We start from the raw sequence: 144,179 nt of genomic DNA, 5'->3' as shown, positions 1-144,179 counted from the left end.
TTAATTCTCTCTGTTGATTCTTTACTTTTTCCTCTCTTTCTTTCCTTCTCTATCCGTGTGTTTATCGCTTTTATATCTCTCTTATTCAAACATTCCTATCTTATGATGACCTGTAAACACGATGCATAGGGAAATCGCTATATCTCACTTCAGAGAACTTCTTTTACCCACCTTGAAAATTTTCGGCGGGAACTCACATAGTTTCGAATCGTAAAAGTCGTCTTCTTTCTCTTTTCAGGGGATGTTACAATGCTCCACAGGACACATTGAGGTGAGTACATAACAATTTACTATTTACTCTATATGGCGAATGCGTTAAATCAATGGTGAATTGACAAAACATGAAAGTCGAAGACCGATCTGCATGGTAGTGGATGAGGATAGATTAAAAGCCACGAGGATAAACAAATATTAATTTTAACTCTGAACAATTGGGAAGAACTTCTTCAGTTGACTGTATCCCAGAGGCCTGAAGTTAACATGAAAACTCCTCTTATATCGTACAATTTTAGTTACAGTTTAAGCCAAGTTAGTTATATATTTTTAAATATTTTTACTTCATTTCAAGTATCGATTTTTGTAGCCCCTTGAAAAGCAACTTTTTTTTCTTCTGTCGCCCCTCATCCTCTAAATCCTTGCCCAGAGCAAAAATAAGGGAGTTTCCCATTCAGTACTTCTTGAGTCTGTGGTTACAAGACCTTTCATGGTTTCAGCGGAACAAGAGAGAGCTATTTTGTCCTTTGGCAGCCCATTATGAGGCCATAGAAACGTCCTCCCCGAGGTCTGGCCACGCAGAACCGTGTTTCATGACCAAGGGACAAGAGAGTTGTCTCAGCCTTAGTGCGCCAACATTAAAGAGACTTGCATTTGAAATTCTAATCGGAACTGAACCCTGAACTAATAAAACTTTAAACCAATGAGACATTTTCTTTGATAGGCGATTACTGTTGCAGTACCAGATCCGGTCAGATGAGAACAATCGAGTTTAGGTGCATGGGTCATATGACACTCACATGGTACGTCGTGGATTCAAATTGAACGAGGGCCATCCAGATTAAGTTTTTCTCCTCATTGCTTCCAGGAGAATGCTGCCATGGTTTATTTTGTGAAGACACAGAACTATTCCTTTCCCTTTTCCCTGCAATTTCCTTACACCCCTAGTAGCGATTCACAAAAGGATACGCATAAGAGAAAGTTATCTAAACCAAAAATCTACGACTTGTTCAGTGAAATATCTGACTAAGGTCTTCGTCCTGCAACCCTCCCCCCTTTTTACTTCTATAGTTTCATGAATGCTCTTTTCGTTTACAATACATATCTAAAAGACGACAAATTAAATGTTTACGTTTTAAACAAGTTTCCATACACTTTTCCATAAAATGTCAAGCGATGCTACACATTATCCTCAGATGTACAGTCACTGCTTAACTTGCCTTGCATCAAATCAACATAAATTCGGAGTTACGGCTTACGGACTTAACATTTTTGTTGGCTCAGACGCAGAAGATGCATGGGAGATCACGAGATGCGAGAGTCGAGAGGAATGGAGCCCCAGGGAACAAAGGGGGCGACCCCTGGAAGATCATTTCGATTCCACGAAACGACGTCCCTGGAAAAAAAGAAACCAGCAGTTACCATCCATTTTTTATTGTGAGGAATCAAAGAGGGTTGGTGACACGAGATCGTCTGTAGAACATCACGATTTTTTGTTGATACTTGGAGGATAGTTTATAGGGAAACTCTCTGTACTAGGAACGACAGAGTTTTGATAAAGAGTAAGTGCGGCCAAAGCCGGAATATATTTATCGATATTATACAATTTATTTATCAGCCATCGTCGCAATATATTCCGAATAACACTTGCGTTCAAAACTACTACCAGACAAATATTACTGAGCCACTCTCGTCCAGCTAGTCGACCTTCTAGGCAACGCGACACGACGCCAAGTGGTCTGGAGTTCGAATCCTAGGTACGCATGAATGTTTGTGTTTGACTGTCCTGAATGAAGAGTAGAGAGTTTAGAAAAATTGATATTAGAAGACAAAAAGGAGAATGAAATGGAAGAGGAAACCGTCGCATAGGGGTTTTCCTTTTTAAAAAACGCGGGGATAATCTGCATGGATAGCTCTGACGTCACCAAGCTTCTAAGAACTAGATACCTGTGGGCAACTGAAACCGGCCGGGGCATGTTGCTGATCACATCACCTCAGCAAATAACATACTGTGAATGTGTTGAGCCCTACCTTCACAAGCAAAGAATTGCTCGAAATATAAGTTTTCTTAATAATAATAATAATAACAATAATAATAATAATAATAATAATAATAATAAAACACCTTCGTTCCTCACTCATTTCTTAAGTTACTATCGCTGGCCTTATGCACTATTCTGTTCCAGACAACCTTTTCTATGAGTGACCTCACTGAGATAAGCTATCAGCGAATACGTAAATTAGATAAAGAAAGTTTACAAATCTTTTTTTTTTGCTTTATACTACTTTTCTTCTATACATTTAAAATTTTAATTCTTAACTGAGAGTGATTATCGGGGGAAGGGGGCAAAAAATACTCTGTTCCCCTTGTGGTACATTGGGTACCTTATCCCCACCCGAAAAGTCCGTGCCTATGGTTTGAAGTCAACATAATGACCACAAAGCTAGAATGTATGGGACGTTCAGGAAAGGGCTTTTAATTAATTTTTTTAAAGGAAAAACAGAATGAAGAGAAGTGGGGAGGGCCTTCATGTAATACATTCTGAGCTCGTTATTATTATTATTATTTTTTTCAGAAAATGGTGCAAGAGGACCAGGGATACTTGGGATGAGGGATTTATCCAAAATTTGTCACCAGAGGGGGAGTGGACGCAAGTTTGTAATGAGGGTGGTGTAAAGGTAATTTAGAGCCAGAATTGCTAAAATTTAGGCCTTTGTGAAAATTTTAGAGATGGCTTTTGAGGAAATTTTCTTTGGGTTGTGGATGAATCACTGCTTGGGATTTCAATGTAGAAAGGTTTAAACGAATGCGATACGAGAGTAATTTATAAGATCGATATTAACAACAACTAGACTAAACAGGCTGGAAGTGACTTTTGATAAACAGATGTACAGATACAAGTTTTTCCTCTGTCAAAGTGGGTAAGTTGACTGGAGTGATAAAGTTGTAATACGAATAGTCCGTGAGATAGCAGATGGCTCTTTGTTGAAGTTTGTATGAACGGTGTTGTTTTACAATATGTAAAGTATAGTGACGTATTTATTTATTACTTCTTGTTCTTTCATTTGAGCAGTCGGTATTCCTTCGATTCTTTCAATGGCTTTATGTATAGAGATATATCGAGAGGGGTACAACTTTCAGTACAACGATAGCAACATTTTAAGGGTTATGATAATAATAATGTCTGAGGTGTAAAGGATTGCCCTTTCCGTAGACACCCAAATGTCAACCTCTCTCCACGTAGTACATCGTGGTCTGCATTTTGCAGACTAACGAGGCACTGGCGTCTGGACTCAACCAGTATAATATTTGATGCTTGTGTTGTGTCATGTCCATGTGTGTTTGTGATTGTCCTCTCATCAATTCAATCTATCACCATTCATCCTCATCTTCGCGATTAGCTAAAAGTGGCAGCAATGCGAAGTAAAATTAAGCATCAATATAAGCATCAATATTAATATTATCAGTGTTATTGATTATTGTAAATATATTATTATTATTAACATTAAGCGTTTATAATTAATCAATAAAATACTTCATTTTAAACAATCAGTGTACTAAATATATTATTAAAAATGATGTTTGGACTTTTATTTTCATTTTGAAAACTATCTATCAAACTATGTCTGAACTTTCATTTGATGGAACTATATACTGTTCATTATTGCCAATATCAGTTTATTGTTTATGTAAGAAATTGTGAAACATGCTGAGGTTATGAAGGAAAAAGCATGGAATTGAAGAATATAGGGTAATATGGTTATTCTTTTTCATAATTAATGCAGAATGTTCATTAAACTAATAAGATGGGCTTCTGGTACTCTTAAACCCTCCATTTAATGAACCTTTTCCTATTTTTGACATACGTCACCCCGTTTTCCATTACACTGCAAGTTACGTTTAACTCACGTAGTTATTGCTGTGTGCGTTTCACTGCATCCGTGGAAAGGGTTGGCAACCATGTCTGGAAGACTAATGGGGCATTTGCTGCGTGACAGACCATCGTGGAAGGTTTTTAAACACCGACAGCTTTGATCGGTGGGAGGATTCGCGTGTTGAGACTCTCCCGTTCTCAGAGGCCGACAACGACTCCCTTGGTTGTAGTTCGGCGGACCGAGGAGAGAGAAACAAATACATCAGAGGAGCTGCTGGTTCTTAATGCCCTAAATGTCCATCAGAGATGATGGAGGACTTTGGAGACTTACGGCTGCTATTTCCTTCCTGTGAAATAACCATTAACGTGTCTTGTAATCAAGGGATCCGAAGAGATGTCTTTGGCCCCATTCCCGCACAAAGGAACTACGTATTTGCCATGTCCGAATTGCACACTGGGAATTAGTCCTCTTTATTATCAAGCTTCCCTTGTCATTTCGGATCTGAGTCCGAATCCCTGGTGAGAAGATTATATGTTCTTGTCTTTTCGACCACCTCTGCTCACCGTCATCGGTTACCGGGTTGTAAAAGTGATTCTTGGAAGGTTTGGCCACATAAATCGGAACATGATTATCAATAAATATTGAGAGATCAGTGAGAGTTATGGACTGTGTACGCGAAATCTCCTCTCTCCTTTCTGGATTTTTGTTTTCCGGGCCATGGATTTGAAAATTGCTTCACAACCTTCTTGTCTCTGTTGGGGTTTAAGTCATAGGCGGCGCCGGGGGAAGGAGAAGTGCGTGGTGGTACTTACCCACCCTTTGCTTTCAGGCCCACTCCACAATTATTATTTCAAGAACAACATACGTGACACAAAGTTATTTCTAGTACACATTGTTGTAGTACGCATTTTCCTCCATTTTCAGTGGCGCAATGCATGTCCAAACTGTAGATCCAGTCAACCTAGATCAACCTCTATCTAATAAAATAAACTACAATTCAAAAACAATTAATTATTAAAGTGACCAAGAGCACATTCATTCGTTATTTCTTTCCTTCATATATTTTCGTTTTTTCCTCTGATCTATTACTTTCTTGTTTCGTATCTATATTTTAGTTGTACGCAAAAGGTACATAATGTACTAGCATTAAACTTTGATTATGTGTAGACAAAAAGTAATTACACCATTTACACTGACGCAAAATCAACCTTGTAAGCATAAGAGTAATTCTACTGTAAGGTTATTGATTTAAATCAGGTGATTTTTCTGGTCACTGATTTAAATCACTTTCAAGAAATAAATTATAGAATAATGTACATAAGTACTTTGCAGATATCAGAATCACTTTTAGTGAAAGTACATTAATCTCGTATACATTTAATAGTGGTTATTTGTCTCTACGAAAGAAAAGGATTACAAGGCGACGACGCTACCACTGCGCCATCGGGGAGACCCACAAGTTAATTAAGAAATTGATAATGGCAGTAGGTGCAACTTAAATCTTTGTAAAAAGAATGGGATGTGTTGGAATGTTGGACGTGTGTGTGATCTAATCTAAGAACCATGTAATGTTGGAGGTCTTTCTCAGTCTACAGACTAATGTGTAGAGATAATCGGAGAATATCGGCTGTTGTAAATGTTGAAAAATGTTAGTTGAATATTTCAACATGCTACTGTAAGTACAGTAGTTTTGACACAGCATTTTCAAAGGATACTTTTGCATATTTGCTTGTGTGGCAGTTTCTTTCCTTCGTTTTCTATAAGAAAGCAGTAGAGCTGTTTTCCTAATTGATGCTCATATTTATTTTTATTTTTTGCATAATTTTTAGTGCATAGTTTAATGGTTTCTACCGGCATGTTCGCATGCATATGTCGATTCTTTTAGTGCATATACGTAAATCCTCAGTCCACTTACAACACTTTAAAAAATATTAAAGTAGGCAAACAGAAATGTTTGAACTTCGCCTCCCTTTCTGCATTTTGTTCAACTAGAAGATGGGTTATTGGAGCGTCAGATGTATGTGAAGAGAGCACTGAGAAACCAAGACGGCTGTACCTACAAATTGAAGTTAAGAATTTGTCTAGTGAGGGTATTATGCTTTAATATGGGTCCACTTGGATGATCATTATGAAAAATGAAGTTAAAAATATATAAGATCGGATATAATCGACTCTTTCGTGATTGCGTAGACACGAAGAGCTGAAAGAAATAGCAGTGATGAAGGAAAAGTGAGAGTTCTTTTCGGGTCATTTCTCGCTTCTACTGGCTTGACCTTCGAGATATGAGATCTCGGAAGCTTCCTCGTTAAATCTCTTCCCTTGAAAAGCATCAATTTGCGTTTCTTGGAATGTCGTCTTCTACCTCTTCGACGTTCGAGTCCCTGGAGGATAAGGATGAAGAATGTCTATAGGGTGGAAGACTTGAAACTCGAGAAAATTTTGCTCTTTCCGTCCGCATCATCGGTCAATTTGTTAATGCCAGTCAAATAAAAAAAGGAAATGAAATATATGAGAACTAATCATTCTCACTGCCACACAATTTATTTCTATCAGCAATGTCTCACGAGATACGAAATCCATCATTACCTACGGAAACCTCTTCGAGACTTCCAGAACAGAAAGTGAATGAATGAATGATTTGATATATTTTACTTCGCGTTTCTGCTAATTGCGAAGATGAGGATGAATGGTGAATAAGATGAAATAGATGAAGGGACAATCACAAACACATACGGACAGTACAAAACACAATTCTCATAGAGGATTATACTGGCCATGGGTTCAGTCGCCAGAGCCTCGTTAGTCTGCAAAATACAGTCCAGGGTGCGCTAGGTGGTAGTGAGGTTGGCATTTGAGTGTCTGGAGAAATGATCAACCCTTACACCAGGCGCGTACCCAGGGGGTGGGGCGCCAAGGGAGCCATGCCCCCCCCCCTCGAGACATGAAATAAATTGATGCAAACCTACAAAAATAACATGGATAATTTTTAAGATTTTACAAGAATTTAGATTTTCTTCTTGTATATATGAATGGGTTGTCTCTGAAGAGAGGCAGACTCCAGAAGTCTGCAGTCTACTATATTTAGTAATTTTAGTTTTATAACCATTCATGCGAAGCTACTAAATGTTCCAATTTGGTCGGGATGGTTCACCATATTTGCTCCCTATTTTGACTTTTTTCGAACTGCAGTCTTGATGAGAAAATGTCCTCTTTTTGTGGTAAATTCACATTCAGACATGTTCTGTATTATAACGATAATTCCATTGCGTTGGTGGTCACATTCAAGGTACAAATTCCCATGGCTGAAGGGGGATCTCCCACCTTCCCACCAACGATCATGTTCTATTATAATTTTTCCCCCATTAAAATTTTCCGAGGGTAAGAGTTTGTGTTATAACAACAAAGATAAGCAATTAGTTTGGACTTCAAACATACTTTAGTAAGAATAACATCTAAACAGATACAAGGAAGGAAAAACAAAGAATGATGTCTGCCTGTGTGTGAATATTGCATACATCTCTTGTTCTCTCTCTCTCTCTCTCTCTCTCTCTCTCTCTCTCTCTCTCTCTCTCTTTCTTTAGGGTTGGTAACAGCATGGGGTAAAAACGTACATTTACAGTCATAGATAAGATTTTAAAATTATATCAAATTGGATAATAGGAAATGGAGCCGTAGCTGTGAAGGTGGTTGTCATTGTCACCCTACGCCCCTGGAACACAGAAATTTGATCTACCTGTCATTTAACCTCCATATCTCACCTCCGTTCGTCAGGAATAAAACATAGCACTTACATGTTAATTTAATAGGAAACTAATGTCTTCTTAAAGTTTCTCATTTTTTGTCCCTCCACGTAGTTATCTTTAATTTGCAATCGATTTTGCAGATGAGAACAATAACACACACTGCTTCAATTAAGATGATGTGGGATGCACAACTTGGGACTGTTCTTTTATTAGCCACATTTCTTGAATGCTAAGTTTTCATTTCATCGGATTCAGCTGAAAAGAGTAAGTACATAAAATTTCTACAATGTCTAAGTATGCCAGCAAAATCCAGGTGGGGGGGGGGGGTGCAAATTCGGTGCAGGGGGTGCGAAAATAATTCTCGTCCTGGCCGCTGAAATCTCTAGCTATAACTCTTTGCCTTTCGAGAGACCATTAATAAATTTACTCCATTATAAAACATAACACAATAAAAGTATGAAAATTTAATTATCATTTTTAATTAAAAGCAATAATTAAATAATATCTAACACTTATTAAAAAACATTTCACCTATCTTCTAATTTCGTGACATTTTGAACCAGGCGTTAAAGGAATTAATTTGCTAGTTTATAAATGTAGCAAAATAATTTGTTTAGATATGTTTATACATATAAATATATATAAATTAATTAATTATTTAATAATTTACATATATTTCATGACAATTAATATATAAATATAAAACCAAGGTTTCGGGCTTGCCCCTAACCCCCCTCAAAAAAAACCCTTGGTACGGGCCTGCTTTACACCCTAGTTCCAGAAAGTCTTCTTGTATGTGAGCGCTGAAATCTTCTAAGGGATCATGTGGAAGTTTTGTATTACAAGCAAGCAACTTCCGGAAAGTGTAAGTGAATGAGAAAATTTGAAAGCGAAGATCCGAAAATGCAGACGTTGTGTTAAGAAGTTTTGAATTATACATTGAATAATATTAATACTTCTATATTCTGTCGCAGTATGTGGAGGAACGGCACAACGGTAGAGAAGTGGAGAAAGTGAGTGAGCGGAGCGAAGCAGTGCGCGCTGCTGCAAACGGCTGGTAGCTTTAGTCGCGTTTCCCCATCCATGCAGTACTTTACTTTCTCACGCACTCATTTGTCGAGCAACTACTTGTGCAGAGGACTTGTTTTCATTCACAGTATAGCAAGCAGAACATATTTAATTTTTAAATAGGTTTATTACATAATTGACAATCTCATCGAACCTTTACGACAAGTATAAAAGTTTGTAATATTTTCTGAAGGCTTGGTTTGAACACGTGGCGGGCCCTTGGGGTTCACGGACTACAGGTTTGGAATCTTTGACTTAAACCAGAATTGTTTTTTGACGTTGTCATAGCTGATCGTATCAATTATTTTTCACCTTAGTTCGCATATTTTATCTGAAAGGGGTGCAAAGACACTCACTGTGGCAACCTCATGTAATATTTATCTTCCATTGCACTACAAGGAACTTCTTGTCCTGCATATCCCTTTGCGACCTTTGTTACGGTTTAAGTGGGAGACGAGGTGAAGGGTTGGAAGAAATGGAGGTTGCGATCCAAAGCTTGTCATGCACAGTTACAGGGTTCCTTCTTTGAAAAGGTTTCCACAAAAGATATATATTTCTCTCCTCTCTCTCTCTCTCCCGGCTCATTCAAAGAAGTGAATTCCACCTCGTTACAAGGAACTTTCCTCTTTGTTCCCTTTATCTCGTCTTCTTTGTTAAGACGAGTTGCGTGTTTTCCTTCGCTTTCTAAGTCAACGACCAGATAGAGAATGTAAATTAATCAGCATGCACTTCTTTGACAAGTTTTGTGAGAGACCTGTGTTATTTTTAACCGAGTGATTCAATTGTTCGCGATCCTGCGCTGTGAAAGCATGCGCAAGTGAATATCTTATGTGTGTGTGTGTGTTCTGGGTGTGTCGAAGCACGGGTGAAATCCGTGGAAGAAGTAGGGAGAAGGAGGAGAGATTAGGTGCAAAAAAAAGAATGGAAGATCTCTCCCTGGAATGATAAAGAGCCGAAGGGACTATCCCTCTTTCTTTCTCTACCTATTTTTTTTTCTTCACTGGGGTTTCTGGCGGGAAAAGACTGGTCCAAACAGAGAAAGCCTCAAAATGAAACAGAAATTTCTCAGTCTCTCCCTCTCACACACCAAGCATAAAGTATACCGCGTGCAAAGAACAGCTTGTATTGAAAATCTCCAGTGACTCAGAAAAAAAGGAGGCGGAAACCAGTGGCTTTTCTTTCTCTCTACTTCTTGTGAAGCATCCTCTTTGTTTACTCACACACACACGTGCGCATATATATATATATATATATATATATATATATATATATATATATATATATATATATATTGTGTGTCATGTGTGTGCATATGTGGATGCATATGTATTCATTGCAGGTTCGTGTGAGTGCAGCAAACAGTGATTCCTTGAAAAAATATGATTCCTCGAGAACTGTTTGTCATATTTGAATGAACTTTACACCAAATTGATCACAAAGCCTGAATTTTAACGGTTAAGTTATCGACTTTCTTATTAGTTCTTTATTTTTTTAAAAAAATATATTTAATTAAAACATCTCAATATTTGAATAACCGTATGGCAGCTGATATTAATGTACAGGATAGGAAAATTAAAGGAGCCGCGATGATCCAGTCGGTAAGGTGTCTGACTGCTACGCGGGATACCCGTATTATATTCCAGGGATGCGTGCTTTCATGTGGGAACTTTTCAAGCAATGGCCCTGTAACTAGCGGCTCTGGGGTGTTACAAACGGTATTTTTTGTGTGTGTGTGTTTCGTGTATAATTCTGTATGCTTGGGTTTCTTCCATGATTCAGTGTAGTTTAAAAGAGCCAATAGGATTTGAACTTTCAGCCCTCCCTATGTGACGAGGGAGGAAGTATAAATATAGCCTCTCTAACAGAGTGAGGCACATCCTTCACCGAAATGCCGAGGGCGCAGCACCTCGGAACTTTCTCTTCGCCGTGGTAGAAAGGAGACTGCTCGATCCCGAACACCCCAGATATGGAAAAGGGGAGACGGAAGAAGCGAATCCGTGATGAAAGACATGAAACAGAAGAAGAGGGGGGTTGCAGATACCACCAGCGAGTCAGACGAAGACAGCAGTCCAGCGTCGCAGCAGAGGGCTGACCCAGTGAAGACACGCAGGCCACCCTGCATAACCATCTACAATACGACAAGTCAAGCGATATCACTCGACATACACGAACTTGTTGACAAAAGAGCTCGTTTTACCTACAGCAGAAGCTGCTGTAGAGTGCAGGCATGCGATGAAAAGGACTTCACGGCTATCTCTTCTTGCAAGCCATCTCCTGAAGCTTGGACCACAATTTGTAGTCCAAAGGGTTTAAGTCTGGACTGGCAGAGGGCCAATCTGACGTGGAAATGAAGTCAGGAACATTTGCCTCCAACCACTGTTGGGTGGTGCGTGCTTTGTGTGCTGTAGTTGAGTCCTGCTGGAAGCTCCATTTCTCTCCATGGAAGATGGTGTCGGTAAGATTCTTGCATCGTTTCTCAAGCACTGTCTGCTGGTACACTTTGGCTGATGTTTTTACCCCTTTTTCACAGAAATGGAGCGTGCCCTCATAGCAAATGTTCCAGACTTCATTTCCACTTCAGATTGGCCTTCTGCAAGTCCCGACCTATACCCTTTGGACTACAAATTGTGGTCCAAGCATCAGAAGATGGCTTGGAAGAAGAGACATTCCAATATTGAAAGTTTAAAGCGGTCGGTCCCTTCTGAAGGCAGTTGCTCATTTTCCAGTCGATGTGTTGCGTAATTCAATTGATGCGTGGCCACGAAGACTTCAGAAGTGTGTCAGTGCTACAGGTGGCCATTTCGAATAATTATTTGTGATTTTGGTTCATGATGCATCCATGCACCTCATGTTATTCTGATATTACAATATCTCTCACCATTTTTTGTCTATTTACTTACAACTTTGGGACAGCATTTATGGTAAGACTAGGTACAATTTCAAGTGCATCTGATTCTGAAAATTATGCTTTGATAGGAAAATGTGTCAAAGAATGCCGAAGGGGTAACATTTACCACATCACCATATTTGTGTTAAGTGTATTTTGTATTACCACTTCTAATATCGTCACATATCGTTGCAAATTAATATTTGCAAATACTTGTAAGAAGAGGCAAGTGCCCCCTCCCCGCAAATCTTCGCTATAAATATCAGCCTGGTAAAAATCACACAGTCATACCTAATATCAAATAGTAGAATAGTAGTTTTCTTCATCGATGCACATTTTCCTCATTTTGTTTCGAGATTGAGTTACACATCGTGTTTCCATCGCGAGAGATTCCCCACATTTATAAACTTCCTCTCAGTGGAGCTTTAAAGCTATGTGGTTCCTGCGACCTCCGTTGCAGAGTGGTTAGCACAGCATGCTACGAAGCTATGGGTCCCAGGTTCGAAACACAGCCAGGGCATGTTTTTTTCCTTGTGAGTGTCCGTTCATCAATTTCACCATATCATCACTCATGCTCATCTTCGCGGTGAGCCAAAAGTGGCATAAAAACGACGAAAAATAACCTAATGAAGTATTTGGTTCCTTCTTATGACGGTGCGTAGAAACCACACATACACGTACACTTCTAGAAAATGTTTGTTCTGAGCCCAGTTTTACACAGAGGTTAATCTGGACCAGATAAGACGATCAATACTGAGCCATTCAACCTTCAGGTCATTCCCTAGATGGTGAACGGCCCCCAGAGCTCACAGAGTGTTGTTCGTACAATAGAAAGCGCTTATTTGGCCTGCTCTGTAGTATGTAACTGCAATGAAATACCGATCAAGGAGAGTCTGCATATTGCACTGTCATCCGTGGACATCTGTTTTGTCGTTTCTGACACCTAGTTCCCCCATTAAGGAATGCAACTCAAGATGTGTATCTTGATGCGAGTCTCATGTCCTCCTGGCTTCCGACCCTTCTGCGCCTCATGCAAAATTCATACGGCTTCAGAACTGCTGGAGTCAGGTGGAACAAGCCTTCAAACTTTGGCCTCGTAGTTCCCAAGCATTTTGGCCCACAAGCAAATTACCTCATTCATATTCTAGCATAGGGGCTCTAAGGGTAGTAAATAATGTATAATTTGTGTCAAGCTCAGGTCATTTCTGTCCTTGTTGTGGTCACGAGAAACTAGCTCAGAAATCCTGTATTCGAATCTCTATTGAGGCACGTTTTGGTTTGTTAATTTGCATCATTCTCAGGGTGTCATTAGAGGGAGTCAACCAACAACCAACCCCCAACAGGCAAATAAGACTCCTATATATTAAACGTGGCAAATTGTTAACACAATTATGAATTTGCATGTAATATTTAGAAATTAAATTAAATTGCCGGCCTAGCGAATCGCGCTACGACGCCAGGGGTCCCGGGTTCGTATCGCTGCCTGGGCATGGGTGTTCTTTGTGAGTGTCCATTCATCAATTTCATCATATCATCATTCATTCCCATCTTCGCGATTAGCCAAAACTGGCAGAAAAGCTAAGTAAAATAAACCAAATCAATCAATCAATAAAGTAAAAGTTACCTCTCGTAAATAAAAAAAGGATCACTCCATCTCCACTTCACCTCCCCTATGCTGGAGTATGTCATGATTAGAAAGCGGATTTCTTTTCCGATCGCGTCTTGTAATCAATGGGTCCCGGGTTCGATACCACATAGTGCTTCGGACCCCACCTTAAACTGTAGGTCCAGTCCCGATTAGCCTTACTGTGCATTAAGTGGACTTAAAACACCAAATCAATCAATCAATCTTTTCCGATCGTGAAAATTATTATGCTTAAACACCTAAATTATTTAAGAAAATAAATCATTTATTTTCGACATGATCCAATTAATGCAGTAGTCGTTCCCTTCCCTACTTAACTATCCAATGGCATATTTGCTCTGGAACAAGTCGCAATTTATGTCTGATAGCTCCCAAAATCCAGCATATTATCACTGATTCTTGGAGATTGCTTACATTGATCCATGATTCATAGATTATATGATTATCTCTACTGCGTCCTACTTCATGGATATTACTGCTGCAGGTCCATAATTTCTACAGATTAGCTCAGCTGATTTCTGATTTGTGCACGTTATCTATGGTTTTTACCTTATTGCTACAAATTAGCTGTGCTGATCCGTGATTACTTCAAATTTTCTCTACTGGTACGTGCTTTCTTCAGATCATCTCTGCTGGTTTCTGAATGTTGGATATTATCTCCACTGATGTAGTACTTTCATTTTAGCTCTGTTGTTTACTTACGAGGGGGGCTGATAAGTTCTCGGCCCGACATAGAAGGACTTTAGCTACAGACACGAAAGTTTCAGGCTATTCAACGTATTCTCCTCGAAGGTCAACACACTTGGCACTTCGTTGCTCCAACTTCTCTAACCCGTCCAAAAAAAGATATTTCTCCTGGTCTGCAAAAATCTGTTCGGCAGCTGCTATAACCTCGTTATCACTTCTAAATTTCTGTCCTTTCAGAACGTTTTTCAGTATAGGGAAGATATAATAATCAGAGGGTCTGGTGAGTAAGGTGGTGGTCAATGCACTGAAACCCTAGGTCCTTCAGAAAATCCATTGTTCTTCCAGCCTTGTGAACGGGAGCATTGTCCTGCAGAAGCAACACACCTCTTCTCAACTTTCCCCGGCGCTTTTTTTTAATAGCGTCCTTTAACTTAGCCATAAGACTGCAGTAATACTCTGATGTTATGGTTTGTCCCTTTGGAAGGTAGTCTGATAACAAAACACCATCCTTATCCCAGAATATTGAGGCAAGCACCTTGCCTGCGGACTTCTGTGCTTTGAATTTCTTTGGCCTGGGAGATCCTGAGCGGCGCCACTAGCATGATTACTGTTTGGTCTCAGGATCAAAGTAGTGGAACCAACTTTCATCCTGGGTAACAAGCCGATTCAAAAAATCGTCCTTAGAGTTCGCAAAATACCGCAAAAGCACCTGAGATGTCACACGTTTGCGTTTCTCATCGGCGTTCAAACGTTTGGGCACGAATTCGGGGAAAGCTTGTGCATGTCCAACTAATCATGGATTATTGACCAGACACGTTCTTTGGATATGTGCAAGGTCTCAGCTATCGCTTGAAGTGAAATTCGTCTGTTACTTAAAATCAGGTCATGAACCTGATCCACTTTTTCCAGAATTGACACTGACACTGGCCTCCCACACCTTTCACCATCTTCTGTGCAAAAGTCACCGCGCTTAAAGTTTGAGCACCATTTCTTTACAGTGGAGTATGAAGGGAATGTACACCCAATGTGTCTAGCATGCAACTATGGATTTCCTTCGTCGACTTCTGTTGCAGGAAGAAGAACTTCATGACACCTCGAAACTCCTCCTTGGTAAATTCCACATTTGGTTGCGCCAAGGTTCAATCAATGGCCTGTAAAGAAAAAACCGTTAGTGATACGATCATCAAAGCTGGCACTTAAACTTCCAAAAGATCAATGTTTCAAATGCAACAAATGATTTCAGGATGACATGTGCGGAAGGGGGTTAGGCCGAGAACTTATCAGCCCTCCTCGTATTAATGCAATTTTTTCTCTACTGATCTATGATTCCTACAGATTTTTTCTGCTAGTTCCTGATTCTTAGAGACTACTTCTGCTTGTCCATGATTCCTACAGATTATCTCTGCTGATATCTGATTCTTCGAGATCATCTCTGCTGCTCCATGGTACTTTCAGATCAACTCTGTCAGTCCTGACTAACTTTGCTTTCTCCTTAAATCCTGCAAAATTAGCTCTGCTTGTCACTGATTTCTTCACATTATCTCTGCTTTCTACCTAAATTGTTTCAAAACATCTCTCTAGTCACTGATTATATCTACTGATCCTGGATTTCCTCATACTCTTGCTTCCTGAATTCTGCCCGTTGTCTCGACCCGACAGGTGCCCTTAATAGCACCGTCGAGTGAGCTCTAAGCTCTTCGAAACCGCTCCATCAGAAGCGAACGGCTTAAGAGCAAGTTGCGGTGAATTAAGTGTTGCTAGCAACATGTCAGGTGCAAAGTTAAAGCAGGTTAAGAGGAACGGTGAAGGATGGTCCTCGACAACAGACTGTATAATTTAACACCAGGAACGAAGTTTGTCTTGCGAAACGTTCCTCTAAATATTTAATGGCGATTTGCTCCAGATAAATATTTTAAGTGGGATCGACCGGGAACGTGGGTTGGTCTAGGAGGAGACTAGACCAATGTTACTTCACAAGGTGTCATTATCTGTAGGTGCCATCTGTAAGGTTGTCGTTGTTCTCGCCAGCACTTCGGCTATTGGCACCAGCATTTGTTCTCTTAGGCCTGCCACTGCTTTTATAGTTTTTCACATAGTTTGGTTACGGTGGCGTGAACACTATTTTAGTTATAGCCACGTGCCGACCGCTGTGGGGAAATGGTTAGCACAGCGAGCTACGAAGAATATAAAGTTAAGTTAGTTGAAATGGTTTGGATAGCGTCTCCGACGCCAGGGGTCCTGGGTATTTTTGTGAGTGTCCCTGCATCAATTTCATCTTCCCTCATTTTCATCTTCGGCGATTAATCAAAAGTGGCAGAAAAACAAAGAAAAATACACCAAATCAATCAGTTATGGCCACTCTGTACCCTCCCTTGGCCTGTAACAGCTAAGAGATTTTTTTTTAAAAAAAAATACTTATTGGTTTCATGGAGTTGAGAAAAGTGAAAAGTATGAATCATGAATTGATGTAGAAACGTATTAAGTTGAATTGAGAGAAGTTATAATTTAGCACCATCAGTCGGTATTATACATGTAAGTATTGTACTTGGCAAGAAATGAAACATACTTATATACACTCGGCAAAACTTAATTGGATTTTATTATATGATTAAAGAAGAAGGATTTCCCACAACCCAAGTGGCATCTTAGTGAATGCTGTCGAATCTCATATGAATTCCTATGTTTTTGTAAAGATGGTGTTCTTTTGTTCAAGAAAAGAACGTGTCAATATTATTTTTCTGATCTGTAAGATTTTGAACTTATTTTGCTTTTTAGAAAGAAAGAAGCTTTTAGACATACTGCGTTTGCGCTCTTATTGTTATTTCATCCTTCCCTTAGCCCTTACCCCTCTCGCCTACTTAAAGTGATAGAACTCCGTATCTCTTATGTCAATCGGCCCTCTCCTACTTCCACAAACGTTCTTTCTTTGTACAACTAGCGGACGCAGAGTTGATGTGCAACGCGTCGATATGGTCCATCTCACGTCAGTTTCCATCTTCCCCACTCCTTTTGGGACGATTCTGCTTTCCAATCTCAAGTGAAGAAGAGGAGGGGGTCATCCCTTTAAGTGGGTCCGCCCCAAGGTGGAATGAGTCCGCCCGCCTGGACTCGCCTTTCATTTCTAGTGCCTTTGTGGCCTCCACTTGGGTCGAATGGACGCTAGTGTGTTCTGCTCGGAGGAGTAGGCCCCGTTGTCGATTCAGCAGAAACAAGTTTGTTTGGTTCAAAGGGGATTTTGGGAAGAGATGCTTGCAGCTGGCAAATAACGCCCATGCTTATATTTCCATTCCTCTTCGTCGTGTGGATGAACCCTGACTGCTGCCGTCTGTGATGCATGCGGTATTGATTTCAATGTTGACAAAATAAGAACGGGTGTAAAAGGAAGGTGTAGCTGGCTTATTTACTCAACAAATCTGATAGTCTCTAAAGCTTGTCCTCCACTAGGGCACCTGAACCCGCCCGCTACAGTGATCTTCGTACCTAACTCTCTCTCTCTCCTTCTTCTCTCCTCTCTCTCTCTCTCTCTCTCTCTCTCTCTCTGTCTCTCTCTCTCTCTCTCTCTCTCTCTTATGCTTCTATATTTCTCTTCTTTTTCTATGTTTTGTTTGTTTGAGTTTATTTTACTTGACTTTTCTGCCAGTTTTGGCAAATAGAAAAGCTGAGGATGAGTGAAGGTTGGGTGAGATTGATACACTCACAAAGAACACCCATGTCCAGGCCAGGATTCGAACCCGAGGCTCCGGGTGTCGTAGCGCACTGTTCTAACCACTATGCCACGAAGGTCGACCTTTTTCTCTCTGTCTGTCGCTCTCCTACTTATATATTTCTCCCCTTTCTCTCTCTCTCTCTCTCTCTCTCTCTCTCTCTCTCCCTCTCTCTCCTTTTCCTTTCTCTGCTTCTCTCCCACCTGTTTCTTTATTTTCTCCTTTTCTCTCTCTCTCTCTCTCTCTCTCTCCCTCTCACTCGTTTTTATTTCTTCCTATATGACTTTCCATTTCTCTTTCTTTCTTCGACTCTCTCTCTTTCTTATTTATTTTCTCTTGTTTTTCTTTCTTCATCTTTCCCTTCTCTCTTCATCTGTACCTCCGTCCCCCTATCGCTCGCACCCTCTGGATGGCTCTTTTTATTTCTCTTATTCTCTCTCACTCTCTGTCGCATATTTCCAGTCTGTACTTTTCTCTCCGTAACACACCACGGAGAGCAGCATCCCATTCGTTCAGAATAGGAATGCTCTCTACCCTATCGTAAAATTTTGTCACATCTTCTCCTGCTGTCCCTTGAAATTGAAAACCCCACAACAGGAATGGGTTAACAAAACCTGTATAGGCGCAGTTGTCACTGTGTCCTCAAAACTATACCCAACAGCATTTTCTGCCAATTCAGCCAGCCTGTCTAACGTTGCATTTAATTCGTCAATCCTATTCCCGACATCTAACATGATTAACAATCATTTCGACGCTTCCAATTTCTATATATATATATAAAACCGCGCTCACCAATTCAGATTCAGAAGGTTACAATGCATTCAATTGTTAATATAATAACATTACTTAGTGCACCAACACACGAATTACTGTACTTTAAAATGACATGGGAATTTCCAACTGTGAAGAGTTACTGTTATTTGTTGTATTCTATTTTTGCTCATTTTCATCACATCACTGTTAAGGCGAATGAAAAGCCTGATCTTTGGGACAGGAAAAAAAATAACAACGCTAATTTTCATCACATTTCGTACAGATATTGATGAAACCTCACGACTCCACCACGTAACACACCACCTCTTGGTGCGGGGATCGAACCTGGATGGCGTTAGCTCATCGCTACTCGCTTGGCCTTAAGCTTCATCTGGAAAGGTACCTAGATAAATGTGATTCTATACAGATCTTAAATGAATGGCGACACATACAAATTGGGTTTTATGATCTTTAAGACTGAATCGGCCGGCATATAATTGGTGAAAGGGAATTACGTCCTAAAATAGTTGAACAGCCCCGTCCTCTCAATGTTCCTCTTCCTTTCCAAGCCAAACGCCGAATGTCCACCCCTCTCACCTCCGATCTCCTACCTTCGCTGTCTCTCCCTCTTTTTCTCCCCCTGCTTCCTTTTTACAACTCATGATACTTGAAATGTATATTGCTGTCGTAAACGCATTCTTTGTATATCCTGCCTTGGCCAGGGCAGCTAAGGAAATGTGAGGTACGTACACTACGTCTCTTTGCGCGTAGTAATAACACTGTCCTCTTCTAATCAAAGTGTCCCGGATTTGAGCCCCGGTGGAGTTACATAGTGGCTGGGTTCCAGGGCTGTATCGAGGTTTGTGGAGGCCCCTGGGCAAAATGTTTTGTGCCCTCCCCCCATTTTAGCCTAATATGCTAGTAAAAACATTAAACAAAGAAAGAACATACCCTCAAAACTACTTGAAGTAAGCCGTCTAGTTACGAACACGTCAGTACTCAACAATAACACGTAAGTCACACTCTGTTGAGAAAAGTACTCAATGGCCGAAACCGAAAGGAAACAATCAACTCATTCCGCCGTCCGTTAGCTTATGTTAGCGCGGTTCACAAAAGCTCTGCTTAAAGTTAGGTGTCCCTTAGTTCACGGATAGAGAGAGCGCTAGTAACTCCACATTTTTTTCCCTAGAACTCACAGTTCTAATACGATGTTATAATCGTAAGAAAGTTATGTACTTCGTAGGATTATTAATTATCTTAATCGTATCTGAGAATTGATTGTTTGAATAAGTGTGCCTTATTTCCACACCACAGCCAAATCAATCCATAATATAAAGTATACTGAGCTTCAGATGTCTACAAACAGATCGACTAAGAGCTGTGCTACAATTGGATCCAGAAGAGTGTAGACATATCACAATATTGAAGTTTTTTTTATTTTTAAAATACAACTTCTTATGTAATTTTTCACAAGCATAGCCAGCTGGTTAAAAGATTTTTTGGTGAAGGCCCTTCACAGCTTCCAATTGATGGGGGCCCGGGGCAATTGCCCCAGTTGCCCATAGGTTAATGCGGCCTGCTGGGTTCCCATTTTAAACTATAGGTCCAGTCCTAATTAGCCTTATCTGTACACAAGGAGAACATACAACGCACAGTTTTTTTCTTTCTGTCTCTTCTAAAACGTTACTTTCTTGCCATGCAAACACGATTTTCCCATGGGATAGAAGCACTCTATATATAGTCGCCCAGTCGCCCTTCTGCACAACACTTGTCCAATTAAGGAGCATTTCACTCCCACTGCTGTATTGATTTATACCCATCCAGGTGTCTTAAGTTTCAAACTCTCCATTGATCATATTGATTAAGCCTCTACCCGCTTCCCACCTCGTTGAAGACCTTTGACTTTTCCCTGTGGCTTATTTTCACCTCTCGGTTTGAACTAGGAGGCAATCACTAGGCGTGGATCCCCTCTTAACAATTGCCCATCTATTTTCAGCTGCAAAAATCAATGATCTCCAGATAAGGGTCTGCTGAGATTTTGTGTGGAAATCTCTGTTTATGAAGTTTAGGAAAACGAACTGTTTGTATAAAAAGAAAAACACAGTCGTTTTCTTGGATTCATTCATATCTCCATTCATTCCTCTCACCAAACATTAATATCATCATTTATTCATTCTTTGAGTCAATCATCTTCTCCTCATTCATTCCTTGCACCAGTCATTCCTTTCGCCACTCATGCTATTCACCAATCCGTCAATCTTTCCTCTCACCATTTTTTCCATTCGCCATTCTTTTCTCGATCAGAAGTTTTTCATTCTGAATTAAATGTACAGGGTGTCCGAAAAGTCCTTTATCAATTCGATAGCTTTTACACTGAATATCGCAGTAAAAGTTAATTTTAAAGGGAAAGTAATATTTCAGCATGATGCACCATATTTTTGACTATGTTTACTCTTTCCCGATACCACCATTGAACTACATATGTTATTCAATTGCCAGATTAGTAACTTCCGTGGAATAATTCACACGTATCAAATATGGAAGGAAATTTAACTATGAGTAAATTATTATTTGTAGCAACCACCGTTTTTCCCTTGAATTCTCCTTTTAACATGTGCTGTGATAAATACAATACTAATTAATACACATGAATGATTTCACGAAAGTTATTATTTCATCTGACAAAGGAGTAAGAGATGCTATCGAGACGAGTCGAAGGCTCTACGACGACAGAGATCCCAGATTCATATCCTGGGCAGGCTTGGGTGTATCAATGTGTTTTCCCCACTACCCATTCCATCAGTTCATCCTCATGAATTTGAGTTTTATTTATGGACTCCGTTTTGAAGTGGGATCCTAACCACTACTCATACAGTACAAATCTCCAAAGGATATCCAAAATGCCCAGATCAGATCCTTGGATATTATAGATCTCCATTTGACATCTAATAGATATCCAATTAGAGATATCTAATTCTGAATATCCATCGGACGTCCATAGGATAGCCAGTACTGGATATCTAAAACTCATCCAATTCTGAATTACCAAAACAGAGCTAGTTCTTGTTCAAAACTTTTCGACATTTGTGTGCTGTAAAGGTATGTGTCTCCACCCGGCAATTCTTTATTACAAGACGACGACGTTACCACTAGGCCACCATGGATGACTAGCTTCATCCTCATAGTCACCATCAACCGAAGAAGTAAAAAAAGCGCTGGTAATAACCAAAGTAGATGGAATTTCTTGTATTTTTACCATATTTCGGTTTCTTAAACTTTCAGGTGTTTTCCAAAATCCTTCCAGTCTTTCTCAGTGAAGGTTTCTCTGTAGATGGAGGTCCTGGCCTGTAGCTTCCCCTGCCTTAATTTCACACCACTATCCCTGATTAAAGGGTGCACCTGATCATGCCTAATGCACCTGATCATGCCTATATGTATAGTAGCTGATCTCGAACACTCTTTAACGCACACTTTGCATGCATTGCAGGTATTCTCACTTCTTCGCAATGCATCGAACCGAGACATATTGGAAGAGGTCTTACAATATTTCCCCATCCGGAAATCCCCCTCAGGCTGTGACGTCGAAGGAGTAAAATCTCTGCTCTCCAGGTGGCAGCACATCGCCCGAGAGGCTGAAATTCGAATCGACTCGTATAAATTATAAGCTGAGTGGGCGCTTCTCACATTCTCCCCCTTTCCCTCGCAAGTAACGAACCCTCCCAGGGGCATCGGCTGTCGTTGGGCTCCATCCATAGCGTGATGGAGTTCTTAGGAACTCATCTTTCCGCGTCCTCGGGAAGGAAACTCGCTCGCTCCACCGAGGTAATATTTCTCCTCCTTTTTATGTAATCTTTCAGACCAAATATCTACCCAATTTGGAGAATAAAGCCACTTTTGGGCGAGTGGTATTCCGCGAAGCGACCAGATTTCCAGGAGAGAGGGATTTCGGTTGGATGTGATGACAAGAGCGTTTCTCCAGGCTCAGTCTGCATCCTGCTCCCTCATCAAGCAGTTTTACCTCCTGCTCGGTTATTTTTGTCGCGCGTACTACTCTACCAAAGACTTTAGAGAGCAAGATGTGTGTGTTCAGAAATGTAGACTAGACAAAGACTAGGCAGGCTTTGCAATGTGAGTCGAAACAGGCCGTGTCCGAAAGGTGCAAGACCGTATTTGATGCGAACATACTTCGAGAATGGTTCAAGCTACGACCCCAGGGGTCCCGGGCTCGAATCCCGGCCTGGACATGGTTGTGTGCGAGTGTCCATTCATCAATTTCATCATATCGTCACTCATCTCCATCTTCGCAATTTAGTCAAAAGTGGCACAAAAAGCGAAGTAAAATAAAGCAAGTCAATCAATTCGAGGATGGTCTCGCAGTTCGGTCTCGTGGAAATGGAAATCTTTCGAATTGCACTTCGACTGTAGCGCAAAATACGATCGGTAGATACAACCAAGAACACATTGTTTCTCCCGCGTTTAAAACACTTGCTTTTCATGGAAATCACATAGCATTTTAAAGAGTGCTTAAACTTACATATCCACACATCACATTGGAAGAACTACAACCAACATCTGGCTGACTTTCGACTTCAAGCCTACATTTTGAACCGTTCGGACAGAGCCTGGGAACAAAATTGGTTTCCTCATTCGTCCCAATATCATTCCTATAAGAGCAGGGTGATCAAGTCAGTCCTAATTCTTTAGGGATCATTTCCTGCGTCCTCCGATGAAACTCCGAAAAGTCAAACGCGTTCTTTCTTTCAATACCTTTCTGCAAGACTGATCGAGTCAATTTCTCTACCGACTAAGACAAGGTGGTGAATTTTTCAATGTCTTCCAGAAAGAAACATCCCACTTTAGAAATTTGCAGAATTGTAGAGCTTGGTTTGTATGTCTTGCAGGCACAAATACACCAAATGAAATAATATTTTAAATAATCAATAAATTTTGGGCAACCAAATGTAAAGCAAATGTAAAAACCTTAAGGCACTCGACAAAAATGTAATTTTATTTGCACATGGTCTCATTATGTATAATTTGATGTTAAAAGCAGTGGATTTCTGTGAATTTATTTTTCAAATAATGTTGAATACTTTATTGTTTATTCTTTAAGCATATAAAATTAGTTAATTTTTTAATCATAAGAAACATTTCTTTCCTTCACATCTGCTCAGAAAAAGAAATATATTTTCGTAACTTATTTCCAAATTAACAAAGTTAATTTCGTACGAATGCATGTATGTATGTATGTGTGTACCTATGTGTGTGCCTATGTGTGTGTGTTTGTAATAACAGTGGGAAGGGAAGCAGCTTGATCTTAAATATCTCTCTGTTAGCTTATCCAATTCGTCGACCAAAGCGTCGTTCCACTTCTGACCTACTGCCTTGTTGACCACCTCTTCTCTCTCAACTCAATCCCCAAAAGTCAGTCCCCTCTCAGCTTGTCTCACCTCTATATCACTAGGCCATCGAGCTCTTCCTCTATGCCGAATCGTGTTTTTAATTGCCACCATGCAAACCGCTGACTCTATAACCAGAAGTATTACCTGTTTCCTGAATGCTCAGGCGGTTTGCATGGCACAACACAATGCATTGTAAACATGCCTCAGAGGTTGAGACAACTGAGAAAAACAAGTGAATGCCCTGGTCAACGTGAAGCGTTCAGAGAGACTTAAATAAAATAAACATATAATCTTAGGGATTGATACGATATGTAGAAAACTACAACTGTTTGAAGTTACCGAAAAATTTATGATAATATTCTCCCGTTAAAATTTAACATTCTTCCTGTGAATTTACGAAAACGAACACAGCCTTTATTTGTTTCAATTTGAATATTTTATCGTGCACAAAGATAGATCATGATTATAAACTGTTGTTGCATGCACCATAAATACATTTTTTAAACTGAGTCAATAAAATTACTTAAAATAACTGCAAGACGGTCATTTCTCCAGATAACTTTTACATTCTGCTGCCTTTGTGTAAAAGTCTTGCCTTTCGATTCTGGTCACCTCAATGATGACTATTTATTTTCATTCTAGCAATTCATAAGATATCTTACTACTTATGATGAAGTTAAGTTCCAACTGAAAGGGAGACAATTTCTACAAGTCGCTGTAAGAACGCTTGGAATTTTAAGTTAACTATAACTTAAAGTTATAGTTTACTAAGGTACCTTTGGTGTTTATTACGAAATGTACCAATTAGCTCACTTGGTTTTCGGCCCAGCATTACACTTGAACTTCATCTAGACGTTTCCTTTGAATGTTCCGCCACTTTCTTGTATTGGATATGTCAAAATTCGTGTGTGAAGTTTGGAAGACACCATAAAGAGCTTCCAGGAGTCTGTGCTTGCAGTGAGATGAATATTTCTTACAAGAGACTTGTTCTGGATCCTTTTCAATTTGAACTCCAAGGGAACACGAAAACAGTTAGAATTTTCCAAAATTCGAATTAACAAAAACATCACATCATTAAAGATGGTTTCAAGGGAAATAAACTTCTATTCGAATTACCTGGTACTTCGAATTATCCAAGTTCGAATTAAAGAGAGTCGACTGTACGTACATGATTCCTTCTAATTAACTGACTTCTCAAAGCATCTCATTTGAAATAACTATGTTCAAACTAGACAATTCACTTAACCAAGATGCAAGTTTCTTCCCATTGATCCGTCTAGACTTGCGTTGTTTCAAAGTTAATTCTGGGAGCCACGGTAGGTCTTCGTGCAATCTTTTGTTTGTTGTCTACTTATATGGCTGCAGACTAGTTTCCGTAACCGTTAGAGCGCGTCGGACTAGGCTGCAAGTGAGAGGACAGTGCTTGGCAAATAACAAACAGGTGTGTAGTTCACAAAGTTTCCCGCCGAGTTCGCTTGTTATAACTGGACCGCAAAAGTTTATCGATTTGAACAGTGTTTGCCTCCAAGGTGAGGTGTGCAAACGGGCTTGGTGACCCGTCGCTTCAATACTCTGCTATGGGATATCCAAGCGGGGAGACACGTGGCTGGGGGTCTCTCCGATGGCGTAGTGATAAACTCGTCACCTTGTAATCTAGACCTACAACAAGAACTCAAGAGACAGGTAGCTGCTCGTAGATGATGCACGAATCAGAGTCAATTTTACAAAGAAAGCTACATCATCCAGGGGCAGATTTTGTGAGCAGAGGAAACAATATTGGCATGTACCCACGGCGCTGCCTTTTAGGGGGCGTCAAATTGTAACAACAGTAATTAATAACCTCTCTCGCAATTCTAAATCCGAACCAGTATGTGCCTCCACCGGGCATCGAACTCGGGACCCCTTGATTACAAGGCGACTACGTTATCACTCAGGGACGTAGCTAGGATGATCAGTTTGGGGGGCTGAAACGTAAGATATTTTCTATCAAACTATTATAAATTAATAAACTATTTATTCACCATATAAGCCTATACTGTATACATCCATTATATTATAGGAAAGGAGAGGATAGGAAAGGAGCAAGGGCCTCCTCGTTGGCGCATGGTAACATCGTAGCCTTGTAATCAAGGGGTTCCGGGTTCGATACCCGTTGGAGGCTCATCAATCAATAAATTGGAAAGGAATATCATTTTCTTTTGTAGCCCCCAACAATCTACGGATATAGACTCGCGATATCCACAGCCATTATTCGGGAAACTAAATGCAGAATGAACTCATTAACTTAATGGCTGATACACCAAGAACAATTTTATTTAGTTTTTAGATTTGTAAATTTGCTCGAAGAAAATTGAGAAGTAGATAAAACCCTTTCCGTTGTTTTAGATATAATGTGCTGGAACCAGGTTTACAAGTATTGGCAACAGTGCAAATATGAAATGTGTGCGTAATGAGTTCAAGCTAGGCATCTCATGTATACAGTTCATACCGGAATCGAATCCGGTATCTCTCAGTTCAAGGCGACCGCGTTAAGCACTATTCTGTAGGGTGGGCCCGAGTCTTCTATGGCATCTGATTGTTCACTTGGGAAATGATGACGATAAGAAAGTATATGCACACGTCTAATTTCTTAAAATTAATCTTATTTGTATGTGTAAAACTGAATATATGATGGCACTGGATAAAACAAAGTTCCCACACGCTCAAATGATTACGCTCTTGTCTTTGGTTCGGCAGGTTCAACAAGGGGTCCTGGGTTCGATTCCCGATGGAGGCACATAGTGGTTCGGATCTCGCTTTAAACTGTAGGTCCAGTTCCGATTAGCCTTAATGTGCATAAAGTGGACTTAAAACACCAGTTCAATTAATCAATCAATTGAAAGGTTCAAGGTTCGATCCCTGGTGGTCAGGCCGGTAGCCAGAATTTGATTTCGGAAGGGGCTTATCCCTTATCGGCAGCCACCATCTAAAGGCGAAAAGGTTGGGGGGAAGGGTAAATGCGCTGAAGATGAATTTATTGGTATATTGCAACCAAACATATACAAGATGTTTAATCCTGTTAATGAAGTAAATTTAATTACTACTACACATTATTAAAATGAGATATTTGTAGGATTTCGGGAAAGGACTGCAGCCCCCGAGCCCCTTCCCTGGGTACGTGCCTGCTTGTATTAGTTCCAAAATTTCTGTGCTGCTCCAACATCGTGAGGACAATTTGAGAAATACTTGAAAGCGATATGGAAGCAAATTCTGCTCTTGAAACTATAGGACTCGATGTGATGACCACGCGCAACCGAATGAAAGAACTCTTCGCAGGCCTTGTCCCTCAATATTAATTTTACTGACTAATTGTAAGTTTCTCTCGGCCTCCTCGATGACGCAGTGGTAGCGTCTCTGCCTTGTAATCAAGGAGTCCCTGGTTCGATACCCGGTGGAGGCACATAGTGGTACGGATCCCCGATTAGCCTTACTGTGCATAAAGTGGACTTAAAACACGAACTCGATAATTGGAAGGTTTTAGAACTAAACATGGCTTTTTATGCATCTTACAATTTTGCTTCTTTCCACCCTACTTTTACAGTTTTTCTTCCTAAGAATTCCACTGAGTGTAACACGCTACGAAACCAGAGGTCCAAGGTTCAGACATTGGACAGGTGTAGTTGTATCGTGTCTGTCCCATCGCCATTCCTTCGGCTCATCATTCATCATCATCGTCGCATTTAACCCAAGAGGTAGAAAAGCGGCGTAATGTAGAAATATATAAATGATTGATTTGGTTTATTTTACTTCGCTTTTCTGACACTTATTGGCTAATCGTGAAGATGAAAATGAGTGATGTGAAATTGATGAGAGGACCATCATAAAGAACACACACGCCCAGTCCGGGATTCGAACCCAGGACCCCTGGCATCGTAGTGCACCTTGTTAACCACTGCACAACAAATAGAAACAGAAAATGCTTGATAAGTAATTTGCTTCTCCATAACTCATGATTATATTATATAACTATTATTCGATGTATGACTAGGGATTAATTATATTTGTATGTCTAGTCAACCTTGCCACCTAAGCAACAACAGCTTCCGCATTGCAGGTGGAGGCTAAATGAAGAAAAATCACAGAAAGTCCGAAAGATATACAAATTTTGAAACATAATACTTATAGGAGGATGCAGACGGCTGTAAATAAAATTGATACATACCTAGTTTTCTTCCTTAATTGAACCGTGGTTTATTCTTCATTATACATGAGATCAACCACCCTGGAAGTCGAACTCAGTATCTTGTGTGGTAGTGAGACTCTTTTAGAATGTCAATATGTTGGACAATTGGTCGATCAGTCGATCCTGATCCATTGTTTCCAGAGGAAGACAATCTGGGAGCTTATCATTCGACATTTCACTCGCAATGTAGAAAACCGAGATCACAAACACTTCGTGATGCTATATTCTCGCGTTTACAGAAGTTTACCACCGCTCGGACCACAAATCCTACTTCAAACTATCTTAACGATATCAATTGTCCACCAAATCAACAGATGAACCGACCGCTTCGATGTTTCTCCGAATTTTCAGAAAGTGGTATTTTCCTCCTTTGCAGGGCAGGTCATTAGCAGGAGGGTTGAGTGCATGTGAGAAGAACCGCTATGTCATTCATTCCCGTGCCGAAAAAGGGACAAGCAATAGAATTCTGTTCTTGGAATTTGAAACGCATGGGGATATCTTTTCTGAACCATAAAATAATAAACCCAGAAAGTTCTAGCCACCCGCAGCTAATTATTCCTGTTTGTGTCGTTCTTTCGGCGCCCATGGTGCCAATGCAGGGCCAAATGAAGAGAAAGTGCGGGTTTTGGGGGATCCTGGATATGGTGTGCAGCAGGGAGGAAAAAGTGCATTTTCAATAGGTGTCAGACTTCCCTGACCGGGGCGGACCACAAAACCATTAACTGCATCCTCAGCTATCTGCTAATACATCTGTTTGTGTTCAACAAGCAAGAAACAGGGAAATAAGAAAGAAATGCCTTGCTTGGGTTCGCGCTACTGAAAATTGAAGAAGTGATTCAAATTGCAAGCAAAATTTACTGAAGAATTATTTTGCAATATCTGTCATCAAAGTAAAATTTTCAGCAAATACAGAACAGTTTCCCGGGGCCACGTGGATCTTTGCCGGGGCCAGTGCCCCCGCGTGCCCCCCCCCCCCTAACGACGTCCCTGTTATCACTACAAAATAGAAAATTCATATAATAAAACACACTCATGTAAAATCAAAAGTTCTTGCCTCTTGTATTGTCTAGTTTAAGCATATTGTGAATTTTGAGCATTCCTAAGATTTATTTGTCTTGCCAGTCTTGTTCACCCAATTAAACATGTATTTAATCTCTGATATTTTTTTTATTTTAGATCTTTCACGGAATTCCCATTGGAGTAACTTCAGTCTGGACTGGCTTGGAGTTTCCACGTAGAGTGTTCTAGGAACATTTCACATATAAGGTAAGCGTCATTCACTCCATAATTGAATTTTAAGATTTATGGACCCTCGTTTAAGGCAAGCATGGGAGAATCAATGGAGAATAGATCACTCAGAATCAAGGATATGTTTAAACAACTGGCAAAATGATATGCATATGTAGTGACACTTTTTGCAATTTTTGTGCCCTGAGTTCGAATTCTAGATCAGACATGAGTTTCGTTGTTTGAGTTGGGTTTTAAGTCCACCTTATGAGCAGATATACTAATCGGGACTGAACGTTCAGTTTAAGATGGGATCCGAACCAATGTGCAATATGCCTTCACCGGGTATCGAACCCGAGACTCCTTGATTAGAAGGCGTTGACGTTACCACTACGCCATTTTTTTCTTTAAAACTGCTAAGCGGCAGATTCCTCCACCTCAACATCACATCAATTGACTCAATTCTTTCTTCTTTTCTCATTCAGGACTCCAGGACAGATAAACACAAACATTCATGTATTACCTTGGATTCGAACCCGGGACCCCTGGCGTTAGCGCGCTGAGATAACCACTCCGCCACGGAGGCCAACACTGAGCTATCCGGACTCTGCTAGCAGGGAGACCCATGAGTTTCGTTGCGTTTCTCTTTATCAAAAATACTTCACCACCCATCCTCATCGTGCATGTTAAACAGAAATAAATCCAAATCCAAGTATGCAGAGGCGAAGATATAGTACAAGCAATGCAAGCACTGCTTGCATAATTCGAATATCATTTAATGTACTTAATGTTCTAACCGTATTTAGTTTCCATCGCACTCGATTTCGCGAAAAAATGCGGCCGCAAACTCCCCCAGCAGCTCTGTAGCAAGCACAAGCCTCAATGCTTGCAGCCGTTCTGCGGGAAAATAAGGCCTCCGAAGGAGTCACATGGCGAAGCGTGAAATTCTGGTGGAACCCGTCCACAAAGCTTCTACAAAAAGCTGTGCTTTCCGAGCTTGCGTGATTCCCGAAAATAGCCGAGTTCAACCGAAAGCAGAAGGATTCATCTATTGGTACGTTGCCAGCAAAAACTAGTAACGAATATTTGTCTTCATGAACACGTAAACAAGATCGCAAATATATTAATAATTGTTAGTCATAAAATAACTAAAAGAAGTTATTATCAGTGTTCTAAATTCCATATATATCATATTATATTACAAATTATTTTAGATTTCGCGAAATGTAAAACGCGTAAAAAAAGTTGACATTGGGAGTTGGGGCAGTGGAATTTCTGCACCCCCGTGAAGAGTTTTCTCAGGGAGGGAGGGAAGATTGGACGGACCTTGGTCCTGCACCCTGCTTCCTGGTCGGTCCAGCTCAAATTACGCCAGAAGTGTTGACCGCTACCAGTGTTTGCAACTGCCAAATTATTTACGCAGTAATTCAAGTGAGCTCTTTCACAAATTTTACAATCAATAAATTGACTGCTTTTGAATAAAACTTGGGGTGAAAATAAAGCTATCTGAGAAAGAACTACCTACTGATATTTGTACATGGCATAGAAGTAAATCGTATACATTCTGCATATTATGAGCACAAGAATATGTTTTAATGATTGATTGATTGATTTGTTGTTTTAAGTCCACTTTATGCACAGTAAGGCTAATCGGGACTGGACCTACAGTTTAAAATGGGATCTGAAACACTTGTGCCTCCACCAGGTATCGAACCCGGAACCCCTTGATTACAAGGCGACGACACTACCACTGCGCCATCGGGGAGGCCCGAATATGTTTTAAGTTCTATTATTATGACGCAAGTGGTGTTCCCAGGGTCTTTTTACGGTCCCCATTTTGTCATATTTTCCTTCCTTTGACGTTTTTTCTTAGATATACTGGGCCAAAAGGGGGTTATGTCTACCATCCACCCCCCCCCTTCGCCCCGGGCACGCCATTGAATGACACTATATTACTTAAATATTAATGTACATACTCGTTCTGCTGAAATGATTCTGATTCCTCCGCGTAATTTTTATCTCCAAACTGATATATCTTTCCTTTGTGACGGATAAAATTAATAGGTTGGTATCACTTTCTGTTGTTTCAGAGATTTTCAAAGTGATCTTGTGTGGATGCTTGCATTTGCAGTTGTGGAAAGCGCGTGGGATAGTGTGAGTGTTTGTTGCTTCGTGTTTTGTGCTGTGAATTTATCGGAATGAACGCGTATTTAGGAACGGTTGATGTGAAGTGCGGGTGTATTATTGAGCAATTGAAAATTGCTTCGTTTAGCTCGAGAGAGATAAGTGTTAAAATGAAAATCGTGGAAAGGGGTCGACCAACACCAAGAGTTTGAAATTTATTGTGGTGAGTACATCGTCTATGCATGTGTTTCTTTGCTTTGAAATGAATTTTTTATTGTTTGTGTTTAACTTTTTATTTAGTGTTTAAGTTACTCCAATGCGGTTTTTAGGGTGCCCAAAAATACTAAATTACATCATGCAGCGTAAAATAAACAAATGATTCCCATTTTTTTTTATCTAAATCGGTTTGGTCACCGTTTGACCATATTAAATAATAATGAACAAATAAAGGTACTAATAAGTAAGTAAGAAATTCCGTCTCCCTTTAGTCGTATGCGGAAAGTTCGCATATGCACAACGTTTAATATCATATGAATAACGTTACCTGGATTTTTTTAAAAAGTAAATGTGACGTTTGCGGATCATATGGTTTATTTTTAGTACAGTCACTTTATTACGATATTTTGACAAATCCAGCGACTGGGTATATGAGGCTATATACCTTGAATCTTTCCCCTCGGCATGTCGTTGTACTACATGTTTTGTTGTACTGAAACATTGCTTGCCTCCTTCGTAAGACTACGCTTCGCTACTGCAAGTATGGTTTTAAGGCACCCTCTTCCAAAGCGTTTGATTTGATTGATTGATTGATTTGTTGTTTTAAGTCCACTTTATGCACAGGAAGGCTAATCGGGACTGGACCTACAGTTTAAAGTGGGATCCGAACCACTGTGCAATGTGCCTCCACCGGGTCCCACGGGGTTCGAGAATCGTCCAAGGCATGTTAGTTACATTATGTTTCTTCTTGTGCTTTTTCAGTTAATTTCATAGTCAGTGATTTATCTCGATTGCATTAAGACATACCTAAATTTTTCCTAACCATAAACGTCCGAAAGGGAAAAAGATGGCCCGCCTCCCCTCTTGGAAAATGAAAGTCAACGAAAAATTATATTTCACGCATATAAATTCAATTCAGTCATAGTAATAGATGTTTATTATTGAAAGTCTTTGCAAGAAAATGATAACTTCAAACTTAAGCAATGTTTTTTTGAGGGGACAACACTATTACGGAGGATATGTGGCTCTTGTATTCCCCTGAAAAAAAATGTCCTTGCCCTAATAAATATGCTGCGGACGTCCATGTTCGTAACACTCCTCTAAAGTTTTCACAAAAGCCAAATTAATGGTCATGTGGTACTAATTTCACCTTTTTCGCCTAATTTCACATAAAATGCCTGAAATCGACGCAGTTAACGGATGGAAAATCGGCGCTCGGTGACCGAAAACCGCGCTTAGTCACTTACCGCACGTCATATTTGTACTAAGAGAAGCATGTAAGGAAGGCATTTGGGCAATCAAATTGGGTTAAGTATTTGTTGCTCTTCTGTCAGTGTTCATCCAAATTGTATCATTTGGCTATCCATTGTATTTGCTAATTACCCTTCTTCGTTTTCGTCCTGTTATCCCGATTGTCTCCCCCATCCCCTTGCCCTGAAGCCTATTGTTAAGACGCTTCTCCGCTCAAAGGCAGGCAATTTCCTTCGTGAATTGTTCAGTTGGGGCCCCATTTTTCCCTCCGACGATCAACGTCTGCTCCCATTCCACGCGATCGGGGGAACATCCTTATCTCTATCCTGACAGCAGCGCTGAGCAGGCGAGACAATCTTCCCGCATTCTCCCCCCCCCCCCTCACACTTCCAAACAGGCACGAATCTTACCGCGTTCCTACAACTGCATCGTCTTCATCCCTCCACTGTGCATCGAATACGCTCGCTTCTTACGAGAAGATAACGGATTTTTATTTAATGTCATTACCAGCGATCGAAGTGGAAATTGTTTAGGTGCTGAGCCTTGGGACTATTTTTCTCGTAGCTTTTACATAACATAGAATAGAACAGGTGTGGGCCTACCTCTGTGGCTGAGTGGTTAGCACAGTACGCTACGGCACCAATGCTCCCGGGTTCGAATCCCGGTTTGGACATTGGTGTTCGTGCATCAATTTCATTGTATCATCTCTCGTCCTCATTTTCGCCATTAGCCAAAAGTGGCAGAAAAGCGAAGTAAAAGAAAACAAATCAATTAAGAACAGGTGGGGGGCTGAGCTTTTTGTTTCTAGTCCACTTTATGCGCCTATGGGCTAATCGGGACTTGGGCTACAATTCAAAAATGAAAACCGAACCAATATGAGCCTCCATCGGATATCGAATCAGGAATCCCTAGATTGCAAGGATGACGCCATCGGAGAGGCCCGACAGGTGAGGGGGGGGGGGGGTGTTTTGCGTAAATTTTCAAAGCTTGGGGGGTGGTAGAGTTAAACTCTACGCAACCCCCTTTCACTTCGTACACTGCGGGCTGTTCTCTGCTTATTATTTTTTATTATTCCTTCCTTCGTAGTAAAATATAGGGTTTAATGTATTACATTCGTTACACGTTGATTGAAGGTTAATGAAGCATTTTCATAGTGCCTTTAAATGCCAGTTTTGAGAGTTATCTAAATGCACAAACTCACTGACACTCACACACGTCCATATACCACTAAAATGCAAATGTGTGGTCTAAGAGAAACATATACGGTCCATGTAACATGCGTGTATTCGATTTTATCGTGTCGAGTCGAGATGTTGCAACACTGATTGTCATTTGCTTCATTAATATCTATGGTAGTTATGTAGGTATTTTAAAAATTGTCATTGAACTCGACATTGAATGTGTTACATTTAATATCAACCGTAGAAAGTGTAATGCAAAGTACATTGTAACAGCAAGAGTGGTCGTACGTTGTTTAAATACTCGGACTTATTATAGAATTAAAAATTATAGATTCTCAAGTTTGGACTCCTAAAAATTAACCAGTAGACCTACATAAAAACGAGTTACATCGAAATTTAGCTTATTCAATTCTATTACTTATCGTCGTGAGAACAAGAAAAAAAGGACAGTTTTCTTTTAAGTTTTGCAAACGATCGCTATCTATGAAATTCTGTAAATCAAAAACGGGTTGTCTGATCATTATGAAATTTTAGTAGGGTGCAAGCAGAAAGGTTTTAAACACAATTATTAATTTTCAGGTTTAAAAAAAAGCGTTATTTTCAATTTTTCCAAAACAATTTTTTGTTGGTATTGGGTAGTCCTACAAATACAATATTGATCTTGCTTTGGAGCTATTTGCATCTGTTTTTAAAATGCATTGTCATTGTCAATTCACATTGCGAAACCGATTTCATACAGATTTTTATTCAGCGGAGTAAAGCTGTTTGCGGAACGTTGCAATACCGCACGCACTGACTCGCAGCGCCCGCCGGCAGTTTCCGCGGTTCAACGGACATCGCTGTGTGCCGTGTTGCCGTGCCATACTCGAAGAAATTGGTTAGCATAGATTAACGTAGGATTGAATAAGCTAAATGTTCATGTAACTCGTTTTTATGTAGATCTGCTGGTTAATTTTTAATTGGAGTCCAAACTCGAGTATATATTATTTTTAATCCCATTGTAGTGCATAGCTCGTTTTGTTGTTTATGCAGATGCGTTATTCAGCACCATTGTTGGTGCCTTCTTCCACCATTGGCTATCAAACACCAAGTATAGAAGCCATATGTGTGTCGGGCGATCGAATCCTCCTCTCAATTTTTCCTATGGGAACGCATTACGTGATACGGGTTCGAGTCCCCGCATCGGCACGGATGCGTGTTGCTCAAAAGTGGCAGACAAGACAAGAGACGCAAAATGAAAAATTGAAAAACACGAGCAAATTTCTCAAACATTTGCAGCCACAAACAACGCTATATCTTGTTTGTAATGATTCCATCTTTAAAGTAGACCTACTGCGTCGGATGAATCCTTTCTTGCCTCAAGTCTTTGGAGAAACTGCATAAAAATTAGCGCCCGAGCAGGGACTCGAACCCTGGACCGTTAGGTTAAAGCCTAACGCTCTACCGACTTTTTTTTAATTTTTATTTATTTTTTTATTTTTTATTAAAGGAAAGCCCCTATGCGAATTCCGTCTACAAAACACTTGCAAAAGTCCATCCTCCTGCAAATGTTAAATATCCAAAAACCTCAAGAGAGACATAGACTGGCGGACCATATATTTCTACATAAAATAGTGAATGGCAACATCAGAAGTGACCGCCTTCTTCAGGAAATTCACTTTCGTGTGCCTACCCGCTCAACAAGAAGCACTCAACTTTTTGCTTCTCAGAAGCCGAGATTGTGCCTCATCCGGCGCTCTCTGTTCTCTAGACTGCCCAGTCAATATAATAATCTAGGAAGCCAAATAGACATTTTTGCAAATCTAGACCGCTTTAGAAGAAAGGTAACTAAAAGTATGTAAGTCTCTTAACCATATGTCATTTCTTGTATGTTATTATTTTTGTTGTATTATGTTATTATTTTTGTCCTCATGTTCTATAAAATCGTTCCAATGTAAAATGGCTAACGCTGTATTTGGAATCTTCTATTAAATAAATAAATGAAATACATAAATAAATGTTATTGGTTCGTACTTAGTATTATACGGACTACCTCATTTTGCTCAAGGTCAAGCGTTCAATTCAACGCCTTTATCGTTTGTTTGTTTGTTAGGTTAGGTTTGGTTAGGTTAGGTTAGGTTTTACATGTGGCGAGATGGTCTGAAATCAGGTAGTCCGTATAATACTAAAGTACCCACACTTCATAAAAGCAACTGCTGCGATTCCAAAGACAATTTCGGGCCTCCTTGATGGCATAGTGGTAATGTCGTTAACTTGTAATGAAAAAGTCCTGGGTTCGATACCTGGTGGAGGCACATAATGGTTCTGGTTCCACTTTAAACTGTAGGTCCAGTCCAGGATTATCCTATCTGTGGACTCAAATAAAAAAAATCAAACGGAAGACAGGTTCGCAGTGGTCTTCTCTCCTCGATGAACAGCACTATACTAGGGCAGTTGTAGTCTCGGCCGCGAACCCTTTCCTTTCACCTACACTGTTGTGTCAATGGGGTAAAAGGGTCTCAATGTTCAATGGTCTCAAACCTTTGTGGTGGAAATTAAGGGCTGTTCTTAATAAAAGTTATTTTTAAACTTTCGCGGAAGGTTTAAACGTTTTTGAGCAACATTCAGGGCTTTTAGGCATTTATAGGAATTTTAAGCCCTAAAGAATTTTAGTACAGGGGTGAGATGTACTGTACATGAAAAGCAAAGTCATACGCCTAGGACATAGCAAAAAAAGAAGAGGTCTGGAACTATAAATTATTTCCTAGTTAAAATCCTATGCGATCATATTCATATGTCTAGACCATGATTGGTTGTAGGAGTACCTCTAGAGTCCCAAATGAGCTATCTATAAGCATTGTGTATATGCTTATCTACCTAATTCCTGTCCTCTGTTGTAACGAAGTCGTCCTAAACTAATACAAGTGGCTTCTGATATATCCTATTTGTTTCTCAAATGGTGGTTGTGAAAGAATCTTGCGCGTAAGAATACAGTGCATGTGATTAAGCAATATCACTCAGCGTAGCTCCTCTGTTGAAGGTGTAGGACCTTATACATAGCCTATACCTTGTATTATGAGCTGTACAGCTATGACCAATATATTCATGAGCAAAATAACACCAGAACTAACACACAGGAAAGGAACTATTTTTTCTGAGAAACTCTGGTTGTTCGAATGGTGGATGTGCAAGAATATTGCGCGTAGGAATATAATAATAACCCGTGGCTCTACAGCCCGTAAGGGACTTGGCCTATCTCCCGACTGCCAGTTTCCCTACCACAATCCTACCTAGAGGTGTGGAGATCTTCAACCGGTAATGGGGTGACGTGAGGTCAGCACGTCGAACCTCGAGCCGTTATAGGAGATTTTTATGACCGGGTTACGCTACTCACTCGTAGCTCCCCAATTTCTTCACGCTGGTGAATTGTCACCGGTCCTATACACAGGCCAAAACCCAGAGACTGAACCCATGCCGTCACCCAGTCGGAGCGTAAGAATATAGCGCATGTGATAAAGTTATGAGACCTTAGACAGGTGATCCGATTGAGATGTCAGAATAAGTAAGCGGTATCTCTGTATCTCTGAGCTGTTTGTTATAATATAGCAGAAAAATATGAAAATTTCGAGTAAGTGGGTATTTGCAAACTTCAACCACATAGCACCACCGGTATGTGTGGTAGCATGCGTCTGCGGCATGACAACCATCTTTGTCTACCATGCACACTACCGCCGCCATAAACTTGTATATAATGGTTTACTTTTCTATTATGAGTTGTACGTACCTCTACGACCAAATACATTCTTTGACAAAATAACACGAAAATAGAACTGTTTCTCCGAAATCATGTGGTGTTTGTTCATATTAACGTCCTTCTTTCAGTGCATGGAGAATAAATACAATAATTTCCATGACTTCTTTGTGTGCTACATAGTGGAAGCACCTGACTGTTCCATTGAAGCTTATACTAGCTGTCGACAAGCGAATAACGGTCATGACCAAAGCTGAAATTTTGCCTGAGAAGTATCTAGTGACTACAATTTAAAATATACATGAAAAGCGCATTATATCGTGCATTGAAAGGACAGATTCGATATCCGCGAGGTGGGTGACAAAACCCCTGCTGATATATGTACTCGGCGCGTCAATCATGTCGCATGGAAAATAAACCCCAAAGGATCATAAATGCTATTTTGTCCAGCATGAAATTACAACAACTTTGTTTACACTGTTGGAAATTAACGCGCTTTTCTCGCCTGCCAATCTCTGACACCGGAAAGTTTTATGTGCATTAATGTTGTTGTTTGTTAAAGTTGATAATTCTATTGTGGTTGCTTTCCGTCGCTCTTCTATCGCTGATGGAATTGACAAGAATGAAAAACATAGAGAACGATAATGCCTTGTTGCTTGTGATAATATCAGCTTTCCAAAAAACGTTTGTTTTAAGCCCACTTTTAGAACAGGACAAACAGCTGAAAGTTGGATCCTAACAACTAAACTAGTGCACGACAATATTATCAAAACAGGACAAATATTGCACTAAATTTCAAAGTTACTGAACTAGAAGCTAATGCGTTGCCACCAAATGGGCTAAGGTGGGATCTAGCCCACCGAAAGATAGTTTTAGCCCACCTTTCTGCCCACCAGCATGATATATATGGCACACGTTCAGTATCATAAATGGTTGAGGAAAGGGAAGAATCACCTGCATGTGTGTAGATAAAGAGAACAAAAGAGAAAGGGAGATAGATTCAAAAAAGAAACGGGTATAAGAAATGAGTCAAGCAAAGATAGAAAAAGTGATAGGAAGAGACAGACAGAAGAGAAAGAGAAAAATAAACGTAAAAATAAATAAATATACAATACATAACATAAAAATATAACCCGTGGCTCTGCAGCCCTCGAAGGGACTTGGCTATCTCCCGACTGCCCGTCCCCCTCCCACAATCCTACCTAGAGGTGTGGAGATCTTCATCACTCGTAGCTCCCCAATTTCCACAGATGGTGGGTTGCCACCGGTCCTATGGGGGCTATTCACCGGATGTTTACATTTCTGTGCTTCCTTGGCGCGAGCGGTAAATTTACTTCCGGTTTTCAATAGAATAACATGGAGTTCAAAGGTGTAAAGACAGTATCTTAAGAAAAGGCGACAATCATTATGTGGCTTATGGTTACAACACGAGGTTGGGAACAAAATATGTTTTCTCGGGTATCTATATATAGTTTTCAAACAGATCCGATACGGAAAAATCAGTGGATTCAGGCAGTAAAGCGAAAAGACTGGACACGAACACGAGGGAATGGGCTCTATAATCGACACTACATCACCGGAGTAATTCAAATGAAAATATTTTACGTGCTTCGAAAATCATAATCGTCTAACGAACATGTGTCGACTATATTTTAGAATTGGAATCGTTTATAATCATCCAGAATTCCAAAAATTATAATTTTATAATTTAATGTAATCAATGTAAACTTTATTAGTAAAATAAAGTCTTTTCTTGAATGACACTTGGAAAAGTTAATAATAAAATACAAAAACTGTGCATTTCAGTATTGTAACTGTTGTGCTGGATATGCACTCGAATAGCATTAATAAATAAATAATAATAATACATTTCGAATAAAATTTGTTTATTTCATTAATTTAATAATTATTTATTGTATAATATTTATAACAGTTGTAATTATTATTATTATTTCTACTATTCTACTTTTATTACTGGCCTTTACCCATACAAAAATTTCTGACAACGCTCTCTCTAATCCATATGCAGAGATGCGGCGATGACAAAGCAAAATAATAAAGATATTGCTTTTTAAATATTTTAGAGAAGAAGAAAGAATAAATCAGAATATTCGCATATTTGAGCGAAATCAGTCAAGTAACACCATTAAAGAGCTAGAAATACGCAAGAGATTCGCTAAGTTTAGCGCATCGAAATGAGAGCCCAGTTCTACACCCCCCTCCCCCGTGCCCAACCGTCCCGCTGAGTTTCCGTTGAGTGCAATGGTGTCAGGCGGGCCCATTCCACCATGAGGCGGGCCAGTTCATCGCTGCAGGTCTGCGATATATTCCTTGGGTCTGCGAATCCAAGGTGTTTCGATCGCTTTTCCCCCGCTTTTGAAGATCTGGTCATAAGAGACCTTTTTTTTTTCAGCCTCCTTGTTTACAAACACGGCAGGGTTTCTGTGACATCAAGATGAAACTTCTCAGAATGTGCAGCACTGTAAAGCATGCAACGCTCTTGTTTTTTTAAGAAAAAAAACATATTGAAGAGCATCGCAACGCAACTTACATAAAATACATGAAAGTAATGGTGCATAGAGAAAAATATAAGTAAGTAAAAGTATAAATTTCCCCAGGGTTAGTGCTAGAAAGAACTGAAAAAAAAAAGCAGTTCTGGATCCATTCTATTTTCTTCATAGTATTTCATCTTTTAATTTTTTTTGGATCCTGCGGTTCAAATATCGATTTCTGGTGAAAAAAATATTCTTGGTTTACAAAACACGAAGTTCGGGCGGTCTATTTTATGCCATTTTCCCGACATTTCGAAATTCAGGTAAACCACAAGAAGTGGGAGGTCATTATCCGACATCACAGGCTCAGGGACCGATATTGTGGGGGGGGGGGGGAGTGTTATCTACTCCCTAAAAGAAACCAGAGGAGGGGACTTCCTTTCTGTCCCTTTTCCCTAACATTCATTATCACTTTAGAATTTCTATTTAAAATGGACAGAGAGAAATGCAATATCTATCAAAATCATTGGCTATTTGATTCTTTCTCTCGTCCCCTCTCTCTCTCCCTCTCTCTCTCTCTCTCTCTCTCTCTCTCTCTCTCTCTCTCTCTCTCTCTCTCTCTCTCTCTCTCTTCTCTTCTCTTCTCTTCACTTTCAATTTCTTCCTCATTTTCTCTTTATCAGTTTCTTCTTTGTTCCCTTTCTTTTCTTTTCTAGCTTTTATTTCTAACTCCTTTTTTCCCCTTACCTTTTTCTTTTGTATTATTCGTTTCGTGTAATCTTGCAGTGACAAAAGGTCGATGTGAATAATGGAGGAAACATGCGTTGTCAACTGACGAAATGACTAGACAAACTGTATTTTTCCTCAGAAAAACATGTTTTTAAAGCAGTTTTTGTTGTGCCTGCGATTATATGAATATTATTAGAATCGACAGTAGATTCTTGTCATTACTACATGCAGCTGGCACACATAAAAGAAGAATTGAAGGAAAACATTACTCTGGATTCAAACATATTCACTAACTTTTATAATAATAATAATAATAATAATAATAAAAAGAATCTAAATATTAAAAACATATTCAAGAAAAGTAGGCATTCCTGTAGTTCTGTATGAATGCAAAACGTGGGCTCATACATTTGCAAGAGATTTTCAGATATTCGGGCCTAACAGATGAAACAGCAGGGCATGTAGAAGGTTGCGCAATCTTCATTCATCCCTTGATATTATTACAATAATTTGATAAACATGTTTTATGTTTATTTACATTTCTGCACAATATTTCTTATCAAACTGTAAATTTACAAACTGAAAGCAAGAAATGTAGAACACTGTAATTGGACATTCGCCTGTTGTGTTTAATAATAAATAAATAAAAATACTTTCGTTGGGAAGTCATGTAGAGATCGTGGGAAAGGATTGAAAAGTTTAGAGGGTTCTAGTTTGGAAAAGCTGATGGCCAAGAGATCTATAGGATGTCCAAGGGTGGAATGATCTTATTGAGTTTTTTTGTTTGTTTTAAGTCCACTTTTATGCATGGGCAAGCTACTTGGGACTGGACCTACAGTTTAAAGTGGTATCCGAATCACTATGTGCCTCCACCGGGTATTGAACCCGGAACCCTTTGATTACAAGGCGATGTCGTTACCACTACGCCATTGGGGAGGCACTGGATTAATCTTTTCCAGGATAGGAACAGGTAGAAGGTACATGTTGCTGTGGCAATAACAAACATTATACACTCCTTACAAAAAGTTTGGAATATTGTTATACGTATTAGCCACAAAAAGTTTGGAATATTGTTATACGTATTAGCCACAAAAAGTTTGGAATATTGTTATACGTATTAGCCACAAAAAGTTTGGAATATTGTTATACGTATTAGCCACAAAAAAGTTTGGAATATTGTTATATTAGTCAATATGCACCGTGGCATATGTCGGCGAAAACACATGAACGTCCAACAGACGTTTTATGCACTCTAACTTGATTGGCTGGCTACCTTCGAACACGCCTTTTCTCCTCTTTAACCAAATAACATCAGCAATTAGGCCTAGATGTCTTTGAAGTTGCTTAAATTGAACAAATGACATTGGTATCAGTTTCACGCTTTCTTTTCCTCGTAGCTCACTCAGCTAATTAAGATGGAATAATATATTGCTAATTAGGTACCAATCTTATTTGCAGTTATAATTTAATGCTTCGTAACAAATACAGATGTCAGACGTTGATGTCAGAAAGCAGAAAGAGATTTTCTCACACTGTTAGAAGTTACTTAGGATTTAGAATATTCTACCGTTAAAATATAACACTCCATCTGTTAATTTACAAAAAAACGGACGCAACATTTTTTTAAAATTAAATATGTAATATTTTACTGTGCATAATGATTAGAAGTTACAATTCCGTGCACCATAACTATGTTTTTTTTTATATAATTATAATTAAAATCTTAATGCTTTTAAAGCGGTCATGGTAATTACAGAGTGAGACAAAAATGCATATTTTTTGTTATTGTTGGGAGCAAGACACCATTACAAATACAGACTGATTTATGATTTATTTTTGCCGCAAGAAAGGCAGAGATATGACCTTGGATAAGGAGGGGTTAGGGAAATATCTTCTTGATTGAAAAGTTGGTTATGTCATATGTTATCTGTTTAGGAGGTATGAGTTTTTAGAGTTGTTTTGAGTCCACTTTGTGCACAGATAGGATAATCGGAACTGAACCTACAATTTAATCCTAACCACTACGTACCTCCACTTGATTACAAGGTGACAACGATTTAGGAGAGAGCAGCAGTAGCAAATATTTGGTCGGTGGTCTCTACTAACACTCTTTCTTTCTCACTGAGTCTTAACGCACCTCAAGAACCATTGTTTTATACTGAATAAATATAAAATTATTAAAATTTATTTACGTTATGCTTCTTTTCTTCGTCAAAGAATGGAATTAGGCAAAACGACATTCGCCCGAACAGGGACTCGAACCCTGGACCGTTAGGTTAAAAGCCTAAGCTATCCGGGCCAGTGCCATCAAAACTTTACACTGATGAACAGTGCACATCAATCTCTTTTATCATTGTGAAGCATTGCTAAACGAAGAAATTTATCGGAATGACGTCACTTGAAAGATTTCACTACGAATGCCAAGACTGATATGGCTATTCTGTGGAGATAAACTTGTAGGGGAGGCAGTTAACACACGAGTTTAGCTGCTGTTGATCACAAACATGGGAGAGAAGGGGAGGAAGTCAATTCTGCAAAAATATGAATGTCTCGTTCACTCAAAAATGTTGAAATTAAGAAAAAGACATGATTTTTCCCGTCAAAATTGGTTTCCCTTACTCTGTGCCTTTCTCTGTCTCCACCTGTAATAATTAATGCAATATTTATTCTTTATTGGGGTTTACTTGTCTAAAAGAGGTCTCTAGCGTCTTCATCTTTGATGCTAGCGGCAGGGTTGTTAAAGGTCCGCAAGCCCATACATTCTAATGGGTTCCGTAACAGGACCGGAACTTTTTTCTTCGCACAATTTAAATTCGGTCCAATTTGCGTATTGTTACATTGCAATATCGTATTTAAATTGATCCGGAAAAATGTCCCGGAACCGAACTATAAAGATAAAAAGACTCTTTACGGTCCAGACCCCATTTGCGCATGCTCATTTTCTCTTCCGGACCGGAATTGAAATTATTTACATTTCCTGGACCTTTAATAACTCTGGCTAGAGGCCTCGTGTTTGGTTTCCGATGTGGGCTCCCAGAAATTTCGGAGTTGGGCCAGCATCGTGGGGAGTTACTACTTGAAATCCAGAAGACATCGGCGATGGGACTCGATGCGCTGACCACGGGTCTCGTCACCCAACAAAAACGAGGACTCTTGCACCATGGAGATTAGTTTAGTTTAGTACTTTTTTAAAAAGAAAATGCCTTCGTTCTTTTACAGAACAGTAATTATCCTTGAATTAAACATCTCTCTCTTCCTGCATACCGTGGAGGCACATAGTGGTTCGGATCGCACTTTAAACTGTAGGTCCAGTCCCGATTAGCCTTACTGTGCATAAATTGGACTTAAAACATCAAATCACATCAATCTTCCTGCATACCGCTATTTTTTTACAACATCCTTGACAGCAACCTGCTTCTTTAGCTGATACCATACATCCCCAAATTGAACCAAGCATCTCTTCCTTGGTGCACCCTCTGCGTTCCTCAACTTTGAGCAATGTCTATCCCTTAACCAAGGTTTGAACCTGCGACCTCTGACCTTGTACACGTGTCGCAGACAACTCCACCACGGAGTCGCGCTGTTAATTTTTTTCTAATGGGAAATGTGCAGAGGAAGTTAGTTGCAAAATCTATTTAATTTTTAAAACGGTAGTCGGACAAAGATTGCTAGAATAGAGATTGATAGAATAGAGAATAGCTGCTTTTCTAGATGTATTGGCCACGCATTGGCGATATATTCTGACGCTTTGTATTGTTCTTGTATTCCAGATGAAAGTATTTCTCTGGGCGTGATCACTGAAAGACATGTCAATGCTGGTGAGGAAAGGGACCATGCTTCATCGCACCTCGTCCAGGAGATCGACGGGTCGCAGGGCTTCCAGGAGCTCCACGTCGTCGCAGAGGGGCCCGGGGCCGCCTTCCAGCGCTGCGACCTCCAACCAAATTTCGAACCCAGGACCCAGCACTAGCGGGACCCATGGGCGCAGCCCCAGGGGGAGCATGGCGGAGACGGCCTCCGTTCACAGCAGGGGGAGCCTCGCTGATTCTCAATCAGGTTAGTGAGTATGTTGTTGTAAATGTGCTTCTTACTTATTTACTGTCCTGTTCACCCCTCTTGGAGGCATGGGGCCTTGATAAATGCACGCCAGCGGATTCTGTTTTTTGCCATCTCTTTGATCTCGATCATCTCTTTGTACTGTACTCCTCCAGGTGTTTCTGGGTCTTCCTCTTCTTCTTGCACCTTGTGGGTCCCAATCTAACGCCTTTTTTGCTATGTTTTCGTTGTATTGTCTCAAAGTGTGCCCTATCCATGTCCATTTCCTGTATCTGATTTCTTTCTGCACTTCTTTTGTGTTTGTTATTTTCCACAACTCCTGGTTGGTTATTACTTCTGACCATCTAATTCCTACGATAAATCTCAAACATCTATTTATGCATACTTGAAGCTTATTTCTTAAATTTGAGTTTCTTTCCACGTTTCACATCCATAGAGTAAAACAGATTTTACATTTGTATTAAATAATCTGATTTTTGTTTTGATGGTTATTTGGTTGGATCTTGCTTTCATTATTCTGGCATCTACATCTTTTCCCGACCCACCTGCCGTGAAAATAATAGTACCTACATAGACGATTTATTTTAATTCTTGGATGTCCTCATCTCCAACTTCCAACTTAGTTTCAACCCTATTGTGGACCCTAATTTATTTTGTTTTGTTTATATTTATCTATAGTCCTACTTCTCTTGCTGCCTTGTTTGGTCCTGTAATTTACTCTGAATATCTGTGATCTATGGGCTAATGATCTTCCAATCTTCCCGTAATATCCCATTGAATTCCTCTTTTCCTATTTCTTCTTGCTGCTTCCATAACCTCATCCAGAACTAAAACGAACAGGAGTGGAGACAGAAGAAAGCCTTATCTGACCCCACTCAGACAAGGAAAAGGTTGTGATGTTTTCCCTTTGTGCAGAACACAGCAGGAGCAGTTTTCATAAATTTTCTGGATGATGGATATTATGTTATTGGGTACACCCAACTTGGCCATTCTCTTCCATATTCTATTTCTATTTACTGAATCAAATGCTTTAGCGAAATCAATAAACGCTAGATACAAGGGGCTATTCCATACTGGAATGTGCTTCAGGATCTTGATTTTCTTTGTTGCTATCTATCGCCTCAGACGTTCATGACATACTGTGTAAGTTTATAATGTGATCACACCACATGTGAGGACATGGAGAAAGACATTCTGCAATACAACTTATCAGGCATCACTTAATCACAGTCAAAGGAAAAAGGTGTCCCGGGTTCGATACCCTGTGGAGGCATATAGTGGTTCGGATTCCACTTTAAACTGTAGGTCCAGTCCCGATTAGCATTACTGTGCATAAAGTGGACTTAAAACACCAAATCAACAGTCAAAGAAAAATTCATGACTTGTTTCCATAACTGGTCACACTTAATCAGGAACTGATACAACTGATCAAATCACAATCATGAAACTTTGTGATTTGTTAATGTATACCTGGCCACAAAATTAACCCATCTAAATGTGATCCGGGTGCTTCATTTCAACCATTGAACTTTTTCTCTAGTAATTCACATCCACACAATCCACAAAACATTCGCAGAAAATAGTTCGAGAGGGCAGGAGCGCCGACTTGTCAAAATTATTGGGGGGGCTCTGATCACTGAAATAAATGAATGAATGACTCACTCCCTCCCTTTTTAAAAAATAAAAAATACGTCTTCGTATAGCAGTTTTTAAGCAGCTATTATATTCCTCATGCAAATGAAATGTAACATGAAAAAGTTTAGAAAATGTTTCAAAGTCTCTTTATGTCTTTTGTGTCTGCTCATTTGTTTCTTAGATAACAATTAACATTTTTATTGAAAAGTATGTATTTACATTAAGAGGCCAACCTAACAGTTTTATGCCGGCCTCGGTAGCCGAGCGTGTTGGGTGGTTGACTCAACTTGCTTTGATCCAGAAGTCTCGGGTTCGAGTCCCGGCGAGTGCATAGGTGTGTTTTAATGTCCGCAACAGACATGTGATGGGTTGAAAATAACCATAAAATATCGAATATTTACAATATTTAACAGTTTTATTTAATTATTTACATAAATGCTAACACAAATCGCAGGAAAATAGTTTTACTTTTTTGTTCTTGCTACAACATTTTACTTTTTTAATTTAATTTTGCAATAATAAAAAAAATAGCATGTACACTAAGATATAAAGTGACATACACAACAAAAACATATGAACATGATTTAAAAATAAAGCAAAAGTTGCTCTACGCATTAGGTTATTTTTTTTATGAACTCATTAACGAGCGGTCTCAGGTCCAAATTATCAAGCACAGTTTGATGTATGTGGAGTACCGCAAAGCTGCTCAGTCTCTTCTGCCTCATTGTAGATCTCAAATATGTCTTCAGTCGGTGAAGAGCACTGAATGACCTTTCGGCTGTGGCTGTCGTCACTGGCACAGTGCGGAGGACCATCATGAATTTGGCTCATGGAGGGTGCTGTCTTCCAAAAGAAACTTCCTTATGTCACGCATGGTAGTTAGAACCACTTTCTTCTGTTTGGCGATATCACCAAGCATGGACATGTGTAAGGAGAGCCTATCGGCATCCAAATCTTGCCGAAAGAATTCTAGCGTTTGCTGAAAGTTTGTTGTGCAACTGTTCACAGATGAGATGCATTCTTTCTCTACGGCTGTTACTTATTGTAGTCCTGTAGATTCATGTCCTTGTTTAACACATGATTTTGCTGTGTCACACACGTCAGTGTATATTCATTTATAATACTATTTTGGAGTGTAGAACTTGTGATGTTTGGCAGCATCAGGATTTTCAAGTCTCTTAGGGACGTGACGTTGCCGGGGCAATTCTGGCTCATCAACGAGGCTCGGTTTGCCCTCTGTGCATTTCAGCCAGAACTGCTCAAAACACATTCGCTTTTCTTGAAAGATGTCAGTCAAGTATTTTAGTTTTGATTCCACTTCTGTAGCACCAATGCGTGGAGACTGAATCTTACAGTTTACCTCTTCTATTGGACCCATCACATGGCAGTAGAGGGAGAAAAAGAAAAATGTCTTGAAGTGAAGCACTGTCTCCAGGTATCCAGCACATTTTAATGCTGCGTCAGTAGAATCTTCTTCAGAAAATTTCTCAAGAAAATTGAGAAGGTTTTCATACTTCCTTAAGATCTGTTGCAAACTGGAGGCTCTCAACGTCCACTGACGAGGGCAAAGTGGTTGCAGTCCAGTATGGCCAGCCTTCTCATTCACATCAATAATATTCCTAAATATTTGCATTCTTTTAGGGGATTCCCAAACAGTCTTTAACAAGTCGTTGGCTAAATTCATTATGTCTCTGATTAATATATGTATAATAGTAAATAATAATTATATACTTAGTATATAGTAATAAGTCATGTGTTTTGCTGTCTCCGGTCATAGCCCCCCCAAAGTTGATGGTCTAGAACATTTGAAATGTGTATTTAAAGTTAAGTTCATGTGGCACAATTCAGAGTAAACTTTACAAGAGAAGAAAAATAATACAGTAGATCCTCTTAAGCAAAATTATTTGGGAGGCTCTGCTCCCACATCATTAACATTGGGGGGGGGGGCTCGAGCCCCCCTAAGCCTCATGGAGTCGGCGCCTATGGGAGAGACGCAACACTTTTGAATCCAGGCCTTGCTGTAGACTGGAATCGAGCTCCAGAAACTTCTACCACTGGATCGGGAAGTAGCTCGCGCTCTTCCACTCATCACGTAAACAAAAGAACAAAAGACGAATCGTAATTTGAGCCGGTAATCCAAGGAAACATTCAGATGAGCATACTTTGATAAATCTCACTCGGAATGAAATTTTTGCCTGAAACAATACATTGGCGAACAAAAGCTCATCAAGGTGCTTTTTTAAAAACATTGTTTCTTTCGCGACAACAAACAAAAATGCAGAAACCAGCGAATTATTTTTTTTGGTGCAAATCCTTTATACGTTCCCGCTTTGATTTGAAATTCTCATTCTCCCCGGCTGAAAGCTCAGGCACACTGTTAATTACCTTCTCCCTTTCACAATAGCTCGTCCCTCAAATCCTAACGAGACAATAAACAATAGAATTCCAATTATGGAGAGCGACATCGTAGCTGCAGCACTCTTTGTGCGCCATTCACCACCGGGAACGGCGTTCTCTATTTTTAACCCTCTCCGCGAGGATGGCGCAAAACGGCGACCGGACATGTTTTTACACGGGTTTGGAAGTCTGTTCTTTACAGGGGAGTGTCATAAGAATCCTCGGGTTCGATTAACAGGTGAACAGTGGCGTATTGTAGAGGTCGTGCGCAGGGGCTAATCGCTCGATAGCCGCTGAAAGGGAGAGTTCCTAAAGAGGAACAATCATTGGTGCTGTGGGCAGAGAACCTAAAGCCATTGGGGGAAAAAGCGGGGAGTTTGAGATTTACGATTTTTGGGAACTATTATTTTAGCTTTAACGCTATAAAAGTTTGTGTCATCCTACAACCTCGAAGCCATTATTGCCAACCTTTAATTATCGTACGTCACATTGTCCCCCTCCTCAGTGGTGAGAATACATCACTATTCATATCCCCAGTATCCAAAGTGGGTTCAACAACGTTAGATCAACATTATGGCCCTTATCGCTTAACCATTATCACCGCAGCAAGTGGGGGAGGAGTTTATGAAAATGTTAAGCTTTTATCTCAACGAGATATGCCCTTTTGTCTCTTAGCGCCCGGGAGTCTCTCTCGATTTCTCTTTTTCTCTTTCTCTGTCATTCTCTTTCTCTCTATTTTTCTTCCTTTCTCTCTTTTTATCTCTTTTTCTCTATTTTTCTTTCAACATTTCTTTCTACGTCTCTTTCCCTCTCTCTTTTACTGTTCTCTTCTCTTCCTTTTTATTGCTCTCTCTCTCTCTCTCCTTCCTCCCCTCTCTCTCTCTTACACACACACACACTCGCAAACACAAACTTTTCTCTCCATTATTCTTTCCTTCTCTCTCTCTCTCTCCCTGTCCTTTCTCCCTCTTTTTTACTCTCACATACACAATATTTTCCCCTATTTTCTTTTCTTCTCTTCTCTCTCTCTCTCTCTCTCTCTCTCTCTCTCTCTCTCTCTCTCACACACACACACACACATACACACCCGAAATTTACTTTCTATTTTCATTTTCTTCTCTCTCTCTCTCTCTCTCTTTCTCTCTCTCTCTCTCTCTCTGTGTCTGTGTCTGTGTATGGTGCATGTATGTACAAGTACAATAACGTTAAAGGTTACACATATTCAGCAGATTTTAATTTTGAAAAACTGAACTTCACGGTTTGCTGTTTCGTCTTAGCATCATAAAAGTATTCTAGTTGGTTTTCTTGCGTGCACACACACAAGAGCCACTCTTGATAAAAAATAATTATAATAAAAAAATAACTTCCCAATGAAACATTTCGGTAAATGAGCACTTCAATCATATAATCCTGCTTTCTAACTTCTCAGAAATTCAGAAGCAACCGGTGACTGCTGAAAGGAAGGAGCAGGGGAAGGGGTGGAGCGCGGAAGTGGTGGAACCCGGAGCTCTTTGCTCTCGGCATGCAAGTTGTTGGAGAAATGTAAATACGTTAATTTAAGCGAAAAAAAAGAAGGAAAAATTTAATTTGAACCTTCTTAGCCATTGCACGCAGGCTCGTTTTGATAAGAGCAGAGCATCCAATTAAAACAGCTCCCCCTCGCTTTCCGCACAAGATTTGTCAGCTGGGTTGCTCCTTTCCCCTTTGAAATTCTGGGCGAGTGAATTTTTGCTTACAAGTTGTGACGCTCCTCTGAGGAATCCCGTTACATTTTCAAGATGGCGGTCTCTACTGGAAAGCAATCATTTACCAGGACATCATTGCTGAAGCGTACTTATACATTCTTTGGAAGTAAGGAGTTACTTTCCTTGAGAAAACGATGACTGTAACTAGTTTCTCAGTAACTGTTACTCCAAACTATGTTGCTTTAACAGATAGAAAGTAACGGGATAAATAGTTGCTTTTTTTAGTTTGAAGTTGCTCTTTACGTTTTATGCCCACTTTATGCACAGATAGGCTGGACCTACAGTTTAAAGTGGAATCCGAACCACTGTGTGCCTCCACCGGATATCGAACCCGGGACCCCTTGATTACAAGGCGACGACGTTACCACTACGCCATGAGGAAGTTCCCAACGCGACTTTTACAGTAATGCAAAAAGCAATAAAAATTTTAAGGGCACACACACACACACACACACACACACACACACACACACACACACACACACACGATGTTGAAGTAATTTATAAGTAAAATTTTTATATTAACTAACTCCCTAGCCTTCTTAAACCCGAAGGTTTATGGCTGCAGCAACACAGACCTTCCATCCTTCCCTATCTTGAGCAAGTTATAACAGTTGGGCTGAAAAGTTCATAGGCTGACTCATAGATGGCGTTACTAGAATTAAATCCATGTGATTTTTACTTAGTACTGACCTTCAAAAGATACGTGTATAAATTTCACAGCTGCCGGATAATTAGTTCGTGAGATATAGCATTGTGAGTGAAGCAGCTTTTGTTATTGTGAAAAAATGGATAAAAAAGAATTTCGTGTGTTAATAAAGCATTGCTTTTTGGCGAAAAAAAATACTGTTGAAGCCAAGGCTTGGCTTGATAAACATTATTCGGACTCTGCACCAGGAAAATCAACCGTTGAGAAGTGGTTTGCTAAATTTAAACGAGGCGAAATGAGCATCGAAGACGATGCACGCAGTGGACGCCCCAAAGAGGCTGTTACCAACGAAAACATAAAAAAAGTCCACAAAATAATTTTAAATGATCGTAAAGTGAAGTTGATCGAGATAGCTGAGATTTTAAAAATATCAAAGGAACGTGTTGGACATATTGTACATGAATATTTGAACATGCGAGAGCTGTGTGCAAAATGGGTGCCGCGCGTGCTGTTTCATCAAGACAATGCACATTGTCACAAATCAATGAAAACGATGGCAAAATTATATGAATTAGACTACGAATTGCTTCCCCATCCACCATATCCTCCAGATCTGGCCCCCAGTGACTTTTTCCTGTTTGCAGACCTTAAAAGAATGCTCGCGGGAAAGAAATTTAGCACTGATGAAGAGGTAATCGCCGAAACTGAGGCCTATTTTGAGGCTAAAGAGAAATCGTACTATAAAAATGGCATCGAAAAATTGTATGACCGCTATAATCATTGTATCGCCCTCGAAGGCAACTATATTGAATAATAAAATCGAATTTTGTCAAAAAAAATATTTTTTACTATGTTAGCCTACGAACTTTTCAGCCCAACTGTTATATACTCTTTTCCATCCCTACCGATTTCCCTTAGGTCCATCTCAACGTTGTCCCTCCATCTTCGTCTTGGCCTTCCTACAGGTCTCTTACCATCAGGTTTCCCAACAAGAATCCTGTAAACTCCTCTTTCCTCTCCCATTCGTGCCACATGGCCTGCCCACCTAAGTCTTCTTGATTTAATTATTCTAATAATATCTGGACATGAATACAAATTATGTAGTTCCAAATTATGTAACCTTCTCCACTCACCTGTCTCCTCATCCCTTTTAGATCCAAATATTTTCCTAAGGATCTTATTTTCAAATACTCTCAATTTATGTTCCTCTTTCAATGTAGGGGACCAAGATTCACACCCCTATAATACTACAGGCAAAATTACTGTTTTGTATATTTTAACTTTTAGTTTCTTAGATATTAAACGAGAAGACAAAAGTTTATGAAGAGAGAAGTAACATGCATTTCCTGAATTAAGCCTACTTTTTATTTCCTCTTTAATATAATTTTCATTTGTTAATATTACTCCTAAGTATTTGAATTTGGAAACTGGTTCAAACGAGTTGTTATCAATAATTAGATTTTGATTATTACCTAACACTTGGTTTCGGCCTGTAAGCATATATTTAGTTTTCTCTTTGTTAACTTCCAAACCTATCTCTTTAGCAGTTTTGAAAAATATTTTAGCATTATTCTTAATTGTATTCACATCATCCCCCAGTAAGTCTATATCATGTGCATATGCTAATAACTGAGTCACACCATTTAATTTTAGTCCTTCTTTAGTTTCTTTTAACTTCCTAACAGCATATTCTAAGGCAAAATTAAAGAGCAATGGAGATAATGCATCTCCTTGTTTTAACCCATCATGAATTGTAAATTTGTCAGACATATTAATACCCACACGAATTTTACTTTCTGTTTCACTGGTGCATACTTTTATCATACTAACAAGCTTCTTAGGTGTTCCAAACTCTACTAATATATTATATAATTTATCTCTATGGACCGAATCATATGCTTTTTTGAAATCAATGAATAGCTGATGGACATTTTGATTATATTCCCACTTTTTTTCAAGTGTCTGTCTGATGTTAAAAATTTGATCTGTAGTTGATCTGTTACGTTTAAATCCACATTGATAATCACCTATAATTTCATTAGCATATGGGGTTAGTCTTGTTACAAGAATGTTAGATAATATTTTATATGTTGTTGAGAGTAGAGAAATTCCACGGTAATTATTGCAGTTCATTTTATCAGCTTTTTTAAACACAGGAACAATTATGGATTCTTTCCACTGTTGAGGGATTTCTTCTTTATTCCATATTAAACAAATTAATTTATGAATTTGACATATTAATGAATTTCCACCATATTTAATTAACTCAGCTGGTATTAAATCAATGCCAGGTGCTTTGTTATTCTTTAGCCTTTTAATATCATCTTTAACTTCAGTCAAGTTAGGTTCTATAACTAAAGGTTCTGCTGTGTGTACTTCATTCACTTCTGATTTATCTCCTACATGGACATTTAAAAGGTCATTAAAGTAGTTCTTCCATCTATTTAGAATATCGCTTGGGTCAGCTAGAAAATCACCGTCTTTATCTTTTATCAAGTTTACTTTAGGTTGCCACCCCTTTCTAAACTCATTTACACCTTTATATAAATCTCTGATATTTTTGTTTTTGCTGTTTGTTTCAATTTCGTTAATTTTGCTTTTCAAGTAATCTCTTTTTTTACTTCTAAACGTGCGGTTAACTTCTCGCTTTATTCTATTATAATTGTTTAGATTTGTATCATCAGAGTTATTTAACCACCTAAGTCTAGCCTGGATTCTTATTTCTATTAGATTATGACATTCATTATCAGTGGCGGAGCGTGACCTTTGCAAGAGTGTAAGCCTAGCATGACGAAGGCTATTTCCCGTTGTCCTTATTTTTGGGCTGACATGGTTAGTGATTTATCCACACACATCGACCCCCGCCCCCCCCCCCCCAATTTTTCAGAACACTTCCCTGGAATTTTTCACCAAATTAAAAATTCTGGATATCTGATAATTAAGTCAGTGTTATTCCTATCACAATGAGTAACGTAACGATAAAAAATATGCAAAGTTAGATAAAATTAATAATAATAATAATAATAAACAAACGAAAACAGAAGGAAATAGAAAAGTGCTGAATACTTTTTACAACCGCATAACCAAGTATCAGCTCCGTATCATTAATCGCAAAATCGGCGCACTTTATTTTTCGTTTCTGTTACTATGTCTGCTAGAGAAGGAAGGGGTGGGCCTACCTACATCCACAAGTTTCTTCTTGGCAGCAAAATCCTTGCTGGACAACGGCGTCTTCAACAAGTTCTCCACCCCACCGCACAATCACACTCATTTTATTCCATAATGCACTTCACTACTGTATTACACCACAGCACAGGGACGACAGTCCGCTTTTCAATAGATGGAATTCGCAAAAGCAATATCTCGAGACTTTAACAAACACACAGTAAGAAGGGGAAAACAAAAAGAAACCAGATCCAAAATCGGTCACTGCTCAAAGCAGTGATCTTTCGGACTGTGAGGGGAATATCCCTTTCGGATATAAATAAATTCCCTCTCTTGCCTTAAAAGTCCCTATATTTAGTAAAAAAAAAAAAATACAATATAAAATATAAAAGAAATGCTCACAAATTGTAGGGATATATCCAGAAATTTCTATCAAAGGACATGTAAGTGTTTTCTTAGGATAGTGTAAAAGCAAATCTAGCACCTAAAAGATCATAAACAGGCTTTTCGTACGTTGTTTGAAGAGTGTTTGAATCACGGACTATGTAATTAATAATATTTGGTTCACATTTGACATGAAATTTGTAAAATTGGTTCAATCTTCAGTTTTCATTAACATTTATTTATTTATTTACTTATTTATTTCACTTTTTAGCTCAATTATTACCAGCTGAGTTCATACATAAACGGAAAACAGAGATCTTAATATGTCTAATGTTTATGCTCTCCTACAAGCGAAAAACAGAAACAACAAGAATTTAGCACATCAATCTGTATCTAGTTTTTACGTATCCCGCTCATTTCTAGGTTTCTCCTTTTTCCCCTTCCTGTTAGTTTTTTGCTTCAGAATTCCCTGTTCCTGGGGAAAAAAAACCCTCCTTGAAGCACCACCGGCTCAAATTTCCTTTACAGTCAACCATTCATACCCGACAACGCTGGAGCCCCTCCTCTTGCAGGACCTGTGTCTCGCTGCCGCGTATTCAGTGAAGCCAACCCAAGCATAATGGTGCTAAATCTCGCACAAGTTTAAAAAGTCGTTTGTAAGTTGGATATATAAATAAAACAACAGGGCCGCTTTTCGTTGTGGTTGAATTTTATCAAACTTTTCACATAACGTGGAACCCATGTCGTTGGTTGAACCATTCGAATTTATATTTGTTTTTGTTATAAATTAATATTTATAATATGAAAATCCCAGAACAATTTAGTAGTATGTAGCATAATTTCGGAGTTTAAACGACACCATGGATGTCCAGAAGGGGAAAGGGGAGGAGGCACTTCCTGAAAAATGAATGTCAACCATTTTCACACATATAATTTCATTTCAGTCACATCAAATTGTTAATTATTGTAAGGGCGTTGCAGAAAAATGTTAACTTCAAATTGAATTTTGAGAAGGGAAATATACCTAGTTTACCCCAACCCCTGAAAAAATACTTTGCTTAATCCTCCCTGGTGGAAAGAAATACTGCGGACGTCCATGAACAACACTTTTTCTAAACATGAGGTTTGCAACGCTGCTGTAAGCCCCTGCCCGTAGGTTTACACACCTAGGGTTTCGACGCGCTCTTCTCCCTATATTCCTTGCTCTTCTCCTTCCAGATACGGTGGGCGACGGTAGGCACGGCTCCTTCGCGGTCAGAAATTTGTAAGGCAACATTCAGACGGCTTACAACTTTTCCCAAGCAAAAGGCGGGAGTTCTCATGTGCCATCTGGTGTGAAGTGTTGCAATCTAACAAACAGGATCTCGAAGACTGGTATCAGGCCGAGATGAACTTTGAAATTTTTACGAATTTTGCCATATAATTACATACATTTTACTAGAATTAATAAAGTGTAAGCCCGGCTTACACGGCTTACATGGACGCTCCGCGCCTGTTCATTATCAAACCATGGCTTACTTTTTCTCGGTTTATGGTATCCTATACTTTCTCTAGCTGCTGATTCTATTGCATTACGTATGTGCTCCCAATTCTTATTTACATCTGTTTCATTTATATTTTCATCATCATTTAAATCCTGCAAAATATCAAATCTATTTGACAGTTTAATTTGGTAATCTTTCTTAATTCTTTCATCAGTAAACTTTCCTGTATCAAATTTTAGAACTTTTAGATTCTGTTGCTTATGATTTATCACTGAGAGTCTTTCTCTTAATTTAGCAATTACTAAATAATGGTCACTGGCACAGTCAGCACCTCTATGTGTACGAACGTCAATTATACTAGTATGCCTTCTCTTATCAATGAGAATATGATCTATCTGATTATGAGTTTTACCATCTGGAGAAGACCAGGTATATTTATGGATATCTTTATGTTTAAAAGTGGTACTTTTCACAATTAAATTCTTTGAGGTTGCAAAAGTAATCAATCTTATACCATTATCATTACTTAATTCATGAAGACTTTCTTTACCAATCGTGGGTTTAAATGTCTCTGCTTTGCCAATCTGTGCATTACAGTCATCTAACAGAATTTTCATATCATACTGAGAAAATTTATCAAAGACCTGTTCTAAAACTAAACCCACAGCGCTACTCCCTTGAAGGGCCTTGGCTTACCTACCGACTGCTGGTCTCCCTCCCACACTGTTCCTCCGTCACCTGTTATAGCGTGGAGGTCTTAGACCAGTATTGGGGTGACGGGTGATCAGCTCGACGAACCCCCAGCCGTTGTTGTAGGTCTTCTTGACCGGGTTCGCTCACTCACTCGGAGCTTCCCAATTTCCTGACGATGGTGGGTTGCCACCGGCCCTATACGTAGGCCGAATAAATTCCGACCAGAGCCGAATTCGAACCTACGCCGTCCCGCAGCGAACGATCTCAAGACGAGTGAAAATACCTGTTCTAACTCTGTATAAAAATCATCTTTAGTATTATCATCTTTATCTTCCGTTGGTGCATGTATGTTTTTTAAAATAATTTTACACCACCTACCCTGTAAAACTGCATATGATATCCTATCATTAATAAATTCTACTGTTTTAAGAGCCGAGATAATTCTATTATTTATGAAAAAGCCTGTTCCAAAATTATGGTTTTCAGTACCACCATAGAAAAAAGTATAATTTTTAGTTTTACAATTCCCTTCTCCTTCCTGGCCACCTAACTTCCTGGACAGCTACTACATCTAATTTATACTTAACTATCTCATTAACTGTACACTGAAATGCTCCAGGCCGGTAAAGGCTCAGAACATTCCAGGTGCCTAATTTAATATCCTTATTCCTAATGTAGATCTTATTCTTAGTCCAGGGACCTCCCAAAGTAGTCCCCACCCGGAGATCCGAACGGGGGACTATTTTACCTCCGGAATATTTTACCTTGGGAACATCCATGGCCTTATATTGCTGTTTCTTGACATATATTTTGTATTAACATTTAAAATTTGAAACTACATTTACCCTTTTTCCCCATTTAGTTCCATTCATAGGTGCCCCAAAGCGGGGTTATGGGGTAAGAATTCTCCATGGCTTCATTTCTATGAAGATATTTGAACAATACCATTATTTTGCTTGATTTTCCAATTCATAATTTCATTTAAGATGTGTTGTGTATATACACAGCGTATACGCTTACTTTTCACTATTTGTGACCTTAATGAAACAAATTTGTACTCGTATGTTAAGGAAACAAAGGAATTAAAGAAACATTTTACAAAATTTGTCGACACTGCTCGGACTGTCAAACTGATTTTAACACTATCTGAATATTTGTAAAATACCAATCGAGCGGGATTAGGTATAAAACTAATGACTGCCCGCAAATTTCTCTGTTTCTCATTTTACACTGTCCGCTATTTTTGCGAAACCATTTAGTAAAAAAAATTAACATCCCGCCTGCAGTTGTGACTTATCTAGAATAAAGTAACTATAAATGGACAGCTACTTTTAAAGTATTGGTTACTTTAATTGAGTTACATTACAAAATAAGGGCAATGAAGTTACTTTTGGGGACAACGTAACTGATATGGATGTTCGCAAGATTCTTTCCAGAGGTGTAAAGATGGAAAAATGACAAAGAAGGAAGAAGGATGGAGAGAGAAACAAGGGAGAGAGAGAGAGATAGACAAAGAAGGAAAAGAGAGAGACAAAGATGGATGAGAGAGGAACAAAGAAGTAAAAGAAACAAGGAAGGGAGGTAGATAAAGAAATAGAATGGAGAGAAAGAGACAAAGAAGATAGAGAGAAAAATATATAAAAAGAAATAGAGAGAAAGAGACAAAGAATGAAGAGAGAAAGAGACAAAACAAAGACAGAGAAAGAGCCAAAGAAGGAAAAACAAAGAGAAAGAGACAAAGAAGGAAGAAAGAGTTAGATACAAAGAAGCAAGAGACAGAAAGATACAAAGAACAAAGAGAGAGAGAACGAGACAAAGAAGGAAGAAAGAAAGATACAAAAATAAAGAGAAAAAGACAAGGAATGAAGAAAGAAAGATACAAAGAATAAAGAGAGAAGGAGACAAAAACAAAGAGAGAGAACGAGTCAAGGAAGAAAGAGAGAGAAAGATATAAAAACAAATAGAGATAAAGAGACAAAGAAGGAAGAGAAAGATACAAAAACAAAGATAGAGAAAGGGGCAAAGAAGAAAGAAAAAGATAGATACAAAGAAGAAATAGAGAGAAATAGACAAAAGGGAAGAGAGAGAAAGAGACAAAGCAGGAAGAGACAGAAAGATACATAAAGAAAGAGAGAGAAAGGCGCAAAATAGAAAGAGTGAAAGAGACAAAGATGGAAGAGAGAGAATGTATTTTTTCACCCATCACAAAGCTGACCTCAAATTTGTGCGTTCCTGTGATAAACGTACCAGTCTTACTTGTAATTTCCTTAAAGGCTGGTGTACATTGGTCGAGTGAGCGGGAGAGTTGTTCGGACGAGTTTTACGCCTGTCTGCTCGACTCGACCCTTTTATTAGTAGAGGAAAAATACGATTTCACCCGGAAATAATTGCAACACAAATGTTTTTTGTGCCAGATTGTGCGGAATGGTATAGTGAATAATATACTAAAAATCCACCATCCAAATGTTTGGGGAAAATCCGCCATCTTGGAAAACCTTAACCTTAAAAATTATAAAAATATAATAAGACCTTGGAAACAGTGCGTTGTACACAAAAAGTGAAGATAACCTAAATGAAAGAGCAGAAAATTTGCTAAATTATGGGTTTTGTTTGATAGAACTACCATAAATCATAATTGAATTAGAAAGATTCAAATAATGTCTTTAATTTTTAGAATTAGCGTAAAAGTTGGTTTCCGACACAACAGCAAATATGTAAGGCACTATGTAATTTATGACCTAAAGTCACTAGGTCAAATTCATAGATCATGATTTCCTCTAAAGAATGGTTTTTGGTTCGTGTCGTTAGTCAGGGGTTGAGGAGATATGTAGTTTAATGCAGAGTCATGTGTTTCCCTAAATTTACGTGTTCCATTTCTTACGGTATTGGTGAGAACGTAATATATTGTTTTCTACAGTGTTTCGTTCACTTGTGTTTGTTACATGTTGCTTTTATTGTTTAAAAATGTATGCACACAGTAGCGGCGATTAGGTGTCTTAACTGAGCGAGAGGGGGGGGAGGCGGGCAAGGACAGCTTACTTTCTACTTACTGCAATTAGAAAGAATCATATTTAAAATGGAATTCGGGCCGATGATTTTGGGTCAAATCCACTGGTAGACAAGGCTTAACATTAAGAGACCATAGTGGGGGGACAAAAAGTGTGTATGGGGGAGGGGGGTGCTCGCCTAATCGCTGCAAATGTCAATGCATTGAACTGATATGATACAGTAAAATACCGTTCTAAACCGGTCACTTTACCTTAGAGCCCGTTGCAGAATTTTCCGTAGATGACTGGTGCAAACATGTAAAACTTCATCATTGCCTCTACATACAGACGAGCACTTATAGCACAGGTGTTGCCCCTGATGCAGCAAAACATATGCGTAACTGATTGAAAATACAAAAACTCCACTTTTCAATACTGTAATGGTAGAACCAGTTCATGATCCTTTTCTTTATTAAATTTTGGTATATGTTCATTTTCATGGGTTGGTGAAGGTAATATTTGTTATTCAGTTTCTAATGTAATCTGCTATAGAGCTGGCCTACGTGTCTGGGAAAGCCAGTTGCTTAGAAAGCGGGTAGTTTAAAAACTTGTCCTTTCAAAACCAGGAGGGGTGAAAAAGAAGTCGTTTACTGGCTGTTTTCGAATCGCCTATATAAGGGATTCTATTGAGTAGCGAAGGTTGGCAGGTTTTCGTTGCTTGGGCAAGAGGACAGACCTTGGAAGTTCTCTCGATGCCGGTAGTGGCTGTGGCTAATCTAGAAGGCTAGCGGTCACGAGTCAACCGTTCTCATGGAGATAGTACTGATGGTCTAGGCCAACGTACAAATCTCGTTTTGCATTCAAGTTTTAATTTTATATTAAGAAACGGCGTTTTTAGTAGTGGCTGTGCCTAGTCTAAGAGGGCTAGCGGTAACGGGGTAACCATATTTAAATAGAGATAGTTCTGATGGTCTAGGATAACAAACGAACCTCTATTCTACACATACACACACACACACACACACCCACACACACACACACACACATATATATATATATATATATACATACACACACGGAGGGGTCCAAAAAAATGTACTCACTGTTTGTAATGCGATAATTTCGAAACAAACAGGCTTATACGCACTAATGGCATGTGGACGTGTAGTGTAACTGTTTAATTTGTCACAGGTAGGTGGCGCTGGCAATTTGCGCCGCGCATGCGCGAGTGTTGGGGCGATCACGCCAGTACAGCGGAAGACAGTCGAGTAACAACAATGGCTGCGGTACGATTATCTCTTGTGGAACGCAAGGCTGTATTGAAATGGTTCTGGAAGTACGAGAACATTCAAGAGGTTCAACGGCAGTGGCAGAATGAGTTTGGAACACGGCCTCCAACACGTCGAACAATAGCCCGTATTCGTGATAAGTTCGAATCCAACGGAACTGTTCATGATGTGCACAAGGCAAGATCCATCCGACAATGAACAGCTACAAGTCCAGAGTCCAGTGCTGCGGTGTTGCAACATTTCACCCGATCACCGCAAAAATCAGTGAACCAGGGAGCATGCGAAAGTGGGGTGAGCCGGTCAAGCGTAAGACTCATTCTGAAGGTTGCACAGTGGAAAGTGTACATTCCAAAACTGCTAGACGCGATCAACGAGGACGATCCGGATCGTAAGGTCGAATACTGCGAATGGTTTGAGCACATGGTTCGCGAAATGCAGGGACATCTGTGCGTAATTCAAACTTAACGGTACTGTGAACCGCCACAAATGTGTCTACTGGTCGCCCGTCAATCTTCACATTTATGTGGAGAAGGCAGTCAATCTACCGGTGCTTAACGTGTGGTGTGGTCTGTCATTGCGTGGTTTGATTGGTCCCTTCTTCTTCAAGGATACCGTAACCGGTGAGGTGTATCTTGAAAAACTTCAGTCAAGGATTTTGCCTGCCATCCGAACATTGTTTGGAGATGAACTGTTTTACCTGCAGCAAGATGGAGCCCCGCCTCACTACCATCGCGATGTCAGGTCGTAACTGGATGACACTTAGTGTTGCCCACAGGACGAGACGGGACAGGCTTTTAAAAATTCGAGACGAGACGAGATTGACCATGTGTCATGAGACAAACGAATATTTTCAGACGAGACAGCATTTCCACGAGACGAGACAGGCCAAAGTCTCGTCTCGTGGGCAACACTTATGACATTCTCCCCGGACGGTGGATAGGTCGACGCGGTGCTATTGAGTACCCACCTCGGTCCCCTGATTTGACACCACTAGACTTCCACCTGTAGAGGACCGTCAATTGATTGATTGATTTAGTTTATTTTACTTCGCGTTTTGTGCCTCTTGGCTAATTTGCGAAGATGAGGATGAGTGATGAAAGGATGAAATTGATGAATGGACATTCACAAACAACCAACGACCGGGATTCGAACCCGAGACCCTTGGCGTCGCAGCGCGATGTGCTAACCGCTCGGCCACAGGGTCGGGCTAGAGGACCGTCAAGAATGACGTGTATCGCCAAAAACCAACTACACTCAACGAGCTACGTGAAAAAATAATAGTATCATGTGCTGCCATTAAACCAGATACACTGACGACAGTAGTACGGTCTGCAGTTCGGCGCCATCGGAGTTCTTTAGAAGTTGCTGGTGATCATTTTGAACATCTAATATAACTCTCTCTCAGTGCCAAAAATTGTACCCACAAGTCAATTTTGTCAGAAGATATGGACTATCAAACAGTGAGTACATTTTTTTGGACCCCCCTGTATATATACAGAGTGTCCCAAAATAATGTTTACACTCTTTGAACTTTAATAACAGAGAAACTATTAAATATGACTTGACTGGACTTTTTGCATTTGAAGCTGCGATGCCTATGCTGAGCATGTGTGAGAGCATATAGGCCTTCTTTTGTTTTTAGTCCCGTCACAGCCTGCCAAGCGATAGTCATTAGTGTACACAAAATGGCAGAGGTGAGAAATTTTTCTTTCGAGAAACGTAAGAAGAGTCGATAATTCATCCACATCTCCTGATTTAACACAGTTAAATTACTACCTGTGGGGAACTGTGTACGCCACAAAGCCAGACACACCGAGTGACGTGGAAACTGCAACTGAGACAACCTACGCTGCTTCCCTTCCCGCAGAAACCGTATCTGCTGTTTATCGATCTGTTCAGATTGCACATAATTTATTACTGCCAATATTGGTCATTTTGAACATTTCGAATGAACCGTATTGTTAGTTTATTATGTTTTTGCATCTTATTCACCTGTGGCAGTAGCGGAACAAGTAACAGGTAGAGTCAAGGCAGGTTGCTGTTTAACAGAGAGAAAAGAAGCAAAACAATACGCTCGGCTTTAATGAAATTCCGAGGAATATCAAGCATCCTAATGTATTTCAACCACAGAGCAGGAGTATCATGTTATCTTACAGAGTTGAACCAATTGTAGATAATAATTTTTCAGCACCTCTGAGCTTGAACTTACATTAGCATCTACTTCTGAATTGAGCAGGCTACCGATTATTGAACGTATCTCAGAAATATATTAATTTGCAATGCACTTTATTCTTCATGTAGCGTGAAGAGTGCTGCATAAACTATGAAATGACCCCTTGCGTCTCTGGCTATGGTTTTTACGGTTTGATTTCATTTTTTTTTCCAGTTTATATTACGTCGTTTTTCTGCCACCTTTGGCTAATCGCGAAGATGAGGACTGATGATGATATGGTGAGATGGATGAAGGGACAATGTGGACAACAACACGAGTCCCACAGAGGATTATACTGACTGAGAGTCCGCACGCCAGAGCCTGGCTAGTCTTCAAAATGCAGTCCAGGGTGTAGGTACTACTTGGAAGTAATGGCTTTTCCGCTGATCATAGGTTTAACAGTATTACCTCCGTAAATGATCTCAAGCAGGGGCTATTCCTCCTTGTAAGAAGTGAGGAACTTCCTACAGTTCATTTTTACTTATTTCGAGTTCTCTACTTTTTAGGAGTTTAATGTGTGTTATAAAATTATGAGCGCAATCTACGTACAATTGACTAGATTAGCTACTGTCAAGAGTTGACTGCTTTCGCACCACCAGCAGCCGAAAGACGATGGCCACAGGCTTTCTGCCGCTCGCTGAGGAATCACGGCGGTCATCCTACAGACAGATGGGTGAGGTGTGGAAGGGTCAGTGAAGGGAGGGGCGGCGAGGTTGCGAAGATCGGCGAGTACTGATGAACCAGCAAGTTGTTCGTCAATCAGCGTTGCCAATCCCAGCAAAATGGTACTAAACCAAGCACAGTTTGATATTTGTTGGCACTTAGCACCCTGCTTTTGACATAATGGTAAAATCTGCAAACGCCAGTCCCTGGGAGAGGAAAAATCGAATTCAATGGAATACGTTTTCAGGAAATAGAAATAATATTATGTCCAAATCTTATTTCTACTTCACCAGCAGACATGTTTCAAACAAAAGGGAGTACGCCGATCAAGCGACAAGCGTTTTTACAAACATGCCACGATCCATCTTCTATATTTTCTTCATCCTGCCCGATTTAGTTCGTCAGGAGATTTTGTGGTAGGATATCGGTGGAAATTTGGAGGTAAACAATTTTCTCAAACTTTTTTAAGTTCTATGTTGAACTCATGTTGTTTATTTCACAATTTTAAACAATTTTTGGGGGAAATTTATACTATTACATAACTGTTAAGAATAAATAACGCAAGTTCAAAACTCTAGAAAAGTAGATGCAGAATTACAATTATCCGAAAAAAGTAATTAATAATAAATCCTAGCACAATTTAGAAACATTTAGCATAATTTCGAAGTTTTAGCAGCACTTTTTTGTTATCGTGAATCCATTCGACGACAGGGAGGGAGAAGAAAATCGAAATTCTTGAAAAATCTGAAATATCGTTAATGTTATATTCGTCAGTTTTTATAGGTTCACATTTAAATATGTCATAGTTCAAAGTGAGGAGCAAGGGCCCCTTGCCCTACCTTGAGCATAGGCTTGCAGCTAACATTCTAAATGCAAAGGATAGTACAAGCGATACGTGTGAATGTAATTGAACGCATTTTTCAAACCTTTCTCGGTTTACCATAATTTCTTCCTACACTCCGAAAAAGTCACGAGTTGCCACTGATCTCAAGGATTTGTTGAAGGCCTGAATCTTCCATTAGATAACCAACACATCTCAGGAAGTTCATCTTGATATGAAGACCACCCAGCCTTAATTTGGGCTACTTCAGAGGAGTAGCTGTTTACACACTTTCTACTCGACTCAAAGTGGGATAGTGGCTGCAATTGTTGGGTGCTCTTTTGACAGAATGAACCATCGACGTCGTTGGCGATTTTAAAAAAAATTATCTGAAACTGTTTACACGCTTTTTTTGGCGAGAAATGAATACAATAATGCACGAGGACACTAGAGAGAAAACTAACTTCCTTGATTTTTCTATTTGGAATTGTCCTTGGTTGTCCGTAGAACGTAAATACTTTAATTTCAATTTTTCTTCTCCTGCGCCAAATACATCAAATCTCATCTTCTGTACTTATGGCCTCATACGCTCGTAGTTTGTTTTGTTTGGACACTCATATTCACGGTACAGTTCTATAAACTTTACGTTGTCGGACTTGTATCACCTCCTATTTATGGTTGATTTTTTTTAAATACAATTGTAATTTTTAAGCAAATGCACAACACTCTACCACCGCACAGACTTCATACTCTCCTCAGAAAGCGTTTACATTGATCGAGTGGTCTGTCGAGTTTCCGAGCGAGTGAAAAATCGGTGGGGGAGCAGTCCTTGGGCAGCCACTCGACTGTCCTGACTACTGGAGCGAGTACTGGCTCCAGTACTCTCCCCAGTTGTTTACACGAGGAGAAAAACTCGCTTTACCCTACTTGCTCCAGCTGCTCTCCCGTATACTCGACCAATGTAAGCCAGGCTATATTGTAATCAGTGCAAGTTACTGTGACTGAATAATTGATTGATTTGCTTTATTTTACTTCGCTTTTTGTGCCACTTTTGGTTAATTTGCGAAGATGGTGATGAGTGATGATATGATGAAATTGATAAATGGACACTCACAAACATCCATGCCCAGGCCGGGATTCGAACCCGAGACCCGTGGCGTTCTACTGTGACTGAAATGAAATTGTGCGTGTTAAATATATAATTTTATTCGAAATCTAACTCCGGTGGGTACGGGAGATCAAAAGTCAAAACTCCCGCCAGCTCACAGTCAAGAGGCAAAGGAGAACCATATTTGAGGAAGGCAGAATAAATATTAGTTTTCGCTTGGGGAAGTGGGACAATCGCCAGATACGTTAGAATCTCTAGACTTGAAGATCGATTTTCCTCTGGTAAAAGAGCGTTGCTCTTCTGAAACGTGGAAAAAAGTGAACGAAACAGCTTCTGCATTAGATTTGCCTCGTCTCGAATCTCGAAGGAGCCTGTTGCCATAGAAATTCACCAACCGAAAAACCAACAACGGCGCTTCCCATGCCAGGAACGTCTCCTGCAACGTTGAGATAAGGACGGCGTCGCCGTAAATAGTTGATAAATTTTCGAGCATTATTTCCATTCAACCTTTTGTTGGTTTTTCGTAGAGATCTGACTGACGTGTTGACGGAACAACTTTAAAAGTTTTAAAGTAACAGCAGGCGCGTTATAAAATAAAGAGTTAACTTACGTGGACGTCAAGGAGGATACACATAATAGTAAACGTGATAATTGACGTAAAAATGAAGCCTCAAGGAATGCCTATTAAATATGCAAAAAAAGTCATCTGGGTTTTTTAAAATTTAGTTTCTCATACTACTGAACTCTACAAAATGCAAAAAGAAAATAAATTGGCCATAAACAAAGTTCCTGGTGATACCAAGATTTTCAAATTCTGAAAATACAACCAGTCTATTCTCATGTCTAAAGTGATGTTTTCAACTACGTAGTGTTATATATTGCATGACGTACAAAATGTTAGAGATAATTTTTTCCTTGAGATATTTAGCAAAAATTAACAATAATATCATTAAGCAGATTAAAACAAAAAATAAAGTAAACCACTCATTCCAACTAGAGCAGGCAGTGGCGGCGATTAACTTCCAAAACTGGTACATAAGGTTTAGCATAGTGCGGGGGCAAAAGTGGCTAAAAGTGGAGGGGGGCAACTGCCTCCCCCTAATCGCCGCCACTGAGAGCAGGGGTAACTTAGCCGGGCGGCTTTTTTTAAAATTTACATGTTTAAGGGTATTTTTGTTAACATCCTGGAACCAAAGGAGCAAAGAAATAAAAGAGTAATTTTTATGATATCTGAAATGTCAAAGTTATTTAGCAAAATAGTGCTGGACGATATTTTTATTGGATGGAGTCAAGCCCCAAATTCTTTGCGCCCCCCCCCCCTTCTAAACGTTAGGCACTAAGTATCTTCCATTTTTACTTTATTATTTCTAGATGCGTTACAAAAATCATATATGCATGGACATCAAGAGTTCCCGTGGAAAATGAACATCAGCGTATTATTTCAACGTGTACTGCAGAGAACAGACCCTTTTCTAAGCAGTTAAATGAATGAAATTATTGTGTGACGGAGTGACGGTAACGGCAACGCGTTACTTTTAAGCAAATTAACGCTAACTATGACGCATTACTTTCTGACGCGAACTATCTGTAACGTTGATGCTTTACTTTCTGAAGCAAAGTAACGATAACTGTAACGCGTTACTTTTTGGAGCAAATTAACGGTAACTGTAACGCGTTACTTTCTGAAGCGAAGTAGCTCTAACGGTAATGCTTTACTTTTTGCAGAAAAGTAACGATAACTGTAACAACTTACTTTTTTGAGTAACTTGCCCAAATCTACTCACATTCCTGAATGATTTGCAATTCAAGTTCTGGATAGAGCTATGCGTAATACTTTTGAGCAATGCTAGTACAGGATATTACTCGATAATATGGAAAATGCCCCTAAGCGCAGTTGTACAAAAATGCACACGCGAGGTGTTATTGGTGTGAGAATCTGCAGTCAACAAGAAACGAGTAAGGTTTTAGTGAAGAAACTTACGACCTATAGCAATGTCTGAAATAAATGAACAAATAAAGGTGCAAAGGTGCGGTGAGTTTGGTGAAATTGTTTTGTTTGGCTGCCTGATTACATATATACATCCTGTACTACAACTTTTTTAAAAGTGGAAATTAGGCATTTTGGTGCTATTTGACCTCTAACATACGGACTTCCCCGATAGAGTCGTGGTACCGTCGTGGCATTGTGATCCAGAAATTCAAGGTTCGATACCCAGTGGAGATGCATAGTGCTTCTGATCAGACATCTATCTAGCTGAAGAAGGTCCAGTTACGATTAGCCTATACGTATCTGCCATCGTAGCGAAATCTTTGCCGCGAATTTATGATCCTAATATAACATTTGGAAGTAGTTCTAGCTTTCTCCGCCAGATAGAGCCACATTATTGATTTCTGTTTGGAAGTTTGCTGCACGATCTGGTGGAGAAAATTGGAACTTACTCGAGACTGTGAATCTGCCGTGTCGTATCTGTGACGATGCCTTCTATCTATCCAATCTCTCTCCCCCTCGATTCGAATTCCAATTTTTTCATCTTCATCGTCCTTCATCTTAACTTATTAAATAAGTAAATATATAATATTTTAGTTTATGTTATTCTTTACTGTTATTTCCATTGTTATTTTTCCTGTTATTTCCATTGTTATTACATTCCAATGTAAAATGTCCAACGTTGTACAGGGAGGTTATTTCAGTCGTTCACCGCCAGCGTGACGGCCGTTCCGCGGACTCTTCATGCAACAGGTCCCGGCAAATTGCGTTCAGGAAGTCCGTAACAGAAACCGCTTGTTTTGTAATGTTTCCACTTTTCACAATTACAGTTACAATTACAATTGAAATAAGCACGTACCTTGTCGCACGGATGCAGGAAAAGGTGTCCTCCCAAATACAAATATTTCCGGCACCTTATTTCTGACATCTAATCTTAGATTAGACATCGCTACTTTATCCTCAGTTGACAGAAAGGGAAGACAGCATCCCGGCGCATAAAGCAAACCGAAAGCGTAAAATGATATTTAAAAGTAATAATAATGATGATCACTAACCTCCTGTGTTATAAGAGATGTTGAAAATGACTTCCTTCAACAGCAATACAACACGTTTCTTAGGTTCAAGAGATCCTGTCTATCGTAATCCCTGACCACTTTTCTACAAGAATTCTTTTTCACGTAATTATCGTACATAAAAACTCTATGTTCAAGACTATATTTGTTTAACGACATAAGTAATGAATGAATAACAATTAACACACAATAAAGCACTGGCCACGAGTAAGCACATTACAATAACACAGTATAAGCAACACGCGTACTGTTGAACGCAAACAGAATTGAACATGAACGAACACTGACGTCTGGTAGCCGACAGTGTTGCTAACCATTTTTCGGCAATGTCCCTACAGACGTAGTCAAAATGTCCCTACAACTGACCAAATGTCCCTACGCCAAGTAAAGTGACTAAAAAAAAACACCTCATGAGCATGCAAACAGAAGATAAAATATACACATTTACTTACCAAATCTTTCTGCTCGGTGCTTCCACAATTAATGAAGGAGCGAATTTACAATACAGGACCTCTCCCCGATTTTTTGTAATATTTCGCATACTCACTAATTGAGGCCTCCTAATCACGAATTTGAAGTTAAAATTTGGGGGGTCACGTGTAGAAATTGCAAAATAAGTGACATTGAGTGGTCCGCGATCGGCACGATTGCTTATTATTTACCGGAAGATTTTGTGTTTCCAATACTTAAAAAACGAAATATACATTCCTGATATTACTACGACCCCAAATTTTAACTATGTTTGCCTATCCTAACCTAACCTAACCTAACCGTACCTGAATGGTTCGTGGGGCTATCCGTCAATGGTTTGTTGGGCTACCCGTGCATGTTTTTTTCGAGCCCAAATTTTAACTATGTTTGCCTAACCTAACTTAACCTAAACTTACCGAGAATGGTCAGTGGGGCTATTCCTGAATGGTTTTGCGGTAATTGTGATTACGAACCGATAAAAAATATTATTTTCGTAGCACTTTAACGGCAAACGTTCATCATCGAAGACGCCATTTTCGTATCCTGCAATTTTATGATTGATGTACTGTTGCCAAATTTACCTGTAATCAAATCAGTTCTTCTACATCGTGATTGTCGCTGTCACATGTAAGCACGTTCTTTGGGCAATATACTGAAATCCATAAGTTTATTAATTAGCCCACAGCCATCCTCCTGCACACTCCACCTAACAATCTGTACAACATTAACAACTTTTTTACTGTTCTCTTCCGCCATTCTTACACGATCCATGATCTCCAAGTATGAAATCAACAGTGTGGCAACGCTGTAGACAGCGTAACTAATTGTAATTTGTTCATATCAACAAATATGGCTACCATACTTGTACACGGAGAATCATTGCGAGAATTGAAAAGCTTATTTTACAACTTCTACACGTTAATGAACATTTTTTCCCCCTCACCCCAACATGTTAACTTGAGATAAATAATCACGAATAATTATTTCGTGAGTATAAGACGTAGCATAGAAATTACAGAAGGGTCCGGTATTGTAAATTCTTGCCTTAATGAATAATAGGGGTGTGCTGGACAGAATTTTTTGGGTCGGGACGGGATCGGGACGGTAATTTTTTTAAATCCCGACATTCGGGACTGAAAAATTTGCAATTTCCCGACCAAGTCGGAAAATTTTCTGGACGGGAAATGTTCGAAATTTCCCGAAGCACTGGAAATCTCGAATTTTACAAGTCATTTTCACTTTAAGTGATTGTTTTTGCATTTCTAGAATAAAAACTTACAACTTTCGATAAGTTCCAGAAACTTACAAGGCAGAAAACGTCGAGAATTAACGACTTTTTAAAGTAAAGAATCCAGCACACCCCTAATGAATAACGTTGAGTCGTTTACTGTTGATTATGTTATTTGAAGTCATACATGCTGCTGCTGTGAAGAGATAGATGTTGGTTGGTGATGCTGTATTTCCTGCATTCTTTAACAATTTTGGTCCCATTTTATTTCCCTTTTTTGTTTTTGTATCACTTAACATTGAAAATATTCTTTCCGTTTCCGCGTTAGAATGCGGCAATGTTAGCACTATTTTCGCGAGAGTGGAAATGTTTTCAAAAAGGAACTTGCCTTGAAAGTTTTTGGTAACCGATAACATGTTCCAAAATTCTGATGGAGATCTGTTAGTTAGTTCTTTTTTCTCCTCCTCGCTAAAGTATCCAGATAAACTAATTCATAAAATGTAATTTACCAAGATTGAAAAAAGTACCTACGTTTTCCCTCATTTGGCAAAATCTGTCCCTACGTTCCTACGCGGGCGAAATTTAGTGAAAAGTCCCTATGCGTAGGGACATGTCCCTACGGTTGGCATCACTGCCGACACGTGCAGTATGAAGCGCCCTCTCGCGGCTGACAACTCACCCAACCCCCGATAAGCTGCAGGCGCTGTCGCGACAACTGAGAATAAAGTAGCGATGACTAATCTAAGATTAGATGTCAGAAATAAGGTGCCAGAAATATTTGTATTTGGGAGGACACCTTTTCCTGCATCCGTGCGACAAGGTACGTGCTTATTTCAATTGTAATTGTAACTGTAATTGTGAAAAGTGGAAACATTACAAAACAAGCGGTTTCTGTTACGGACTTCCTGAACGCAATTTGCCGGGACCTGTTGCATGAAGAGTCCGCGGAACGGCCGTCACGCTGGCGGTGAACGACTGAAATAACCTCCCTGTATATTTGGAATTCTGTGGTAAATGAATGAATAAATATTATATTTATTATTGAAGATTATCGTGGTTTACATTAACAGAAATAAGTCTCAATCTTATGTAATATAGGCTTAGGGTAAATATAAGTACAAAATTTATACGTACTTGATAATTAGAATTATATAATAATTTTATGTCAGTATTAAATTATTTTCAGTTCTAATTACATCGGGCGGGCGTCCTCAGCTTTTCCCGTAGCTTTCCTCTGCCAAATGCAGTCGAATGCTAGGATGATACTTTTAACGAATGCTAAAAATGGCCATTTCTACTCATTGATGACTGATTGAATGATTCACCTTTAGGGATTACAATAATCCATGGTTCCGTCAATGTTACATGATTTTTAACATTTTTATAAGCAATACAATATAATTTTCATGTAAGTAATTAAAACTATGCAAGTACTAAATACAATGCATTCGTGCAAGAGTACATTTTTTTTCAATATGCAGTATCATTACAATGCACTTACATAAATAATTGGATATTCATGGACACACACCCACACACATATGTATATATATATATATATATTCAAATAAAGTGAAATAGATCTCCTTGCAGTTGTGCATCAAGGTATTCAGCTACAGAATAAAAATAATGTTTTAGTAACAGTTTTTTAATGTTTTTCTTAAAAGTCGAAGAGATTCATTGATTTATAATTTTCAGGTAATTTGTTGTACATTACAAAACCTTTATGATAAATACTGTTAGTTGAGCGGTTTGTTTTGTGTCTCTACAGATGAAAACAGTGGGAATTTCTTGTTTGGTATCTGTGAACTTCATGGTTTTTGGTATATTTTGATTGGTTTGACTGGATGGAAATTTGTGTCTTTTTTTTATGACAAGATTCTTAGTGTAGCAAATAATGGTTTACAGGATATAAAGCTAGGCACAAATTCCATGATTCTTACAATCCTTTTCTGCATTTTAAAAATTTCATTTATCTTTAGCGAGTATCCCCACACAAGTATCGCAAAGGATATTATTGATTCAACATAAATGATATAGCATGAATATTGTTTTCTGATTTATAATATTTCTTACTGCTCTGATCATGTAGCACATTTGAGTCAATTTACTTAGAAGAATATCGGTGCGTTTATTGCATGTTAGTTTTGAATTTATTCATAGTTCTAGGAGTTTTGTGTTTGTAACATTTATTATATTAAAGTTGTTAAGTTTCACTTGAAAGTTGTAGTCTGTCTTTTGTGAGTGTTTAAAGTGCATGAAAGTCGATTTGGCTGTGCTTAATGCTTTGATGTAGCCACTGTGTTTAGTTTTTCAGCTATACTATCTACGTACTTGTAATTGTAATGCTTCTGGATTCTTGCAGCTAACAAATATACTTGCATCATCTGCATACAGAAATGTATCGGATGGTGTCACTAACTGAGGCATGTCATTGATAGGAGTGAATTTCTCGTGTCGGAATGTTGGGTTCGAGCCAAGAACAGAGCATGGATATTCTTCTTCTACTTTTTTACTAGCCACAAACAGTTAACACATTAGAGCAAGCTGATTCGGGCACAACTTCTAATACGCTTACTTGCATAAAGCACTGAAATATATTGATCGGCTTAATAGTCCAGCTGAAAATGAATGCCAGATGTATGTGTGAGTGTGTGTGTGTTTGTGTTTTAGAGACTGTTATTCTTGTAACTTTTTCTTTTGCATTTCTTCTTTTTTAAATACTTCCCATTATGTAGTCTTCTAAGTTTTATCGTAAATTACATTCTAACGTCGTTTTCACGTTCAGAAGACACAATGGGCTCTTATGGGCAATGCTTTTCTTATGGGAAATACGAGCGCGGTGTTGTCAAATTTCTGGATTTACAAATTTATCTTAAGTAAAATTGGTACCTGCAGTTTTGCAGGAAATTTTGTAGAGAATACGATGGTGAACACAAAAAACTGGTAACTTGCTTACATAATTTTAGATAAATTAAAAACGCAAATTTTCTGTGAAAACACAATTTTTACATTGTTTTCATTCCTAACGTTGAAACATGCCGTAAAATTGAAGCTTTCATTATGAAAAAAATTGACACTGTTTTTTAATTGTCATAGATGACGGTGGTACTCAGAATTTATCAATACTTTAAAGCATATTTGCATTAAAAAATATTCAAATAAAGTATGTGGAGATTTTTTATATTCGTGCAGTAGAAAATGTCGTCGCTGGACATTTTTTGTTCCGTAATTCCAAGTAAAAACTTCCAGCGACAAAGTTGTGGAGAAAATAATGAAATTATTTTTTATAACCACTCAAAGGTTCCCAGAAATATTAGTTCCATGCATTTGGAGATCTTTTTAACCCGAACCGCGCGTGAAGTAAGGAGACGTTGTCTGGCCATCTTGAGCTGACTCACCGCAGCATTCTGGCTAATCACCACCAAGTTTTCGAGTAATTTTATTTCCATTCAGTAAAAATATTAACTTCATTCAGTTTGTTATAATAGAATTGAAATTACTTAAATTTAATAATTGACAATTATTTCCAATGCTGCTGTTGTGATCAACATTAGTGCTGTCGCAAATACACGTTGTTTTCGTTTACATTACTGTCGACATTAATACTGAAATGAAGATCACCTTTCAGTTTCCAACGTACACATAAATTCATAGACACCATATTAACCTTTGAAAGGCTTTCCAACACGTGACAAAATATGGGGCTTCAAGATAGAAATATGACATGCCTTGCTTGAGTCATTCACGTCTTATCAGTTCACGTGGGCCATAACTCATTTGTTTGTTTGGGTTGCAACTTAATCTAACCCATGTGCCAGGTTCCCCTTACTTGAGTGAGAGATCTGCTTTGGTCTGTTTAGACTTTTTCCCTCTCCCGAAAAAGTGTTTTCAGTTGTGTGAGCTCTCAGTGATTTTTATTTTTTAAAGTGATTTCTGAAGTGTCATATTCGTGCATTACACTCGCGTGTGTAGTGATCGCAATGGATCATAGTAAAAAGGGTAACTGTAACGTTCACAGTATAATATTAATATTAATAATTACATATAATTATCATTATATATACAAAATATGTAACACCTTCATTGTGAAGGAAGGTCATCATTTCCCGGCGACATGAGCTAGCGCTGTATTGGCAACACTGTGCGGTTTCTCCATAAGCGCCGTTGTGTCTTCTGAACGTGAAAACGACTCTAGATGTGGAAAGAAAGGCCCACAGCTTAACCTTCGTCGTGAAAAGAACAAGGCGAAATAAATTAATGTCATTCGAGAGAAATGCACCAGTAAATGACAACTTATAAAGATGCATTAATGTCATTTGAATTCACATTGGCTTAAAAATAGCGGCGAATTGTAGGTGCAGCCATCTGTCATTAAAATCAATCGATGAATATTAAAAATTGCATGATGGGTAGTCACAGTGCTGCTTGCGTCGATAGGTGCGCTATTTTGATCCGGCTTGTTAAGAATACAGATATTCGGATATGCGTAGTATGCATGGGTGCCAACCTCTTAATAGAATATTCACCACTTCTGATCTGTCACTAATACTAACTTGAGCGTAACTTCAACTTCCTAAGGATTGTTGTTAATGCTGTCTGTATAAATCTTGCATACAACTCTTACATCAGAATTTTTATCTTGGGGGGGGGGGTGTAACGTCGTTTTTAGAGGTGTGTAAATGTATATTTAGCACCAAAATGCCCATAAATTGGATTTTGCTGAGAAAATCTATGGTGGTCTCGACAAAATTTGGCGGGCGTATGTTGTTTTGTTGTGTGCGGATAAATTACTGATTCCAGTAGTTTGCGTGGATGTCTAGTTAACAATGCATGTCATGAGTTGAGATATATATTGCTAGTTCTTACGGATGTAGCACAAATCTAAGGAGGTTTGTTGTATTTACTTCTACAATGAACAAGTATTTCCTGTCAATATTATCAAAATTCTTGACTTTATCTTGGAAACCAAGTCACATTAGTGTAAGCTAACATGCTAATCGCTAAATGTCTCTAAACTGTATTGTTCACAAATAACTATCATGTCAAGTACTGAAAAACTAAACAATTCAACTAATGAAACTGCAAAAAGAAATATCCCCGAAAATCTGGCTTATCTAACTAACCAACTCTCTAGCCTTCTTAAACCCAAAGGTTTATGGCTACAGCAACACGAGCCTTCCATCTGTCCCTATCCTGGGCAAGATGAATGTAATCTTTTCCATCCTTACCGATTTCCTTTAGGTCCATCTCAACGTTATCCCTCCATCTTCGTCTTGGCCTTCCTACAGGTCTCTTACCATCACGTTTCCCAACAAGAATCCTGTAAACTCTTCTTTCCTCTCCCATTCGAGCCACATGGCGTGCCTGACTTAACCTCATAGTTATTTTATTTGGAACTTAGAATATCATTTTTAAAATTACATTTTAACATGTAGATATGATTTAATGTATTTTTTGAAAATATATCTTATTTGGTGGTTTAGGGACTTTTCCACTCCAATAGTTGGCAACAAGATTTCTGCAACTTCACCTTTGCTGAAATCAAGGCCTAATTCTAGAAGCCAGATAAGCTTTCAGTTAAAGCTGTTCAAACAAAGGAAGGCAGTGAAAAATGAATCCACAATCATTGTCTATCTTAGTCGAACTGTTATCGATCTCCTCCTCGATGAATGATTCACGTGACCTTGGCCCAACGTCTTGTACAGTGACCGTTAACTTAGAAGGGGGCGGGGCAATTGTCCTTCACTTAAACGGTGCAAGGGAAGTCTGTCGCCAGAATCCACATGTTTTGTTGTCCGAAGACCCCCCCCCCCTTTCCGTGGGGCTCTTTCGTGCCCGGAATGACAGGCTCTTTATTCATTGATGGTGACCTTCAGCCGATATGACCTCATTCTGGAATGGGGGTGACGTGTGTTTTGTCAAGACTGGTGGTTGAAAGTGATTTGCTACTGATCGATAAAAAGGATAATACCTGTAAACTTGTGCTCTTTGGTTAAATACCATTCATATTTAACGGGTTCGCGTTTTCTTCAATGTAAAATATTCTCTCTTTCTTCTCCCCTCCTCCTTTCTCTCTCTCTCTCTCTCTCTCTCTCTCTCTTCCTCTCTGTCTTTTGCCTGCCGCAACCGAATTGCGCACACTTTAGATACAGAATTGCGCACAAATCTCACTGACCTGTTTTGCGCACAGATTTTGATCGAACGTTGCCACTTTGATAGCTTTAACTTGTCACGGTATCTAGTGACATGTAAAACGCAGTTCGATAAAAATTATTTTTTGTTTATTGATTCATTTTATGCACCAACTTGAAAGTGTGAGGTTGTTTATTTTGTGAATAAACTTGTATCCGAGCCAGACGTCGGGAGTTGAGAGATGGGGTTTTTCTTGAGTGACAGCCGCCGCTTAGAACATGACATATTTGCACCAACGCGGAGATAAGGAAATATTATTTTCGCCGCTACCGAGCTTGAGTTGCAGCAGGCGTTCGAACCCATGTTCACGGATGACCAGAGATACCAGCTGGAGCTCACGCCTGCAAGTATCGAAGACGCCTCGGTGACCGAGTTTCAAGACAATGGACACAGGTCATTCGCATCTCCTCCAAAAGCGAAGCCAAGCTACCTGAGCGTGGGTTTCAACGGACGATTTTGAATCTCTCTTAAATACGCGGTGCTACCATCCCAGAGACAGTTTTTACCCGGATTTCATAGAGAGAGCATCTCCGCGCTACACTCTCGCGTGATCATTGCTTTGTGTCCGTGAACTTTGTTTCCTTACGTACTGTGAGCGACTCGCAGATAGGGAGTTACCAGTGTGCGCCTTATTTTGGTGAAGATTACGCGGTGATTTGTTTTTGCCAAGCGTGGACTACATAAGGATGGAGGGCTAAAGAAGATTGAGAAGGGAGTCTGTCGACTTCCCTGACCCCGCAACGATGCATCGCCATCTTCCGATGAAGCCAGTCAGCCAACGCCAAAGACGACATCAAAGCCAAACACTGCCCAAAGCCCGAAGGACGTCTTCAGAACGACGCCAATCGAAGCCCATCACCAGAGAGAGAGAGATTGAAGGACGACTCCAGAACGACGCCGATCGAAGCCAGAGGGAGAGATTGAAGGACGACTCCAGAACGACGCTTCCAGAACGACGCCGAATCGAAGCCCGCCACCAGAGATATCCCGACCGGCGCGTGACCACGTACACCCGACGCTAGTGACAAGAGGAAAGCCCGAAGTACTAAGGAGGTGCAAGTACAAAAGATCGTCGCAATTATTCTTCGTCGCGATCGACCTTGGAGGACTATTTCGCCACAAAGGAACCGTGTGCAAGTCCCGCGTCCAGGAGAGATGAATGACCACGCCATGTAGCAGAGTCTGGTACAGTATACTTCAGAGGGTCTCGTGTTCATGTAAACGTGCGTCGTTAGTATCAACACCGTACAGTTAACGCCGAAGCCTCACTTATTTGCAAAGTTACTCAGGAAACCCAGAACCTAACCCCGCGTCTCGTAATTTTTTGTATTGTTATAAAAAAGAGTTATTTCATGTTCAGATGTTCTAATTTAATTGTCTGCATTCAGGGTTAGAAGCTCCATTTCATTTCTTTAATATTTAGTGTAAATTGTCAAAGTGTGCTCCATTTCTTGTGTAACCGACCGCCCCGTCGCGCCATTTAACTTGTCAATAGTTGACTGATGAGTCCTTTTTTATTGTGGAAAGCGTAGTTGTTTTTATCGCAAGGTCGTGTGCGTGAAATAGTATTTATTTGTTGCATGGTGGTTTTTAAGGTAATTTTTGCTCGCGCCGACGATTGATTAGTGTATTCCGGCAGCTGGAGCCAATTAAGTTTTTGCATCACTATGTAATTGAGTAGTTGTTCTCATTGGACGAGAGAGGCTTGTGTGCAATACCCCCGTCCGAGAAACTCGTATAAGGTCGTGCTTACGACTCGATCCACACGTTCATGCGAACGAAAGATTTAACCACGCCGACCCAATTGTCTTAGTTAACCGCTTTCCGAGGGCTGGCATTTAAGTTAATTTAAAAGAGCACAGGAGCTGGCAGACAAATGCACTAAATTCACATAAAGGTTTAAAAAATTAAAATGAATGATATGTTAATGAGATCCATGATTTGTATCCATACTTCACATGTAAAAATACCTCATGTGTGTGAAAGAGAGATAGAGTGAATGTTGTGAGAGTGAGGAGGCTTTGTAAACAGTTGTTGATTGCAATATTCTTTTGTTGTTACAATATATATTCACTTTTTACCGTTCGTCAGTGTTGTTATTTGACGTTTTTCAGGTACCAGATACTATGCTATTAGTGTTTTATGATTGTTCGAATCTACATATCAAAGGTAAACAAAACAGTGTAACATTTCAAGGTATTAATCTCCGCCTCGCAATAGTATGACAATAAACGACCGTCTCAGTACCGAACTTGATAACTGGACCGTGAGTCACGACCGGTTTCCCGTACACATAACGACGTTTGGCCCCGTGCCGGGGTATGATTGACACGTCATTTCGGGGGCCGTGTGTGCACTCGTTACAAACTTCTGTGCGCAAAACTGTTTTTTTTTCTTTAAACAAGAAGAGAGAGAGATAAATTAGAAATAAAATAGTAAATCTCTTAAGGATTAGATAAAAATATATTTTGCTAGTAAATGTAGCAAGTCAATACCAATACCAATACCAATTTACTCAAACTCAAATTTTAGGTTAGGTTAGGTTAATGCCTAATGGTTATCCTCTATGCCTATCTAATGCTACCCTTCCAGGAAAAACACGTGTAAGTACACACACACACACACAAACAAGCACAACAGAAGTGAGAATGGCTTGAGAACTTTTTACATCTGACAACATAGCCTCATTTTTTTTGTGCGCAATCCTGTACATTGTGACAGCTTGTCAACGGCTTATCAGATACCACTGATAAAACCGGAAAAGTTTGCGCAATCCGGCTGTAGCCCTGCCCTTTTGCCAGCCCTTGGAGCGGAGGGGTCAGCGCAACACGCTAATCAAAGATGAATGTCTGTCTCTTCACCATAGCAGGGTTAGGTGGTAGAGCAGCCTACGGCTGAACCTCGCCTGCTAAATAAAGGAATTACTATTATTATTATTATCTTCATCATCATCCCCATCGTCGCAATTAACCCGATAGGTAAGAAAGGGACGTTAAATAACCAAAATAGAAATTGGAATTCCTTCTCTTTCTCTCTCTCTCTTATTCTCTTTCTCAATTCTTCGTTTTATTTTTTCTTGCTCATTGGACCTTCCTCCTTCACTCTTCAGCTGTTAAACTCTCCACTTCCTCTTTCTCATTCTAGGGCCTCCCCGATGGCGCAGTGGTAGCGTCGTCACCTTGTAATCAAGAGGTCCCGAGTTCGGTACCCGGTGAAGGCTCATAGTGGTTCGGATCCCACTTTAAACTGTAGGTCCAGTCCCGATTAGTCTTACTGTGCATAAAGTGGACTTTCAACACCAATTCAATTCAATCAATCAAAACCCTTTCTCATTCTGTTTCTTTCTCGTAATGTTGTGTAGTGGAGGGCAGAGCAGGCTGTATTCTGCGCGTGTGATTAATCAGGGTGTAAATCTCATTTTTACTATTTTGAAACCTCCTGAAACCACTTAGATATGATATGAAAACATAAAGTTATTGTAGAGTCTGTATTTTACACTCTTTTTCTTCAATGCATCGCGTTTTTCACTATTGGTTACTCTGCTGAAATAATAATTAACTGACCTTATTTTTTATATCCACTGCAAAAGTTATAAGCTTTCGGTTTTTGTCTAAGAGGAAATGAACGATGACTGATCTGTTCGACCCTTCCCCCGTCCGACGTCCATGCCCTAAAGAATGATGGTGTTTTTCATCGCCATGCTGAGAATTCTGTTCGAAATGACATATTTAATTTGCTAATATTTTTTTTATTATTTCAGGTTCTGCCAGGAACTCTGTCGTTCCCCCGAGGACACCTTCCCCTTACCCCGCGGGCACGAGGGGCCCCCAGGTCAACTTGGGGTTCAACTGCACGTGGTCGGAGGCTGGGTCTCGGCGTGCGAGCAGCAACGTGAGTCAGGTATGTCAGTTGTCCGTTATTCAATTTCATCTAAAGCTCGACCGGCCAAAGAATAAACTGCAGGAAATCCAGACTTTTGTCCTCCAGCTGTGGGACTTTCAAGGGAGGAAAAAGATGTGTTGCCACACGCCTGATTTTGGTCCAGTCGTACCTTTTGCTGTAAATGGGTTGATTGATTGATTTGGTGTTTTAAGTCCACTTTATGCACACTAAGGCTAATCGGGACTGGACCTACAGTTTAAAGTGGGATCCGAACCACTGTGTGCCTCCACCGGGTATCGAATCCTAGACTCCTTGATTACAAGGCGATGACGCTACCACTGCGCTGCTGTCAATGGGGCTGTTCATGCCAAACTTTTCCGCTAGAGGTGCCACCCCATGTTTTGTCCCTAAAGAATTTCGTTCGTCATCTGGTTGCTCTAAGCTTTACATTGGAACGCGATATGATGGCTATTCAAATGTTATTTTCAACGAAGGTAAGAATTTCTCGCGCAAATCGATAACAAAAGTGCGTTTAGCAAACCTTTAAGATTATGTAGAAAGTCATAAGTTTCCGAAAATTACATTCTCCTGAACCTAAGAATTAATCTATTAAAGCGCAACGGCAGGGTAGCTCAGCGCGCTAAATATAGAGTGTTTATGCAAAAAGAGCACTAAACTTGACGTAATTTTGGTCGCCCCTAGCTGCCATGGGTCTAACTAACTAACTAACTAACTCTCTAGCCTTCTTAAACCCGAAGGTTTATGGCTGCAGCAACCCAGGCCTTCCATCTGTCCCTATCTTGAGCAAGATCTATATACTCTTTTCCATCCCTACCTATTTCCCTTAGGTCCATCTCAACGTTGTCCCTCCATCTTCGTCTTGGCCTTCCTACAGGTCTCTTACCATCAGGTTTCCCAACAAGAATCCTGTAAACTCCTCTTTCCTCTCCCATTCGTGCCACATGGCCTGCCCACCTAAGTCTTCTTGATTTAATTATTCTAATAATATCTCGACATGAATACAAATTATGTAGTTCTAAATTATGTAACCTTTTTCACTCACCTGTCTCCTCATACCTTTTAGCTCCAAAGATTTTCCGAAGGATCTTATTTTCAAATACTCCCAATTTATGTTCCTCTTTCAATGTAAGGGACCAAGTTTCACACCCATATAATATTACAGGCAAAATTACTGTTTTGTATATTTTAACTTTTAGTTTCTTAGATATTAAACGAGAAGACAAAAGTTTATGAAGAGAGAAGTAACATGCATTTCCTGAATTAAGACTACTTTTTATTTCCTCTTTAATATAATTTTCATTTGTTAATATTACTCCTAAGTATTTGAATTTGGAAACTCGTTCAAACGAGTTGTTATCAATAATTAGATTTTGATTATTACCTAACACTTGGCTTCGGCCTGTAAGCATATATTTAGTTTTCTCTTTGTTAACTTCCAAACCTATCTCTTTAGCAGTTTTGAAAAATATTTTAGCATTATTGTTAATTGTATTCACATCATCCCCCAGTAAGTCTACATCATCTGCAAATGCTAACAACTGAGTCACACCATTTAATTTTAGTCCTTCTTTAGTTTCTTTTACCTTCCTAACAGCATATTCTAAGGCAAAATTAAAAAGCAATGGAGATAATGCATCTCTTTGTTTTAACCCATCATGAATTGTAAATTTGTCAGACATATTAACACCCACACGAATTTAACTTTCTGTTTCACTGGTGCATATTTTTATCATACTAACAAGCTTCTTAGGTATTCCAAACTCGACTAATATATTATATAATTTATCTCTTTTGACCGAATCATATGCTTTTTTTAAATCAATGAATAGCTGATGGACATTTTGATTATATTCCCACATTTTTTCAAGTGTCTGTCTGATGTGAAAAATTTGATCTGTAGTTGATCTGTTACGTTTAAATCCTCATTGATAATCACCTATAATTTCATTAGCATATGGTGTTAGTCTTGTTAAAAGAATGTTAGACAATATTTTGTATGTTGTTGAGAGTAGAGAAATTCCACGGTAATTATTGCAGTTCATTTTATCACCTTTTCTAAACACAGGAACAATTATGGATTCTTTCCACTGTTGAGGGATTTCTTCTTTATTCCATATATGCCATGGGTCTATAATACAAAAATTTACATTTTTACACTACGCTTTTATGTTTCCTCTTGTTGCGACTTGCGAGTATGTGTAATTCAACAGCAGGAGTAGGAATCGAAGAAACTTCCCCCAATTACAAATAAAAATGTATTAAGTGAGTAAGTACATGCCATTATTATACACTGTGCATTATCCGATAACTTAATATCGACATATGTTTTCTTTGTAATAAGCAGAGATTTTCCCCTGGTATTTTCGTCGTTTTTGGCGTGGGTTACAAACAATTTTAGAATTATAATTCCTGTAAATAAGAAAGCCCTAGAGCTTGCGAGACATGAAACAGAATATAAAATATTTTTTGTAATAACTATTCTTCTCGATAAATGTGTATGTATAAAATAGAGAACCATATTTACTAGCCATGAGGAAAAATGTGATATCACGTAAAAAAGGAGCCAGTTATTAATAACAACTATAAAAATAAAAGCACAGTCGCGTGGAATTATTATGGATTATTCTTTACCAGATTCATAAGAAAAAAGCACTTAAATTGTGAAAATTGCAAGTGACATAAACAGGTGCTGTGCAAATTTTAAGGTTTTTTTAAGTTTCCATATCTTTTCGTATTATTAAAATTCTTAGTTTCACAGCACTGATTATTTATCTATCATGTTCCGACATAATTTCAGAGGTTAAGATTACAATTTAATGTAATCGCAGCACGTTCAGCATCAAATTCCCCATGTATTTAAATGGGAGAACAATTGCCCATCAAGAGCGTGGGGACACAACATGGGTGCTGCCACCCAAAGTAAGTATATAATATAGTTGAGAAAGTAGCGCAGTCTTCCCTCCCGAAGCTGAAAAAAGAGGGTCGTGGGCGTTCCCAACCCTGACGTCACTCACGGGACAGAACTGACGCTGTCACAGACCTTTCTGTTTGTTATAGGATCTGCATTTGTGTGAAAGTGCCTTGTGTTTTCTTTTTCTGTAGCTCTTGTGTGATGTTGAAAAAAATTCTCCACTAATAACATTTCAGGAAAATGCCGCGCAATTGTGCTGTTGCTTTGTGCCCGAACAACGCAAGAAATACTCGTACAGTAGGACAGGCACATATCTAAGCAAAAGTTTTTGGTTTAAACTAGATAAAATAAGGATTTTCGTTTCTTGTTGTGTGAAATAAGATAGTGACGATAATTTAAGGACATAAATAATTATCAAGGTAAGACGGAGAATGTTCTGTAACCCTGTTATTGATAATAGCACGCATCCAAAGTGGGGTTTAGGGGGCTTGACCCCCCCTCTCTCTCCAGGAAATTTTTAAGTTTACATTAGATAAAATTAGGCTTTCGGCTTCGTCAATAATATGACTGAGAATGTTCAATAATCCTGTTATTGTTACTAGCGCGTACCCAAGATGGGGATCAGGTGGCTCGAGTCCCTTCAGGTAATTTTTCAGTTTACACTACATAAAGTTAGGTTTTTATCTTCTTGAAAAATGTGACGATAATTTAAGGAGATAAATACTTATGAAAGCAAGACGGAGAATTACCCTGTTGTTGATAATATTGCACGTAAACTTTACTTGAGCTTTCAGTGTCGTCGCAGTGAACTTGAGCACTATGTAGAGACTTGTCAGTATTTGGCAGCTGTAAAAAAAGGTAGCTCCACACTTAGGGCGATTTGTTGTAATTTTTAATCTCTGGAAGACGCGAGAGGGAATGTTCTTGAATAAGAGGAGTCGAACTACTGGCAATATCTATGAATCGTTTATCTGCGGAACATTCTAGAATATAAGGAGGATAAATATGCGTTAATTAGAACCATTCCTAAATAGATATACTTTGACCGGACCTTGGATCCAATGAGAAAAATTGCGTTGTCTCTGACGTCATTTCCTTTTAAGCTTTCAATTCAAGGACTTGTTCATGATGTATTTGATCGTGTACAAGGCGATTTACTTCAGTCTCCAATATGAAATCATAAAAACTTCTGGGGACTTGATTTCAAAATATGTGTCCGAGATAACGAGTGGCGTTCCCAGAATTTTCGGAAGGGAAAGTGGTTACGTATACTATTTTTGGTAGTCAGTTCTCATTTAGCCATCTTTTCCTGTCTTTGACGTTCAAATGGGGCTATGACCCCACCAACCCTCCCTTGGGCACATCACTGGAGATAAATAAGTAAGCATTTAACCATATTGGGAGACGAAACATTAGATGTGTTGGGAACGGAAGGGTTTTCACTGTGCATTAATTGTTTCGCGATCCATCTGTATTCTAGAAGACGATTTAGGGGATAGTTGCTCCCCATTTTCTTGCCTCCACACTATGTCCTCCTAATGTTAAGCTTTGTCAATCAAGAGAAAGTAAACTTTCCTTGCAACCCCCCCCCAGTTTTAGAACCAAATTGCCACCACTGGCCTTAAACATACAATACCCCTTAAAAAATGGTGTTCACCCACCTCGCCGAAAGGAATTGCTGGATACGTGCCTGGGTGTAAGCTATTTTTCGTTCCTAAAGGATCCGATTACGTGCAAGATGTGGGTTTCAAACTGAAGAGATTAGATCCTGTTAACACCAAAACAGCGACAGTGTGCTCATCGCATTTTCTGTATGCCGATTACGAACCGAACTTAAAAGCAGAACTGCTGAGTATTATTACCTGTAGACCGCAGCTTAATAGAAACGCTGTATCATGTTTAAATTTGCGTCGTTGTGTGGTGAATTGTAGTAGTGTTCAATAGCCAAATGGTATAATTGATCGGAATTTACGTGCCAATAAACGTCAGATTCGAAAGCGAGCAGTGGACAGACTTGAAGAGTTGTCTCCTCGCAAAAGAATTTGCATGGCAAATAATTCAGAGACTTTGAGTATTGGAAATATACCCAATATACCCAATCTCCAACAAGATAGTGTGTTGGAAACTCTGAAAAAGAAATTAAAATGTGCTGAAGAACAAATAAAGAAACTGCAAACACTGCAGGATGAAAGTGCTAAAAAGTAACTTTTGGATTATAAACATGAAGTTGTAATTTCTCGGTCCCAGTGATTTATCCAACAACTTCACCGTAACACCCCACACAATGTTTTAAAAAGGACAACTTTGTGGTCATTTTGGCTCTAAGTATAACTTTTCACTCCCATAAACACGAATTTACACCACTCAAATAGAAAATTCTGAACAAACCTCTCTGCTCCACCTCCGAGCCGGCTTTCCCGCTTTACATTTCATTACATGTAATTCTATTGATAGTTAACTTTCAGCGACACAGTTTACTATAGATATAGTCTGCTCTATACATATACATTTATTTATACACACACACTAGAACATTCATTCGATTTTATAACAAATTTATTTCCGAAAACACGGAAGAAGTGTGATTTCCTATGCCGTTGCTGGTGCTCGTCTTTGACATGTCCCGTGGCTGACGTCATCCGTGGAGGTTTACGAATGGTTCCGAACTTTTCCGAACGCCAGACTGCACCTCCCTGCTGCCACCTACAATACTTTGCTTTGACCAGGCCAATATGCAGCCTTCGCTGCAATTTGGCAACGCAGAATACCACGAGAATTTCCCCTCACCACGGCAACTGGACCAAGCCGATTGGTTCAGCGGTTCATGTGACCGTCTCTAGATTTCGACGGAAAAGACAAAAATAGGATTTTTCAACTTTATTCGTTGTTCATCTTCTTCGTCCACTAACCAAAAGCACTACAAAGGCGACACAAAGTAGGCTAATACAAATACAATATAAAAAGCAGTGTTCGAAGCAAGAGGGCTGCGGGGGGGGAGGGGGGATGATGATACACCCTCTACCCCCAAGGTAAATTTTTTTTTGGCAAAGCTGTCTCACTGTCACCGTGTTAAACTATAGGAGCACCCTCCCCAGCTAACCCCAACACTCGAGAAGACATCCCTCCACCTAACAATTTCCATTTCAAGCGCTGACAAGAAAGTTCCAATCAGTAAGTAAGTAATCGACAAAATTGATAACAAACTGATGTTCGCTGCCTTTTTTGGTGCCTTTGTGTTTCATAGTGCCTTCTCAAGTGCCTATTTTCATCACTTTTGGTGCCTATTTCATTGTCTATTTTTATTTTAGAGGTTTTAACTTAATCTGCTTCTTCCTACACTCTAAAGTGCACATATGCCGCTGAGTTGCAGTTGCAATAACACGTTACTTGTTAAAACTTTATTTACGAAAAATACACGGGTAATTGTAATGGTGCTTCGTTACTTTCCGTTACCATACCTTGATAAATTCTGAACTGGAGTAGTTAGCCTATTTGTTTTCCCTTGCTTTAAACGTGTGTATGTAAAGGCTATTTGCGTAAGCAGTTAAATGACCAGACAAAGTATCGATAACATGTTACATTTGAAAGCTAAGTAGCGGTAACTTGTTACTTTTGAAAGCGAAGTAACGATAACTTTTAAAATCAAAGTAACGGTAACTTGTTACTTTTGGAAAGCGAGTGAGAGTAACTTGTTCCAGATTACTGAATACATACACACACACACACATATATATATATTATATATATATATATATACTAAAGACAAAAGCAACAAGAAATAGATATATACCTATGTTCAATAATTTATAGGTACACCTTTTTTTTCATTAGCCCTATATATATATACGCGTATATATACCGGGTGATCCAAAAGTCCTGGAATGGTCACATATCGTGAGAAATACACACCGAATCGGAAAACGAAAAAATACGTGTTTAATAAGTGAAAGAAAGCTATTCAATGATATCACAGTTGATTCCACCCCCGCCCCCTGGGGGTGGGGCGGGGGGCAACTGTGAAACTTTAAATGGAAACCCCCCATTTTGTATTGTAGAATCGGAAAGAGGACTTCATTCCGAGTCCAACGAGCTATCAACCATCCTTCTAGCTCAATAAGGAACAGAGATATGGCGATTTGAATTAATTTTTTTTTTGGGGGGGGGGGGAGTGAAAAATTTGATAAAGCCCAAAATATTTTCAAAGGTATATATTTGTTCTTATTGGTACTGATTTGTAATCCTTTTCATGTTTTTATTATTTTCTTTCAATATATACTGTTTATTCCATTGTGTTGTATTAATCTCCCAGACAAGGGTCTGCTGTAAGAACGGTCCTAGACGCCGAAACACGCCCGCTTTAATAAAGACGATTTTATTATTATTACATTTATATCAAAGTAACGGCAACTTTTGAAATCTAAGTAACGGTAACTTATTACTTTTGGAAGCAGAGTAACGGTAACTGAACGACTAACTTCTTTCTTCTAGAAGCTAATTTTTCTAAACTGCCGAGTAGCCAAGAAAAGTGGCAATGAGGGGAAAGTATCCCGTGCATATTGTGTATGTATCTTCCGGGAATTGAACCCGAGACGCCCTGTAGTCTGGGCACCCGCGCGGCTCCAACTCCCGAAGGACGCCCTGAAAATATAATCCCGCTTGAGAGAGTCGACTCTTCAAAATTCCCAAAGAATATTTTTCGGCCAGCCTTTGACAGCTTCTCAAGAAGGAGGAGGCCTCTTTTGAATTATGTAGGTGCGGGGGACGACTCCCCTGCGTTTCCTGCAAATTATTCACGAGGGTCCAGTCGCCTCACATGTCTGCACGGCATTCGGCAATATCGACTGCTTAAAAAAAAAAAAAATTGCCCAATTGCTTTCCTACATCCGGAACACGCATTGCCATTTGTTAGGACAAGAGATTTGTATTCGTGTATCTGATTTACGTACGTTTTGAAGCACGGGAAATCTGTTTTCAATGGAAATTGACGATGTGTGTTTGAAGTACTTTCTTACGCATGGAAAAGAAATGCACGGCTTTTCTGTTTTCTGCCAGGAAAAGTAATTTGCGTTCATGCAAACATTCGCTGACGTCATCTGAAAACACAGACGATATGAAGAAATTTATGAAAGGGCATTCGTAAACACTCACATGGACAGGACACAACACAAGCTTCCGTGTTGCGGAAAAGATGCAAATAGCCATTGTTCTAAAGCGCTCATAACAATTTGAACGAATCATCTGCTTCCCAGGAGGGTGGGAGGTTTGTCCAGCATTTCCCGGAAAAATTACATGTGCAACTTCTTCCAATCTGCCACAAGGAAGGGTGAACGAACTTTTGAAAAGGGCAAATATTGCTCTTGGACTTGCTTAGCGACTCAAAAGCAATGGTATCGGTGGGAAAATTTCAACCGATACTTACCGATACCTATACCACTGGTATCGGTATCGCCTCAACCATAATTAATAATAATAATAAAAATTCTTTATGTCCGTTGACTCATATCCATGGGTGTGGAAAACGTCATACAATACAGGATTACAAAGCTAAATTTGTAAAAAGCAAAAAATACAATAGAAAGATACCATAATCCAGTTTACCACTGGAATTTATTAAGATTATACTGTTAAGCACTGTTTTATTGATTTCAGTCTCTTATATGTCTCAGTAATTTGTTTGATGTGTGTGGGGAGTTTTGTTATATTTAATTGTATTTATTCTTGCCACTTGAGGTGCTTTATTTGGAAGAGCAAGTCTATGTGATTGCATGTGAAAGTTCTCTTTTTGATGTGTGATGTGCTGATAGACCATCAAGTTGTTTTTTTTTTTTATTCTAGAGTGTGTTAGTACGTATGCAATTACTGTATAAATATATATGGAATATACAGTCTTAATTTTATTATCTCTCTGCGGGCCCCCGTGGCGGAGTGGTTAGCACATCGCGCTGCGACACCAGGGGTCCTGGATTCGAATCCTGGCTTGGGCATGGACGTTTGTGATGTCTATTCATCAATTTCACCATGTCATAACTCATCCCCATCTTCGTAAATTAGCCAAAAGAGGCACAAGAAACGAAGTAAAATAAATCAAATAAAATAAATAAATAAATTTATTATCTCTGAATGATTCTCTGCATTAGACTTCAAGTCCAACCACAATTAGTGTAAGGTACAATTTCGCAGTACTTAGAATGGATGTCGGACTATTTACCACCAAAAATTAAAGTGGACGATTTGCCACCGAGCAACATGCGCTATAGAAAGCAGACGAGACACTTTTACAAACATTTAATTACGTAATCCCTGCCTATATAGGGATCGGTGTCGGCTGGAATTGAACATTTTTGTCAACTGTGAAAAGAAAGATAAAGTGTCATACATACCTGAAATAAGAAGGGGTGGGTGGGTGTCTTGTAGCTCCCGTTACACCTCTCTCGACGGGAGTATTCGCCACTGATCCTTACTGCATAACGAAGTAACGCTAACAGGTTGCTTTAGGAAACAAAGTACTTTTTGGAGTAACGCGACAACTCTGACGCCCTTGCTGCCCTCACAATGCATGTTTTTGTCCTGTTACGATTACACATAATTGTGAATTCATTCAGGAAAGATTGCCCTTTGCACAAGGAAATTCTGATCGAGTTTGTTTATCAACCTTGCTTCATATTGCATCATTCAACACGTGCAACCTTTGCCTTGAATAACGAGGAACGCGCACTTTCTTTGCGTGTGTATGCGTAAGCTTGTTTCACCACCCCCCCCCCCCCCTTGCTGTTTCCTTGTCTGAGGCAGATAAGGCGAAGAACAGAGTGCAGACTAAAGTGTTACAGACGGGGCGAATCTACGTACTACATCACGTAGAAAATTCTAAGAATGTTGGGAAAGTCATCAGGTGTTTGGCAAGTACAGATCTTTTCTTTGTTTCTGAAATGTGTCTAGTTAGTACATTGCAGTGCGTGCTATGAAATAGCGTATAGCAAGTATTACAGACCAAAATGCATGCTATGCGTTATCTAGTTCGGCTTTGCCTGTTTCTTGGAACCATGCGAAACTTCTATAACATCGGCGATGTTTCACGTGCTTAGAAATATTTTTTCATCGTCTGTGCTGCTGTCATTCGCTTCCGTGTTTATGGTGGAAATGTCGTCACTCTTGTGTCAAATAACGTAAAAGTAATGTTTCGAGAAAACAATACTTAAATCTCTAATTTTTAATTACTTTTAATGAGAAAAATTAAGTTTATGTCATCCCTTAAGCTTTTAGAGTTCGAAAAATAATTCGCGTTTTTGATACAATGAAATATCGAGACAGTTAAGGAAAATAGAGCAAAAAATGCACACACATGACTTCAGCATAAGGGTGGCGAAAGCACTACGTGATGAATTCCTCTCGTGAAAAGTGCTCAAAAAGTTTGGGAACGGCTGTTTTGAACAGTCACGGGCATTTGTGTGTTGCAATAACTTCACAAACTCAAGCTTTTGTCAAACAAAAGCTTGAGTTCGTGTTTTTCTTCTTAGTCCCCTTTACGCAGAGACAGGTTAATCGGGACTGAACCTACAGTTTAAAGTGAGATCAGAACTACTACTTACCTCCAGCATGTATTGAACCGGGGACAGTAGGTGACGATGCTATCAGGAAAACCCCACATGACAGAAATTTTACTGTTAGATGTTACGACTCCAGGGGTTCCGGGTTCGTGGCATGGGTGTTCTTTGTGTGTGTCCCTTCATCATATCATCAGTCATTGCCAACTTCGCGATTAGCCTAAAGTGGCAGAAAAACGAATTAAAAATACACCAAATCAACTGACATGTACTATTAGATGCGAAGTCGAATTTGTAGTTTCCGATTTATTTTAGAAAATAACTTTTGATAAAAAAACAATAGTAGCTACTTTAGTAGACATACTCAGTTACGTAAGTTACTGTTCCAGACTTATAAGAGGTTGCTTAAAATCGCAAAAAGGAGGGGATTTCTATATCATGAATATTCTTTCTTATTTGCGGCATTTGCTTCTATACTTTGGACGTATACGCATTGACAAACTCTCATTATAATTCTCTCATCTCTCGATACTCAAATTTATCCTCACAAAATGCTTTCTTGCAACACGTTATGCAATGATGTAGAGTTTTATCTCCACGAGGCGAAAATCGCGAAGTCAATTTCCTCGCCTCCATACGCAACGCAGAATTAAAAACTCGATTCGCACAGAGATTTCCCCTAAACGAGTGCATAATGATCATTTCAGATAATGGACAGTGGGAGGCGGGGCATAGCAAGCAGACAAACGATAGTCGCTTGAACGGCCGAAGGAAAGGGTTAAAAAAAAAAGCTTTATCTAGAGTGAAAATGCATGCCTTATCAGTATCACTGTACACATGGGAGTGGGAACGGAATTTCTTTCTCGTCTGTACCTTTGCTGATAACAGATGATGAGATTTTGATGAAGAATGAAGCTACGTCGAGCATTATCTGGAAACTGTCTGTTGTGGGAAACATTAAGGCTAACATAATGGTCACCGCCCTGTGGCAAAGGGTTAAGTATGCATTTTGCGATTCGAAAAGAACACACGTTCTCACAAATATGGAGAATCCAAAGGAGGGGACTCCAGGGGTTACGCCCCCTCCCTTCACAAATGTGGATCGGACCAATAACACTGATAAACAATGAAATACTCCTTTAAATAAAACTAAGTGATCTTTATGTATTCAGATGTGCTGATAACGAATATCGCATCCGTTTTCCTGTATCACCTAAGTTTTTTGCAGAACACCCACATTTTATAGTTTTATGGTTTCAGGTCTCCGCACCCAGCTCCGCTTCCAGCTTAACGTTTGTTTCCTAGCAAATGGATAAGAACTTTTCAGCGACCTTGTGTTTATGACTGGCACTTAATATATAGTGGAGGAAACATCTGGCTGTAGAGAAATTTCCTGTTTCTCTGTTAAAATTTGTTCTTTTGTGGGTTAGTCGAGTCTTAACTTCCTTTCCGATAACTTCGCGAGTAGCCGTATTTTATGTTTGTGTATGTTCGTGAAATTGTGAATGTAATATTGTATAGTGAAGTGAAGTGTAAGTTGTATTTTAACAAAACGATAAGAGCATTCACAATTGTTTTTTTTAAGAAATATATTATAAGTCAATTAATGAGTTCGCCATGTCACGCAAATGTGTGAATAACCCGAACTTGTTTTGTTATGTTTGCGGGGAATTTACTCCGAAGTCACAGAGAAATACTATCATTCCTATAGTGAAAAAAGCATATGAGTTGTATTTTGGAAGTAAAGTAGACGAGGGAAAAAGCTGGGCACCAGGTAAAATTTGTTGTAATTGTTCGAGAACTTTACGTGGTTGGCTTAATGGCACTCACAAATCAATGCCCTTCGGAAACCCTGTAATATGGAAAGAAAGATCATACTACAGATTGTTACTTCTGTTTAACAAACATAGTGGATATAGTTCTAAATCAAAACATTCTATATTTTATCCTGATGTTCCTTCAGCCAAGAAACCTACGAGTCATGATTTTATACCAATTCCTAAGCCTCCTAAAGAATGGACAGTGGATGAAACAGAACCAAGCAGTGCTTCTCCAGATGATGGACCCAGACCCTCATATTCAAACACCGATCCAAATTTTCCTGATCCAAATATACCTCACTTTATTTCCCAATCCGAACTAAATGATCTAGTCAGAGACCTCAACCTTTCTAAAGTTCAAGCAGAATTATTAGGTTCTCGTCTCAGAGGGTGGAATTTATTACAAGATGGTGTTAAGGTGTCATATCGGAAACGCCAACAATCACGGACACATTTTTTTTTCTGTTAGTAATGAGTTAACTTACTGCAATGATGTAGAAGGCCTTCCGCAAGAATTTGGAAGGAGTCACAACCCAAACGAGTGGAGACTATATTTAGATTCATCTAAGAGTAGTTTAAAAGTAGTATTGTTGCATAATGGGAATATATACCCATCAGTACCCCTTGCCTGTTCTTCCACCATGAAGGAAACATATGAAAGTGTGGATACAATATTAAAAGTGATAAATTATGAAAAATATGGTTGGCAGATATGCGGAGACCTCAAAACGATTGGTGTACTGTTAGGCATGCAATCTGGGTTTACAAAATTTTGTTGCTTTCTTTGCGAATGGGACAGCTGGGTAGAAGATAAACATTACAACATTGTGGATTGGTCCATACGAAAAAACTTATGTCCTAGAGAGAAGAGTGTTAGGAATCACCCTCTACTTGAGAAAGACCAGATTTTGTTACCACCGTTGCATATAAAGTTATGGCTGATGAAAATTTTTGTTAAGGCTTTGGATAAACACTGTGAGGGTTTTGGGTACTTGAGAAAAACATTTCCTAAACTCAGTGATAGTAAGTTAAAAGAAGGCATATTTATTGGGCCGCAAATCCGTGAGATCATTCATGATGACAACTTTGTGGAATTGCTAACAGAAAAAGAGAAATGCGCATGGTTAGCTTTCAGACAAGTATGCTGTAATTTTCTTGGAAATGTGAAAGCTGACAACTACAAGGAACTTGTTAAGAACTTGTTGAAGTGTTATCAGCGCATGGGGTGCAATATGTCCTTGAAAATTCAACTTTTTACATTCGCATTTGGACTTTTTCCCCCTTAACTTGGGCGCGGTTAGTGACGAATGCGGCGAGAGATTTCACCAGGATATTTCTGTCATGGGGAAACGCTATGCAGGAAAATCGGTACAGAACATGTTAGCAGACTATAGTTGGAACCTCAAGGAATATGTTTCTGCTGGGAGATACAAACGGCAGAGTTCAAGAAAGAAATTTTGAAAATTCGAGTAAAAATGTGTTTTTTTTTTCCTTTTTTTGCATGAAATTTGTTCATTGAACAGTCAAAATCGGTCCTATATATATTTTTTAATTTTTTTATATTTCATAGTTATTCACTTCAATATTTAAATCTTATTTCATGAGCAAACAAACAAAAATAATTTCAAATTTCGATGTATTATTACAAAGGGAATTAAATTTTTATTAAAAACAAAAAATGAAAATCCAGGGAAAACGATACGTGATACAGCATTTCTACTTTCAGATTTGGATTCAGCGGGGTCGAATTATAAATAATCACCTATTTTCGTTCAAAGGAGCAAAAAAAAGTTTGAATTTGTTCATCAGTGTAATTGGGTTTTAAGTCCATTTTATGCACAAATATGCTAATCGGCACTGGACCTACAATTTGGAGTTGTATCCGATCCATTCTCCACCGGATATAGAGGAAACTCGTAGATTACATGACTGTACCACTACGCCGTTGGGTAAGCGTGCTTAGTTCAATGAGAAGTTAAGACTGGACTCAAGTAAACATGGGAAACTATCGAAATTATTTGCATTTAAGTGGATGTTATGCACAGAAAGACTAATTGGATAAATAATTCAGTTCAAATCATTATTTCAGTAAGAAGTTAGGGGAAATCTTTCATGATTTACAATACACAGATAACTAAACATGTGCAACGTCTCGCCGAGTTATCACAGAATCTATCATTCAATTGATGAACATCTGATAGTCAAATAATATTATCTTGTAGCCCGGATAGCTCAGTCGGTGGCAGTCTCGCGGAAGCAGCCGTACGAGCAACATCGTCTCGCGTGGCGCTTGCAGTTTGGTTTGAACGAGGCCGTGTCCTGGTGAGTAGGAAGGAATAATAGTTACGAGTCAAATAGAAGTAATTCGGACTGTTGTATAATGGAAACACGTCGTGTTAACACGTTAAAATTGTCCTTTTCGAGTGCTCAAAAGAGACCCACGTCAGTGAATTTACACCGTTGGATCAGTGAAACGCTGGCTCTCACCGAAGACCAGGTTCTAAGCATTGAAATTGACCATTTTCGTAAGTGTGTATACATTAAACTGGTATCACATCTGTTAGGTGAGCAAATAATACGGACGTGTGGACGAATGTTGGTGTTTCGTGATGAGGATGGTGATCATGATGTACGATTGGAATGGGCGGACAGAATATCAACAATGGTGCGACTACATGTCATCCCGATGGAAGTTACGGATGAGGCATTATCTGCGGTACTCATAAAATATGGAGAAATAGAGTCTATCGACGATGAGACTTACTCGCAGGAACATATCTATCGTACCCGCACGGGCATAAAAGTGTTGAGGATGGTATTAAAGCAGTCAATACCGTCTTACGTCACGATCCAAGGTGCGAGATATTGGGTCACATATTATGGGCAGCAGCCGTCTTGCAAGATCTGTGACGAATTGACACACGCAGCAGCCATGTGTCCCCAAAGACGACGACGCACTACTCCTACCGTAGCAAGTTCAACCGCAGTCCAAGCGGGCACATCTATGAACAACCAGGAACCCAGCACCTATGCACAACGTGTCAATCGACCACCAACGCAACTCACTGTCAAAGAAACACAATTGGACTCTCGACCCACAGTGTTGCCAATACCCACCAGAACGACATTGAGTCAGAAGACAGAGGGTGATGTACCAACAGCGTCAACTGAGAAAGCACCGAAAGACGATCCTGCAGTGGTAACAATTTCGGGGAACAACGCGACGGACGAAACCATGGAAAATTCACTGTTATGGGCTGATGAAGTAGAACGGGAAGAAACTGTACAAATGGAACTACATGAAGATCTACCAGAGGGTGTCCACCAAATCAAGTGTGAAGACCAGATGAATGTGCATGACAATTCTGATATCCAGCTGACTCCAGATGAAGTCCCAAGTCATGTGAAGCCTGTTGCTGTTTCAAGGGCCCCGTTGAAGGATGCCACCAGAAGGAAGCTATCCATGGAAGGACAGCAGAAGCAGTTGAAGAAGCAGAAGCGCAAGAAAAGTTCTCAAAGGGATGCGGAAATCAACCCACCGACCAAGAAGATTGATGACCAACGCCCCCTCTCTCCCTCCCCAGTGCGAATTACCCGGTCCCAAAGTGTTAATAATCTAGGTGCTAGTGTTAGTGCTAGTGAAAAGATAATTCCTCATGAAAATTAATGATGCGTGTGATAGTGTTGTAGTTAGTGTAAGGAGAAATGTTTATTTGTTTATGTTTTGAGATGAGAGTGATTTACGGGTGTAGTGCGCGACATAAATTTGTGTACTTTCTTAGTGTCTACAGTGTAATGTTATATATTACATGTTAGAGAGTTCCAAGATGAATATCGATATAATAACAGGTAGAAAAAATAGTGAAAATTGTGTCATGCACATGAACTGAAAACAATTCGGACTGATAATTACTTTAGTGTAATTGAGCACCAAAAATGTACATCTACGTGGTATTCTTATATACAGTTTTTTATAATATCTTTTTGTGCATGAATTACAGCACGCGTCTTTGTACCCTTAATATCAATGGGATATTGACGCCAGTAAAATGCAAAGTGCTAGCGGACTTTGTCCGAATATATTCGATTGACATTTTATACTTGCAAGAAGTTTGTTTTGACGATTTTAACTTCCTATATGGGTACGAGGTGATTGTAAATTTGGGGACAAGCGGGAGAGGGACGGCAATGTTAATCAGAAGTGGGATAGAAATAAAAAATGTAAAGAAATTAGTTGATGGGAGGGGAATCAGCTTTCAAAGTCAACGTTATACTTTTGTTAATATCTACGCCCCCTCCGGACAGCAAAACAGATGGAAAAGGGAACAATTTTATCAGAATGAGCTAGTATACTTACTTCCAAATAATGATTCGTGTTTAATCCTAGGTGGTGATTTTAATCAAGTGCTGCGATCATGTGATTGTGTCGGCAAGTTTCAAAATAGTTTAGCATTAACGACCTTAATCAGCGACTTACAGCTGAAGGACATCTGGACCGAAAAACGAAAGGACGTAGTGTTTACCTATTTCAATAACAAAGCAGGTTCGCGATTGGACAGATTCTATACACTTGGTCATAATATAAAATATGTGACGACAATAGATGCTTTGCCGGTACCTTTTTCAGATCATATAGCAATCAGAATGAGTATTAATCTACAAGAATCTAAATTAGTTTGGGGTCCGTCCTATTGGAAAATGAACTCTGCCCTACTTCAACAACCTAATGTGAATGATATGTTTGAAGAAAAATGGAAGTATTGGTGCCGGCAACAAAAACACTATACTGATTACAATAAGTGGTGGGTAAAATACGTAAAACCTCGAATTAAATCCTATTTTCAATGGCTCGGGAAAGAGAGTGCACGTGACCGGAACTTAATGTTGAACTTCTATTACAAATGTTTACATGAGTTATGTATGCGACCTGATGTCACCGAACATTATCCACAGATACAAAAATACAAAGCACAAATCCTTACGTTGCAACGGCATCACTTGGAGGGTATAAAGATAAGAGCTACTCATGCGTCATCTTTGCAAGATGAACGAACCTCTCTATTTCACTATGTACAAACACAAAAACAAAAGAGAGCTCTATTGATAAATAATATTGTCGATTCCGGCGAAGATACATTTAGAACCCAACAAGGTATATCACAAGCGTTTTACAAGTATTATAATAATTTGTATACTGGTAAAGAAGTAGATCAATTGGCTGTACAACAATTGCTCACATCGGTAAATAATTTTTTAACGGACGAAGACAGAACTTTGTTAGATAGTGACGTCACCGTCGAGGAGGTGTATGAGGCACTGCGTACTTGTAACGTTAAGCGCACTCCTGGGAACGATGGCATAGGCTACCAATTTTATATACGGTTTTTTGATATTATAAAACATGAATTGGTCATGATAATACAAGATGCATTTCGAAACAAATGCGTGCTGCAAAATGAAGGTATAATTGTACTGATTGCCAAAAAAACGCGTCCGAGTGCAGTTACTGACTTTAGGCCCATTACTTTGTTAAACTGTGACTATAAGATTATGGCAAAAGTTTTGGCTAATAGACTGAAACCTATATTATCTTCCTTACTCAGTTCACGGCAAACATGTGTCAGTAAAACTCAAAATATATTTTCAACGGTGGCGGGTATACGTGATATCATGTCTTATTATGAAATGCAACAAATATCAGCTTGTATACTATCCTTTGACTTTACAAAAGCTTTTGATCTTGTAATTCACCAATATTTGTTTGAAGTACTTCGAGCCTATCGCTTCAGTGAAGGCTTTATATCTGTTTTGCAAAGTTTCTATAGAAAGGCAACTTCCCGTCTTCTTATCAATGGATTCGTGACTCCTGCAATACACGTGACGAGATCCATTCGCCAGGGGTGCCCCTTGAGTATGCTTCTCTTCGCTTTGACCTTGGACCCGCTACTTCGATATATTCAGTGCCGAGCCCCGCCGGCAGCGAGTGCTTTCCTTGAAACGCAAGTGTTTACATTCGCAGACGATTTATCAGCTTGTGTAACAACAACGAACCAGCTCCAAAATATACTAAATGCAATGTGTTTGTATTGTTCTGCCAGCGGAGCGGAAGTAAACATGACAAAATCAAAGGCTTTACCTGTTGGCAACTGGAAACAAGACAATCCGGACATAGGGATACAATATGTGAACGAACTCAAAATATTAGGCATCACTTATCATAGTAACGAATCCAGAATGTTGGATCTAAACTGGACGAAAATAGTAAGCGAAATCAGGTTACAGTGCTATCAAATGAGAGGAAGACAACTCAACTTAATTCAGCGTGTTTGGTTCCTACACACTTTTATTTTTAGTAAAATAAATTATGTCGCGCAAGTGTTGCCAATCACACAGCAATATCTCCGACAAATAAAGTCTGCTGTGGGATGGTTCATGTGGTACGGACATTTTTTTCGGGTACCTTTCCCGATCATGTGCCAAACACAAATGACAGGTGGTCTAGAACTATGGAATATTGAAAATAAATGTAAGTCGCTATTTTTAGCTAGAAATTATAAATTGTACTTAACTGAAGGGTCGATTACATCAATGTGGTTGCGTATATTTACCGATACGTTTCCACCACAAAATCCACCCAACTTGTCTCGACTAACAAAGAATTCTATGTATGTACGAATATTTGTACAAGAATGGAGTTATGTGGAGTTTCCCATGGATTTGAAGGAGAATACTCTGTCAAAATATTTGTATGAACATTTTCAACGACAACTTAGCTTGCAGCAGAGTCGAATAGAGAAAAAATTTCCTAATGTTATTTGGTCAAATGTATGGCAAAATCTCCACAAGCCGTTCCTTGACACGGACATACGAAGTTCGTGGTATACCCTGGTGCATGATCTAGTTCCAACAAATGTTCGACTAAATGAAATAAAAAGATTACCAACAAATGAGTGTAAACAATGTGGAGAGGTGGATACAAATGAACATCGCCTCACTACATGTAAAGGAATTTCAGAAATTTGGGCCTTTCTCATTATGTGCCTTGCCAAAATATGTCGTATATCGCCACAATGCTTTCAAGCAAAAATATGTATATTACCAGACTTCAAACATTTCCCTGTGAAGAAACAAAATGCCATTGTGTGGCTAATAGCACATACAATATACTATATATACAGCAAAAAGTTTGAACCAAATATTACCCTATATACAATGTATCTTAAAAGATCTAGATGGAAACAATCAAAAAAACAAAATGTCAGATTGTCACAATATTTTGGTAAATATCTCGATGTAATGTAATTGTATGTATACATGAAAGAAAACAATCCATAGATGTAAACAGAATAGTGAAATAAAACTTAAAAAAAAAAAAACTAAAAAAAAAAAAAAAAAAAGTCGGTAGAGCGTTAGGCTTTTAACCTAACGGTCCAGGGTTCGAGTCCCTGTTCGGGCGGCATAATTTATGCCATTTTCCCAAACGGACATTTCGATATTCAAGTGAATCTCAAGGAAGTGTTTATCAGGAGCCGACTTTCTGGAGACAAGTGCGTACCTCAGAGGAGACAGGTTTCCTTTCTGTCCCTTTTCCTTAATATTCACTCTCAGTTAAGAATTTTTGTTCTGAATTGATAAAGAAATACAGTAACTATATAAGCATTGGTAAACTTCCTTTCTCCAATTTAACCATTCGTTTCATGTACACTTCGCAACATCTTATTTGACCGCCCTGAAAAATTTCAAAGTCCGGAATTCGTAAATTTGGCAGCATATCGCTTCAGAGCCAACTAAGAGTAGCCAACTTTCCAATATTTCTTCTTCCTGAATGAAAACGCTCGTGATTTTTTTTCATTCTTTCACATTCCATAAAGTAAAGATACCCTAAAGTAGTAATAAAATATATGAGTAGACAAAAAAATGTTAAGTAGAAATACGAATGTTGAAAATATTTCAAGATTCTTCGTTCTGAATTTGAAAATAGGAAAATGTATGTGCATTGTGAAACACTGAACAGGTTCTCCTCCACCTGGAAAGAATTGCGGTCACATTTGAATGCAAGATGGCAATTTTATGATGATTTTATGCGAAATGTTTAGTAAAGATACTTTGCACAACACCAAACGATTCTGCAAAGTGTGTCTTTTCCTTGGTTCTTGGCAAAAAATGGTTCGAAACTCTGGCACAATGTTGCTTCAACTGTGATTAACGTGTTTTACTGAGTTTTCTGTTAGCAATCTCCTGGAGTAGTTGGTTGGATGACAGTACTTTTGTTTTTTTACTGTTTTCTTCAAGATCGAAACATCGTAGGTTCAAATCCCACCCTTTCCTTATTATTTTTTCTTTTTTATTTACCAAGTACGAAGTGTTTTAATAACGTAATATAATATTATATGATATTACTGTAAATATTTAGGCGATGCATGCTCAGTGGCGGCGATTGGATTTCAAAACTGATGGGGCAAGGTGGGAGGGGGGAATGGGGGAGGGCAGTTTCTTTCGCTTGGTAGATAATGTTTAGCATAGTGCTGGGTCATCTGCCCCTCCACACTCCATAATCGTCGCCACTGTGCATGCCTCAAGTAATGTTTCTACTAATGTTTTTAATCTTTCAGTGATTGGCGGTATTTTAAGAAATACTTTTCCTTTCATTCAGCTGTTATAAGTTAACACATATTAAGAACTTACATGTCAACTTTCTGCATCCGGAAATGCTGGACATAAATCGCATAAATATCAACGGAAATATCCAAGAAACGCAGATAAGCATTCTCGTCCAAAGCCGTTTACTTCCCGAAAATGATTTTGCAAAGAAGTAGGTTTGAACCCATGACCTTCTATTCCATAAGCAAACGACCCCCCTACACCACACGGTTCACGTTATTTTATGCACTCGGTTCGGATCCCACTTTAAACTGTAGGTCCAGTACCGATTAGCCTTACTATGCATAAAGTTGACTTAAAAATTTCCTTTCAGAGTGGGCATTCTATGATACTGTAGTCGGCCAGCATCCGAAAATACAGTTCTGCTTCGCGTATACCAGAGAGGAATTGAATTTAATATTGTGACTAATTTTACTTTAAAACTACAGATTAAAGCGATAACAGTGTTCAGAAAAAGAACCTCAAAGTAGATCTTCACACAAAGTATTTTAATCCATTGCCAAACATTTCAGTTAAGAATAATATTATGCTTCTCCATTGGCCGTATTTTCGATTCATGGAGAATTTGCTAAAAGGACCATGTCAAGAAATCTAAATATGTAAGTTTTACTAGTAAATGCATTTAAAATGCACGAAACAACAGGGGAGGAGAAAAATAAACATCAAAAATAAGTAAAAATTCAACAAAAACTGTTAAAAATACTGACAAATAAACTAAAAGCTAAAAAAGACCGAAAAATGAAAAAAAATGTAAAATACAAAGTGTTTTCCGGCTCTAACTGAAGGGAAACGGACATGATATCAGGTTTTTTAAGGGTTGTTTTTAAGGGTCAGAAAAAAAGTTGATTTTTCATCAACTTCCGGACCCTAATTAGTAATTATGACCATTGAAAAAGTTGGAGGTAGCTTACTTAAAATTTTCTTGCTGAAGGATCGTATCGTCCCATATCCCAACTTCATAATAAAGAAAAACATCCAAGTTCATATTTCGAAAATGACTTGGAGTTTTCCACCACGAAAACATGTTTTTCATAGTTTGAAGTTCGTTAGTATTATCTTTCAAGGTTTCCATTGTTTTAATTTCACGCATATTTTATATTTCATACGTTCCTCTCTCTTTTCATCAGTCTTTTGAACAAAGCTGAAGCTTCTTGTCAAATGGGGTCTGGTTCAAATGACACCTTTTCGCTCTCCTGTTCCTACTTTAAACAAATAACAACATACTTCGTAACTAAACGATTGCTTGTTCAAAGCACGGAATTTTTACACAATTTACAAAATATGACAAAACGCCAGTAGACATGTTCATCATTTTTCCCTTTCAGCGTTTCTCGATTTTATCTGAATTCGTTTCCTCATGAAAATTGCCATGAGAAAATTGACATTATGTGTGAATTGGTTTCTTCAAACTGGTAGCGAATTTTAACATGAGCTACCTGGAAAAGAGGTAAGCGTGCTTGATTCTTAAGAGGGAGGTCGTAGGTTCGATTCTCCACCTAGGCAGGATTTTTTCAGGAGTATATCGTTGGGTGTAAAGTTTATCCACCGTGCTAAGAAGTTAACATTAGTCTCTGTATTTCACGAGAGGAAAGGAAATAGTAAGAGAAAGTTATTTCGATGATAGGAGGAAGTCACATGCCACGTGGAATCCGCAAAATCAAGTTACATAGAGTTAATTAAGTCTGTAATGGTTGTTTCGAATATTGCAAAGTTAGTATGGAAAGTTTGTTACATCTGATACTCGTATTTCCTGTTCAAAGAAGACAAACATTTTAGATACGAAGGCAGTGACGAATTTACGTTCATTATGAGGTTTTGAATTTTTTGTTTGTTACTCACTATATACATACTTATTAGTAGTTTCTTATCGAATCGGCCTCCGTCGCAATAACCATTTATTTATGTTAATTAGCGATATACTATTAGTTTTAGACGCATGGTAAGATGGTGCTGAGGGGATTGACAACAGTCATTACGAAGGAACGGACATAAAATTACCAATCTTAGCAATTTGAACTCATTAAACGCTCTCCTTCGTTACAGTACTGCACTACATCACTACTTAACATAACTGTATATCTTTTTTTAGTATATCGAAATCAAATAATCAATATTTTAGGTGTCAGTGTAGAACAAACAATACATAACTTAAATAACATTACATTTTGCATCCTGAATACATATATGTGATTTGTGAATTAATCATGATGTGTGTGTTAACACAACATATAACATAACCCTACAGCTCTACAGCACCTTGGCGGGCCTTGGCTTACCTACCGACTGCTGGTCTCCCTCCCACACTGTTCCGCCGTCACCTGTTATAGCGTAGAGGTCTCAGACCAGTGTTGGGGTGACGGGTGATCAGCCCGACGAACCCCCAGCCGTTATTGTAGGTCTTCTTGACCAGGTTACGCTCACTCACTCGGAGCTTCCCAATTTCCTCACGATGGTGGGTTGCCACCGGCCCTATACGTAGGCTGAATAAATTCCGACCAGAGCCGGATTCGAACCTACGCCTACGACGATCTCAAGACGACTGAACGCCTTAACCCGCTCGACTACGGAGGAGGACACACAACATATGAACAATAACTAAAAAGAAAAGTTTTAACTTTAAATCCTTGAAATCTTCAACTTCTAAGGGGAAATATGTGCAGAATCGACGTCCCTCAAGTGTGCATCGCATTCATTTTTTAAATATTCTAATATCAACATTATCTGTTCAGCAAAAAAAAAGAAAAAAAAGAGGAGAGGGTGGGATTTGAACCAGCGACCTTTCACGCTTGATGAAAAATAAGTATAGTAGCGTCTAACCAACTGCTCTACGTTAACTTAATGACATTATACCCTTAAAAACATGTTGACGTTTATGAAGACTCCCACCTTCCTGTGTTTCAAGCACATTTTCTGACAAGTCGTGTAAAATATATGTTTTTGAGAACTGTTCTATATTATGCAAGGTATTGTAAATAAAATGTCGCATAAACTCCTCACAAATTTGATTCTTGCTGCACAAACTTGATGGCAATTTCCTCCAGGTGGAGAAAACTCTATTCAGTGTTTCAAACCCCTCAAATTTCAAGTCGAGCTAGCAGAATCGTAAATATCCTTCAAGGTTCTTTTTTCAATTTATTATTTCTGTTTGATTGTGTATTATAATAGCGGTTTATAGTTTCTAAGTTCATGGAAAGTATTAAATTGAAAACCCATCACCGGAGCGTTTTTCGTCTAGTGGAAGGACCTACTCAAAGTTGGCTACTCTCACCTGGAGCTGAAGTACAATGTTGCTAAGTTTACGATTTCGGGACTTAGAATTCTCTCGGGGCGGTCAACTAAGATGTTGCGAAGTGTACAATCTCAGTGAGGAAAAGCTCGACTGACAAGGGAGGTTATCCAAGTGTCCCCCTCCGATTTAAATTAAACTTGGCAGGTGTATAGGGGCCCAAAGGAAGAAATACGTGTTTTTTTTTGTTTCGGCTAAAAAACGGTTTTAGGGGGCAACCTCCCCCTGAAATGTCAAGATGAGGACAAATTGAAGTGGGGATCTGACCCTCGTGTCCCACTTCGATTTCCATGAAACTTGGCAGGTGTATAGAGGGGCCCTATGCCCCCTGTTTCTTCCTATGCCATATTTACGTGGTTTCGGGGTCAGATCCCCACTTCAATTTCTCCTCATCTTGACATTTCAGGGGGAGGTTGCCCCCTAAAACAGTTTTTTAGTTGAAACACAAGAACACGGATTTCTTCCTTTGGGCCTTTCTATAGCTACAACTGCCAAGTTTCATGGAAATCGCAGTGGGACACAGGGGTCAGATCCCCGCGTCAATTTGTCTTCATCTTGTCATTTGAGGGGGCTTTTGCCCCTTAAAACAGTTATTTTTTTTTAAATCTGAAACACCAAAACATGTATTTCTTGCTTTGGGCCCCTCTATACACCTGCCAAGTTTCATGGAAATCGGAGGGGATACTTAGATAACCTCCCTTGTGAGTTGCATTTTTGTTGGAGTTGTAAGTCCACTGTAGGCTAATCGGGGCTGGACCTACAGTTTAAAGTAGGATTCCAACCACTATATGCCCCCACCGGGTATCGAATCCGATTTTCCTTGATTACAAGGCGACGACGTTACCACTACGCCACCCCGGAAACCCGTAAACAATACGACTCGCACGTTATAGCTTGCTTACGAAAATCCTGTACGTACAATCGCCGGCAATAATAACACCTGGGGCCTGAACTCTGATTTCCTTGAATGGCGTTATGTGCGTTGTCTAACTTCCACTGCGATGATTCATGCAGTGTAGCGAATATTTCAGGATGTACATGTCTGACTTTTACTGGCGACGATTGTACCTTCTAATTAATTGTTACAATGCAATTTCAATTCCTAAAATTTGATTTTTTCTGTGGTGTGTGTCAATTGTGCATCACCTTCCGGCCGGTCGTCCGTCTATGATAGAAGGTCTATCTGATTTTGAACAGTTATTATCGCACAAGTTGATTCTAGATTCAACTTGCTCGTTTTCTTCATCCTCCAACGCCGCAGTATCGGTGAGAAAATGTGTCGAAGTTAATTTAAACGACGTACATTTCGTTTTACAATTTTACATACTCCTTGATTCCCGCCTTTCTTTTTACAGTCAATCCGAATCTACGGTATTTAGTGAAAAGCGACGTTAAATAATTTTAATATGTGAATAAACTGTAGCAAATTATATAGAATGTGTAGTTTATAATGTGTCCCTTTCTCCCTCTCTTTCTTTGTATATTTCACTCCCTTTCCTTTCTTTCTTCATTCGTGTCTTCCTAGTGAAGGCAATAAAGATATACGTATATAGTCTTTCAATAGTCCAAGATATATATTCAGATGAAATTATAATGAATAACGAGTGTACTACAAGTGACAAAGACAAAAGGTTACCCGGAAAGTAAATTGGGCAAGACCAAGAGACGTTTGAATAGTAAGTGCTGAAAGATAATATTTATACGAAATGGAGAAGTTCAGACTGAGATATAGTTCTGCGAAAAATTATGTTTGTATGTAAACATTTTGCAAAACTTGCTACCTAAGGATCTTTAAAAATATTAGGTATAGGCCTATCTGTATGTTCGTAATAAAGAGGAAGTAAAAATAATTTCGAAGAGAGAGAGAGAGAAAGAAGAGAGGAGGAAGAGAGGGAGAAAAGGGAAAACAGGAAAGAGAGAGAGAGAAGAGAGAACAAAGATATGAATGAATGAAATAGGAAGAGTGAAAAAGAGAAAACCGGAGAGATAGAAGGAGATAAAGGAATTTTAAAAGAAGAAGAAAAGAGAGACAATAGAGAGAGAGAGATTGAGAAAGAAAATGGAAAAGGAGAAAGAGAGAGTAGTTGAAGTTGAAGTTGAATTTTCTTGAAGTTTTCTGTAGAAGTACCGTTTCCTTGACTCCCATCTGTTTTAAAGTTGTGGTAATGGCGTAGTGCGGTGAATTGGCTTCTGTTACCTCTGCAACTGTCGCTCGAGGTTCGGGCTGTGATGGCAGTTCAATTACGAACTGAGTGTTGTGGTCCTTAGAAGGGCCGACAGAATTTTGGCCCTAAGAACGGCCTATCTTAATAGAGAGTAGAAAGATAAAAAGGAAATAAAGAAATTTAATAAAGTGATGAATTGTCACATAATATTATAGCGTCGCTTTTCTGACATTTTGACTGCGACGTTGAGGATGAGTGAAGATTTGATACATAGGCGTAACTTGGTGAGGGAGCCAAACGTTTATAAAAGTGTTATTAAAATTTACAGTTAAGTGTATTTTTGTTAACCTACTGAGGCCTGAAGTTCGTGTTTCCCCTCCTCTAAAGGGGCTCCAAACTACGCTGCTGAATAGATGAAATTGATGAAGGGAGTCACAAGTAACACCCACGCCCAGGACTCGAACCCTGGATATTCGGTGGATGTAAACTTTGTTAGAATAAATGATAAAGAAAAACCAAAGTCGATATGTGGGCCCTTTGCCGAGTAGAATTAATTCAACGTGAGTGCCATAAGCTAAGCCCCCCTCCCCCCCAGTTTTGGCGCCCGTACCCACACCTCACTTTGGATTTGTGTTCAGTTCAAACTTCCCGAGGAGCACCTGTAATCGCTATCACACCGTGAAGTCTTTCATTGTTGCCACTGCGCGATCGATTCGGTGGTACCGCTTGGCGCTGGTGTCGCACGACGGAACAAACAATAAGTCAACTTACGTCTTCGGGCTTAGTAAGCTGTTGATAACTCGACGGCGCACGACGGACAAACTGTTGCTTCTCGTCTCCGCTAGCACGCGCTTCTGTCTCTCGACACCTTACGTACGAGTTCAAATCACCAAGTTCTTGACGTTGTCTTCGGTTTCAGTGAAAATTTTATCATCGTGTTCTATTGGAGAATTACGCTTATGGAAGGAGCAAAGTGTGATATAAAATATTTTTCCGCTAGAAACTGAAGGTAAGATATTCTGTTCAGTGTGCAATTTCGACTTTCTTTTTTTTTTGTGAGGGGAGATATTAAGAGTCCTTTAGGATAACCAGTTTTGTAAGACGAACCATTTGGACATCCTTACCAAGAACGTATATAATACGTTTATTTAGACAAAATTTACAATTATGTGTATTAGAGAAAAAATATTGCTCTGTAATTTTTTACTGCGTGTTTTGAGTAGTTCTTATGATGAACACAAGAACAAACCAACTTGAAGAGAACAAACAACTTTCCAGAAAAAAAGCACCGTGTATAATGAAAACTTATAACAGACATACTGATAACAAATATTCTATGGTAAAATTTAAAATTATTTAATGTAAATATACTTTTATAAATTGTTCCAGAGTTTTCAGTGACTTCAAAAACCTGGAGAAGTAAGGAAAATCAACTTATAAGTGAAAAGTCATCACGAAGTAGGGAAATTTTGAAAAAAAATAAAAAATCTAGAAAGGCATAGAAAGTAACTATTTTTTTAATTCCCAGAATTTGGAAATGAAAATAAAATCCACTTTTTTTCTTGAACAAGCTTCTTGATGGAAGATATTCATCATACACATGTACAGGTTCTGTAGGTTACTGCTGTTCATTTGTTTTAACACTGTTGAATAAGCTTTATCCTTTTTCATATAGCAAGTGCAGATGAACACTTGAAATGTTAAGGCGCCATAGAATGGTACGTACAATAATTTATTTTGAAAGCGCCTTGGAAAGTTAGAAAAGCTGAGATTAGTTTGCTGAAGCTTTTTTTCCTTTCCATTCGAATCCCATCCCCCCCACTTCCTTCATTGTTTCTCCGATCACTCAAGTCCCGGTATGAGTGTCCTATTGTGTGTGTTCCTTCGTCAAATTCATTTAATTCACCGCCGTTCATTCTCCTCGTGGCGATTGATTAATTAATTCGGTATATTGTACTTTCCTTCTCTGCCACTTTCGGTTAATCGCGAAGATGAGGATGAGTGATGATATGATGAAATTGATGAAGGGACACTCACAAAGAACATCCATACCCAGGCCGAGATTCGAACCCAGGACCTCGTGGCGATTGTTTTAAACTTGTGTTCAGGTGTTCAAAGTAAGTTCATATCAAGATTGCCTTTGTAGGTAGTAGTACCATGACCTAAAGGGCCAGAAAAGCGATACGATAAAAGGAACAAATAATTATCATTTCATCAATTGACGCTATATGAGAATGATTATGAGCCGTGACTGCGACTGGGTTCCCAAACTAGGAAGGGCAAGGACAGTATACTTTCTCTTGGTACAGTCAAGGACACTTTTTAATTGTAATGATTCCATTAAATGTTAATGGAAATGTTACAACCCAGAAGTGTCCGTGACTGTACATAAGGTTTTGGCATAGTGCGGGGACAAAACTGACAAAAGGAGGGGGGCAACTGCCCCCATCGCCCCCCTAATTGCCGCCACTGATTATGAACATTCATGTTGATTATTTGAAAATAATGCCGGAAGTCGTGAAGGAACACCTTGGAGGCGTTCCACGGAGTGCATACATGCCAGGCAGGCACACTGGACTCAAGAGGGCATCAAAATGGTTAGTTGGTCATCATATTCTCTGTTCCCGAAGAACGAAGTCAATATCACTCGCGTGCGCAGGATTATTTTTCGGGAGGGGCTGAAGGTGGATAGTTCATAGCTGTTTTCTACGCGAGCTGCAAGTGTCACGGGTTCGAATCCCGGCCTGGGCATGGATGTTTTTTGAGAGCCTCTTCATCAATGAGGATAAATGATGTGTGTGATTGTATCATCACTCATCCTCATTTTCGCGATTAGCCAAAAGCGGTACAAAAGCGAATTAAAATAAACCCAATCAATCCATGTAGGAGAGGTGAATACACAATAGGATTTTTCGTAAATGTAGATGTTTCAACTCTCAAGAAATGACAATCTTTTCAAGGTAGGTTTGAATTTACCACTTATGGTTTTTCCTGAGTTTTTCACTGCTCTATTTGAAAATTTAGATTTTCTCAAAATTTCGTATGGGGCTGAAGCCCCATCAGTCTCCAGCCCCACTGCATACGCCAGTGGTCAATGTAAACAAATGCACACGACTTGTGGTAAATCGTATTGGTTATTCCAATGCCAACTGTGCATTGGAATTATTGTCAGATGTCACGTGACCATTCTTCTTACTGTCGACGAAGAATAGCCGCGTTTGTCTACGTCCTCCCAGGGAAACCGTGAAGTCAGAACCAACTGCAAGGTCTGTGAATGAAATGGCTTGTCTGTGCAGTCGAGTAGAGATAGTATTATGTAAATTATGCACAGCGATATCTCTTTATTCGTTCGTCCGCTGTGCAAACCTGATTAGAGCTTTTCCGCTTCGACGACGAGGATGGATCTCTCGCAAGAAAGGAATAGAAAATATGACAAAATTCGAGAGGAAAAGGAAGTATGAAACAGAATAGTCAGTGCTGCATACAGAAACTGACTCGCCATTTCCGGTTTGTCTGTCTGTGCGTTTCTCTTTCTTTCCCGTCAGTAATTATTATTATTATTATTTCAATTGTTTTACTCAACATAGTACATGTTGGTGTTTTAGCTCTAATTCGCCAAACTGACACGAAACAAGACATACATTATTATTATTATTATTATTATTATTATTATTATTATTATTATTATTATTTCATTTTTATAAGTGGCAATGCTAAAGATCTGCCAGAAGCCCCATAGAGTAGCCCTCCGTAATTTATAATGGAAAATTTCGGAAATTTCTCTCCGATATTTAGGATGTCGTAAAACGTTATACCTAATAGACTCCAATTCAAATTGTGTCCTTATACTAGCAATAGTTACAAAATATTTTATTTAAGACATTTTATTTAAAGAGTTCCCTCGTAATCGCTCTCGCCTTTGATGTGAATGGTCCTGGAATCGATCCCCGTGGGAGTTCCGAAATTTCAGTGGTGAAAAAGCATTGGGAGAATAACTCGAAAAGAACTAGGGGGCTGCGTTGTCGAAAATTCAATAACAGCAGCGATGGGCTTTCGTTTACCACACCTCACTAAATAAAAAGTCGGTTGTGCACCTGGCCCTGAAAATACTGTTGCTGCACCACGGAATTTAGTCAGTCTCTACTTATATTTAAAGCCGAAACAAATTTGTAATACCATTTTGTATAACGTAGCTAGTTCCAGGATTTTCCTGTTATTTTCACAAAGATTTCACATGCCATTAGTTCAGATATTAAGTTCTAACACTGAGAAACATTTGTGATATGAATAATAAAAATATAATTATGACAGTAATTAATCGGTAAATCTAACTAAACGGACTCGAGCCTCCAATATATTTGGTATTTTTTTCTAAATGAGTCCGTAATTCTAACCAAATGAGACCCAAAATACACCTTAATTTAACAATTTTGAACACATTATGTGGTGAATCGACCCAATTGTTATGGAACACAAATGTTCGCAAAGTGAATAAAATTGTTCTTCTCCGCAGGGAACAAATTTAGTAATCCAGAGTTAGGGATTCCCTAACGCCACCCTCCTTGATTCGAACACTGTCTCAGGGGTCCCATTGTTGACGTCTTAACAAACGTACTGTTATTCCTAGGCAACTAGTCAAGATGTGCCGTCGAGGTCGGAAAGATAATACCGCCACGTTGTGGCACTATCCAAATTTTCGGCTCACCGTGTGGCAACAACAGAGACCTGGCTGTTTTGTATTCTTGCCTTTGATAACTGCTCTTCCTTTGCTCAGGTTAGGAAGCGGTTCATCTAGAGGCGGACGTGACCCTTTGCTCTTATTTGAGTTTGCTTTTCTGTCACTTTAGGATAATCTCGACGATGAGATTTGATGACTGGATGGATTTAAAGAGTCACTCGCTGAGTCACACAAACCGTCTAGAAAAGAAGAAGAAGCATGTGCTTATGTGGCTCGGAAGCAGAATTACCAAACACAGTTGAGACTGCTTTATACGTAACTCAGTTCTACGTAATTTATTGTAGATCCCGGCAAAATTTAATTTAAGAACGTGTTAATTAAACCCTATTTGTACGTAATGCATTTATACGTCATTCGGTGTTGTATACGTACTAATTTTCAAAAAATACAGTTGATTTGTACGTAACCAAGCTACAACAAAGTCACAGAAGTGACAGTTCTCAGTTGCTGCTGGTCGGCCATGGAGAACAGGAGGAGGATAAGTTACACGCTTGACCAGAAAGTAAAATTTATACGGGAAGTGGATGCTAATCCACGTAAAACTAAAACTGGAATAGCTGCAGATTTAGGCATCCCTTATACCACCACCCTTTGAACAGTCATTATTCATTAGTAAAAGAAATGCTATTTTAGACGGGTTTTTTAAAATTGGGTAGTAAAATTATGAAACTATAGTGTCTACTGTATTTCAGTACCAAAGTGATCACTAATAAAGTGACAAATGTATTAGGAATCGAACTTTTAGATTCATTAATTTACCACTTTATGACACAAATAGCCTGTATTACGTATATACTGTTTCTCCAAATAGATACAATTACAGAATTTTAATATTGATATGACATGGTATCTAAATCTCATTTGTAAGTAATTCTCTGTTATACGTATTCTTTTCTCTTCACCTTGACATACGTATAACTCAGGTTCAACTGTAATTTTGTCTCATCGCACAAGCCTCCACCAACCTCCCCGCCTTCGCCTTCTGCCGAAATAGATTCATTGTTAGGCTAAATGCCATCGTTGTTAGGTTAGGCTTGTTAGGTTTGGTTCTATTAGCATAAATATGATTTTAATACATTGTTGCAGTGGCGTCTCGTCCCTTGGGGCTTCCGGGGCTTAGCCCCTAAAGAAAAACGGACGTATTCACGTAATTATCAATCACCATAACGCATAACTATCACACAGTCTTTTAAAAGGCGATTTTTACCCACCTAAATTCATCGTCTGTTGCAATGGATACGACAGCGCTCCTAGCGGCATTGATGTCAATTATCGTTTTCCGGGGCACGTCGCAAAGGAAGGCGTGGCCTACACCCACCTACGCTGCAGTGAAGGTCACATGCTAGCAGAGAGAGGAGGCGATAGTGCAATGGATTTGAGTGCTGATTCGGGGCTAATTCCGTTGCGTCGGGTTCGATCTCGTGTGATGTTCTGTAGTGTTTTGGTGGCTTTCATTCGCTATGTTTGAGTGAGTTTGGCAGGGTTGATGTTCGAACACAAATTGATGAAGGACATAGGCTGTCAATTACAAGACACAATGAATTTGTCCGGAAAAATAGGCATATATTAAATAGAATTATCGATTGCTTAAAATTCTGTGGTCGACATGAACTTGCTCTAAGAGGACATAATGAAAGAGAACAATCTTTAAACAGAGGCATCTTCCCAGATTTATTATCCCTTCATAGAAGAGGGAAAACTAAGAGGGAACTTCGTGTTCTTTATTGTAGTGAAGAGTTGAAAAACATAAACTCTATCAGTAGATTGCATTCATTTTTTATTTAAAATTATTTAGAGGGTACCTTTTCAGAAACAGTAAAAATGACATACATAGTTTTAATAACTCCAGTGGCAACAGCTGAATCTGAACGATGTTTCAGCACATTGAAGCGTATTAAAACCTGCTTAAGAAATGCAATGACACAAGACAGACCAAATGCCTTGGCACTTGCTTACAATAGAGATAGAATACATTTCGAACATAGAGGGCTTCAACGAAAAAGTAATAACAAAATTTGCTGAGCAGAACAGGAGTCAACGTTCGTAGAAAGGTATGTTTCACAACAATATATGTTTCTTTTGTAATCGTGTGAATTGTTATTATATTTTTAATTCTTTAAAAAAATAAGTCCAGTTTTGTAGTTTAGAAGAAGATAAATACCCGTTTTTTTTGTAATTCATGTAATTTGTCATTACATTTTAAATTCTTTCAAAAAAGTAAGTCCAGTTTTGTAGGCCAAAAAAAAATACTTATTTTTTGTAATTCATGTGAATTGTCATTATATTTTAAATTCTTTAAAAAATAAGCCCCGGCCAAATTTGAGGCCACGAGACGCCACTGCGTCAAGTTGGTCAAGCCCCGAAAAACTGCATAAAAAGTGAAAGACTGGGAGGTTGGTTGAGGCTTGTGCGATAAGTGAGACCCCCCCCCTAATAATTAGCCTTTGACAAGTATCATTTAACCAACGCAAAATTGTCCAGCACCACGTTCATCCGTCTTTTTTTAATGTAATGTAAACGAAGCAGAGGGCGACATCTGTCCAAATCTTCCTCTTGCAATCACACAGCGTGTCATACAAAAGTCAATTAAAATAGAAGTGCACATCTTGCTTCTATTTGTCCCTGTTTGTAAAGTCAGATAATATTTGGAACATCTCCAGCTAACTGCGCGAATGCACCTATAAAAAAAATGCAGCGAGCTTATCAACAGTGTAGAGTGTAAGCAAGAGGATTAGCGATAGGCGGAGCGTTGAGATGACGTCAGCGGCTCACTCGCTACCAAGCTGCAAATGCGTAACAGCCAGAGGTGTTAACGGAAAAATCTCACTCCCAGTAGTGGTGAGAAAATTTCTGCTTCCACCGACTGAATAGTAATTTTAAGATTACAAATTACATTTTCGAAGAACGATTTTTTTAAAAAAAAATTGCTAATATCTACTTTGGGCTAATCCCGACGATGAGAATTGACGATTAGATGAATTAGAAGCGAGAGTTACGAAGGAATAGCCACTCTCAGGTTAAACTGAGAGATTAATGCTGTGAGATTACAAAGCGATTGTTTAATATGTTAAAGTTAGGACTGTGCAGTGAGTTTGTGTTCTGAAGCGCGAATTACCAGTGAAAATTCCATACGAAATCCCAATTCACTGACACTCCTACGGCTGTTTTCCTCACGAAATGGCAACCAGCGTTTCAAGTGAGATGAGTAGGAAATAGTACCGATAATGTTTACCTCACCACTATACTGGCCACCTTTTCAGCTGGCGGCTGGAAAGCAGCGAATCAGCTATGGGCTCAGGTGTGTTCGGCTGATATCGTTTAGTTTCGTGAGTCAAGGAGCCTAACGCTGCCGCGAGAGAAATAAATTTGTGTCATATACATCGCATGTTGCTAACACTTCGCAAGCGCATAATTTCTGCCCCAGCGAGGATAAAAAAAAATAACAAAAAGGGAAGCAAAGCTTGAAAATCATTTCATGGGGAAAATAATGGTTGGTTGATAACAAACACAGAAAGGCAGAATTGCGCTTGACAACATTGCCACAGGACAGGCGATATTTACTTCGAAACTAAGATTGCAGCCCCACCAGAGAACACCTAAATGAATAGCTCTCAAGGACAGCCGCCAGTTGAATTGGTGGTCAGTGTAGAATGTAGCGCGTGGCATACCGCCTAAGAAATAAAGATGTTTTGTCTTTCAGGTCGTTCAATTCCCATCCCGCCCTTACTCTCGAACAAATCAAATGCAAAGGGAGCAAGTTTAGCAGCACAGAATCGAACATGAAAGAGAATGATCCCAGAGTTGACGGCATCGAAAAATACATCCCTTCCGCGAGCAACGTTCTATTAATGTGCGAGAGGCACAAATTCAGGGTGGTTTTGGCCGTCCTTGCCCTCTGGTTGGTCAAAAGCGCGATGGAGGTCAGTGTCATCCACCAGGAGGCTACGAAAGCAGCAGCATCGGGCAGAGGATGGTTTCCTTGGTTCTGGACTCAACCTAGAAAGACAACAGAGATCTTCGGGTTTTGCATCCCCGAGATTTCGCAGAACGTCCTGCTTCAGGTTCTAGTCTTCGGACACCTTAAGTTGCTGTGGAGGCTTCTGCAGTACGCCGTGGACAGTTTCCGAGCTAACATGACCGTCTCGCTCTACAGCATCTTCTTCTACACGGTAATGCAGTCGCAGAAGAAACCGAACCGAAGCGACCAGAAGAAAGAGTCTTTGCTGAAACGAATCGTTCAAAGCCAGAAGCTGCTCGTGCACAGGATGAACGCTTTGGATCGAAGACTGGACGGGTTGGATGCGCAGTTGAATCTGTTCCACGACGACGTTTACGAGAGGATCAGCAGGTGCATGGCCAAGGACTGGCTCGACTTGAAGACCATCAGCGAACGGCTGGCGAAGGGGGAATGCAGGATACGGCTGTTGGAGGAAGAGTCCAAGCATGTCCGGGAATTGGTTCTGTCCATCTTGGAGGGCAGCTCGGAGGAAAGGAGCAGCAACGAGGGGAGCGTCTCTGGCGATGGTGACGAAGCTTCAGAAGAGAGTTAACCTTCCAGCATTCCTTGCCAAACTGTATTAAATGTGTATGTTGTTGGTGTATCTCTTGTTGTTTATGTACGCGTCCTGTCATAATAATAAAAAAATAACAATGGTGAAGAAAACTGTGATTTTTTTTTTCAAATGCATCAATTAGAGATCCAATTAGCAGCTTCAGTCGTTGAGTGGCCGACTCATGATGTAACCACCAAAGGTCTCATGTTCGAGTCTTGTTTTGGGCGTGAGTGTTTGTCTGTGAGAAACCAGTCATATAATTCAGTCTTATTTCTATTATATGTCAAAATAGTAAGACAATTAACACGTAATCCAGCAACTGATAGACAGTTGGGTCAAAACGATAGGTAATAGTGATTGACTTTCTTTTCCGATATGTGTTTCTATGTTTTCTCTTAATAATGATTTCGTCTATGCTCTAAATCAGAGAACTTTTGAATCAACTTTCGATGAATTCAAGGCCATATATCCATTCTGCCTATTACACACACGCACACAAAGAAACATATGCACAGAGAGAAAATGGCATAGTCTGTTATTTTTCCTGTCAGTGGCGACGATTGGGTGTCAAAACTAGAGGGGTGAAAACTGTTCATTTTCTCTTGTTAGTCAAAGCTTACCATTAAGAGACCATAGTGAGAAGAAAAAAAGAGAGGGTAATAACCCCCCCGCTCCCTAATCGCCGCCACTGTCTTTTGCTATATTTATGACAAAGTGGTAATAGTGCAACCTCAGACAAATGTATCTAACTCCAAGGATATTCCAATTACCGTTAAACTGATAATTAGCAGTAAACAAACCAATTTGCCACAAGTACAATACAATTCAATCATTTCTTACATTATTCACTTATGACCAGATCTGGGTTATATTATCTGATGAATGATCAATTTTCCTGACGATTTGACAGGTAGCAAGCAAGCGAACTGGTCTTGTTGGATGGCTTATACAAATGAGTTAATTGTGTTTACGGCAAACTTCTTTCGTAGGAAGATGCGACATGCTGGTAAGCCTGTGTCCTATAGCAAATGCGCCGATGCTGTGCTTATCTGACCCTGATGAGTAGGTATTATAACAGTCTTGAATACGAGTGGGAGAGTTATCACACCCTGTAAACAAAAGATAGGACACCCTGACTCAAAATGTACATACAACACAATCATGTTCAGCAAATTATATACACACACACACATACGTAATATATATATAATATACACACTTACAACAAATGTTAGTTGGATCCCATTTTAAACTGTACGTCCAGTCCCGATTAGCCTTCCTGTACATAAAGTGGACTTAAAACAAAACTCAAACATATGTTATGAATCTAATATGAAATTGACACATTTTCTGTTCAAAAATAAAGAATTTTGAAATGAATTCTTCAGTACAAGTTGGCTAAAATTTTATAATTGAAAAGCTCGGGCGTAAAACATGGTAAGTGACATTTTTATTAGTAGCTATACTGTAGATATTTTTTTTTCGTGTTGTGTTTATCAATTTCAGAAGGCTTCGCTGAGGCCAATGCAAATTGTATGACATGGCAATTTCACTCGAAAATTGAAGGATGGCACATTTTATTTTTTGTAACTCAAAAATAGCAAAAATAAATTTCACTTACCATGTTTTACACCCGAGCCCTTCAATTAATAACATTGCCACATGCAGTATGTTTGAAAAATTTCCAGTGGAGTAAACTTCCAGTAACTACTTGAGGCATCAGCATATTACACCCCTCCCCCGCACACAAACACACACCCACCCATATATATATATTTCCTCCCCCAAGGGTCAAAAATTAGCAACTAAAGTTGGAATTCCTCTTACCCTCTACACCCTACAAATACAAATACCAGACTGTCTACTTAACCGATTGAGATACGCATGTCCTCAATGCAAATTATTTGACGTTCGAAATATAGGATATTTGTTGCTATATTTTTTTTACAACACCCCATACACGAGGAGGTAATCTTTCCCTTATGTGTGTGTTTAATTACGATTTATTCTGGTTCGAGACCCATCTTGGGTATTTGTGTTCTTTGTGATTGTCACCTCGTCAGTTACATCTGACATCACCCATCCTCAAATCTGGGGGTCAAGGTTTCCCTCTGCTCCTCCATGGCTACGCCCCAACCGTTTAACCTGTCCTATTTATCAATTTCAGGTGTCCTCGGATGACAGACGCCACCTGTGTGAAAATAGCAAACTCAGCGACGAGGGAGTGTTGACCTCGTATGGGTCTTTCCTGTACCAGATCAAGGACGCAAACATGGAAGCATCCGGCACTTGCGATTTTGTGTACCGAGCTCTGAAAATCATCAGCAAAACTGGTAAGTATCGCCGAGAAAGCATGTAGTAATTTGTGATCTCTGCTTTGAGCTTGAGGCCTCCAAGGCGATGAGTGACAATTTCGCACCAGATGTGCATTTATTTCAATATCGTCGGAATAGGCACTGCTAATAATAATAATAATAATAATAATAATAATAATAATAATAAAAAGAACCTGCACAAGAGAGTATAAATTTTTCCCCATGTTGCAAGTAGTGGAAGCGTTTTTTAAAGTTTATTATTAAGCTAAATACGATGTTTGAAAAATATGATGAATAAGAATTTTCCAGACCTTATGAAAAGAGAAACGCAACAATGTTAAGGGTAATTAATTAGAAGTATCGACTTTTCCGCCTGCCAATCAAATCTTTAACCTGTCCTTTTCGTTCATGTGTTTTTCTGTGCCATCCGAAGTTTGATATTCCCAACAAGTAAAATAATAGCGTAATGCTAAGTTTTCTCCTGCTCGTACGACCACCCAGCGCATAGATCTCTCTTTCCTCATCTCACCGCGGGGAGAGGTTTAGCAGTTTGGCTGGACACAAACTATTCCTGCGAGTTCTTCCGTAACATCTTTGACTGTTTTGTACTTGCAGCTTGGGAGAGAGCCTCTATTTCCGAAGCTACCAATCAGCTAACGATAACGATACGCTGACGTCATCTCAGCTCAGCAGCGCGTATCGCTAACCCTCCAGTTCACGCTCTACGCTGCTGGTAGGCTGGATAGCCAGAAGCGAGAGGTCGGTTGGAGATGTTCTGAAAATAATAAACAAAATCCACAGGAGAGTTTCAACAACTTGGCAATACAATCGTTGAAATGTAGTGTGTGATTTGGGAGAGGCAAAAAGAACTCATCAATTCTGTGATCACGTTAAATCCCGTAAATTAAGAACGATTGAGTGAAATCGGACGACGCATTTCAATATTGCTGACGAAAAACCTACGTATTTTCGGAGTACAAGGAACTAAACGCACGCCCATGAAAATAGGCGTCTGGGAAGAATTGCGCTGGTGCCACATATGGGAAAAGCAAAGCGAGATCCGGACAAAAGTCGCTGGTTCCCCCGCACTGTGTGGCAACGTCAACCGGGCTGCATTGCCTAGTTCGAGCGTCAGACCGACCTCTTTCTCCGGGGGACTTTTGTGTCATCCGTGACCTTTCGAGCAAATACTGTCAGGTTTGTATCACACGGATTACAAAGACCAACTCTACAACGAGATATTTCATTCTCTTAAACCTCCGAACACAAGGAGTTGTGCTCCGACATGTCAACAGCGCGAACTTCTGCCACCCGCCTAATTTCATGTTCGTGCGTTTAAACTCACAGTAATTACGAGGCCACAACTTTGCGGGAATATTTTAAAAATAGTACGTGCAGTTTAGGAGGAGAGTGGGGGCGAATTTGCAAATATTGTAACTACAATATCTGCAGTAAATTAAAAGCTATCGAGCTGAAATGTGTACAGATGCTAGATATCGTGCAATATTGCGTTATATAGTAAATTGTTGATGGCGAACAAAAAATCACTTTTCTTTGTCTTTGAGACCTTCTGATTTTGCTTATATTAATCTAGGTTCCATTTGGGAAGATTGTAGAACGAAAATATCAGTAAGTTTAGGTCATAACTCGAGTTATAATTTCTAAATAAAAACTTCGTAATAGATATGGTGTGTAATTTAGGACGAGCGGGGAGTAAACTGGGGACAAGTCAGCATGATAAATGCACAGAATTTAGAGGTTACAAGTTGAAATTCATTTAGCTACTGTATACGTCGGATAACTATATCTTATTGAGTTTAAGTGGCGAAATCAATCAAGACAGAACTGTCGCAGGCATATGCTAAGCTGATCCAGATTTTTTCCCTGGAAGGCACAGTATGTGGTGTGTTCGTGTGAGGAGGGTATACAAGCCATACATCGCAGATAAACTTCCACAGGGTGTGGAAAACATTAACGCGAACAACTTCTCGCCATGACGTTTTGCTACGAATACTCGAAAAGGGGCATTCTTGTAGTAACAGAGATTCACTGTTGCCACTGACATCTACTATTTCCAGGGGCGACGATTAAGGGGGCGTGGAGGGGGCCCCACCTTTTACCCCTCGCACTATGGCCTCTTAATGCTAAGCCTGTTCTACCAAGGAAAAGGACTACTGACTAATTTCTGTCGGAAACATGGACGTCCTCAGGATTTTTTTCAGGGAGGGGCAAGGAAGGTATTTTTCTCCGGGGGGGTGGCAACGAAGGTAAATTTTCCCCCAAAATATTGTTCTTCCCTAAAAAAACATTGCTTAAATTTGAATTTATGGTGTTCATAAATAATTAACACATATTATTGTGGTTAAAATGAAATTATATGTGTGAAATACATATTTTTTGGTTGACTTTCATTTTCCAGGGGGGGAGCACGGCCCCCCTTTCCGGACGCCCATGGTCGGAAAGCGACAAAAATTGTAGTACGTACAATACAAATAGACTATAAATATCTCTTACAAAACTCATGACTTCTTTCATAAAGGAAACGCATCAAATACGATGCGACTTTTTTTTATCTGTGCACTGTGATAAATATATTATCTGAAGGAAAAGGCTAAGACAGCGACCCTACTGACATGGTTATATTTTCCATCGCATACCAGTACTCGAAGCTATGGCGAACGTGGGGGATGATGCTATCATTCATTTATATCATACATTTCTTCGTTTTTATGATACTGATTCTCGTTACATTTCTGTATGTACAAAATCTAGCGTTACACAAACTACAGGAAGAATTTACGGAACTCCATTGACAGAGGGTCCCACAGATATCATCAGTGTTTTCAGATCTGCAAAAGGCCCGCCCAGGCACGTAGCCAAGGAGAGGGCTAAGGGCGCTGAAGCTCCCCTCAAAATCCTACAAATATCTAATTTAAATAGTGTATAGTGGTAATTAATTTTACTTCCTTAGCAGGATTAAACATTAGATCGAAAAAGGTTTAGTGTATAATAGAGGAATCAGGTTATATCTTTATATTCTCGAAAGAGTAAATGGATCCACAGCTCTCAAAATGTATAGTTTTCTTTGTGACAGGTCACACAATATAAACTTTATGAGTACAATTTGGCCCTAATTTTTAAAGCCTATTTTTAACAGAATGTGTAAGAGTTAATAACAAAATACAATAACTATGAATTTCAGTACATTAACTGTACAAAATGTAAGAAAAATAATTGACAACATTTGTGTTGGATATCCACTCATACGGTGGATCCAGTAGCAGATTCTCTACATTTATATAATAATAATAATTAACAATAATAATAACAATAGATTTGCATTAAAATTTGTTTATTTTTAATAGCTTATAATAGTTACTATTGAAAATTACAATTATAACCGGGGTAATAATTATTATTATTTCTACTAATCAAGTTTTATCAGTGGCCTTCCCCCTTCTACAAATGTTACTGGCGACGCCTGTGCTGATAACCCCCCCCCTGGAAATATAATCCTGGCTACGAGCCTGGACCCGACCCAAAATCGATATCGTCACCGCTGCTTCTGTTTGTGTGTATTAACGCCATTGTTGTAACTCTGTAATCAAGATATCTCCGATTCGATTTTCAGTAGAAACAAAATTGAATTTCAAAGATATTCAGTACTGATTAGCCTATTTGTGCCATTTTTCTTTTGCAATTATTCTTTGGCAGTCTGGAAAAGGCTATTTTATGGTGTTCGAACTCTTTTTGCTCGATATCATCGCTTTTCGGGAGGCTCGTGTGCCCCGTGTCTCCGTTAAATTCACATTCACCAATGACCTCAGGCTGAAGCTCACAGATTAGAAATAGGTTTTCTGAAGGTCGCTCCTGGAAATGTGTTATCGCACAACACTTTTGCTACCTTGCGTTCAGACGTCAGCAGAGACTGCTTTTTATTTTTAAGCTAAATGCCTACGTTGTTAGGTTAGGCTAGCTAGGTTTAGTTCTCTTAGTATAAATAATAAATTAGCAGTGTATTTATGCTAATAGAACCAAACATAACAGACCTAACCTAACAACCATAGAATTGACTATGTAACAACGTAGGCATTCCTCGTCTGACGTCAGAACGCAAGGTAGCAAAAGTGTTGTGCAACAAGGGAGACCCAATAAAGAGTTGCAATTTGAAAAAATGGCGGACTCGAATCCTACAAAATTGGAAACAAAAACAACTTAGTACGGTAGAAATGTTCAAATTTTGAAAACTTGGTTCGTACGTTGAAGTAATAACGTGACGTGACTGCTGAAATCTCACTTTCGTGCAACTCTTGTGACCTTGGCCTTGTGAGATAAAAGCAGAACAAGCTTCGTGCGTGCGTGAGAGGTCTACAGATTCATTCAGTATTAAAAACGATGTGACAAGAAAGAGTCAAACGAACCTCGAATCGTGAATATAAGATTATTATAATGTCTATTTCCTTCCCGAGTGTAAATAATTACAGAGGAATGGACTTCATCCTGCGCTGACGCAAGTACGCTCTGTAAGACATGTTTGTTATGTGAGCCCGGATAGCTCAGTCGGTAGAGCGTTAGGCTTTTAACCTAACGGTCCAGGGTTCGAGTCCCTGTTCGGGCGTAATTTTTTTTTCTTCCGGAAACGTTTATTTTCTTTAAACTTACATGTTTACTATTTCTGAAATTGAGTTATACACTAATTTTGTCCGAAAAATAAGGAAATTGAAATTGCTTTGTTCTGGTTACATGAGAGTCACCACAATTCTTGTTGATTCTTCATTGGTTCAGAACCAGAGGCGCAATCACGGATTTTTGTCTGGGAAGGGGGGAGCAAGTGCTTATAATAAAAGTAGTAATAATAGTAATAATTATGACATTCGAACAGGTGTTCTCGGGTTACCAGCCAGGTGAAATCGGCGTTAACGTCCAACGTTTCGAGCGCATACATTGCTCTCATAAACAGTGACGTGAAGATCAATGTGACATGCAAATGCAGTCAAAACGTTGGACACTAACCTGGCTGTTAACCCGAGAACACTTGTTCGAATGACGTAGCCAGGAAAACTAAAATGAAGTTGTGTTTTGTTAAATACTTGTTTTTCAATTTATATTTTCGTCTATTCGATGCATACTGTAAGTCCATAGCAACTAATATTTTATCTCTCGTTTTTGTACTTTTCAGTTCTAGTGACAATCATACTGATATTTCTCACAATGTTGCCGCTTCTAATGGTTATTATGGGTAAGTACGGTTATTTTAACTTTATTGTGTGGCTTGTTCTGGTATTCTTCTTAACAACGATCATAAAAATTCATGTCAAAATATTGCAATATAATTCTATTGAATACATGATTGCAGCAGCAAAGTAGTCCTCGAAAGTTCCTCTTCCTTCAAGAAACGGCAATGATATTTCAAATTCTGAAAACTTGCAGCTGTTTAAAATTCTTTCTAGAGCAGTCAATTGAATCTTTGTGAGATTTACTTTCGCTGTTGTCTATATAGCTGTGATAGGGTATAGACTTACGGTCAGTGCCGGATCTACAAATCTTGACCCCCCCCCCCGGAAAATATTACCAAAGGGCCCCTTTACCTACCTATCTACTTTTACACACACACACACACACACACATGTGTGTAGCGTAATCCGGTCTGGGAAATCTCCTATAACGGCTGGGGGTTCGACTTGCTGACCCCACGTCACCCCATTACCGGTTGAAGAACTCCACACCTCTAGGTAGGATCGTGGGAGGGAGACTGGCAGTCGGGAGATAGGCCAAGGCCCTTCCAGGGCTGTCGAGCCACGGATTATTATTATTATTATATTCGTAGATATATACACGTGTGTGTATATATATATATATGTGTGTGTGTGTGTGTGTGTGTGTGTGTGTTGTATTGTGTGCAGTGGCGGTCATAACCCCCCCCCCCTTTTGGCCCACAATTCCTAAAAAAAGAACATCAAAGGCAGGAAAAAATAGTAAAATGAGGACTGACTACTAAGAAAAGTACACGTAACCCCTCCCTTTCGAAAATCCTGGGCATGCCACTGTGTGTGCGTGCGTAATTCTTGATCTCATGTTGACCAAGTCACATATAAGAGCCTACTGCGTGATTCAAAAATCCCTAACACCCCCTATAAAAAGTAAAGGGGTTAGACTGGGTACAATTGGTCATGATAGAAACAGGTTAGGCTTAGGGGGAACCACATTGGTGTGTTCCAAGCAGACGTTCACCATATTGAATTCAACTCAAAAATTTTAAGTGGGAAGTGGGTGATATATATATATATATATATATATATATATATACGACACAGTTTTCTCACACCTAGAAAATGATACATTCGTTAAAATCATGCAGTCGTAACTTTTTCCTGATTAAAGATAGGTTGAAGAAACCTTCACCACTGCATTTCTCGGGAAATTCTAGTCTGATTTGTTTCTAGTCTGACTGCCATGCGGTAAACTCGGGGTGGGTGATCTAAGGTCGGAATTTTTCCGGATTTTTCCCTGCATAAAGCAGTTCTAGGGGCCACCCAGCCTCAAAGCAAACGGTACCCGGGGGAAGTTGAGTTAAGGCGGCCGCAACGTGTTGCGGATCACACCACCTCCAAGATGGCCGACATCGAAAATATGTGGGGCCCTATCCCCACATATCCTAAATGTGCTTTCATGACACGGTGCTATATGCACAGGGAACTTTACCTTTAGCTGTATATATTGTATTCGTTCCTGTTCGCCTGAGTAACTAAGTTTATTTTTTACATACGGATATACGAAACCTCTACTATGTCAATGGCTGAGGGCCCCCTGAAGGCTTAGCTACTTGTCTCAAACAGTCACAAACACACATGGACAGCGCGAGCCCCAGAAAGGATTCTAATGGCTACGTGGAAGGGAGATCGGCGGGAAAAGTTAGCCTATACACCCAGAGTTTTGATTCTGAAAATAGTGAAAAAGTAATAGATTATGGCAGGACATTGAAACTAAGCACTGTTCTCAGCATTAATTTCAACAAGGATATGACTTTTTTATGTGGGGGGGGGGGGGGGAGATAATGCAATTTTCCAATTCCTCGAACGTTTGATTGATTGGTTTGGTTTATTTTACTTCGCTTTTCTGCCACTTTTGGCTAATCGTGAGGAGAAGGGTGACAGATGATTAGGTGGAATTATGAAGGGACAATCACAAAGAACATCCATGGCCAGGCCAGTATTTGCCACTATGTGCCTCAACCGGGTATCGAACCCGGGACCCCTTGATTACAGGGCGATGACGCTACCACTGCGCCATCGGGGAGGCCCTGGGCCAGTATTCAAACCCGGGACCCCTGACATTGTAGCGCGTAGAAGTATAAGACAATTCTTACCCCATGTTTTCTTTTTTTACAAAAAAAAATTAATTTGGAGGGTTTTGATTCTACAAAGGGCCTCAACTCTAAATGGACTTAATTTTTCAGTATTTGAATTATCGTTGTTTTTTCGAAATGAGAGGAAATTTCAAAAACTACTTTGCTGCCGAAAGTCAAAGGCCCATAGCGGCCTTAAATAAAACATAATTGTAATCCTAAACCTCTATATTAAGACGTTACAATCTATCTTCGAACCTCAACTTGGAATCTTGGTTACTAATTGCACACGGCTCCTTCGTCGAATAAGTATGCATGGCTTCCCACGCTGGCATTAATTATTACGGCTGTTACCTTGCATTCTCCAAAGGCCAGGGGAATCGATAGAACGTCATCGGGTATTCATCATTCATGAAGCCAAAGATTGCAGTCGTCCTGCCACGGCGGCGTAATGTATTCTCGTTCGATTGCACCGCGAAATATTCACGTTTGGCCTCCACTTGGGAGCGGAAATCTTTCCAGGAAATCGTTAATTATTGACACACATAAGTATTCAAATTGCTTCTCGTAGCGGGGAATTTTATGTAACACGCGTGTTTCGGAATGGTTAACATGGAGCGTGTGTCGGGTGTATTCAAATAGCGATAAATGGGGGACTGTCTTTCACGTGTACCGAGTTACAATTTGTGAATTCGTTACGTAAGGCTGAGGGTTTTATTTAGAAATTCGAAGTTGTTTTTTTTTCAGCAAAGCTTCCCTCGCTTTTCCCGTGGTCTTTCTTTGAACATTATTTTTACTTCATGCTGTTTAACATATTTTTCTTTCTCTTACATTCACTCTTTCTGTTGCTCACTTTATTAAGTTCCTCTCTGTTCCTTTCTTCTTCTCTTTTTCAGTCTTTCATTACTCTCTATTCCTCTCTATCTCACTCCTTTCCTCATTCCTCTCTCCACCTCTCTCTCTGTCTTCTTTTTCTTTCTTGCTGTGTTGCTGTCTGTCAATTTATTCTCTTTCTCCATCTCTTATTTCTCTCTCTCCATTTTATTCTTCCTTTCTTTATCTTTCTTTCTTCATTTTCTATCTCCATCTATCTTTTTGTCACTCTCCACTGTTTTTCCATCTCGTTTTGTCCATTTTATGCAATTTAATGATTACCAGTGGCTACTATGCAGTGAGCATGACCTTACATGAACCTTCGCAGTGATTGGTCTAGTGTAGCATAAAACACAACCCATGAATCACAGACAAAATCTTTCGTGCGTGCATATGAGGATAAGATGGCCGCTTTGTATTGTATCAGCGTTGCATGTGCCCAGACCATGTTTACAAGAGCTGTATTTAAATATTTAATAGCGTAGCGCTTAAAGACATCAAATGTTATTCGTAATATCAGCAGGAAGAAATTAAGATTTACTAGTGATAACGAACTTTCCTCGATGAGACGGTCGGAAAGAATTTAAATTATTAAACTCCAAATTCACGAAATAAATCAAGTATCGAAGTTGTTGGTGTGCTCTTGTATGTTATTACTGAGATAAATATTGCGTCTGATCGAAGAGCAGACCTCAAGAATACGTCTGAATTCATCGTAATGAACCCTTGAATTGCACGTTCGAATCTCTTTGTGATAAAAGGGTCTCGGGTTTGATTTCCGATGCAAACATATTGCACGCTGGTCCGGGTCCATTTTAAACAAGTCTAACCTCAATTAGCCCATATTAGGGTAGAATGGACTTAAAACAGATTTGCTAATGTTTGAAAGCTATGAAAAAGTTACAAAATTGAAATCGTACCAGCTTTCTCTGTCTGTTTTGGTTTTTGTTTTGAGTTTGTATTTAAGTCCCCTTGATGCACAGAAAGGCTAATCGGGACTGGACCTAAGTTTAAAGTGGGATCGGAACCACTATGTGCCTCCACCGGGTATCGAATCCACTCCTTTGTATGGTAACAAAAAAGGTAAAGTGTTCCCCTGTGCTTAGCACCACGCCATGAAGGCGTATAGGGGGTGTGGGGGTAACGCCCCACACTTTCTTGATCCGGTCGTGAGTGGGGGTGATGTGATCAGCATCACGCCCCTGACCGCCTTTACCCTCCAGGGTTTCCCCCAGGTACCCATGTTATTCGACGCTGGGTGGGCGCCGGGGCCGCTTCCATCGAAAGTAATAGGACATTAAAATTTAAAACGATGATAAATTAGAGTATAGAGTATTAAAAGTATATTTTTGGCTTAGTTTGTATTTACGCGTACATTTTAATTGAGTTGAAACCTATGATGCGTTATAAAGCACGCATTTACCATGTTCAACTAACTAACTCACCAGCGAATGTAACTTCGATTCTTAAGGTAAATCAACAAATCTTATATAAATCAATCCTTAGTTTTGATAAAGTCGTACGGGCTTGTTTTATCACCAAACAGTATCTCTATCTTTCAGTTCATAACAGCTCTCAAGGCTCTGTAATAACAATGCGTGACCATTCACGAGTGTAATTAGTGTTGTAAAGATTCTAATCTTCCTTTTGTACCTTATGAGGGTGTCTTGCAACTTCTGTGCTATATCAAATCATTCATGACCTTTCCCAGTCAAGTTTAGAGTCGACGATCGATTGTAACTTGTAGATCTGACAGGTAAAGTTAGCACCACTTGGTCGAAACTAAAACTGGTTCATTGTCGCTTGCTTGTGGACGAGCTGACAGCGACTGCAAAGCATAAGTTTGTTCCAAGTCTAGCATCACACGCTTCTTGTTCGGCGGCTGTACAATTTTGTCCAAGTTTCATGAGTTTCGACTCGATAAGTGAATGCGTCCTCTTATCTCTGCTTATCAGTTATCACCAGCAATTTTCATCGAGTTAAACAGTTGAAGCTATAGAACTTTTGCGATAGCTTTCAGTACATAAGTTTTCTTTCAAGATTTTCAGAAGTCAATTTAACAATTTGCAACTCTTTCTTCGATGTTTATTAGATAATAAGGTGAAAAGATGGCGTAAAAATAAAAATATCCTTTCATATATTTAGCTTGTACATTTGTGTAATAACAGCTTTTCTACTAAGTAAACTTCTGTAAGGAAAAATAGAAGAATGACGTTTTAATAGGATAACAAGAAAAATATTAGTTCCAATTGATAAAAAGTGAAGTTCCTGCTAATTGATTAATTTTCATAGACTACTGCCAGTACATAACTGATTCATCCTAATCGAATCCTTTTCTTTATGTTAGTGCGACAAAGAAGGGTCTTTGTGATAGATTGGTAATTTTAAAAATTGGAATGTATTTTCCTTATTGACTTTGGTGTTGTGTAACTCTTTCAGGACGATCTACATTCACTCCCGGATCCGATCTAAATGTTCTTGATCTGCTCGTATACGTATATAGATAGTTGCAATTTATTGAAGGCCATCAAAATATTGCAATATTTATGATTTCTTTTTTGAAAGATCACAAATTTAATTATTGCATTGGTGTGTAGGTAATAGCTCATTTCTTCTTTTGCAGAATAGTGGACATTTACAATAAAAACCACATCTGGCACACTTAATAACGACGTCATGAAACAGTTATTTTGCCGATATCAATATTTATTAGAACTGAAAGAACTACATCAACTAAATTATAATTTTCCAAATCATTTTAAAATATTGAAATGTCTTTTCCAAACCTAGGATCTTGTTTATTTCATTGTATAAATAATAAAAAAATATTTAATATGCCAAAGGCAGGAATGTTGGCTCGTTAACACTCTCCTGAAATATGGCCATAGTGTGTAGGGCTATGTATGATACGTTGGCAGTTGGGTTATCGTAAACTATGGGGTAACCGGGGTGTTTTTCAGGGGAGACGGAAAGTAAATCTGCCTCAATTTGAAGTAACCTTTTCCATGCGATGACCCTGTAGCAGTCTTACTTTTAATAAACAGATCACTCAAAATAATTATAACGCAAATTAATGTGACAAATAAAATTATATGACCCCTTTCTTAAGTCCATGACTATGCCCTGTAGCATTAACTCAATGGTAACGACACCAACGCACGCGAAGGTAATTAACTTCAGTTACATTATTAATTTATACTTGTTAAAAGAACTTTAATTTTTATCTTAAGCATGTATACATAATGAGAAAACTTTTTAAATGTACATCGAAAGAACATGCAGTTGACTCAATGTTCGATCTATTAAATCAGTCAACAAAGAAAATGACTTGACTCGTCATTAATGAATATACGTATATGAAGTTGGGGTGAGAGCTAAAAACTTTATAAAGAAACATTAAAAGGGGAAGCTTCTACAATTCGAACATTGGTCACAGGTTCAGAAGATTTGAACAAATTTTTATTGCTCAGAATTTCTTTAATTTTATCGTGTTATTGAACTTTTCTGTTATGTACTTCACTAAAGTTCTTGATTTTCTTCATTGTCAGGTGTGCATTATTTGAGAGATTGTCCCTTGGAACCTAATATCCCTGTCTACATGCTGATTGGCGGGTGCTTTGGAGTGCTTAAAATGATTTGGTTGCTATGGAGGCAAATTCGGTCGAGGAGATACGAAAGGCTCGACACGACATTCGTGGAAGACAATTTGGACGAGGTGATCAGTTCCACAAGCACAAAGGCGACCGAATGGGCTCTCACCATTTTCCTCGTCGTGTGGTTCGGTATGGGCAACTACTGGATCCTTCGAATTTACATGCCAGATTTCGAACCACAACTCTTCGAACCCAACAAGTGGTGTGCCAGAACTCTTTACATCTTCGCATTGGTTCATTTATGTATCGTCTACGCTGTGATAGCCGTTATCCTACTCACTATCTTTCTCCTTGCCTTCTGTCAGTTGTTCTCTTTCCCTTTCGTCACGAGGTACAAATGAGAAAGGCGGAAACCTAGGCAGGACAATGCGAGCCAAGTTGGTGACGCTGCCAAGACTGTGCACTTCGTTTGAAGTGGTGCATTTGACGTACGTAGTGACTGTAGCGCACATCGGTGACATCTGTTGAGTGAAGTTGGCAACGCGTTGTTGCTCTGCAGGAACTTAAAAAGTGGGCATTTTTCTCAACAATTGCTTTGGGTGAGTGTTTCTTCTGTACTTTTGAGATGGAGATGAGAATTACCACGAAACATAATACAACAGGGCAACAATAGAACATAAACAATGAGGCAGCTCGTAATTTAGTTGAAACTAGATGCTTTTTTCATCACCTAGGACAGTAGTGGCAACAATGCAATTTAGCTGGTCTTTATCGCGTACGCTACAATCAAACAAGACAATTAAAGTTTAATGGTATCTACACAGCTATGGGGAGAACATTTCTTGTGCGATAAGCTGTGGAAATACCCCAGTATTGAACGGCGTTCTTACCTTTCTGCAAATTAGTTAGCTGATGCTGTAAGTACAGGGAGGTTATTTCAGTCGTTCACCGCCAGCGTGGCGGCCGGTCGGCGGACTCTTCATGCAACAGGTCCCGGCAAATTGCGTTCAGGAAGTCCGTAACAGAAACCGCTTGTTTTGTAATGTTTCCACTTTTCACAATTACAGTTACAATTGCAATTGAAATAAGCACGTACCTTGTCGCAAGGATGCTGGAAAAGGTGTCCTCCCACATACAAATATTTCTGGCACCTTATTTCTGACATCTAATCTTAGATTAGACATCGCTACTTAACCTCAGTTGACAGAAAGGAAGACAGCATCCCGGCGCATAAAGCAAACCGAAAGCGTAAAATGATATTTAAAAGTAATAATAATGATGATCACTAACCTCCTGTGTTATAAGAGATGTTGAAAATGACCTACTTCAACAGCAATACAACACGTTTCTTAGGTTCAAGAGATCCTGTGTCTCGTAATTGCCTGACCACTTTTCTGCAAGAGTTCGTTTTCACGTAATTATCGTACATAAAAACTCTTTGTTCAAGACTATATTTGTTTAGCAGAATAACTAATGAATGAATAACAATTAACACACAATAAAGCACTAGCACGCCAACTCAATAACACAGTATAAACAACACACGTACTGATAAATGCAGACAGAAGTGAACATGAGCTTAGACTCTCTAGCTCTACGTCTGGTAGCCGACAGTGTTGCTAACCATTTTCCGGCAATGTCCCTAAAGACGTAGTCAAAATCTCCCTACAACTGACCAAATGCCCTTAAGATAAGTAAAGCGACTAAAAAAAACAACACCTCATTAGCATGCAAAAAAGAAGATAAAATATACACATTTACTTACCAAATCTTTCTGCTCGGTGCTTCCACAATTAATGAAGGAGCGAATTTACAATACATGACCCCTCCCCGATTTTTGTAATATTTTGCATACTCACTAATTGAGGCCTCCTAATCACGAATTTCAAGTTAAGATTTGGGGGGTCACGTGTAGAAATTGCAAAATAAGTGACATTGAGTGGTCCGCGATCGGCACGATTGCTTAATATTTACCGGAAGATTTTGTGTTTCCAATACTTAAAAAACGAAATATACATTCCTGATATTACTACGACCCCAAATTTCAACTATGTTTGCCTATCCTAACCTAACCTAACCGTACCTGAATGGTTCGTGGGGCTATCCGTCAATGGTTTGTTGGGCTACCCGTGCATGTTTTTTTCGAGCCCAAATTTTAACTATGTTTGCCTAACCTAACTTAACCTAAACTTACCGAGAATGGTCAGTGGGGCTATTCCTGAATGGTTTTGCGGTAATTGTGATTACGAACCGATAAAAAATATTATTTTCGTAGCACTTTAACGGCAAACGTTCATCATCGAAGACGCCATTTTCGTATCCTGCAATTTTATGATTGATGTACTGTTGCCAAATTTACCTGTAATCAAATCAGTTCTTCTACATCGTGATTGTCGCTGTCACATGTAAGCACGTTCTTTGGGCAATATACTGAAATCCATAAGTTTATTAATTAGCCCACAGCCATCCTCCTGCACACTCCACCTAACAATCTGTACAACATTAACAACTTTTTTACTGTTCTCTTCCGCCATTCTTACACGATCCATGCTCTCCAAGTATGAAATCAACAGTGTGGCAACGCTGTAGACAGCGTAACTAATTTTAATTTGTTCATATCAACAAATATGGCTACCATACTTGTATACGGAGAATCATTGCGAGAATTGAAAAGCTTATTTTACAACTTCTACACGTTAATGAACATTTTTTCCCCCTCACCCCAACATGTTAACTTGAGATAAATAATCACGAATAATTATTTCGTGAGTATAAGACGTAGCATAGAAATTACAGAAGGGTCCGGTATTGTAAATTCTTGCCTTAATGAATAATAGGGGTGTGCTGGACAGAATTTTTTGGGTCGGGACGGGATCGGGACGGTAATTTTTTTAAATCCCGACATTCGGGACTGAAAAATTTGCAATTTCCCGACCAAGTCGGAAAATTTTCTGGACGGGAAATGTTCGAAATTTCCCGAAGCACTGGAAATCTCGAATTTTACAAGTCATTTTCACTTTAAGTGATTGTTTTTGCATTTCTAGAATAAAAACTTACAACTTTCGATAAGTTCCAGAAACTTACAAGGCAGAAAACGTCGAGAATTAACGACTTTTTAAAGTAAAGAATCCAGCACACCCCTAATGAATAACGTTGAGTCGTTTACTGTTGATTATGTTATTTGAAGTCATACATGCTGCTGCTGTGAAGAGATAGATGTTGGTTGGTGATGCTGTATTTCCTGCATTCTTTAACAATTTTGGTCCCATTTTATTTCCCTTTTTTGTTTTTGTATCACTTAACATTGAAAATATTCTTTCCGTTTCCGCGTTAGAATGCGGCAATGTTAGCACTATTTTCGCGAGAGTGGAAATGTTTTCAAAAAGGAACTTGTCTTGAAAGTTTTTGGTAACCGATAACATGTTCCAAAATTCTGATGGAGATCTGTTAGTTAGTTCTTTTTTCTCCTCCTCGCTAAAGTATCCAGATAAACTAATTCATAAAATGTAATTTACCAAGATTGAAAAAAGTACCTACGTTTTCCCTCATTTGGCAAAATCTGTCCCTACGTTCCTACGCGGGCGAAATTTAGTGAAAAGTCCCTATGCGTAGGGACATGTCCCTACGGTTGGCATCACTGCCGACACGTGCAGTATGAAGCGCCATCTCGCGGCTGACAACTCACCCAACCCCCGATAAGCTGCCGGCGCTGTCGCGACAACTGAGGATAAAGTAGCGATGACTAATCTAAGATTAGACGTCAGAAATAAGGTGCCAGAAATATTTGTAATTGCGAGGACACCTTTTCCAGCATCCTTGCGACAAGGTACGTGCTTATTTCAATTGTAATTGTAACTGTAATTGTGAAAAGTGGAAACATTACAAAACAAGCGGTTTCTGTTACGGACTTCCTGAACGCAATTTGCCGGGACCTGTTGCATGAAGAGTCCGCCGACCGGCCGCCACGCTGGCGGTGAAAGACTGAAATAACCTCCCTGTACGTGCTGAAGAAGCATGTTAACTTGTGGACTCTGTAAATAAGAGTGCATTTATATGATTCTAGTCACAATGTTTCCTCGTTACACCTGCGATTTGGCTACTACGCTATATGGAATTTCCATGTAACAGATTCTCGTCTTAAATATGTTTATGCATACAGATTTTCTTCAATGTCCATTGCTTTTAGTCATGTTTAGTTATGGCATTCATTATTGTACACATGTATTTTCAGATCATTGATCTGCAGTGATTTTGTTTTACAACATGGTTGATTTTCTGATTTCTAGTCACCTATTTTATATTTGTTTTTGATTTTTTTACATTATTTCATGTATGTAAAAGAATAACTTTCTGATTTGTTTTACATATCATTTATAAACACGAAGTACCAAAGAAACTTGAGTCATGTCGTTTTGCTTCGTAAAGTGTTAGTATTTCTGAAGTAAATCTTCAATATTGAAATATATTTGAAAAATGGTGGTTTATACCAGAGGTATGTATAAAGACTATGAAAAGGAGAAAACGAAGAACATTTGTTTGTTCCATATCAATATATAACAAGCGATCTGCTTCTAGACGTTTCTGCCAGTATCTGCTTCAGATGAATAAATATATATTCGATTACTCTAATTACCAAGGATAACTTGGCATCACACTCCGTTGTTGAAAAGGCTTCGGACCAGCAAGACATAAGTTGCTGACAAAAATGGTAGTTGTCAGTTACAATAGGAATATCACTATCACAACGTCATCATATATCAAATATTACATACAAGTACATTCCTTACTACAAGCAAGTACATTTCAACTGCTAGTATGTGGCTAAGCACAATATAATTTTAACGGAATGGACCAATGATAAACCAGTGTAATCTTTTTTATACAAAACTTCCAGAGTAAGTAATACAGTAAGTTATTGTGCTAGCACACTTTTCCTGACGTATCGTTTTTATTAAATACTTGTGTAAACATGTTACATGTTTAGTTGGATTCATATTTTCCTTCGCGATACATTTCAAAAACTATATTTTCGATACTCGAAGTCAATTATTAATGTTGTATTTAGTGACATTGTAGATATTCGTGATGTCCATAAACGCAAATAATCAGCACGTAGCTTTCTTTTGGAGTTTTTTGGATTCATTGACATCAAGACTACGTTATGTGATCAACGCAGTGACCGTTCTCAGATAAATGAGAAGCAATTTATTTTCAAATGCTTGACTTTGTAATAACAGCAGCAACGCAAGTACGTACGTACGATTGAGTTATAATTTTGGACGCACAATAACTAAAATACAGTAAATAATATATCCTATGTTCCATTGTTCTTAAACAATAAAGCTTATGTGAGTTATTGTAATGAATTTTTCATTTTGTCTACGATCTTCTATCTTATGGTTTTTCATTTACATATATGCATAGGTGTAACTTGGCGGGGGCAAGGGGAACCCCTTGCCCCCCCCCCCCAAAATCCTCCAATAATCAGGTTCATTAAAATTTAAAAGGGTACTTTTGTTAACCTTCTGGAACCTGAGGAGCAAAGTAATATAGAGTAATATTTGTGATTTAGCAAATGAAGCCGGTATTTAGCAACTAATCCTGGACGCTAATTTTGTGTGTTGATAAACTCCCAAAGTTAAGCTCCAAGTTCGATTCTGACTCCCCCCCCCCCAAAGTTTAGGCCCCAAGTAACGCCTCTGCATGTATTCGTTTAGGCATTCAATTCACATACTATTAGCATGAGTCATTAATTCATGTTAATATGTGCCTGCTATGGACCAATTTAATTTGAATAGACTAGCACAATTTTTCCTCTTATTTCTCCTTTTATAGAGGATACATGTTCCCATTGAACTGTATTGAAGTGTATTTTTGTCATTTAAGTGCACTGGCTACCCTTTTTTAATATACCTGTTTAAATAAGACAGAGATATTAGATTGTATCCAAATCAAAATCGTCAAGAATTATGGAAATACTCTGAATGCAAATATCATTGTATGTTTCATATGAAAAATGAGTATGTCATAAGTTTTACCGGGTTGACTTAAATTAGACAAAATAGAAGTCAGATATTATATAATTAGTATGTAAAAATGCTTCTCTCTTTCTCAACAATTCCTATAGCATAGTTTCTTATGTAAAATGTAACAAAAAAATGTACTTGCAACTTAAGCATTCCAGTACGTGTTTGTGATATATACTAAATTGTGATAAATGTAAGAAATAATGTGTTTCTTGTTTCAAAACACTGTGACGTATTGCTGTACACCTTCCTTTTGTATAATTGAAAGGTTCGAAAACGGGTCTCATTGAAACTCTTGAATTATTTTTTTAAAAAAAGAATATCCCCTAGATCGTTAACACTGATATTATGTTTGTTCGGTGTGAAAATATGTACTGTAGTGTGTATTTTTCTGGAAAAAACCTGCTGAAATTGGAAATACCTTGTACTTCCTACCTTTGTAGCTTGTATATGAAATGCCTGTACTTGTAAACGAAAAGCGTAAAAAATGACCACAAATATATCTTCCTTGTACAACATATGGTGCTTCTTTGTGTTCTGTTCTGAATTATTCCAAAGTTTCATACAAATATATATTATTTGTTTAGTGTCATTTTATTGTAATGGAGTATCCAGATTCATAATTGACCAGATTAGGTTTGTTGAATTCGTTGCTCGCATCTCTGTTGTCTCTGTCTATGCCTGATTCTGGGACTCTGATGGTCTCAAGTAACCTACTTATTTGACTCTGTTCCTCTTCGTAATTCTACAAAAGTAAGCAACAAAGAATCATAAGGTATCCAGATGCTCTACTCTACCAACTCTACCGCGCCTTATCTACAAGTAAACATAGAAGAATTAACTGGCACCAAAAAGTGTATGTGGTGAAAATTAGCTACTCGTAAATAAGTTGGCCCTTCTTTATCAATTTAATAATCCCACATGCTTTTTTTATATAAACTAATAGATGGTAATCTCAAATTTTAATTTTATTTGTATTGCGTTGAAGTGTTTATTGTAACTGCTTCTTACTAATTAAATCTAAAATCCTGGTATGAAACTAGAGGCAAAATAACGGTAAGCTATATTTAATCACAATTTTCGCAAGAAATCGTGACATCTTTACTATAAGTTAGCACAGGTGAGAAATAAGTCTATCACCAGTACTGAAGTCTTACATGATTTAATGTTATTTTCCGTATCATAGTGTCAATATCATTATTTGACGAAGACAAATTATATAGTCTATTTGTTGTAATGAAATCATGATATGCTCTGATTTTCTCAACTTTAGTCGATAAACTAATGTTTTGCCAAGGAAGTTTGTTCAGAGATGGTAATTTGTAAACATTTCTAGTATCACAATGTATGTGTGTGTGTTTTGTGTGTGTGTGTGTGCGTCATAGATAAAATAGCCAAGTGTGCATTCATGGAAAAAAGTTCTTCCCCCATAAAGACTTAATACCAGTATGCTTACAGGGGAAGTATTTCTTTCCACGACTGTACACACTGTATATTTGGTATTTGGAATGTCTAACATCTACTCGTTTCAATTTTTTTCCAAGTGTAAAAGTTTCTTGATTTTTCTAGTGGGCGGTTGCCCATCCCCACCCTCCCCAGGCGCCGTCCCGTCCCTCGGTAGTCGCCTTTTTTTTTTCTTTTTTTTTTTTTTCATGAGAACGTTCTTGTTCCTGGCAAGAGCCCTGATGGTATGTCCAGTCCATGAACACAGAGAGAGCTTCGCGTATTGCCCACGTATTTCCTCGGGGCACTGCAAATTAATTAGTTTGTCTTTTGTTTCACAAAAATAGGTGTCAGTTCGTAGTGTGATTGCCATTATTGCAGGTGTATTGGTTTTCCCGACGGTTGGTTTCCCGACATGAAGTTGAATTGCAACTGGGGTAAGTACTGCATTTTCTCCCCTTGACTTTCATAAGCGATTCGTCCTGTAATATGTTGCGGATAAGGCAAAGGAAACACGTATAGTCAGTCTATGTACTCTTTGCAGAACAGTAACCAGCAATAAAATGCCGAATTGCACTTGTAAAGAATTTGAACATAATTAATAATAAATTGAAATCACATTGAAGGGTTCTCGTGTGCGATTTCCGGTGTACACTCATTTCAATGACCCAGATTCCACGTTACCTGTAGCTGCAGTCTAAGTAAAGTTGCTTGCCTATCTGTGCATAAAGTGGACTTCAAACGTTGAGAATCAATCATATTCTGTGTTATGCAGTAGATGCAGTAGAAATACTGAATATATGAAAAGATAAATTATATTTTAACTTAAAATGTGAAAGGGGAACAATGTTTCTTTTGCATTTATTAACTTTAGGAAAACGTTTAAATAGGCTAATTATAAATTGTACAGTGTTTTGAACTCGAATCTCTAACAGTTTCCGGTGAATATCCTGAGCACCATGGGACGTGAATTTATAGTATTGTGCTTATGTAGCTTCCACGGTCCAATTTGTCGACGGGGTTTCACGTTCACCCTCGTCTTGTTCTATACGTATTTGCTACAAAAGGTGGAAAGGTACCATGTCATATGCTCTAATGCTGAAGTTGTGTAATGCAAGTTGAGTGACGAGAACAAGCACTTCATTGCTATTGTGAGCATGAGATCTCAAGCATTATTTTCACATACTTTCTGGAAAGTAGTAAGCACGCAGGGATCGAAAAGGGGATAAATGGATATAGCTCGAATTGTGCAAGGAGAGGGTGCATCACTTGCACTTACAGTCTTTCCATTTCCCAGTAGTTATCTACAGCGCTACGCAGTGAAAAGCCTTTCGTTTGTTATTTTGAACGGCGGCGCGTTCCTATAGGGGCTATCCACCGGAAGGAAGTGTCTTCGCGCGGACGCCATACTTGTAGCACAACAACTTCCGGTTCGTAGGCTCACAACATGCCACTAAAAGGAGCTGAGATTGTGTCATGTATGAAAGAAACGAATGGGTGTTGACAAGGAGGATGTAAACTACGATCAGTGCTAAATAATCTTTCACGGATCTCTCTTCATCCATTTCCTCGAGATCTAGGCGCCAAAATTATTGGATTCAAGCTGTCAGGCGTGAAAATTGGAAGCCCATTAGCAGGAGTAGACTCCGCAGTAATGACAACGGATGTGCAGGAAACCAAAAAGTCGGGACCTGATAAAAAAAATCCCTTTCCGATCCGAAATTTATTGAAATTAGCAGTTTTTATTCCAGAAATGCAAAATAAATCATCACCCGAGGGTAAAATTGTGTGTATAATTAACATTTTTTTTTAGTATCGGGTAATGTTGAATAGTCCTCCTCCGTAGTCGAGCGGGTTAAGGCGTTCACTCGTCTTGAGATCGTTCGCTGCGGGACGGCGTAGGTTCGAATCCGGCTCTGGTCGGAATTTATTCGGCCTACGTATAGGGCCGGTGGCAACCCACCATCGTGAGGAAATTGGGAAGCTCCGAGTGAGTGAGCGTAACCCGGTCGAGAAGACCTACAACAACGGCTGGGGGTTCGTCGGGCTGATCACCCGTCACCCCAATACTGGTCTAAGACCTCCACGCTATAACAGGTGACGGGGGAACAGTGTGGGAGGGAGACCAGCAGTCGGTAGGTAAGCCAAGGCCCTTCAAGGTCTGTAGCGCTGTGGGTTATGTTAATGTTGAATATTTTCCGCTCCTATAATCTCCCAATTTAGCCGGGAAATAACATAATTTTTCCCGTTTTGAACGTCAGGACTTTAAAAATACCCCGTCCTGTTTCCTTCCCAACAAAAAATTTTGCGTCCCGCACCCCTTGCACTTCATTAAAGGTAGAAGAGAAATCATTCAAATCTCGATTTTCTCTCTGTTTTAGTGATATGAGCAAAAATAATACTTTTCCTTTCAAAAAATGCTCGGTCATAGTCAGATAGGTTACATGTTACGTTCTTGAAGTACGCACGAACTGTACTAAATTTTTTTGTAACCAGATTTTTTTTGTGAGTGTAACCAGAGGAAATAAAATTTTGTGCAACCAGAGGAAATATTTTTTTTGTAACCAGAAAATTAAGTGCGGTTACTATTATTAATTTTCGTCTTTTGCAATGGAAATCTTTTCAACATTGATAGAGAAGAGGTCCTAGGTTTGAACACCATGGTCAGGCATTGGTGTGTCATTGTGTTTGTCCCATCAGTAATTTTTCCGGTTTATTATTCATCTTCATCGTCATGTTTAACACAAATAGCAGAAAATTTACCCAAAACAACAATGAGCGTTTTGTATTTCTGCGTTCAAACGGGAACGAAACCAGCAAGTGTGCATTACCTCATCCCTCTGACTCGTCCTGACTGAAGAAAGAAGAAAAAAAGCTCCTTTTTCCGTTTTTTATATGTCCGTATATCTCGCACTTTTTCACTTAAAACATAGGCTAAATGTATTCATCTAAAGATTTACATGCTTTAAGCACTCTCGCTTTGTAGGAAAAATTACTTTCTATTAAATATGTAGGCTACAAATATCGCCGATGCAACGACGATCAGCAAATGGATCTCATCCTGGAATAATGCCGTATTACTTCCTATTTGCTCATCCAATTGATATGCAAAGGACTCTACTTTGCCCTGATATCTCTTATTCTCCTCGTCGTCAAGTGCTTTTATATGATCCATTTCATCCGATATACAAAACGAGATGAAAGGCCACAATACGCGCTTGAATTACCCGGCCGCCGTGAACCGGAAGTAGTTGTGCTACAGTTCCACAATCGATTGTGCCGTTCGATATGTTTTTGTTTACTCGTGGATACTACTGTGTACGTACGACGAGAGTTGCTGCTGTTTGTGACGCGACACTGAAACCAGCTATCTTACTACCAGGCTCTTGCAAAGATAGTAAGTTGAGGCGTTGGCTGAACACGATTTTTCTTCCTTTCGTGTTATCAGTGTCTAAAATTTTTCGTGTTTTACTTCAAAAATAATGTTCCGTGTTAACTATTTATTTTGAAGAGTTTACAGAGCAAAAATATATATATATATATTTCACTTGTATTTAGTTGAAATGCTACTGTAACCATTTTTCTTTTACTGATGAACAGAAATGAATTAAAGGGAGATACAAACCATCTATATTGAAGGTATGTCCTAAAGTCGTGTCAACTGCAGCGATTAGACATGGGGACGAACAGGCAAGTGGCCAGGGGGAGGGCTAATGGGACTGAAGCCCCCCTCCCGAAATCTAACAAATATCTAATTTAAATAGTGTATAGTGGTAATTAATTTAACTTCCTTAGCAGGATTAAACATCTTGTGTAATAAGTTTAATATACTGAGAAATTCATATTCAGGGCTTCTGCCCCCACTATTTCGCCTTTAAATGGCGGCTGCTGATAAGGCATGAGCCCCCCCCCCCCCCCCGAAATAAAATCCTGGCTACGAGTCTGCGGACGAAGTGGGAGAGTTCGGTTTAATTGTAGTATTATTAAGTTTTCGTTATTTACTTGTTTGTTAATAGGGTGAAGAAGGGTCTCGGAGATCGAACCAAGGATACTTTGATTATAAAGTAACAGCGTTCTCTGAACGCCAGTTATTAAAATTAAAATGGATATGCAATATTAAATAATCGAAAAATTTCGTGTTCGATAACAGGAAATGCTTCCTTGACAGTGACGGTGAGCGATGAAACGCCTTCCCACCTCCAAATTTGAAGGTTGACGGACAGGTCGATTTAGTTTGAGCAGCAATTTTCAATAACAAATATATTGAAAAGAAATATTCTGATTAATGGGAATTTTCCTGTCTAAAATGGAACAAGCCAATAAAAATTAGCATGAAAATTAATTTAATGATATTGGTCAGAGGAAGCTAAAAGATTCCATTAGATTCAGTCGTTGTCAACTAATTTAAAACCAATTTTATATTTGTCAACAAGGCTAGGCATAATTGAACTAATACTGTCTTATTATGCCATAATTTAAATAATAATAATCCGTTGCGCAACAGCCCATGAATGGCCTAGGCATACCTACCGACTGCCGGTCTCCCTCCCACGCTTTCCTTCGTCACCTCTAAGCGTGGAGATCTTCAACCAGTATTGGAATAGTCGGGGGGTCAGCCCGACGTATCCCCAGCCGTTATAGTAGGTCTCCGTGGCCGGATTACGTTCACTCACTTGGAGCTCGCCAATTTCCATGTATTTATATTAAATTTCCATGGTACACTTCGCAAAATCTTATTTGACCGCCCCGAAAGAATTCTAAGTCCAGAAATCGTAAACTTAGCAACATTGCACTTCAGCTCCAGGTGAGAGTAGCCAACTTTGAGTAGGTCCTTCCACTAGACGAGAAACGCTGCGGTGATAGGTTTTCAGTTTAACACTTTCCATGAACTTAGAAACTATAAACCGCTATTATAATACACAATCAAACAGAAATAATAAATTGGAAAATGAACCTTGAAGGATATTTACGATTCTGCCTGCTCGACTTGAAATTTGGGGGGTTTGAAACACTGAATAGAGTTTTTCTCCACCTGGAGGAAATTGCCATCAAATTTGTGCAGAAAGAAGCAAATTTGTGAGGAGTTTATGCGACATTTTATTTACAATACCTTGCATAATATTGAACAGTTCTCAAAAACATATATTTTACACGACTTGTCGAGAAAATGTGCTTGAAACACTGGAAGGTGGGAATCTTCATAAACGTCAACATGTTTTTAAAAGAATAACGTCAGTAAGTTAACGTAGAGCAGGTGAATAGGCGCTGCTATCCTTGTTTTTCATCAAGCTTGAAACGTCGCGGGTTCGAATCCCACCCTCTCCTTTTTTTGTTTGCTGAACAGATACCGTTGATATTAGAATATTTAAAAAATGAATCCGATGCACACTTGAGGGACGTCCCTTCTGCGCATATTTCCCCTTAGAAGTTGGAGATTTCCAGGATTTAAAGTTAAAACTTTGCTTTTTAGTTATTGTTCATATGTTGTGTTAACACACACATCATGATTAATTCACAAATCACATATATGTATTCAGGATGCAAAATGTAATGTTATTTAAGTTATGTATTGTTTGTTCTTCACTGACACCTAAAATATTGATTATTAGATTTCG

At 39.1% G+C, this 144,179-nt stretch overlaps 2 protein-coding genes and 1 non-coding gene across 3 annotated transcripts; all 3 read left to right on the top strand.

Annotated features, from left to right (window-relative positions):
* The first annotated feature begins 29,385 nt into the window (after nucleotides 1-29,385).
* On the top strand, nucleotides 29,386-132,014 carry LOC145985273 (uncharacterized). The gene is made up of 6 exons (XM_083119092.1): nucleotides 29,386-29,466; nucleotides 44,921-45,206; nucleotides 81,152-81,291; nucleotides 119,137-119,302; nucleotides 124,464-124,523; nucleotides 131,051-132,014. The coding sequence occupies exons 2-6, from the start codon at nucleotides 44,957-44,959 to the stop codon at nucleotides 131,494-131,496; spliced, it is 1,062 nt and encodes a 353-aa protein (XP_082975218.1). The 5' UTR covers nucleotides 29,386-29,466; nucleotides 44,921-44,956; the 3' UTR covers nucleotides 131,497-132,014.
* Nucleotides 112,319-117,079, top strand: LOC145985939 (uncharacterized). The gene is made up of 2 exons (XM_083120078.1): nucleotides 112,319-112,452; nucleotides 116,117-117,079. Exons 1-2 carry the CDS (start codon nucleotides 112,319-112,321, stop codon nucleotides 116,964-116,966), a joined length of 984 nt encoding a protein of 327 aa, XP_082976204.1. The 3' UTR covers nucleotides 116,967-117,079.
* TRNAK-UUU (transfer RNA lysine (anticodon UUU)) lies at nucleotides 123,830-123,902 on the top strand. The gene has a single exon. It is a non-coding gene; the product is annotated as a tRNA-Lys (tRNA).
* Nucleotides 132,015-144,179: the final 12,165 nt, after the last annotated feature.

Source organism: Lepisma saccharinum, chromosome 3, assembly GCF_977018435.1.
Source record: "Lepisma saccharinum chromosome 3, izLepSacc3.1, whole genome shotgun sequence".
In the NCBI taxonomy this organism is placed as follows: Eukaryota; Metazoa; Arthropoda; class Insecta; order Zygentoma; family Lepismatidae; genus Lepisma; species Lepisma saccharinum.
Note: the sequence above shows the minus strand (reverse complement) of the source record. Positions and strands in the feature narration are given on the sequence as shown.

Excerpts from the sequence above, each read along its gene's own strand:
- LOC145985273 (XM_083119092.1), top strand. The coding sequence starts at position 44,957 with ATGTCAATGCTGGTGAGGAAAGGGACCATGCTTCATCGCACCTCGTCC. Across the intron at positions 81,292-119,136 it reads CGAGCAGCAACGTGAGTCAG|GTGTCCTCGGATGACAGACG; the intron begins GTATGTCAGTTG and ends TATCAATTTCAG. Across the intron at positions 124,524-131,050 it reads GCTTCTAATGGTTATTATGG|GTGTGCATTATTTGAGAGAT; the intron begins GTAAGTACGGTT and ends CTTCATTGTCAG.
- LOC145985939 (XM_083120078.1), top strand. The coding sequence starts at position 112,319 with ATGTGCCGTCGAGGTCGGAAAGATAATACCGCCACGTTGTGGCACTAT. Across the intron at positions 112,453-116,116 it reads ACTGCTCTTCCTTTGCTCAG|GTCGTTCAATTCCCATCCCG; the intron begins GTTAGGAAGCGG and ends TTTGTCTTTCAG.